Below are 144,179 nucleotides of genomic sequence, written 5' to 3'. Positions count from 1 at the left end.
GACCAGACGCTAACTAGAGGCAAGAGACAGAACTAGTCTGTTGGTAACATTGCTAATAGACCAGACGCTAACTAGAGGCAAAAGACAAAACTAGTCTGTTGGTAACATCGCTAATAGACCAGACACTAACTAGAGGCAAGAGACAGAACTAGTCTTTTTGGTAACATCGCTAATAGACCAGACACTAACTAGAGGCAAGAGACAGAACTAGTCTGTTTGGTAACATCGCTAATAGACCAGATGCTAACTAGAGGCAAGAGACAGAACTAGTCTGTTGGTAACATCGCTAATAGACCAGACGCTAACTAGAGGCAAGAGACATAACTAGTCTGTTTGGTAACATCGCTAATAGACCAGACACTAACTAGAGGCAAGAGACAGAACTAGTCTGTTGGTAACATCGCTAATAGACCAGACGCTAAATAGAAGCAAGAGACAGAACTAGTCTGTTTGGTAACATCGCTAATAGACCAGACGCTAACTAGAGGCAGGAAAGAAATAGTCTGTTGGTAACATCGCTAATAGACCAGACGCTAACTAGAGGCAAGAGACAGAACTAGTCTGTTTGGTAACATCGCTAATAGACCAGACACTAACTAGAGGCAAGACAGAACTAATCTGTTTGGTAACATCGCTAATAGACCAGACGCTAACTAGAGGCAAGAGACAGAACTAGTCTGTTTGGTAACATCGCTAATAGACCAGACACTAACTAGAGGCAAGACAGAACTAATCTGTTAGGTAACATCGCTAATAGACCAGACGCTAACTAGAGGCAAGAGACAGAACTAGTCTGTTTGGTAACATCGCTAATAGACCAGACGCTAACTAGAGGCAAGAGACAGAACTAGTCTGTTGGTAACATCGCTAATAGACCAGACACTAACTAGTGGCAAGAGACAGAACTAGTCTGTTTGGTAACATCGCTAATAGACCAGACGCTAACTAGAGGCAAGAGACAGAACTAGTCTGTTTGGTAACATCGCTAATAGACGAGACGCTAACTAGAGGCAAGAGACAGAACTAGTCTGTTTGGTAACATCGCTAATAGACCAGACACTAACTAGAGGCAAGACAGAACTAGTCTGTTTGGTAACATCGCTAATAGACCAGACGCTAACTAGAGGCAATAGACAGAACTAGTCTGTTGGTAACATCGCTAATAGACCAGACGCTAACTAGAGGCAAGAGACAGAACTAGTCTGTTTGTTAACATCGCTAATAGACCAGACGCTAACTAGAGGCAAGACAGAACTAGTCTGTTTGGTAACATCGCTAATAGACCAGACGCTAACTAGAGGCAAGAGACAGAACTAGTCTGTTGGTAACATCGCTAATTGACCAGACGCTAACTAGAGGCAAGAGACAGAACTAGTCTGTTTGGTAACATCGCTAATAGACCAGACGCTAACTAGAGGCAAGAGACAGAACTAGTCTGTTTGGTAACATCGCTAATAGACCAGACACTAACTAGAGGCAAGAGACAGAACTAGTCTGTTGGTAACATCGCTAATAGACCAGACGCTAACTAGAGGCAAGAGACAGAACTAGTCTGTTTGGTAACATCGCTAATAGACCAGACGCTAACTAGAGGCAAGACAGAACTAGTCTGTTTGGTAACATCGCTAATAGACCAGACGCTAACTAGAGGCAAGAGACAGAACTAGTCTGTTGGTAACATCGCTAATAGACCAGACGCTAAATAGAAGCAAGAGACAGAACTAGTCTGTTTGGTAACATCGCTAATAGACCAGACGCTAACTAGAGGCAAGAAAGAAATAGTCTGTTGGTAACATCGCTAATAGACCAGACGCTAACTAGAGGCAAGAGACAGAACTAGTCTGTTTGGTAACATCGCTAATAGACCAGACACTAACTAGAGGCAAGACAGAACTAATCTGTTTGGTAACATCGCTAATAGACCAGACGCTAACTAGAGGCAAGAGACAGAACTAGTCTGTTGGTAACATCGCTAATAGACCAGACGCTAACTAGAGGCAAGAGACAGAACTAGTCTGTTGGTAACATCGCTAATAGACCAGACGCTAACTAGAGGCAAGAGACAGAACTAGTCTGTTTGGTAACATCGCTAATAGACCAGACGCTAACTAGAGGAAAGAAAGAAATAATATGTTGGTAACATCGCTAATAGACCAGACGCTAACTAGAGGCAAGAGACAGAACTAGTCTGTTGGTAACATCGCTAATAGACCAGACGCTAACTAGAGGCAAGAGACAGAACTAGTCTGTTTGGTAACATCGCTAATAGACCAGACGCTAACTAGAGGCAAGAAAGAAATAATATGTTGGTAACATCGCTAATAGACCAGACGCTAACTAGAGGCAAGAGACAGAACTAGTCTGTTTGGTAACATCGCTAATAGACCAGACGCTAACTAGAGGCAAGAAAGAAATAATATGTTGGTAACATCGCTAATAGACCAGACGCTAACTAGAGGCAAGAGACAGAACTAGTCTGTTTGGTAACATCGCTAATAGACCAGACACTAACTAGAGGCAAGACAGAACTAATCTGTTTGGTAACATCGCTAATAGACCAGACGCTAACTAGAGGCAAGAGACAGAACTAGTCTGTTGGTAACATCGCTAATAGACCAGACGCTACCTAGAGGCAAGAGACAGAACTAGTCTGTTGGTAACATCGCTAATTTACCAGACGCTAACTAGAGGCAAGAGACAGAACTAGTCTGTTTGGTAACATTGCTAATAGACCAGACGCTAACTAGAGGCAAGAGACAGAACTAGTCTGTTTGGTAACATCGCTAATAGACCAGACGCTAACTAGAGGCAAGAGACAGAACTAGTCTGTTTGGTAACATCGCTAATAGACCAGACGCTAACTAGAGGCAAGAGACAGAACTAGTCTGTTGGTAACATCGCTAATAGACCAGACGCTAACTAGAGGCAAGAGACAGAACTAGTCTGTTTGGTAACATCGCTAATAGACCAGACGCTAACTAGAGGCAAGACAGAACTAGTCTGTTTGGTAACATCGCTAATAGACCAGATGCTAACTAGAGGCAAGAGACAGAACTAGTCTGTTGGTAACATCGCTAATAGACCAGACGCTAACTAGAGGCAAGAGACAGAACTAGTCTGTTTGGTAACATCGCTAATAGACCAGACGCTAACTAGAGGCAAGATACAGAACTAGTCTGTTGGTAACATCGCTAATAGACCAGACGCTAAATAGAAGCAAGAGACAGAACTAGTCTGTTTGGTAACATCGCTAATAGACCAGATGCTAACTAGAGGCAAGAAAGAAATAGTCTGTTGGTAACATCGCTAATAGACCAGACGCTAACTAGAGGCAAGAGACAGAACTAGTCTGTTTGGTAACATCGCTAATAGACCAGACACTAACTAGAGGTAAGACAGAACTAATCTGTTTGGTAACATCGCTAATAGACCAGACGCTAACTAGAGGCAAGAGACAGAACTAGTCTGTTGGTAACATCGCTAATAGACCAGACGCTAACTAGAGGCAAGAGACAGAACTAGTCTGTTGGTAACATCGCTAATAGACCAGACACTAACTAGAGGTAAGAGACAGAACTAGTCTGTTTGGTAACATCGCTAATAGACCAGAAGCTAACTAGAGGCAAGAGACAGAACTAGTCTGTTTGGTAACATCGCTAATAGACCAGACGCTAACTAGAGGCAAGAGACAGAACTAGTCTGTTTGGTAACATCGCTAATAGACCAGACACTAACTAGAGGCAAGACAGAACTAGTCTGTTTGGTAACATCGCTAATAGACCAGACGCTAACTAGAGGCAAGAGACAGAACTAGTCTGTTTGGTAACATCGCTAATAGAACAGACGCTAACTAGAGGCAAGACAGAACTAGTCTGTTTGGTAACATCGCTAATAGACCAGACGCTAACTAGAGGCAAGAGACAGAACTAGTCTGTTGGTAACATCGCTAATAGACCAGACGCTAACTAGAGGCAAGAGACAGAACTAGTCTGTTTGGTAACATCGCTAATAGACCAGACGCTAACTAGAGGCAAGACAGAACTAGTCTGTTTGGTAACATCGCTAATAGACCAGACGCTAACTAGAGGCAAGAGACAGAACTAGTCTGTTGGTAACATCGCTAATAGACCAGACGCTAACTAGAGGCAAGAGACAGAACTAGTCTGTTTGGTAACATCGCTAATAGACCAGACGCTAACTAGAGGCATGACAGAACTAGTCTATTTGGTAACATCGCTAATAGACCAGACGCTAACTAGAGGCAAGAGACAGAACTAGTCTGTTGGTAACATCGCTAATAGACCAGACGCTAACTAGAGGCAAGAGACAGAACTAGTCTGTTTGGTAACATCGCTAATAGACCAGACGCTAACTAGAGGCAAGAGACAGAACTAGTCTGTTTGGTAACATCGCTAATAGACCAGACACTAACTAGAGGTAAGAGACAGAACTAGTCTATTTGGTAACATCGCTAATAGACCAGACGCTAAATAGAAGCAAGAGACAGAACTAGTCTGTTGGTAACATCGCTAATAGACCAGACACTAACTAGAGGCAAGACAGAACTAATCTGTTTGGTAACATCGCTAATAGACCAGACGCTAACTAGAGGCAAGAGACAGAACTAGTCTGTTGGTAACATCGCTAATAGAGCAGACGCTAACTAGAGGCAAGAGACAGAACTAGTCTGTTGGTAACATCGCTAATAGACCAGACACTAACTAGAGGCAAGAGACAGAACTAGTCTGTTTGGTAACATCGCTAATAGACCAGAAGCTAACTAGAGGCAAGAGACAGAACTAGTCTGTTTGGTAACATCGCTAATAGACCAGATGCTAACTAGAGGCAAGAGACAGAACTAGTCTGTTTGGTAACATCGCTAATAGACCAGACACTAACTAGAGGCAAGACAGAACTAGTCTGTTTGGTAACATCGCTAATAGACCAGACGCTAACTAGAGGCAAGAGACAGAACTAGTCTGTTTGGTAACATTGCTAATAGACCAGACGCTAACTAGAGGCAAGACAGAACTAGTCTGTTTGGTAACATCGCTAATAGACCAGACGCTAACTAGAGGCAAGAGACAGAACTAGTCTGTTGGTAACATCGCTAATAGACCAGACGCTAACTAGAGGCAAGAGACAGAACTAGTCTGTTTGGTAACATCGCTAATAGACCAGACGCTAACTAGAGGCAAGACAGAACTAGTCTGTTTGGTAACATCGCTAATAGACCAGACGCTAACTAGAGACAAGAGACAGAACTAGTCTGTTGGTAACATCGCTAATAGACCAGACGCTAACTAGAGGCAAGAGACAGAACTAGTCTGTTTGGTAACATCGCTAATAGACCAGACGCTAACTAGAGGCATGACAGAACTAGTATATTTGGTAACATCGCTAATAGACCAGACGCTAACTAGAGGCAAGAGACAGAACTAGTCTGTTGGTAACATCGCTAATAGACCAGACGCTAACTAGAGGCAAGAGACAGAACTAGTCTGTTTGGTAACATCGCTAATAGACCAGACGCTAACTAGAGGCAAGAGACAGAACTAGTCTGTTTGGTAACATCGCTAATAGACCAGACGCTAACTAGAGGCAAGAGACAGAACTAGTCTGTTGGTAACATCGCTAATAGACCAGACACTAACTAGAGGCAAGAGACAGAACTAGTCTGTTTGGTAACATCGCTAACAGACCAGACACTAACTAGAGGTAAGAGACAGAACTAGTCTATTTGGTAACATCGCTAATAGACCAGACGCTAAATAGAAGCAAGAGACAGAACTAGTCTGTTGGTAACATCGCTAATAGACCAGACGCTAACTAGAGGCAAGAGACAGAACTAGTCTGTTTGGTAACATCGCTAATAGACCAGACGCTAACTAGAGGCAAGAGACAGAACTAGTCTGGTGGTAACTTCGCTAATAGACCAGACGCTAACTAGAGGCAAGAGACATAACTAGTCTGTTTGATAACATCACTAATAGACCAGACCCTAACTAGAGGCAAGAGACAGAACTAGTCTGTTTGGTAACATCGCTAATTGACCAGATGCTAACTAGAGGCAAGAGACAGAACTAGTCTGTTTGGTAACATCGCTAATAGACCAGACGCTAACTAGAGGCAAGAGACAAAACTAGTCTGTTGGTAACATCGCTAATAGACCAGACGCTAACTAGAGGCAAGAGACAGAACTAGTCTGTTTGGTAACATCGCTAATAGACCAGAAGCTAACTAGAAGCAAGAGACAGAACTAGTCTGTTTGGTAACATCGCTAATAGACCAGACGCTAACTAGAGGCAAGAGACATAACTAGTTTGTTTGATAACATCGCTAATAGACCAGACGCTAACTAGAGGCAAGAGACATAACTAGTCTGTTTGGTAACATCGCTAATAGACCAGACACTAACTAGAGGTAAGAGACAGAACTAGTCTATTTGGTAACATCGCTAATAGACCAGACGCTAAATAGAAGCAAGAGACAGAACTAGTCTGTTGGTAACATCGCTGATAGACCAGACGCTAACTAGAGGTAAGACACAGAACTAGTCTGTTGGTAACATCGCTAATAGACCAGACGCTAACTAGAGGCAAGAGACAGAACTAGTCTGTTTGGTAACATCGCTAATAGACCAGACACTAACTAGAGGCAAGACAGAACTAATCTGTTTGGTAACATCGCTAATAGACCAGACGCTAACTAGAGGCAAGAGACAGAACTAGTCTGTTGGTAACATCGCTAATAGACCAGACACTAACTAGAGGCAAGAGACAGAACTAGTCTGTTTGGTAACATCGCTAATAGACCAGAAGCTAACTAGAGGCAAGAGACAGAACTAGTCTGTTTGGTAACATCGCTAATAGACCAGACGCTAACTAGAGGCAAGAGACAGAACTAGTCTGTTTGGTAACATCGCTAATAGACCAGACGCTAACTAGAGGCAAGAGACAGAACTAGTCTGTTTGGTAACATCGCTAATAGACCAGACGCTAACTAGAGGCAAGACAGAACTAGTCTGTTTGGTAACATCGCTAATAGACCAGACGCTAACTAGAGGCAAGAGACAGAACTAGTCTGTTGGTAACATCGCTAATAGACCAGACGCTAACTAGAGGCAAGAGACAGAACTAGTCTGTTTGGTAACATCGCTAATAGACCAGACGCTAACTAGAGGCAAGACAGAACTAGTCTGTTTGGTAACATTGCTAATAGACCAGACGCTAACTAGAGACAAGAGACAGAACTAGTCTGTTGGTAACATCGCTAATAGACCAGACGCTAACTAGAGGCAAGAGACAGAACTAGTCTGTTTGGTAACATCGCTAATAGACCAGACGCTAACTAGAGGCATGACAGAACTAGTATATTTGGTAACATCGCTAATAGACCAGACGCTAACTAGAGGCAAGAGACAGAACTAGTATATTTGGTAACATCGCTAATAGACCAGACGCTAACTAGAGGCAAGAGACAGAACTAGTCTGTTTGGTAACATCGCTAATAGACCAGACGCTAACTAGAGGCAAGAGACAGAACTAGTCTGTTTGGTAACATCGCTAATAGACCAGACGCTAACTAGAGGCAAGAGACAGAACTAGTCTGTTGGTAACATCGCTAATAGACCAGACGCTAACTAGAGGCAAGAGACAGAACTAGTCTGTTTGGTAACATCGCTAACAGACCAGACACTAACTAGAGGTAAGAGACAGAACTAGTCTATTTGGTAACATCGCTAATAGACCAGACCCTAAATAGAAGCAAGAGACAGAACTAGTCTGTTGGTAACATCGCTGATAGACCAGACGCTAACTAGAGGTAAGACACAGAACTAGTCTGTTGGTAACATCGCTAATAGACCAGACGCTAACTAGAGGCAAGAGACAGAACTAGTCTGTTTGGTAACATCGCTAATAGACCAGACGCTAACTAGAGGCAAGAGACAGAACTAGTCTGGTGGTAACTTCGCTAATAGACCAGACGCTAACTAGAGGCAAGAGACAGAACTAGTCTGTTTGATAACATCACTAATAGACCAGACCCTAACTAGAGGCAAGAGACAGAACTAGTCTGTTTGGTAACATCGCTAATTGACCAGATGCTAACTAGAGGCAAGAGACAGAACTAGTCTGTTTGGTAACATCGCTAATAGACCAGACGCTAACTAGAGGCAAGAGACAGAACTAGTCTGTTGGTAACATCGCTAATAGACCAGACGCTAACTAGAGGCAAGAGACAGAACTAGTCTGTTTGGTAACATCGCTAATAGACCAGAAGCTAACTAGAAGCAAGAGACAGAACTAGTCTGTTTGGTAACATCGCTAATAGACCAGACGCTAACTAGAGGCAAGAGACATAACTAGTCTGTTTGATAACATCGCTAATAGACCAGACGCTAACTAGAGGCAAGAGACATAACTAGTCTGTTGGTAACATTGCTAATAGACCAGACGCTAACTAGAGGCAAAAGACAAAACTAGTCTGTTGGTAACATCGCTAATAGACCAGACGCTAACTAGAGGCAAGAGACAGAACTAGTCTGTTTGGTAACATCGCTAATAGACCAGACGCTAACTAGAGGCAAGAGACAGAACTAGTCTGTTTGGTAACATCGCTAATTGACCAGATGCTAACTAGAGGCAAGAGACAGAACTAGTCTGTTTGGTAACATCGCTAATAGACCAGACGCTAACTAGAGGCAAGAGACAGAACTAGTCTGTTGGTAACATCGCTAATAGACCAGACGCTAACTAGAGGCAAGAGACAGAACTAGTCTGTTTGGTAACATCGCTAATAGACCAGAAGCTAACTAGAAGCAAGAGACAGAACTAGTCTGTTTGGTAACATCGCTAATAGACCAGACGCTAACTAGAGGCAAGAGACATAACTAGTCTGTTTGATAACATCGCTAATAGACCAGACGCTAACTAGAGGCAAGAGACATAACTAGTCTGTTTGGTAACATCGCTAATAGACCAGACACTAACTAGAGGTAAGAGACAGAACTAGTCTATTTGGTAACATCGCTAATAGACCAGACGCTAAATAGAAGCAAGAGACAGAACTAGTCTGTTGGTAACATCGCTGATAGACCAGACGCTAACTAGAGGTAAGACACAGAACTAGTCTGTTGGTAACATCGCTAATAGACCAGACGCTAACTAGAGGCAAGAGACAGAACTAGTCTGTTTGGTAACATCGCTAATAGACCAGACACTAACTAGAGGCAAGACAGAACTAATCTGTTTGGTAACATCGCTAATAGACCAGACGCTAACTAGAGGCAAGAGACAGAACTAGTCTGTTGGTAACATCGCTAATAGACCAGACACTAACTAGAGGCAAGAGACAGAACTAGTCTGTTTGGTAACATCGCTAATAGACCAGAAGCTAACTAGAGGCAAGAGACAGAACTAGTCTGTTTGGTAACATCGCTAATAGACCAGACGCTAACTAGAGGCAAGAGACAGAACTAGTCTGTTTGGTAACATCGCTAATAGACCAGACGCTAACTAGAGGCAAGAGACAGAACTAGTCTGTTTGGTAACATCGCTAATAGACCAGACGCTAACTAGAGGCAAGACAGAACTAGTCTGTTTGGTAACATCGCTAATAGACCAGACGCTAACTAGAGGCAAGAGACAGAACTAGTCTGTTGGTAACATCGCTAATAGACCAGACGCTAACTAGAGGCAAGAGACAGAACTAGTCTGTTTGGTAACATCGCTAATAGACCAGACGCTAACTAGAGGCAAGACAGAACTAGTCTGTTTGGTAACATTGCTAATAGACCAGACGCTAACTAGAGACAAGAGACAGAACTAGTCTGTTGGTAACATCGCTAATAGACCAGACGCTAACTAGAGGCAAGAGACAGAACTAGTCTGTTTGGTAACATCGCTAATAGACCAGACGCTAACTAGAGGCATGACAGAACTAGTATATTTGGTAACATCGCTAATAGACCAGACGCTAACTAGAGGCAAGAGACAGAACTAGTATATTTGGTAACATCGCTAATAGACCAGACGCTAACTAGAGGCAAGAGACAGAACTAGTCTGTTTGGTAACATCGCTAATAGACCAGACGCTAACTAGAGGCAAGAGACAGAACTAGTCTGTTTGGTAACATCGCTAATAGACCAGACGCTAACTAGAGGCAAGAGACAGAACTAGTCTGTTGGTAACATCGCTAATAGACCAGACGCTAACTAGAGGCAAGAGACAGAACTAGTCTGTTTGGTAACATCGCTAACAGACCAGACACTAACTAGAGGTAAGAGACAGAACTAGTCTATTTGGTAACATCGCTAATAGACCAGACCCTAAATAGAAGCAAGAGACAGAACTAGTCTGTTGGTAACATCGCTGATAGACCAGACGCTAACTAGAGGTAAGACACAGAACTAGTCTGTTTGTAACATCGCTAATAGACCAGACGCTAACTAGAGGCAAGAGACAGAACTAGTCTGTTTGGTAACATCGCTAATAGACCAGACGCTAACTAGAGGCAAGAGACAGAACTAGTCTGGTGGTAACTTCGCTAATAGACCAGACGCTAACTAGAGGCAAGAGACAGAACTAGTCTGTTTGATAACATCACTAATAGACCAGACCCTAACTAGAGGCAAGAGACAGAACTAGTCTGTTTGGTAACATCGCTAATTGACCAGATGCTAACTAGAGGCAAGAGACAGAACTAGTCTGTTTGGTAACATCGCTAATAGACCAGACGCTAACTAGAGGCAAGAGACAGAACTAGTCTGTTGGTAACATCGCTAATAGACCAGACGCTAACTAGAGGCAAGAGACAGAACTAGTCTGTTTGGTAACATCGCTAATAGACCAGAAGCTAACTAGAAGCAAGAGACAGAACTAGTCTGTTTGGTAACATCGCTAATAGACCAGACGCTAACTAGAGGCAAGAGACATAACTAGTCTGTTTGATAACATCGCTAATAGACCAGACGCTAACTAGAGGCAAGAGACATAACTAGTCTGTTGGTAACATTGCTAATAGACCAGACGCTAACTAGAGGCAAAAGACAAAACTAGTCTGTTGGTAACATCGCTAATAGACCAGACGCTAACTAGAGGCAAGAGACAGAACTAGTCTGTTTGGTAACATCGCTAATAGACCAGACGCTAACTAGAGGCAAGAGACAGAACTAGTCTGTTTGGTAACATCGCTAATAGACCAGACGCTAACTAGAGGCAAGACAGAACTAGTCTGTTTGGTAACATCGCTAATAGATCAGACGCTAACTAGAGGCAAGAGACAGAACTAGTCTGTTTGGTAACATCGCTAATAGACCAGACGCTAACTACAGGCAAGAGACAGAACTAGTCTGTTTGATTACATCACTAATAGACCAGACGCTAACTAGAGGCAAGAGACAGAACTAGTCTGTTTGGTAACATCGCTAATAGACCAGACAATAACTACAGGCAAGAGACAGAACTAGTCTGTTTGGTAACATCGCTAATAGACCAAACGCTAAATAGAGACAAGAGACAGAACTAGTCTGTTGGTAACATCGCTCATAGACCAGACGCTAACTAGAGGCAAGAGACAGAACTAGTATGTTGGTAACATCGCTAATAGAACACACGCTAACTAGAGGCAAGAGACAGAACTAGTCTGTTTGGTAACATCGCTAATAGACCAGACGCTAACTAGAGGCAAGAGACAGAACTAGTCTGTTGGTAACATCGCTAATAGACCAGACGCTAACTAGAGGCAAGAGACAGAACTAGTCTGTTTGGTAACATCGCTAATAGACCAGAAGCTAACTAGAAGCAAGAGACAGAACTAGTCTGTTTGGTAACATCGCTAATAGACCAGACACTAACTAGAGGCAAGAGACAGAACTAGTCTGTTGGTAACATCGCTAATAGAACACACGCTAACTAGAGGCAAGAGACATAACTAGTCTGTTTGGTAACATCGCTAATAGACCAGACGCTAACTAGAGGCAAGAGACAGAACTAGTCTGTTGGTAACATCGCTAATAGACCAGACGCTAACTAGAGGCAAGAGACAGAACTAGTCTGTTTGGTAACATCGCTAATAGACCAGAAGCTAACTAGAGGCAAGAGACAGAACTAGTCTGTTTGGTAACATCGCTAATAGACCAGACACTACCTAGAGGCAAGAGACAGAACTAGTCTGTTTGGTAACATCGCTAATAGACCAGAAGCTAACTAGAAGCAAGAGACAGAACTAGACTGTTTGGTAACATCGCTAATAGACCAGACACTAACTAGAGGCAAGACAGAACTAGTTTGTTTGGTAACATCGCTAATAGACCAGACGCTAACTAGAGGCAAGAGACAGAACTAGTCTGTTGGTAACATCGCTAATAGACCAGACGCTAACTAGAGGCAAGAGACAGAACTAGTCTGTTTGGTAACATCGCTAATAGACCAGACGCTAACTAGAGGCAAGAGACACAACTAGTCTATTTGGTAACATCGCTAATAGACCAGACGCTAACTAGAGGCAACAGACAGACCTAGTCTGTTTGGTAACATCGCTAATAGACCAGACACTAACTAGAGGCAAGAGACAGAACTAGTCTGTTGGTAACATCGCTAATAGACCAGACGCTAACTAGAGGAAAGAGACAGAACTAGTCTGTTTGGTAACATCGCTAATAGACCAGACACTAAATAGAGGCAAGACAGAACTAGTCTGTTTGGTAACATCGCTAATAGACCAGACGCTAACTAGAGGCAAGAGACAGAACTAGTCTGTTGGTAACATCGCTAATAGACCAGACGCTAACTAGAGGCAAAAGACAAAACTAGTCTGTTGGTAACATCGCTAATAGACCAGACACTAACTAGAGGAAAGAGACAGAACTAGTCTGTTTGGTAACATCGCTAATAGACCAGACACTAACTAGAGGCAAGAGACAGAACTAGTCTGTTTGGTAACATCGCTAATAGACCAGACGCTAACTAGAAGCAAGAGACAGAACTAGTCTGTTTGGTAACATCGCTAATAGACCAGACGCTAACTAGAGGCAAGAGACAGAACTAGTCTGTTTGGTAACATCGCTAATAGACCAGACACTAACTAGAGGCAAGACAGAACTAGTCTGTTTGGTAACATCGCTAATAGACCAGACGCTAACTAGAGGCAAGAGACAGAACTAGTCTGTTTGGTAACATCGCTAATAGACCAGACGCTAACTAGAGGCAAGAGACAGAACTAGTCTGTTTGGTAACATCGCTAATAGACCATACGCTAACTAGAGGCAAGACAGAACTAGTCTGTTTGGTAACATCGCTAATAGACCAGACGCTAACTAGAGGCAAGAGACAGAACTAGTCTGTTTGGTAACATCGCTAATAGACCAGACGCTAACTACAGGCAAGAGACAGAACTAGTCTGTTTGATTACATCACTAATAGACCAGACGCTAACTAGAGGCAAGAGACAGAACTAGTCTGTTTGGTAACATCGCTAATAGACCAGACAATAACTACAGGCAAGAGACAGAACTAGTCTGTTTGGTAACATCGCTAATAGACCAAACGCTAAATAGAGACAAGAGACAGAACTAGTCTGTTGGTAACATCGCTCATAGACCAGACGCTAACTAGAGGCAAGAGACAGAACTAGTATGTTGGTAACATCGCTAATAGAACACACGCTAACTAGAGGCAAGAGACAGAACTAGTCTGTTTGGTAACATCGCTAATAGACCAGACGCTAACTAGAGGCAAGAGACAGAACTAGTCTGTTGGTAACATCGCTAATAGACCAGAAGCTAACTAGAAGCAAGAGACAGAACTAGTCTGTTTGGTAACATCGCTAATAGACCAGACACTAACTAGAGGCAAGAGACAGAACTAGTCTGTTGGTAACATCGCTAATAGAACACACGCTAACTAGAGGCAAGAGACATAACTAGTCTGTTTGGTAACATCGCTAATAGACCAGACACTAACTAGAGGCAAGAGACAGAACTAGTCTGTTGGTAACATCGCTAATAGACCAGACGCTAACTAGAGGCAAGAGACAGAACTAGTCTGTTTGGTAACATCGCTAATAGACCAGAAGCTAACTAGAGGCAAGAGACAGAACTAGTCTGTTTGGTAACATCGCTAATAGACCAGACACTAACTAGAGGCAAGAGACAGAACTAGTCTGTTTGGTAACATCGCTAATAGACCAGAAGCTAACTAGAGGCAAGAGACAGAACTAGTCTGTTTGGTAACATCGCTAATAGACCAGACGCTAACTAGAGGCAAGACAGAACTAGTCTGTTTGGTAACATCGCTAATAGACCAGACGCTAACTAGAGGCAAGAGACAGAACTAGTCTGTTGGTAACATCGCTAATAGACCAGACGCTAACTAGAGGCAAGAGACAGAACTAGTCTGTTTGGTAACATCGCTAATAGACCAGACGCTAACTAGAGGCAAGACAGAACTAGTCTGTTTGGTAACATCGCTAATAGACCAGACGCTAACTAGAGACAAGAGACAGAACTAGTCTGTTGGTAACATCGCTAATAGACCAGACGCTAACTAGAGGCAAGACACAGAACTAGTCTGTTTGGTAACATCGCTAATAGACCAGACGCTAACTAGAGGCATGACAGAACTAATATATTTGGTAACATCGCTAATAGACCAGACGCTAACTAGAGGCAAGAGACAGAACTAGTCTGTTGGTAACATCGCTAATAGACCAGACGCTGACTAGAGGCAAGAGACAGAACTAGTCTGTTTGGTAACATCGCTAATAGACCAGACGCTAACTAGAGGCAAGAGACAGAACTAGTCTGTTTGGTAACATCGCTAATAGACCAGACGCTAACTAGAGGCAAGAGACAGAACTAGTCTGTTGGTAACATCGCTAATAGACCAGACGCTAACTAGAGGCAAGAGACAGAACTAGTCTGTTTGGTAACATCGCTAACAGACCAGACACTAACTAGAGGTAAGAGACAGAACTAGTCTATTTGGTAACATCGCTAATAGACCAGACGCTAAATAGAAGCAAGAGACAGAACTAGTCTGTTGGTAACATCGCTGATAGACCAGACGCTAACTAGAGGTAAGACACAGAACTAGTCTGTTGGTAACATCGCTAATAGACCAGACGCTAACTAGAGGCAAGAGACAGAACTAGTCTGTTTGGTAACATCGCTAATAGACCAGACGCTAACTAGAGGCAAGAGACAGAACTAGTCTGGTGGTAACTTCGCTAATAGACCAGACGCTAACTAGAGGCAAGAGACAGAACTAGTCTGTTTGATAACATCACTAATAGACCAGACCCTAACTAGAGGCAAGAGACAGAACTAGTCTGTTTGGTAACATCGCTAATTGACCAGATGCTAACTAGAGGCAAGAGACAGAACTAGTCTGTTTGGTAACATCGCTAATAGACCAGACGCTAACTAGAGGCAAGAGACAGAACTAGTCTGTTGGTAACATCGCTAATAGACCAGACGCTAACTAGAGGCAAGAGACAGAACTAGTCTGTTTGGTAACATCGCTAATAGACCAGAAGCTAACTAGAAGCAAGAGACAGAACTAGTCTGTTTGGTAACATCGCTAATAGACCAGACGCTAACTAGAGGCAAGAGACATAACTAGTCTGTTTGATAACATCGCTAATAGACCAGACGCTAACTAGAGGCAAGAGACATAACTAGTCTGTTGGTAACATTGCTAATAGACCAGACGCTAACTAGAGGCAAAAGACAAAACTAGTCTGTTGGTAACATCGCTAATAGACCAGACACTAACTAGAGGCAAGAGACAGAACTAGTCTGTTTGGTAACATCGCTAATAGACCAGACATTAACTAGTGGCAAGAGACAGAACTAGTCTGTTTGGTAACATCGCTAATAGACCAGACACTAACTAGAGGCAAGACAGAACTAGTCTGTTTGGTAACATCGCTAATAGACCAGACGCTAACTAGAGGCAAGAGACAGAACTAGTCTGTTTGGTAACATCGCTAATAGACCAGACGCTAACTAGAGGCAAGAGACAGAACTAGTCTGTTTGGTAACATCGCTAATAGACCAGACGCTAACTAGAGGCAAGACAGAACTAGTCTGTTTGGTAACATCGCTAATAGATCAGACGCTAACTAGAGGCAAGAGACAGAACTAGTCTGTTTGGTAACATCGCTAATAGACCAGACGCTAACTACAGGCAAGAGACAGAACTAGTCTGTTTGATTACATCACTAATAGACCAGACGCTAACTAGAGGCAAGAGACAGAACTAGTCTGTTTGGTAACATCGCTAATAGACCAGACAATAACTACAGGCAAGAGACAGAACTAGTCTGTTTGGTAACATCGCTAATAGACCAAACGCTAAATAGAGACAAGAGACAGAACTAGTCTGTTGGTAACATCGCTCATAGACCAGACGCTAACTAGAGGCAAGAGACAGAACTAGTATGTTGGTAACATCGCTAATAGAACACACGCTAACTAGAGGCAAGAGACAGAACTAGTCTGTTTGGTAACATCGCTAATAGACCAGACGCTAACTAGAGGCAAGAGACAGAACTAGTCTGTTGGTAACATCGCTAATAGACCAGACGCTAACTAGAGGCAAGAGACAGAACTAGTCTGTTTGGTAACATCGCTAATAGACCAGAAGCTAACTAGAAGCAAGAGACAGAACTAGTCTGTTTGGTAACATCGCTAATAGACCAGACACTAACTAGAGGCAAGAGACAGAACTAGTCTGTTGGTAACATCGCTAATAGAACACACGCTAACTAGAGGCAAGAGACATAACTAGTCTGTTTGGTAACATCGCTAATAGACCAGACGCTAACTAGAGGCAAGAGACAGAACTAGTCTGTTGGTAACATCGCTAATAGACCAGACGCTAACTAGAGGCAAGAGACAGAACTAGTCTGTTTGGTAACATCGCTAATAGACCAGAAGCTAACTAGAGGCAAGAGACAGAACTAGTCTGTTTGGTAACATCGCTAATAGACCAGACACTACCTAGAGGCAAGAGACAGAACTAGTCTGTTTGGTAACATCGCTAATAGACCAGAAGCTAACTAGAAGCAAGAGACAGAACTAGACTGTTTGGTAACATCGCTAATAGACCAGACACTAACTAGAGGCAAGACAGAACTAGTTTGTTTGGTAACATCGCTAATAGACCAGACGCTAACTAGAGGCAAGAGACAGAACTAGTCTGTTGGTAACATCGCTAATAGACCAGACGCTAACTAGAGGCAAGAGACAGAACTAGTCTGTTTGGTAACATCGCTAATAGACCAGAAGCTAACTAGAAGCAAGAGACAGAACTAGTCTGTTTGGTAACATCGCTAATAGACCAGACACTAACTAGAGGCAAGAGACAGAACTAGTCTGTTGGTAACATCGCTAATAGAACACACGCTAACTAGAGGCAAGAGACATAACTAGTCTGTTTGGTAACATCTCTAATAGACCAGACGCTAACTAGAGGCAAGAGACAGAACTAGTCTGTTGGTAACATCGCTAATAGACCAGACGCTAACTAGAGGCAAGACACAGAACTAGTCTGTTTGGTAACATCGCTAATAGACCAGACGCTAACTAGAGGCATGACAGAACTAATATATTTGGTAACATCGCTAATAGACCAGACGCTAACTAGAGGCAAGAGACAGAACTAGTCTGTTGGTAACATCGCTAATAGACCAGACGCTGACTAGAGGCAAGAGACAGAACTAGTCTGTTTGGTAACATCGCTAATAGACCAGACGCTAACTAGAGGCAAGAGACAGAACTAGTCTGTTTGGTAACATCGCTAATAGACCAGACGCTAACTAGAGGCAAGAGACAGAACTAGTCTGTTGGTAACATCGCTAATAGACCAGACGCTAACTAGAGGCAAGAGACAGAACTAGTCTGTTTGGTAACATCGCTAACAGACCAGACACTAACTAGAGGTAAGAGACAGAACTAGTCTATTTGGTAACATCGCTAATAGACCAGACGCTAAATAGAAGCAAGAGACAGAACTAGTCTGTTGGTAACATCGCTGATAGACCAGACGCTAACTAGAGGTAAGACACAGAACTAGTCTGTTGGTAACATCGCTAATAGACCAGACGCTAACTAGAGGCAAGAGACAGAACTAGTCTGTTTGGTAACATCGCTAATAGACCAGATGCTAACTAGAGGCAAGAGACAGAACTAGTCTGGTGGTAACTTCACTAATAGACCAGACGCTAACTAGAGGCAAGAGACAGAACTAGTCTGTTTGATAACATCACTAATAGACCAGACCCTAACTAGAGGCAAGAGACAGAACTAGTTTGTTTGGTAACATCGCTAATTGACCAGATGCTAACTAGAGGCAAGAGACAGAACTAGTCTGTTTGGTAACATCGCTAATAGACCAGACGCTAACTAGAGGCAAGAGACAGAACTAGTCTGTTGGTAACATCGCTAATAGACCAGACGCTAACTAGAGGCAAGAGACAGAACTAGTCTGTTTGGTAACATCGCTAATAGACCAGAAGCTAACTAGAAGCAAGAGACAGAACTAGTCTGTTTGGTAACATCGCTAATAGACCAGACGCTAACTAGAGGCAAGAGACATAACTAGTCTGTTTGATAACATCGCTAATAGACCAGACGCTAACTAGAGGCAAGAGACATAACTAGTCTGTTGGTAACATTGCTAATAGACCAGACGCTAACTAGAGGCAAAAGACAAAACTAGTCTGTTGGTAACATCGCTAATAGACCAGACACTAACTAGAGGCAAGAGACAGAACTAGTCTGTTTGGTAACATCGCTAATAGACCAGACATTAACTAGTGGCAAGAGACAGAACTAGTCTGTTTGGTAACATCGCTAATAGACCAGACACTAACTAGAGGCAAGACAGAACTAGTCTGTTTGGTAACATCGCTAATAGACCAGACGCTAACTAGAGGCAAGAGACAGAACTAGTCTGTTTGGTAACATCGCTAATAGACCAGACGCTAACTAGAGGCAAGAGACAGAACTAGTCTGTTTGGTAACATCGCTAATAGACCAGACGCTAACTAGAGGCAAGACAGAACTAGTCTGTTTGGTAACATCGCTAATAGATCAGACGCTAACTAGAGGCAAGAGACAGAACTAGTCTGTTTGGTAACATCGCTAATAGACCAGACGCTAACTACAGGCAAGAGACAGAACTAGTCTGTTTGATTACATCACTAATAGACCAGACGCTAACTAGAGGCAAGAGACAGAACTAGTCTGTTTGGTAACATCGCTAATAGACCAGACAATAACTACAGGCAAGAGACAGAACTAGTCTGTTTGGTAACATCGCTAATAGACCAAACGCTAAATAGAGACAAGAGACAGAACTAGTCTGTTGGTAACATCGCTCATAGACCAGACGCTAACTAGAGGCAAGAGACAGAACTAGTATGTTGGTAACATCGCTAATAGAACACACGCTAACTAGAGGCAAGAGACAGAACTAGTCTGTTTGGTAACATCGCTAATAGACCAGACGCTAACTAGAGGCAAGAGACAGAACTAGTCTGTTGGTAACATCGCTAATAGACCAGACGCTAACTAGAGGCAAGAGACAGAACTAGTCTGTTTGGTAACATCGCTAATAGACCAGAAGCTAACTAGAAGCAAGAGACAGAACTAGTCTGTTTGGTAACATCGCTAATAGACCAGACACTAACTAGAGGCAAGAGACAGAACTAGTCTGTTGGTAACATCGCTAATAGAACACACGCTAACTAGAGGCAAGAGACATAACTAGTCTGTTTGGTAACATCGCTAATAGACCAGACGCTAACTAGAGGCAAGAGACAGAACTAGTCTGTTGGTAACATCGCTAATAGACCAGACGCTAACTAGAGGCAAGAGACAGAACTAGTCTGTTTGGTAACATCGCTAATAGACCAGAAGCTAACTAGAGGCAAGAGACAGAACTAGTCTGTTTGGTAACATCGCTAATAGACCAGACACTACCTAGAGGCAAGAGACAGAACTAGTCTGTTTGGTAACATCGCTAATAGACCAGAAGCTAACTAGAAGCAAGAGACAGAACTAGACTGTTTGGTAACATCGCTAATAGACCAGACACTAACTAGAGGCAAGACAGAACTAGTTTGTTTGGTAACATCGCTAATAGACCAGACGCTAACTAGAGGCAAGAGACAGAACTAGTCTGTTGGTAACATCGCTAATAGACCAGACGCTAACTAGAGGCAAGAGACAGAACTAGTCTGTTTGGTAACATCGCTAATAGACCAGAAGCTAACTAGAAGCAAGAGACAGAACTAGTCTGTTTGGTAACATCGCTAATAGACCAGACACTAACTAGAGGCAAGAGACAGAACTAGTCTGTTGGTAACATCGCTAATAGAACACACGCTAACTAGAGGCAAGAGACATAACTAGTCTGTTTGGTAACATCTCTAATAGACCAGACGCTAACTAGAGGCAAGAGACAGAACTAGTCTGTTGGTAACATCGCTAATAGACCAGACGCTAACTAGAGGCAAGAGACAGAACTAGTCTGTTTGGTAACATCGCTAATAGACCAGAAGCTAACTAGAGGCAAGAGACAGAACTAGTCTGTTTGGTAACATCGCTAATAGACCAGACACTAACTAGAGGCAAGAGACAGAACTAGTCTGTTTGGTAACATCGCTAATAGACCAGAAGCTAACTAGAGGCAAGAGACAGAACTAGTCTGTTTGGTAACATCGCTAATAGACCAGACGCTAACTAGAGGCAAGACAGAACTAGTCTGTTTGGTAACATCGCTAATAGACCAGACGCTAACTAGAGGCAAGAGACAGAACTAGTCTGTTGGTAACATCGCTAATAGACCAGACGCTAACTAGAGGCAAGAGACAGAACTAGTCTGTTTGGTAACATCGCTAATAGACCAGACGCTAACTAGAGGCAAGACAGAACTAGTCTGTTTGGTAACATCGCTAATAGACCAGACGCTAACTAGAGACAAGAGACAGAACTAGTCTGTTGGTAACATCGCTAATAGACCAGACGCTAACTAGAGGCAAGAGACAGAACTAGTCTGTTTGGTAACATCGCTAATAGACCAGACGCTAACTAGAGGCATGACAGAACTAGTATATTTGGTAACATCGCTAATAGACCAGACGCTAACTAGAGGCAAGAGACAGAACTAGTCTGTTGGTAACATCGCTAATAGACCAGACGCTGACTAGAGGCAAGAGACAGAACTAGTCTGTTTGGTAACATCGCTAATAGACCAGACGCTAACTAGAGGCAAGAGACAGAACTAGTCTGTTTGGTAACATCGCTAATAGACCAGACGCTAACTAGAGGCAAGAGACAGAACTAGTCTGTTGGTAACATCGCTAATAGACCAGACGCTAACTAGAGGCAAGAGACAGAACTAGTCTGTTTGGTAACATCGCTAACAGACCAGACACTAACTAGAGGTAAGAGACAGAACTAGTCTATTTGGTAACATCGCTAATAGACCAGACGCTAAATAGAAGCAAGAGACAGAACTAGTCTGTTGGTAACATCGCTGATAGACCAGACGCTAACTAGAGGTAAGACACAGAACTAGTCTGTTGGTAACATCGCTAATAGACCAGACGCTAACTAGAGGCAAGAGACAGAACTAGTCTGTTTGGTAACATCGCTAATAGACCAGACGCTAACTAGAGGCAAGAGACAGAACTAGTCTGGTGGTAACTTCGCTAATAGACCAGACGCTAACTAGAGGCAAGAGACAGAACTAGTCTGTTTGATAACATCACTAATAGACCAGACCCTAACTAGAGGCAAGAGACAGAACTAGTCTGTTTGGTAACATCGCTAATTGACCAGATGCTAACTAGAGGCAAGAGACAGAACTAGTCTGTTTGGTAACATCGCTAATAGACCAGACGCTAACTAGAGGCAAGAGACAGAACTAGTCTGTTGGTAACATCGCTAATAGACCAGACGCTAACTAGAGGCAAGAGACAGAACTAGTCTGTTTGGTAACATCGCTAATAGACCAGAAGCTAACTAGAAGCAAGAGACAGAACTAGTCTGTTTGGTAACATCGCTAATAGACCAGACGCTAACTAGAGGCAAGAGACATAACTAGTCTGTTTGATAACATCGCTAATAGACCAGACGCTAACTAGAGGCAAGAGACATAACTAGTCTGTTGGTAACATTGCTAATAGACCAGACGCTAACTAGAGGCAAAAGACAAAACTAGTCTGTTGGTAACATCGCTAATAGACCAGACACTAACTAGAGGCAAGAGACAGAACTAGTCTGTTTGGTAACATCGCTAATAGACCAGACATTAACTAGTGGCAAGAGACAGAACTAGTCTGTTTGGTAACATCGCTAATAGACCAGACGCTAACTAGAAGCAAGAGACAGAACTAGTCTGTTTGGTAACATCGCTAATAGACCAGACGCTAACTAGAGGCAAGAGACAGAACTAGTCTGTTTGGTAACATCGCTAATAGACCAGACACTAACTAGAGGCAAGAGACAGAACTAGTCTGTTTGGTAACATCGCTAATAGACCAGACGCTAACTAGAAGCAAGAGACAGAACTAGTCTGTTTGGTAACATCGCTAATAGACCAGACATTAACTAGTGGCAAGAGACAGAACTAGTCTGTTTGGTAACATTGCTAATAGACCAGACGCTAACTAGAGGCAAAAGACAAAACTAGTCTGTTGGTAACATCGCTAATAGACCAGACACTAACTAGAGGCAAGAGACAGAACTAGTCTGTTTGGTAACATCGCTAATAGACCAGACATTAACTAGTGGCAAGAGACAGAACTAGTCTGTTTGGTAACATCGCTAATAGACCAGACGCTAACTAGAAGCAAGAGACAGAACTAGTCTGTTTGGTAACATCGCTAATAGACCAGACGCTAACTAGAGGCAAGAGACAGAACTAGTCTGTTTGGTAACATCGCTAATAGACCAGACACTAACTAGAGGCAAGACAGAACTAGTCTGTTTGGTAACATCGCTAATAGACCAGACGCTAACTAGAGGCAAGAGACAGAACTAGTCTGTTTGGTAACATCGCTAATAGACCAGACGCTAACTAGAGGCAAGAGACAGAACTAGTCTGTTTGGTAACATCGCTAATAGACCAGACGCTAACTAGAGGCAAGACAGAACTAGTCTGTTTGGTAACATCGCTAATAGATCAGACGCTAACTAGAGGCAAGAGACAGAACTAGTCTGTTTGGTAACATCGCTAATAGACCAGACGCTAACTACAGGCAAGAGACAGAACTAGTCTGTTTGATTACATCACTAATAGACCAGACGCTAACTAGAGGCAAGAGACAGAACTAGTCTGTTTGGTAACATCGCTAATAGACCAGACAATAACTACAGGCAAGAGACAGAACTAGTCTGTTTGGTAACATCGCTAATAGACCAAACGCTAAATAGAGACAAGAGACAGAACTAGTCTGTTGGTAACATCGCTCATAGACCAGACGCTAACTAGAGGCAAGAGACAGAACTAGTATGTTGGTAACATCGCTAATAGAACACACGCTAACTAGAGGCAAGAGACAGAACTAGTCTGTTTGGTAACATCGCTAATAGACCAGACGCTAACTAGAGGCAAGAGACAGAACTAGTCTGTTGGTAACATCGCTAATAGACCAGACGCTAACTAGAGGCAAGAGACAGAACTAGTCTGTTTGGTAACATCGCTAATAGACCAGAAGCTAACTAGAAGCAAGAGACAGAACTAGTCTGTTTGGTAACATCGCTAATAGACCAGACACTAACTAGAGGCAAGAGACAGAACTAGTCTGTTGGTAACATCGCTAATAGAACACACGCTAACTAGAGGCAAGAGACATAACTAGTCTGTTTGGTAACATCGCTAATAGACCAGACGCTAACTAGAGGCAAGAGACAGAACTAGTCTGTTGGTAACATCGCTAATAGACCAGACGCTAACTAGAGGCAAGAGACAGAACTAGTCTGTTTGGTAACATCGCTAATAGACCAGAAGCTAACTAGAGGCAAGAGACAGAACTAGTCTGTTTGGTAACATCGCTAATAGACCAGACACTACCTAGAGGCAAGAGACAGAACTAGTCTGTTTGGTAACATCGCTAATAGACCAGAAGCTAACTAGAAGCAAGAGACAGAACTAGACTGTTTGGTAACATCGCTAATAGACCAGACACTAACTAGAGGCAAGACAGAACTAGTTTGTTTGGTAACATCGCTAATAGACCAGACGCTAACTAGAGGCAAGAGACAGAACTAGTCTGTTGGTAACATCGCTAATAGACCAGACGCTAACTAGAGGCAAGAGACAGAACTAGTCTGTTTGGTAACATCGCTAATAGACCAGAAGCTAACTAGAAGCAAGAGACAGAACTAGTCTGTTTGGTAACATCGCTAATAGACCAGACACTAACTAGAGGCAAGAGACAGAACTAGTCTGTTGGTAACATCGCTAATAGAACACACGCTAACTAGAGGCAAGAGACATAACTAGTCTGTTTGGTAACATCTCTAATAGACCAGACGCTAACTAGAGGCAAGAGACAGAACTAGTCTGTTGGTAACATCGCTAATAGACCAGACGCTAACTAGAGGCAAGAGACAGAACTAGTCTGTTTGGTAACATCGCTAATAGACCAGAAGCTAACTAGAGGCAAGAGACAGAACTAGTCTGTTTGGTAACATCGCTAATAGACCAGACACTAACTAGAGGCAAGAGACAGAACTAGTCTGTTTGGTAACATCGCTAATAGACCAGAAGCTAACTAGAGGCAAGAGACAGAACTAGTCTGTTTGGTAACATCGCTAATAGACCAGACGCTAACTAGAGGCAAGACAGAACTAGTCTGTTTGGTAACATCGCTAATAGACCAGACGCTAACTAGAGGCAAGAGACAGAACTAGTCTGTTGGTAACATCGCTAATAGACCAGACGCTAACTAGAGGCAAGAGACAGAACTAGTCTGTTTGGTAACATCGCTAATAGACCAGACGCTAACTAGAGGCAAGACAGAACTAGTCTGTTTGGTAACATCGCTAATAGACCAGACGCTAACTAGAGACAAGAGACAGAACTAGTCTGTTGGTAACATCGCTAATAGACCAGACGCTAACTAGAGGCAAGAGACAGAACTAGTCTGTTTGGTAACATCGCTAATAGACCAGACGCTAACTAGAGGCATGACAGAACTAGTATATTTGGTAACATCGCTAATAGACCAGACGCTAACTAGAGGCAAGAGACAGAACTAGTCTGTTGGTAACATCGCTAATAGACCAGACGCTGACTAGAGGCAAGAGACAGAACTAGTCTGTTTGGTAACATCGCTAATAGACCAGACGCTAACTAGAGGCAAGAGACAGAACTAGTCTGTTTGGTAACATCGCTAATAGACCAGACGCTAACTAGAGGCAAGAGACAGAACTAGTCTGTTGGTAACATCGCTAATAGACCAGACGCTAACTAGAGGCAAGAGACAGAACTAGTCTGTTTGGTAACATCGCTAACAGACCAGACACTAACTAGAGGTAAGAGACAGAACTAGTCTATTTGGTAACATCGCTAATAGACCAGACGCTAAATAGAAGCAAGAGACAGAACTAGTCTGTTGGTAACATCGCTGATAGACCAGACGCTAACTAGAGGTAAGACACAGAACTAGTCTGTTGGTAACATCGCTAATAGACCAGACGCTAACTAGAGGCAAGAGACAGAACTAGTCTGTTTGGTAACATCGCTAATAGACCAGACGCTAACTAGAGGCAAGAGACAGAACTAGTCTGGTGGTAACTTCGCTAATAGACCAGACGCTAACTAGAGGCAAGAGACAGAACTAGTCTGTTTGATAACATCACTAATAGACCAGACCCTAACTAGAGGCAAGAGACAGAACTAGTCTGTTTGGTAACATCGCTAATTGACCAGATGCTAACTAGAGGCAAGAGACAGAACTAGTCTGTTTGGTAACATCGCTAATAGACCAGACGCTAACTAGAGGCAAGAGACAGAACTAGTCTGTTGGTAACATCGCTAATAGACCAGACGCTAACTAGAGGCAAGAGACAGAACTAGTCTGTTTGGTAACATCGCTAATAGACCAGAAGCTAACTAGAAGCAAGAGACAGAACTAGTCTGTTTGGTAACATCGCTAATAGACCAGACGCTAACTAGAGGCAAGAGACATAACTAGTCTGTTTGATAACATCGCTAATAGACCAGACGCTAACTAGAGGCAAGAGACATAACTAGTCTGTTGGTAACATTGCTAATAGACCAGACGCTAACTAGAGGCAAAAGACAAAACTAGTCTGTTGGTAACATCGCTAATAGACCAGACACTAACTAGAGGCAAGAGACAGAACTAGTCTGTTTGGTAACATCGCTAATAGACCAGACATTAACTAGTGGCAAGAGACAGAACTAGTCTGTTTGGTAACATCGCTAATAGACCAGACGCTAACTAGAGGCAAGAGACAGAACTAGTCTGTTTGGTAACATCGCTAATAGACCAGACGCTAACTAGAGGCAAGAGACAGAACTAGTCTGTTTGGTAACATCGCTAATAGACCAGACGCTAACTAGAGGCAAGACAGAACTAGTCTGTTTGGTAACATCGCTAATAGATCAGACGCTAACTAGAGGCAAGAGACAGAACTAGTCTGTTTGGTAACATCGCTAATAGACCAGACGCTAACTACAGGCAAGAGACAGAACTAGTCTGTTTGATTACATCACTAATAGACCAGACGCTAACTAGAGGCAAGAGACAGAACTAGTCTGTTTGGTAACATCGCTAATAGACCAGACAATAACTACAGGCAAGAGACAGAACTAGTCTGTTTGGTAACATCGCTAATAGACCAAACGCTAAATAGAGACAAGAGACAGAACTAGTCTGTTGGTAACATCGCTCATAGACCAGACGCTAACTAGAGGCAAGAGACAGAACTAGTATGTTGGTAACATCGCTAATAGAACACACGCTAACTAGAGGCAAGAGACAGAACTAGTCTGTTTGGTAACATCGCTAATAGACCAGACGCTAACTAGAGGCAAGAGACAGAACTAGTCTGTTGGTAACATCGCTAATAGACCAGACGCTAACTAGAGGCAAGAGACAGAACTAGTCTGTTTGGTAACATCGCTAATAGACCAGAAGCTAACTAGAAGCAAGAGACAGAACTAGTCTGTTTGGTAACATCGCTAATAGACCAGACACTAACTAGAGGCAAGAGACAGAACTAGTCTGTTGGTAACATCGCTAATAGAACACACGCTAACTAGAGGCAAGAGACATAACTAGTCTGTTTGGTAACATCGCTAATAGACCAGACGCTAACTAGAGGCAAGAGACAGAACTAGTCTGTTGGTAACATCGCTAATAGACCAGACGCTAACTAGAGGCAAGAGACAGAACTAGTCTGTTTGGTAACATCGCTAATAGACCAGAAGCTAACTAGAGGCAAGAGACAGAACTAGTCTGTTTGGTAACATCGCTAATAGACCAGACACTACCTAGAGGCAAGAGACAGAACTAGTCTGTTTGGTAACATCGCTAATAGACCAGAAGCTAACTAGAAGCAAGAGACAGAACTAGACTGTTTGGTAACATCGCTAATAGACCAGACACTAACTAGAGGCAAGACAGAACTAGTTTGTTTGGTAACATCGCTAATAGACCAGACGCTAACTAGAGGCAAGAGACAGAACTAGTCTGTTGGTAACATCGCTAATAGACCAGACGCTAACTAGAGGCAAGAGACAGAACTAGTCTGTTTGGTAACATCGCTAATAGACCAGACGCTAACTAGAGGCAAGAGACACAACTAGTCTATTTGGTAACATCGCTAATAGACCAGACGCTAACTAGAGGCAACAGACAGACCTAGTCTGTTTGGTAACATCGCTAATAGACCAGACACTAACTAGAGGCAAGAGACAGAACTAGTCTGTTGGTAACATCGCTAATAGACCAGACGCTAACTAGAGGAAAGAGACAGAACTAGTCTGTTTGGTAACATCGCTAATAGACCAGACACTAAATAGAGGCAAGACAGAACTAGTCTGTTTGGTAACATCGCTAATAGACCAGACGCTAACTAGAGGCAAGAGACAGAACTAGTCTGTTGGTAACATCGCTAATAGACCAGACGCTAACTAGAGGCAAAAGACAAAACTAGTCTGTTGGTAACATCGCTAATAGACCAGACACTAACTAGAGGCAAGAGACAGAACTAGTCTGTTTGGTAACATCGCTAATAGACCAGACACTAACTAGAGGCAAGAGACAGAACTAGTCTGTTTGGTAACATCGCTAATAGACCAGACGCTAACTAGAAGCAAGAGACAGAACTAGTCTGTTTGGTAACATCGCTAATAGACCAGACGCTAACTAGAGGCAAGAGACAGAACTAGTCTGTTTGGTAACATCGCTAATAGACCAGACACTAACTAGAGGCAAGACAGAACTAGTCTGTTTGGTAACATCGCTAATAGACCAGACGCTAACTAGAGGCAAGAGACAGAACTAGTCTGTTTGGTAACATCGCTAATAGACCAGACGCTAACTAGAGGCAAGAGACAGAACTAGTCTGTTTGGTAACATCGCTAATAGACCATACGCTAACTAGAGGCAAGACAGAACTAGTCTGTTTGGTAACATCGCTAATAGACCAGACGCTAACTAGAGGCAAGAGACAGAACTAGTCTGTTTGGTAACATCGCTAATAGACCAGACGCTAACTACAGGCAAGAGACAGAACTAGTCTGTTTGATTACATCACTAATAGACCAGACGCTAACTAGAGGCAAGAGACAGAACTAGTCTGTTTGGTAACATCGCTAATAGACCAGACAATAACTACAGGCAAGAGACAAATTGTAAAGTGGTTATCCCACTGGCTATAGGGTGAACGCACCAATTTGTGAGTCGCTCTGGCTAAGAGCGTCTGCTAAATGACGTTAATGTGCCCTTGAGCAAGGCACTTAACCCTAATTGCTCCTGTAAGTCGCTCTGGTTAAGAGCGTCTGCTAAATGACTAAAATGTAAAATGTAAATGTAAATGTAATAGAACACACGCTAACTAGAGGCAAGAGACATAACTAGTCTGTTTGGTAACATCGCTAATAGACCAGACGCTAACTAGAGGCAAGAGACAGAACTAGTCTGTTGGTAACATCGCTAATAGACCAGAAGCTAACTAGAAGCAAGAGACAGAACTAGTCTGTTTGGTAACATCGCTAATAGACCAGACACTAACTAGAGGCAAGAGACAGAACTAGTCTGTTGGTAACATCGCTAATAGAACACACGCTAACTAGAGGCAAGAGACATAACTAGTCTGTTTGGTAACATCGCTAATAGACCAGACGCTAACTAGAGGCAAGAGACAGAACTAGTCTGTTGGTAACATCGCTAATAGACCAGACGCTAACTAGAGGCAAGAGACAGAACTAGTCTGTTTGGTAACATCGCTAATAGACCAGAAGCTAACTAGAGGCAAGAGACAGAACTAGTCTGTTTGGTAACATCGCTAATAGACCTGACACTAACTAGAGGCAAGAGACAGAACTAGTCTGTTTGGTAACATCGCTAATAGACCAGAAGCTAACTAGAAGCAAGAGACAGAACTAGACTGTTTGGTAACATCGCTAATAGACCAGACACTAACTAGAGGCAAGACAGAACTAGTCTGTTTGGTAACATCGCTAATAGACCAGATGCTAACTAGAGGCAAGAGACAGAACTAGTCTGTTGGTAACATCGCTAATAGACCAGACGCTAACTAGAGGCAAGAGACAGAACTAGTCTGTTTGGTAACATCGCTAATAGACCAGACGCTAACTAGAGGCAAGAGACACAACTAGTCTATTTGGTAACATCGCTAATAGACCAGACGCTAACTAGAGGCAACAGACAGACCTAGTCTGTTTGGTAACATCGCTAATAGACCAGACACTAACTAGAGGCAAGAGACAGAACTAGTCTGTTGGTAACATCGCTAATAGACCAGACGCTAACTAGAGGAAAGAGACAGAACTAGTCTGTTTGGTAACATCGCTAATAGACCAGACACTAAATAGAGGCAAGACAGAACTAGTCTGTTTGGTAACATCGCTAATAGACCAGACGCTAACTAGAGGCAAGAGACAGAACTAGTCTGTTGGTAACATCGCTAATAGACCAGACGCTAACTAGAGGCAAAAGACAAAACTAGTCTGTTGGTAACATCGCTAATAGACCAGACACTAACTAGAGGCAAGAGACAGAACTAGTCTGTTTGGTAACATCGCTAATAGACCAGACACTAACTAGAGGCAAGAGACAGAACTAGTCTGTTTGGTAACATCGCTAATAGACCAGACGCTAACTAGAAGCAAGAGACAGAACTAGTCTGTTTGGTAACATCGCTAATAGACCAGACGCTAACTAGAGGCAAGAGACAGAACTAGTCTGTTTGGTAACATCGCTAATAGACCAGACACTAACTAGAGGCAAGACACAACTAGTCTGTTTGGTAACATCGCTAATAGACCAGACGCTAACTAGAGGCAAGAGACAGAACTAGTCTGTTTGGTAACATCGCTAATAGACCAGAAGCTAACTAGAAGCAAGAGACAGAACTAGTCTGTTTGGTAACATCGCTAATAGACCAGACACTAACTAGAGGCAAGAGACAGAACTAGTCTGTTGGTAACATCGCTAATAGAACACACGCTAACTAGAGGCAAGAGACATAACTAGTCTGTTTGGTAACATCGCTAATAGACCAGACGCTAACTAGAGGCAAGAGACAGAACTAGTCTGTTGGTAACATCGCTAATAGACCAGACGCTAACTAGAGGCAAGAGACAGAACTAGTCTGTTTGGTAACATCGCTAATAGACCAGAAGCTAACTAGAGGCAAGAGACAGAACTAGTCTGTTTGGTAACATCGCTAATAGACCAGACGCTAACTAGAGGCAAGAGACAGAACTAGTCTGTTGGTAACATCGCTAATAGACCAGACGCTAACTAGAGGCAAGAGACAGAACTAGTCTGTTTGGTAACATCGCTAATAGACCAGAAGCTAACTAGAGGCAAGAGACAGAACTAGTCTGTTTGGTAACATCGCTAATAGACCTGACACTAACTAGAGGCAAGAGACAGAACTAGTCTGTTTGGTAACATCGCTAATAGACCAGAAGCTAACTAGAAGCAAGAGACAGAACTAGACTGTTTGGTAACATCGCTAATAGACCAGACACTAACTAGAGGCAAGACAGAACTAGTCTGTTTGGTAACATCGCTAATAGACCAGACGCTAACTAGAGGCAAGAGACAGAACTAGTCTGTTGGTAACATCGCTAATAGACCAGACGCTAACTAGAGGCAAGAGACAGAACTAGTCTGTTTGGTAACATCGCTAATAGACCAGACGCTAACTAGAGGCAAGAGACACAACTAGTCTATTTGGTAACATCGCTAATAGACCAGACGCTAACTAGAGGCAACAGACAGACCTAGTCTGTTTGGTAACATCGCTAATAGACCAGACACTAACTAGAGGCAAGAGACAGAACTAGTCTGTTGGTAACATCGCTAATAGACCAGACGCTAACTAGAGGAAAGAGACAGAACTAGTCTGTTTGGTAACATCGCTAATAGACCAGACACTAAATAGAGGCAAGACAGAACTAGTCTGTTTGGTAACATCGCTAATAGACCAGACGCTAACTAGAGGCAAGAGACAGAACTAGTCTGTTGGTAACATCGCTAATAGACCAGACGCTAACTAGAGGCAAAAGACAAAACTAGTCTGTTGGTAACATCGCTAATAGACCAGACACTAACTAGAGGCAAGAGACAGAACTAGTCTGTTTGGTAACATCGCTAATAGACCAGACACTAACTAGAGGCAAGAGACAGAACTAGTCTGTTTGGTAACATCGCTAATAGACCAGACGCTAACTAGAAGCAAGAGACAGAACTAGTCTGTTTGGTAACATCGCTAATAGACCAGACGCTAACTAGAGGCAAGAGACAGAACTAGTCTGTTTGGTAACATCGCTAATAGACCAGACACTAACTAGAGGCAAGACACAACTAGTCTGTTTGGTAACATCGCTAATAGACCAGACGCTAACTAGAGGCAAGAGACAGAACTAGTCTGTTTGGTAACATCGCTAATAGACCAGAAGCTAACTAGAAGCAAGAGACAGAACTAGTCTGTTTGGTAACATCGCTAATAGACCAGACACTAACTAGAGGCAAGAGACAGAACTAGTCTGTTGGTAACATCGCTAATAGAACACACGCTAACTAGAGGCAAGAGACATAACTAGTCTGTTTGGTAACATCGCTAATAGACCAGACGCTAACTAGAGGCAAGAGACAGAACTAGTCTGTTGGTAACATCGCTAATAGACCAGACGCTAACTAGAGGCAAGAGACAGAACTAGTCTGTTTGGTAACATCGCTAATAGACCAGAAGCTAACTAGAGGCAAGAGACAGAACTAGTCTGTTTGGTAACGTCGCTAATAGACCAGACACTAACTAGAGGCAAGAGACAGAACTAGTCTGTTTGGTAACATCGCTAATAGACCAGAAGCTAACTAGAAGCAAGAGACATAACTAGACTGTTTGGTAACATCGCTAATAGACCAGACACTAACTAGAGGCAAGACAGAACTAGTCTGTTTGGTAACATCGCTAATAGACCAGACGCTAACTAGAGGCAAGAGACAGAACTAGTCTGTTGGTAACATCGCTAATAGACCAGACGCTAACTAGAGGCAAGAGACAGAACTAGTCTGTTTGGTAACATCGCTAATAGACCAGACGCTAACTAGAGGCAAGAGACACAACTAGTCTATTTGGTAACATCGCTAATAGACCAGACGCTAACTAGAGGCAACAGACAGACCTAGTCTGTTTGGTAACATCGCTAATAGACCAGACACTAACTAGAGGCAAGAGACAGAACTAGTCTGTTGGTAACATCGCTAATAGACCAGACGCTAACTAGAGGAAAGAGACAGAACTAGTCTGTTTGGTAACATCGCTAATAGACCAGACACTAAATAGAGGCAAGACAGAACTAGTCTGTTTGGTAACATCGCTAATAGACAAGACGCTAACTAGAGGCAAGAGACAGAACTAGTCTGTTGGTAACATCGCTAATAGACCAGACGCTAACTAGAGGCAAAAGACAAAACTAGTCTGTTGGTAACATCGCTAATAGACCAGACACTAACTAGAGGCAAGAGACAGAACTAGTCTGTTTGGTAACATCGCTAATAGACCAGACACTAACTAGAGGCAAGAGACAGAACTAGTCTGTTTGGTAACATCGCTAATAGACCAGACGCTAACTAGAAGCAAGAGACAGAACTAGTCTGTTTGGTAACATCGCTAATAGACCAGACGCTAACTAGAGGCAAGAGACAGAACTAGTCTGTTTGGTAACATCGCTAATAGACCAGACACTAACTAGAGGCAAGACAGAACTAGTCTGTTTGGTAACATCGCTAATAGACCAGACGCTAACTAGAGGCAAGAGACAGAACTAGTCTGTTTGGTAACATCGCTAATAGACCAGACGCTAACTAGAGGCAAGAGACAGAACTAGTCTGTTTGGTAACATCGCTAATAGACCATACGCTAACTAGAGGCAAGACAGAACTAGTCTGTTTGGTAACATCGCTAATAGACCAGACGCTAACTAGAGGCAAGAGACAGAACTAGTCTGTTTGGTAACATCGCTAATAGACCAGACGCTAACTACAGGCAAGAGACAGAACTAGTCTGTTTGATTACATCACTAATAGACCAGACGCTAACTAGAGGCAAGAGACAGAACTAGTCTGTTTGGTAACATCGCTAATAGACCAGACAATAACTACAGGCAAGAGACAGAACTAGTCTGTTTGGTAACATCGCTAATAGACCAAACGCTAAATAGAGACAAGAGACAGAACTAGTCTGTTGGTAACATCGCTCATAGACCAGACGCTAACTAGAGGCAAGAGACAGAACTAGTATGTTGGTAACATCGCTAATAGAACACACGCTAACTAGAGGCAAGAGACAGAACTAGTCTGTTTGGTAACATCGCTAATAGACCAGACGCTAACTAGAGGCAAGAGACAGAACTAGTCTGTTGGTAACATCGCTAATAGACCAGACGCTAACTAGAGGCAAGAGACAGAACTAGTCTGTTGGTAACATCGCTAATAGACCAGACGCTAACTAGAGGCAAGAGACAGAACTAGTCTGTTTGGTAACATCGCTAATAGACCAGAAGCTAACTAGAAGCAAGAGACAGAACTAGTCTGTTTGGTAACATCGCTAATAGACCAGACCCTAACTAGAGGCAAGAGACAGAACTAGTCTGTTTGGTAACATCGCTAATTGACCAGATGCTAACTAGAGGCAACAGACAGACCTAGTCTGTTTGGTAACATCGCTAATAGACCAGACACTAACTAGAGGCAAGAGACAGAACTAGTCTGTTGGTAACATCGCTAATAGACCAGACGCTAACTAGAGGAAAGAGACAGAACTAGTCTGTTTGGTAACATCGCTAATAGACCAGACACTAAATAGAGGCAAGACAGAACTAGTCTGTTTGGTAACATCGCTAATAGACCAGACGCTAACTAGAGGCAAGAGACAGAACTAGTCTGTTGGTAACATCGCTAATAGACCAGACGCTAACTAGAGGCAAAAGACAAAACTAGTCTGTTGGTAACATCGCTAATAGACCAGACACTAACTAGAGGCAAGAGACAGAACTAGTCTGTTTGGTAACATCGCTAATAGACCAGACACTAACTAGAGGCAAGAGACAGAACTAGTCTGTTTGGTAACATCGCTAATAGACCAGACGCTAACTAGAAGCAAGAGACAGAACTAGTCTGTTTGGTAACATCGCTAATAGACCAGACGCTAACTAGAGGCAAGAGACAGAACTAGTCTGTTTGGTAACATCGCTAATAGACCAGACACTAACTAGAGGCAAGACAGAACTAGTCTGTTTGGTAACATCGCTAATAGACCAGACGCTAACTAGAGGCAAGAGACAGAACTAGTCTGTTTGGTAACATCGCTAATAGACCAGACGCTAACTAGAGGCAAGAGACAGAACTAGTCTGTTTGGTAACATCGCTAATAGACCATACGCTAACTAGAGGCAAGACAGAACTAGTCTGTTTGGTAACATCGCTAATAGACCAGACGCTAACTAGAGGCAAGAGACAGAACTAGTCTGTTTGGTAACATCGCTAATAGACCAGACGCTAACTACAGGCAAGAGACAGAACTAGTCTGTTTGATTACATCACTAATAGACCAGACGCTAACTAGAGGCAAGAGACAGAACTAGTCTGTTTGGTAACATCGCTAATAGACCAGACAATAACTACAGGCAAGAGACAGAACTAGTCTGTTTGGTAACATCGCTAATAGACCAAACGCTAAATAGAGACAAGAGACAGAACTAGTCTGTTGGTAACATCGCTCATAGACCAGACGCTAACTAGAGGCAAGAGACAGAACTAGTATGTTGGTAACATCGCTAATAGAACACACGCTAACTAGAGGCAAGAGACAGAACTAGTCTGTTTGGTAACATCGCTAATAGACCAGAAGCTAACTAGAAGCAAGAGACAGAACTAGTCTGTTTGGTAACATCGCTAATAGACCAGACACTAACTAGAGGCAAGAGACAGAACTAGTCTGTTGGTAACATCGCTAATAGAACACACGCTAACTAGAGGCAAGAGACATAACTAGTCTGTTTGGTAACATCGCTAATAGACCAGACGCTAACTAGAGGCAAGAGACAGAACTAGTCTGTTGGTAACATCGCTAATAGACCAGACGCTAACTAGAGGCAAGAGACAGAACTAGTCTGTTTGGTAACATCGCTAATAGACCAGAAGCTAACTAGAGGCAAGAGACAGAACTAGTCTGTTTGGTAACATCGCTAATAGACCTGACACTAACTAGAGGCAAGAGACAGAACTAGTCTGTTTGGTAACATCGCTAATAGACCAGAAGCTAACTAGAAGCAAGAGACAGAACTAGACTGTTTGGTAACATCGCTAATAGACCAGACACTAACTAGAGGCAAGACAGAACTAGTCTGTTTGGTAACATCGCTAATAGACCAGATGCTAACTAGAGGCAAGAGACAGAACTAGTCTGTTGGTAACATCGCTAATAGACCAGACGCTAACTAGAGGCAAGAGACAGAACTAGTCTGTTTGGTAACATCGCTAATAGACCAGACGCTAACTAGAGGCAAGAGACACAACTAGTCTATTTGGTAACATCGCTAATAGACCAGACGCTAACTAGAGGCAACAGACAGACCTAGTCTGTTTGGTAACATCGCTAATAGACCAGACACTAACTAGAGGCAAGAGACAGAACTAGTCTGTTGGTAACATCGCTAATAGACCAGACGCTAACTAGAGGAAAGAGACAGAACTAGTCTGTTTGGTAACATCGCTAATAGACCAGACACTAAATAGAGGCAAGACAGAACTAGTCTGTTTGGTAACATCGCTAATAGACCAGACGCTAACTAGAGGCAAGAGACAGAACTAGTCTGTTGGTAACATCGCTAATAGACCAGACGCTAACTAGAGGCAAAAGACAAAACTAGTCTGTTGGTAACATCGCTAATAGACCAGACACTAACTAGAGGCAAGAGACAGAACTAGTCTGTTTGGTAACATCGCTAATAGACCAGACACTAACTAGAGGCAAGAGACAGAACTAGTCTGTTTGGTAACATCGCTAATAGACCAGACGCTAACTAGAAGCAAGAGACAGAACTAGTCTGTTTGGTAACATCGCTAATAGACCAGACGCTAACTAGAGGCAAGAGACAGAACTAGTCTGTTTGGTAACATCGCTAATAGACCAGACACTAACTAGAGGCAAGACACAAATAGTCTGTTTGGTAACATCGCTAATAGACCAGACGCTAACTAGAGGCAAGAGACAGAACTAGTCTGTTTGGTAACATCGCTAATAGACCAGAAGCTAACTAGAAGCAAGAGACAGAACTAGTCTGTTTGGTAACATCGCTAATAGACCAGACACTAACTAGAGGCAAGAGACAGAACTAGTCTGTTGGTAACATCGCTAATAGAACACACGCTAACTAGAGGCAAGAGACATAACTAGTCTGTTTGGTAACATCGCTAATAGACCAGACGCTAACTAGAGGCAAGAGACAGAACTAGTCTGTTGGTAACATCGCTAATAGACCAGACGCTAACTAGAGGCAAGAGACAGAACTAGTCTGTTTGGTAACATCGCTAATAGACCAGAAGCTAACTAGAGGCAAGAGACAGAACTAGTCTGTTTGGTAACATCGCTAATAGACCAGACGCTAACTAGAGGCAAGAGACAGAACTAGTCTGTTGGTAACATCGCTAATAGACCAGACGCTAACTAGAGGCAAGAGACAGAACTAGTCTGTTTGGTAACATCGCTAATAGACCAGAAGCTAACTAGAGGCAAGAGACAGAACTAGTCTGTTTGGTAACATCGCTAATAGACCTGACACTAACTAGAGGCAAGAGACAGAACTAGTCTGTTTGGTAACATCGCTAATAGACCAGAAGCTAACTAGAAGCAAGACACAGAACTAGACTGTTTGGTAACATCGCTAATAGACCAGACACTAACTAGAGGCAAGACAGAACTAGTCTGTTTGGTAACATCGCTAATAGACCAGACGCTAACTAGAGGCAAGAGACAGAACTAGTCTGTTGGTAACATCGCTAATAGACCAGACGCTAACTAGAGGCAAGAGACAGAACTAGTCTGTTTGGTAACATCGCTAATAGACCAGACGCTAACTAGAGGCAAGAGACACAACTAGTCTATTTGGTAACATCGCTAATAGACCAGACGCTAACTAGAGGCAACAGACAGACCTAGTCTGTTTGGTAACATCGCTAATAGACCAGACACTAACTAGAGGCAAGAGACAGAACTAGTCTGTTGGTAACATCGCTAATAGACCAGACGCTAACTAGAGGAAAGAGACAGAACTAGTCTGTTTGGTAACATCGCTAATAGACCAGACACTAAATAGAGGCAAGACAGAACTAGTCTGTTTGGTAACATCGCTAATAGACCAGACGCTAACTAGAGGCAAGAGACAGAACTAGTCTGTTGGTAACATCGCTAATAGACCAGACGCTAACTAGAGGCAAAAGACAAAACTAGTCTGTTGGTAACATCGCTAATAGACCAGACACTAACTAGAGGCAAGAGACAGAACTAGTCTGTTTGGTAACATCGCTAATAGACCAGACACTAACTAGAGGCAAGAGACAGAACTAGTCTGTTTGGTAACATCGCTAATAGACCAGACGCTAACTAGAAGCAAGAGACAGAACTAGTCTGTTTGGTAACATCGCTAATAGACCAGACGCTAACTAGAGGCAAGAGACAGAACTAGTCTGTTTGGTAACATCGCTAATAGACCAGACACTAACTAGAGGCAAGACACAACTAGTCTGTTTGGTAACATCGCTAATAGACCAGACGCTAACTAGAGGCAAGAGACAGAACTAGTCTGTTTGGTAACATCGCTAATAGACCAGAAGCTAACTAGAAGCAAGAGACAGAACTAGTCTGTTTGGTAACATCGCTAATAGACCAGACACTAACTAGAGGCAAGAGACAGAACTAGTCTGTTGGTAACATCGCTAATAGAACACACGCTAACTAGAGGCAAGAGACATAACTAGTCTGTTTGGTAACATCGCTAATAGACCAGACGCTAACTAGAGGCAAGAGACAGAACTAGTCTGTTGGTAACATCGCTAATAGACCAGACGCTAACTAGAGGCAAGAGACAGAACTAGTCTGTTTGGTAACATCGCTAATAGACCAGAAGCTAACTAGAGGCAAGAGACAGAACTAGTCTGTTTGGTAACGTCGCTAATAGACCAGACACTAACTAGAGGCAAGAGACAGAACTAGTCTGTTTGGTAACATCGCTAATAGACCAGAAGCTAACTAGAAGCAAGAGACAGAACTAGACTGTTTGGTAACATCGCTAATAGACCAGACACTAACTAGAGGCAAGACAGAACTAGTCTGTTTGGTAACATCGCTAATAGACCAGACGCTAACTAGAGGCAAGAGACAGAACTAGTCTGTTGGTAACATCGCTAATAGACCAGACGCTAACTAGAGGCAAGAGACAGAACTAGTCTGTTTGGTAACATCGCTAATAGACCAGACGCTAACTAGAGGCAAGAGACACAACTAGTCTATTTGGTAACATCGCTAATAGACCAGACGCTAACTAGAGGCAACAGACAGACCTAGTCTGTTTGGTAACATCGCTAATAGACCAGACACTAACTAGAGGCAAGAGACAGAACTAGTCTGTTGGTAACATCGCTAATAGACCAGACGCTAACTAGAGGAAAGAGACAGAACTAGTCTGTTTGGTAACATCGCTAATAGACCAGACACTAAATAGAGGCAAGACAGAACTAGTCTGTTTGGTAACATCGCTAATAGACAAGACGCTAACTAGAGGCAAGAGACAGAACTAGTCTGTTGGTAACATCGCTAATAGACCAGACGCTAACTAGAGGCAAAAGACAAAACTAGTCTGTTGGTAACATCGCTAATAGACCAGACACTAACTAGAGGCAAGAGACAGAACTAGTCTGTTTGGTAACATCGCTAATAGACCAGACACTAACTAGAGGCAAGAGACAGAACTAGTCTGTTTGGTAACATCGCTAATAGACCAGACGCTAACTAGAAGCAAGAGACAGAACTAGTCTGTTTGGTAACATCGCTAATAGACCAGACGCTAACTAGAGGCAAGAGACAGAACTAGTCTGTTTGGTAACATCGCTAATAGACCAGACACTAACTAGAGGCAAGACAGAACTAGTCTGTTTGGTAACATCGCTAATAGACCAGACGCTAACTAGAGGCAAGAGACAGAACTAGTCTGTTTGGTAACATCGCTAATAGACCAGACGCTAACTAGAGGCAAGAGACAGAACTAGTCTGTTTGGTAACATCGCTAATAGACCATACGCTAACTAGAGGCAAGACAGAACTAGTCTGTTTGGTAACATCGCTAATAGACCAGACGCTAACTAGAGGCAAGAGACAGAACTAGTCTGTTTGGTAACATCGCTAATAGACCAGACGCTAACTACAGGCAAGAGACAGAACTAGTCTGTTTGATTACATCACTAATAGACCAGACGCTAACTAGAGGCAAGAGACAGAACTAGTCTGTTTGGTAACATCGCTAATAGACCAGACAATAACTACAGGCAAGAGACAGAACTAGTCTGTTTGGTAACATCGCTAATAGACCAAACGCTAAATAGAGACAAGAGACAGAACTAGTCTGTTGGTAACATCGCTCATAGACCAGACGCTAACTAGAGGCAAGAGACAGAACTAGTATGTTGGTAACATCGCTAATAGAACACACGCTAACTAGAGGCAAGAGACAGAACTAGTCTGTTTGGTAACATCGCTAATAGACCAGACGCTAACTAGAGGCAAGAGACAGAACTAGTCTGTTGGTAACATCGCTAATAGACCAGACGCTAACTAGAGGCAAGAGACAGAACTAGTCTGTTGGTAACATCGCTAATAGACCAGACGCTAACTAGAGGCAAGAGACAGAACTAGTCTGTTTGGTAACATCGCTAATAGACCAGAAGCTAACTAGAAGCAAGAGACAGAACTAGTCTGTTTGGTAACATCGCTAATAGACCAGACCCTAACTAGAGGCAAGAGACAGAACTAGTCTGTTTGGTAACATCGCTAATTGACCAGATGCTAACTAGAGGCAAGAGACAGAACTAGTCTGTTTGGTAACATCGCTAATAGACCAGACGCTAACTAGAGGCAAGAGACAGAACTAGTCTGTTGGTAACATCGCTAATAGACCAGACGCTAACTAGAGGCAAGAGACAGAACTAGTCTGTTTGGTAACATCGCTAATAGACCAGAAGCTAACTAGAAGCAAGAGACAGAACTAGTCTGTTTGGTAACATCGCTAATAGACCAGACGCTAACTAGAGGCAAGAGACATAACTAGTCTGTTTGATAACATCGCTAATAGACCAGACGCTAACTAGAGGCAAGAGACATAACTAGTCTGTTTGGTAACATCGCTAATAGACCAGACACTAACTAGAGGTAAGAGACAGAACTAGTCTATTTGGTAACATCGCTAATAGACCAGACGCTAAATAGAAGCAAGAGACAGAACTAGTCTGTTGGTAACATCGCTGATAGACCAGACGCTAACTAGAGGTAAGACACAGAACTAGTCTGTTGGTAACATCGCTAATAGACCAGACGCTAACTAGAGGCAAGAGACAGAACTAGTCTGTTTGGTAACATCGCTAATAGACCAGACACTAACTAGAGGCAAGACAGAACTAATCTGTTTGGTAACATCACTAATAGACCAGACGCTAACTAGAGGCAAGAGACAGAACTAGTCTGTTGGTAACATCGCTAATAGACCAGACGCTAACTAGAGGCAAGAGACAGAACTAGTCTGTTGGTAACATCGCTAATAGACCAGACACTAACTAGAGGCAAGAGACAGAACTAGTCTGTTTGGTAACATCGCTAATAGACCAGAAGCTAACTAGAGGCAAGAGACAGAACTAGTCTGTTTGGTAACATCGCTAATAGACCAGACGCTAACTAGAGGCAAGAGACAGAACTAGTCTGTTTGGTAACATCGCTAATAGACCAGACACTAACTAGAGGCAAGACAGAACTAGTCTGTTTGGTAACATCGCTAATAGACCAGACGCTAACTAGAGGCAAGAGACAGAACTAGTCTGTTTGGTAACATCGCTAATAGACCAGACGCTAACTAGAGGCAAGACAGAACTAGTCTGTTTGGTAACGTCGCTAATAGACCAGACGCTAACTAGAGGCAAGAGACAGAACTAGTCTGTTGGTAACATCGCTAATAGACCAGACGCTAACTAGAGGCAAGAGACAGAACTAGTCTGTTTGGTAACATCGCTAATAGACCAGACGCTAACTAGAGGCAAGACAGAACTAGTCTGTTTGGTAACATCGCTAATAGACCAGACGCTAACTAGAGACAAGAGACAGAACTAGTCTGTTGGTAACATCGCTAATAGACCAGACGCTAACTAGAGGCAAGAGACAGAACTAGTCTGTTTGGTAACATCGCTAATAGACCAGACGCTAACTAGAGGCATGACAGAACTAGTATATTTGGTAACATCGCTAATAGACCAGACGCTAACTAGAGGCAAGAGACAGAACTAGTCTGTTGGTAACATCGCTAATAGACCAGACGCTAACTAGAGGCAAGAGACAGAACTAGTCTGTTTGGTAACATCGCTAATAGACCAGACGCTAACTAGAGGCAAGAGACAGAACTAGTCTGTTTGGTAACATCGCTAATAGACCAGACGCTAACTAGAGGCAAGAGACAGAACTAGTCTGTTGGTAACATCGCTAATAGACCAGACGCTAACTAGAGGCAAGAGACAGAACTAGTCTGTTTGGTAACATCGCTAACAGACCAGACACTAACTAGAGGTAAGAGACAGAACTAGTCTATTTGGTAACATCGCTAATAGACCAGACGCTAAATAGAAGCAAGAGACAGAACTAGTCCGTTGGTAACATCGCTAATAGACCAGACACTAACTAGAGGCAAGAGACAGAACTAGTCTGTTTGGTAACATCGCTAATAGACCAGAAGCTAACTAGAGGCAAGACAGACCTAATCTGTTTGGTAACATCGCTAATAGACCAGACGCTAACTAGAGGCAAGAGACAGAACTAGTCTGTTGGTAACATCGCTAATAGACCAGACGCTAACTAGAGGCAAGAGACAGAACTAGTCTGTTGGTAACATCGCTAATAGACCAGACACTAACTAGAGGCAAGAGACAGAACTAGTCTGTTTGGTAACATCGCTAATAGACCAGCCACTAACTAGAGGCAAGACAGAACTAGTCTGTTTGGTAACATCGCTAATAGACCAGACGCTAACTAGAGGCAAGAGACAGAACTAGTCTGTTTGGTAACATCGCTAATAGACCAGACGCTAACTAGAGGCAAGACAGAACTAGTCTGTTTGGTAACGTCGCTAATAGACCAGACGCTAACTAGAGGCAAGAGACAGAACTAGTCTGTTGGTAACATCGCTAATAGACCAGACGCTAACTAGAGGCAAGAGACAGAACTAGTCTGTTTGGTAACATCGCTAATAGACCAGACGCTAACTAGAGGCAAGACAGAACTAGTCTGTTTGGTAACATCGCTAATAGACCAGACGCTAACTAGAGACAAGAGACAGAACTAGTCTGTTGGTAACATCGCTAATAGACCAGACGCTAACTAGAGGCAAGAGACAGAACTAGTCTGTTTGGTAACATCGCTAATAGACCAGACGCTAACTAGAGGCATGACAGAACTAGTATATTTGGTAACATCGCTAATAGACCAGACGCTAACTAGAGGCAAGAGACAGAACTAGTCTGTTGGTAACATCGCTAATAGACCAGACGCTAACTAGAGGCAAGAGACAGAACTAGTCTGTTTGGTAACATCGCTAATAGACCAGACGCTAACTAGAGGCAAGAGACAGAACTAGTCTGTTTGGTAACATCGCTAATAGACCAGACGCTAACTAGAGGCAAGAGACAGAACTAGTCTGTTGGTAACATCGCTAATAGACCAGACGCTAACTAGAGGCAAGAGACAGAACTAGTCTGTTTGGTAACATCGCTAACAGACCAGACACTAACTAGAGGTAAGAGACAGAACTAGTCTATTTGGTAACATCGCTAATAGACCAGACGCTAAATAGAAGCAAGAGACAGAACTAGTCTGTTGGTAACATCGCTAATAGACCAGACACTAACTAGAGGCAAGAGACAGAACTAGTCTGTTTGGTAACATCGCTAATAGACCAGAAGCTAACTAGAGGCAAGACAGACCTAATCTGTTTGGTAACATCGCTAATAGACCAGACGCTAACTAGAGGCAAGAGACAGAACTAGTCTGTTGGTAACATCGCTAATAGACCAGACGCTAACTAGAGGCAAGAGACAGAACTAGTCTGTTGGTAACATCGCTAATAGACCAGACACTAACTAGAGGCAAGAGACAGAACTAGTCTGTTGGTAACATCGCTAATAGACCAGACGCTAACTAGAGGCAAGAGACAGAACTAGTCTGTTGGTAACATCGCTAATAGACCAGACACTAACTAGAGGCAAGAGACAGAACTAGTCTGTTTGGTAACATCGCTAATAGACCAGAAGCTAACTAGAGGCAAGAGACAGAACTAGTCTGTTTGGTAACATCGCTAATAGACCAGACGCTAACTAGAGGCAAGAGACAGAACTAGTCTGTTTGGTAACATCGCTAATAGACCAGACGCTAACTAGAGGCAAGAGACAGAACTAGTCTGTTTGGTAACATCGCTAATAGACCAGAAGCTAACTAGAGGCAAGACAGACCTAATCTGTTTGGTAACATCGCTAATAGACCAGACGCTAACTAGAGGCAAGAGACAGAACTAGTCTGTTGGTAACATCGCTAATAGACCAGACGCTAACTAGAGGCAAGAGACAGAACTAGTCTGTTGGTAACATCGCTAATAGACCAGACACTAACTAGAGGCAAGAGACAGAACTAGTCTGTTGGTAACATCGCTAATAGACCAGACGCTAACTAGAGGCAAGAGACAGAACTAGTCTGTTGGTAACATCGCTAATAGACCAGACACTAACTAGAGGCAAGAGACAGAACTAGTCTGTTTGGTAACATCGCTAATAGACCAGAAGCTAACTAGAGGCAAGAGACAGAACTAGTCTGTTTGGTAACATCGCTAATAGACCAGACGCTAACTAGAGGCAAGAGACAGAACTAGTCTGTTTGGTAACATCGCTAATAGACCAGACGCTAACTAGAGGCAAGAGACAGAACTAGTCTGTTTGGTAACATCGCTAATAGACCAGACGCTAACTAGAGGCAAGACAGAACTAGTCTGTTTGGTAACATCGCTAATAGACCAGACGCTAACTAGAGACAAGAGACAGAACTAGTCTGTTGGTAACATCGCTAATAGACCAGACGCTAACTAGAGGCAAGAGACTCAACTAGTCTATTTGGTAACATCGCTAATAGACCAGACGCTAACTAGAGGCAACAGACAGACCTAGTCTGTTTGGTAACATCGCTAATAGACCAGACACTAACTAGAGGCAAGAGACAGAACTAGTCTGTTGGTAACATCGCTAATAGACCAGACGCTAACTAGAGGAAAGAGACAGAACTAGTCTGTTTGGTAACATCGCTAATAGACCAGACACTAAATAGAGGCAAGACAGAACTAGTCTGTTTGGTAACATCGCTAATAGACCAGACGCTAACTAGAGGCAAGAGACAGAACTAGTCTGTTGGTAACATCGCTAATAGACCAGACGCTAACTAGAGGCAAAAGACAAAACTAGTCTGTTGGTAACATCGCTAATAGACCAGACACTAACTAGAGGCAAGAGACAGAACTAGTCTGTTTGGTAACATCGCTAATAGACCAGACACTAACTAGAGGCAAGAGACAGAACTAGTCTGTTTGGTAACATCGCTAATAGACCAGACGCTAACTAGAAGCAAGAGACAGAACTAGTCTGTTTGGTAACATCGCTAATAGACCAGACGCTAACTAGAGGCAAGAGACAGAACTAGTCTGTTTGGTAACATCGCTAATAGACCAGACACTAACTAGAGGCAAGACACAACTAGTCTGTTTGGTAACATCGCTAATAGACCAGACGCTAACTAGAGGCAAGAGACAGAACTAGTCTGTTTGGTAACATCGCTAATAGACCAGAAGCTAACTAGAAGCAAGAGACAGAACTAGTCTGTTTGGTAACATCGCTAATAGACCAGACACTAACTAGAGGCAAGAGACAGAACTAGTCTGTTGGTAACATCGCTAATAGAACACACGCTAACTAGAGGCAAGAGACATAACTAGTCTGTTTGGTAACATCGCTAATAGACCAGACGCTAACTAGAGGCAAGAGACAGAACTAGTCTGTTGGTAACATCGCTAATAGACCAGACGCTAACTAGAGGCAAGAGACAGAACTAGTCTGTTTGGTAACATCGCTAATAGACCAGAAGCTAACTAGAGGCAAGAGACAGAACTAGTCTGTTTGGTAACGTCGCTAATAGACCAGACACTAACTAGAGGCAAGAGACAGAACTAGTCTGTTTGGTAACATCGCTAATAGACCAGAAGCTAACTAGAAGCAAGAGACAGAACTAGACTGTTTGGTAACATCGCTAATAGACCAGACACTAACTAGAGGCAAGACAGAACTAGTCTGTTTGGTAACATCGCTAATAGACCAGACGCTAACTAGAGGCAAGAGACAGAACTAGTCTGTTGGTAACATCGCTAATAGACCAGACGCTAACTAGAGGCAAGAGACAGAACTAGTCTGTTTGGTAACATCGCTAATAGACCAGACGCTAACTAGAGGCAAGAGACACAACTAGTCTATTTGGTAACATCGCTAATAGACCAGACGCTAACTAGAGGCAACAGACAGACCTAGTCTGTTTGGTAACATCGCTAATAGACCAGACACTAACTAGAGGCAAGAGACAGAACTAGTCTGTTGGTAACATCGCTAATAGACCAGACGCTAACTAGAGGAAAGAGACAGAACTAGTCTGTTTGGTAACATCGCTAATAGACCAGACACTAAATAGAGGCAAGACAGAACTAGTCTGTTTGGTAACATCGCTAATAGACAAGACGCTAACTAGAGGCAAGAGACAGAACTAGTCTGTTGGTAACATCGCTAATAGACCAGACGCTAACTAGAGGCAAAAGACAAAACTAGTCTGTTGGTAACATCGCTAATAGACCAGACACTAACTAGAGGCAAGAGACAGAACTAGTCTGTTTGGTAACATCGCTAATAGACCAGACACTAACTAGAGGCAAGAGACAGAACTAGTCTGTTTGGTAACATCGCTAATAGACCAGACGCTAACTAGAAGCAAGAGACAGAACTAGTCTGTTTGGTAACATCGCTAATAGACCAGACGCTAACTAGAGGCAAGAGACAGAACTAGTCTGTTTGGTAACATCGCTAATAGACCAGACACTAACTAGAGGCAAGACAGAACTAGTCTGTTTGGTAACATCGCTAATAGACCAGACGCTAACTAGAGGCAAGAGACAGAACTAGTCTGTTTGGTAACATCGCTAATAGACCAGACGCTAACTAGAGGCAAGAGACAGAACTAGTCTGTTTGGTAACATCGCTAATAGACCATACGCTAACTAGAGGCAAGACAGAACTAGTCTGTTTGGTAACATCGCTAATAGACCAGACGCTAACTAGAGGCAAGAGACAGAACTAGTCTGTTTGGTAACATCGCTAATAGACCAGACGCTAACTACAGGCAAGAGACAGAACTAGTCTGTTTGATTACATCACTAATAGACCAGACGCTAACTAGAGGCAAGAGACAGAACTAGTCTGTTTGGTAACATCGCTAATAGACCAGACAATAACTACAGGCAAGAGACAGAACTAGTCTGTTTGGTAACATCGCTAATAGACCAAACGCTAAATAGAGACAAGAGACAGAACTAGTCTGTTGGTAACATCGCTCATAGACCAGACGCTAACTAGAGGCAAGAGACAGAACTAGTATGTTGGTAACATCGCTAATAGAACACACGCTAACTAGAGGCAAGAGACAGAACTAGTCTGTTTGGTAACATCGCTAATAGACCAGACGCTAACTAGAGGCAAGAGACAGAACTAGTCTGTTGGTAACATCGCTAATAGACCAGACGCTAACTAGAGGCAAGAGACAGAACTAGTCTGTTGGTAACATCGCTAATAGACCAGACGCTAACTAGAGGCAAGAGACAGAACTAGTCTGTTTGGTAACATCGCTAATAGACCAGAAGCTAACTAGAAGCAAGAGACAGAACTAGTCTGTTTGGTAACATCGCTAATAGACCAGACCCTAACTAGAGGCAAGAGACAGAACTAGTCTGTTTGGTAACATCGCTAATTGACCAGATGCTAACTAGAGGCAAGAGACAGAACTAGTCTGTTTGGTAACATCGCTAATAGACCAGACGCTAACTAGAGGCAAGAGACAGAACTAGTCTGTTGGTAACATCGCTAATAGACCAGACGCTAACTAGAGGCAAGAGACAGAACTAGTCTGTTTGGTAACATCGCTAATAGACCAGAAGCTAACTAGAAGCAAGAGACAGAACTAGTCTGTTTGGTAACATCGCTAATAGACCAGACGCTAACTAGAGGCAAGAGACATAACTAGTCTGTTTGATAACATCGCTAATAGACCAGACGCTAACTAGAGGCAAGAGACATAACTAGTCTGTTTGGTAACATCGCTAATAGACCAGACACTAACTAGAGGTAAGAGACAGAACTAGTCTATTTGGTAACATCGCTAATAGACCAGACGCTAAATAGAAGCAAGAGACAGAACTAGTCTGTTGGTAACATCGCTGATAGACCAGACGCTAACTAGAGGTAAGACACAGAACTAGTCTGTTGGTAACATCGCTAATAGACCAGACGCTAACTAGAGGCAAGAGACAGAACTAGTCTGTTTGGTAACATCGCTAATAGACCAGACACTAACTAGAGGCAAGACAGAACTAATCTGTTTGGTAACATCGCTAATAGACCAGACGCTAACTAGAGGCAAGAGACAGAACTAGTCTGTTGGTAACATCGCTAATAGACCAGACGCTAACTAGAGGCAAGAGACAGAACTAGTCTGTTGGTAACATCGCTAATAGACCAGACACTAACTAGAGGCAAGAGACAGAACTAGTTTGTTTGGTAACATCGCTAATAGACCAGAAGCTAACTAGAGGCAAGAGACAGAACTAGTCTGTTTGGTAACATCGCTAATAGACCAGACGCTAACTAGAGGCAAGAGACAGAACTAGTCTGTTTGGTAACATCGCTAATAGACCAGACACTAACTAGAGGCAAGACAGAACTAGTCTGTTTGGTAACATCGCTAATAGACCAGACGCTAACTAGAGGCAAGAGACAGAACTAGTCTGTTTGGTAACATCGCTAATAGACCAGACGCTAACTAGAGGCAAGACAGAACTAGTCTGTTTGGTAACGTCGCTAATAGACCAGACGCTAACTAGAGGCAAGAGACAGAACTAGTCTGTTGGTAACATCGCTAATAGACCAGACGCTAACTAGAGGCAAGAGACAGAACTAGTCTGTTTGGTAACATCGCTAATAGACCAGACGCTAACTAGAGGCAAGACAGAACTAGTCTGTTTGGTAACATCGCTAATAGACCAGACGCTAACTAGAGACAAGAGACAGAACTAGTCTGTTGGTAACATCGCTAATAGACCAGACGCTAACTAGAGGCAAGAGACAGAACTAGTCTGTTTGGTAACATCGCTAATAGACCAGACGCTAACTAGAGGCATGACAGAACTAGTATATTTGGTAACATCGCTAATAGACCAGACGCTAACTAGAGGCAAGAGACAGAACTAGTCTGTTGGTAACATCGCTAATAGACCAGACGCTAACTAGAGGCAAGAGACAGAACTAGTCTGTTTGGTAACATCGCTAATAGACCAGACGCTAACTAGAGGCAAGAGACAGAACTAGTCTGTTTGGTAACATCGCTAATAGACCAGACGCTAACTAGAGGCAAGAGACAGAACTAGTCTGTTGGTAACATCGCTAATAGACCAGACGCTAACTAGAGGCAAGAGACAGAACTAGTCTGTTTGGTAACATCGCTAACAGACCAGACACTAACTAGAGGTAAGAGACAGAACTAGTCTATTTGGTAACATCGCTAATAGACCAGACGCTAAATAGAAGCAAGAGACAGAACTAGTCCGTTGGTAACATCGCTAATAGACCAGACACTAACTAGAGGCAAGAGACAGAACTAGTCTGTTTGGTAACATCGCTAATAGACCAGAAGCTAACTAGAGGCAAGACAGACCTAATCTGTTTGGTAACATCGCTAATAGACCAGACGCTAACTAGAGGCAAGAGACAGAACTAGTCTGTTGGTAACATCGCTAATAGACCAGACGCTAACTAGAGGCAAGAGACAGAACTAGTCTGTTGGTAACATCGCTAATAGACCAGACACTAACTAGAGGCAAGAGACAGAACTAGTCTGTTTGGTAACATCGCTAATAGACCAGCCACTAACTAGAGGCAAGACAGAACTAGTCTGTTTGGTAACATCGCTAATAGACCAGACGCTAACTAGAGGCAAGAGACAGAACTAGTCTGTTTGGTAACATCGCTAATAGACCAGACGCTAACTAGAGGCAAGACAGAACTAGTCTGTTTGGTAACGTCGCTAATAGACCAGACGCTAACTAGAGGCAAGAGACAGAACTAGTCTGTTGGTAACATCGCTAATAGACCAGACGCTAACTAGAGGCAAGAGACAGAACTAGTCTGTTTGGTAACATCGCTAATAGACCAGACGCTAACTAGAGGCAAGACAGAACTAGTCTGTTTGGTAACATCGCTAATAGACCAGACGCTAACTAGAGACAAGAGACAGAACTAGTCTGTTGGTAACATCGCTAATAGACCAGACGCTAACTAGAGGCAAGAGACAGAACTAGTCTGTTTGGTAACATCGCTAATAGACCAGACGCTAACTAGAGGCATGACAGAACTAGTATATTTGGTAACATCGCTAATAGACCAGACGCTAACTAGAGGCAAGAGACAGAACTAGTCTGTTGGTAACATCGCTAATAGACCAGACGCTAACTAGAGGCAAGAGACAGAACTAGTCTGTTTGGTAACATCGCTAATAGACCAGACGCTAACTAGAGGCAAGAGACAGAACTAGTCTGTTTGGTAACATCGCTAATAGACCAGACGCTAACTAGAGGCAAGAGACAGAACTAGTCTGTTGGTAACATCGCTAATAGACCAGACGCTAACTAGAGGCAAGAGACAGAACTAGTCTGTTTGGTAACATCGCTAACAGACCAGACACTAACTAGAGGTAAGAGACAGAACTAGTCTATTTGGTAACATCGCTAATAGACCAGACGCTAAATAGAAGCAAGAGACAGAACTAGTCTGTTGGTAACATCGCTAATAGACCAGACACTAACTAGAGGCAAGAGACAGAACTAGTCTGTTTGGTAACATCGCTAATAGACCAGAAGCTAACTAGAGGCAAGACAGACCTAATCTGTTTGGTAACATCGCTAATAGACCAGACGCTAACTAGAGGCAAGAGACAGAACTAGTCTGTTGGTAACATCGCTAATAGACCAGACGCTAACTAGAGGCAAGAGACAGAACTAGTCTGTTGGTAACATCGCTAATAGACCAGACACTAACTAGAGGCAAGAGACAGAACTAGTCTGTTGGTAACATCGCTAATAGACCAGATGCTAACTAGAGGCAAGAGACAGAACTAGTCTGTTGGTAACATCGCTAATAGACCAGACACTAACTAGAGGCAAGAGACAGAACTAGTCTGTTTGGTAACATCGCTAATAGACCAGAAGCTAACTAGAGGCAAGAGACAGAACTAGTCTGTTTGGTAACATCGCTAATAGACCAGACGCTAACTAGAGGCAAGAGACAGAACTAGTCTGTTTGGTAACATCGCTAATAGACCAGACGCTAACTAGAGGCAAGAGACAGAACTAGTCTGTTTGGTAACATCGCTAATAGACCAGACGCTAACTAGAGGCAAGACAGAACTAGTCTGTTTGGTAACATCGCTAATAGACCAGACGCTAACTAGAGACAAGAGACAGAACTAGTCTGTTGGTAACATCGCTAATAGACCAGACGCTAACTAGAGGCAAGAGACAGAACTAGTCTGTTTGGTAACATCGCTAATAGACCAGAAGCTAACTAGAGGCAAGACAGACCTAATCTGTTTGGTAACATCGCTAATAGACCAGACGCTAACTAGAGGCAAGAGACAGAACTAGTCTGTTGGTAACATCGCTAATAGACCAGACGCTAACTAGAGGCAAGAGACAGAACTAGTCTGTTGGTAACATCGCTAATAGACCAGACACTAACTAGAGGCAAGAGACAGAACTAGTCTGTTGGTAACATCGCTAATAGACCAGACGCTAACTAGAGGCAAGAGACAGAACTAGTCTGTTGGTAACATCGCTAATAGACCAGACACTAACTAGAGGCAAGAGACAGAACTAGTCTGTTCGGTAACATCGCTAATAGACCAGAAGCTAACTAGAGGCAAGAGACAGAACTAGTCTGTTTGGTAACATCGCTAATAGACCAGACGCTAACTAGAGGCAAGAGACAGAACTAGTCTGTTTGGTAACATCGCTAATAGACCAGACACTAACTAGAGGCAAGACAGAACTAGTCTGTTTGGTAACATCGCTAATAGACCAGACGCTAACTAGAGGCAAGAGACAGAACTAGTCTGTTTGGTAACATCGCTAATAGACCAGACGCTAACTAGAGGCAAGACAGAACTAGTCTGTTTGGTAACGTCGCTAATAGACCAGACGCTAACTAGAGGCAAGAGACAGAACTAGTCTGTTGGTAACATCGCTAATAGACCAGACGCTAACTAGAGGCAAGAGACAGAACTAGTCTGTTTGGTAACATTGCTAATAGACCAGACGCTAACTAGAGGCAAGACAGAACTAGTCTGTTTGGTAACATCGCTAATAGACCAGACGCTAACTAGAGACAAGAGACAGAACTAGTCTGTTGGTAACATCGCTAATAGACCAGACGCTAACTAGAGGCAAGAGACAGAACTAGTCTGTTTGGTAACATCGCTAATAGACCAGACACTAACTAGAGGCAAGAGACAGAACTAGTCTGTTTGGTAACATCGCTAATAGACCAGAAGCTAACTAGAGGCAAGAGACAGAACTAGTCTGTTTGGTAACATCGCTAATAGACCAGACGCTAACTAGAGGCAAGAGACAGAACTAGTCTGTTTGGTAACATCGCTAATAGACCAGACACTAACTAGAGGCAAGACAGAACTAGTCTGTTTGGTAACATCGCTAATAGACCAGACGCTAACTAGAGGCAAGAGACAGAACTAGTCTGTTTGGTAACATCGCTAATAGACCAGACGCTAACTAGAGGCAAGACAGAACTAGTCTGTTTGGTAACGTCGCTAATAGACCAGACGCTAACTAGAGGCAAGAGACAGAACTAGTCTGTTGGTAACATCGCTAATAGACCAGACGCTAACTAGAGGCAAGAGACAGAACTAGTCTGTTTGGTAACATCGCTAATAGACCAGACGCTAACTAGAGGCAAGACAGAACTAGTCTGTTAGGTAACATCGCTAATAGACCAGACGCTAACTAGAGACAAGAGACAGAACTAGTCTGTTGGTAACATCGCTAATAGACCAGACGCTAACTAGAGGCAAGAGACAGAACTAGTCTGTTTGGTAACATCGCTAATAGACCAGACGCTAACTAGAGGCATGACAGAACTAGTATATTTGGTAACATCGCTAATAGACCAGACGCTAACTAGAGGCAAGAGACAGAACTAGTCTGTTGGTAACATCGCTAATAGACCAGACGCTAACTAGAGGCAAGAGACAGAACTAGTCTGTTTGGTAACATCGCTAATAGACCAGACACTAACTAGAGGCAAGACAGAACTAGTCTGTTTGGTAACGTCGCTAATAGACCAGACGCTAACTAGAGGCAAGAGACAGAACTAGTCTGTTGGTAACATCGCTAATAGACCAGACGCTAACTAGAGGCAAGAGACAGAACTAGTCTGTTTGGTAACATCGCTAATAGACCAGACGCTAACTAGAGGCAAGACAGAACTAGTCTGTTTGGTAACATCGCTAATAGACCAGACGCTAACTAGAGACAAGAGACAGAACTAGTCTGTTGGTAACATCGCTAATAGACCAGACGCTAACTAGAGGCAAGAGACAGAACTAGTCTGTTTGGTAACATCGCTAATAGACCAGACGCTAACTAGAGGCATGACAGAACTAGTATATTTGGTAACATCGCTAATAGACCAGACGCTAACTAGAGGCAAGAGACAGAACTAGTCTGTTGGTAACATCGCTAATAGACCAGACGCTAACTAGAGGCAAGAGACAGAACTAGTCTGTTTGGTAACATCGCTAATAGACCAGACGCTAACTAGAGGCAAGAGACAGAACTAGTCTGTTTGGTAACATCGCTAATAGACCAGACGCTAACTAGAGGCAAGAGACAGAACTAGTCTGTTGGTAACATCGCTAATAGACCAGACGCTAACTAGAGGCAAGAGACAGAACTAGTCTGTTTGGTAACATCGCTAACAGACCAGACACTAACTAGAGGTAAGAGACAGAACTAGTCTATTTGGTAACATCGCTAATAGACCAGACGCTAAATAGAAGCAAGAGACAGAACTAGTCTGTTGGTAACATCGCTGATAGACCAGACGCTAACTAGAGGTAAGACACAGAACTAGTCTGTTGGTAACATCGCTAATAGACCAGACGCTAACTAGAGGCAAGAGACAGAACTAGTCTGTTTGGTAACATCGCTAATAGACCAGACGCTAACTAGAGGCAAGAGACAGAACTAGTCTGTTGGTAACTTCGCTAATAGACCAGACGCTAACTAGAGGCAAGAGACAGAACTAGTCTGTTTGATAACATCACTAATAGACCAGACCCTAACTAGAGGCAAGAGACAGAACTAGTCTGTTTGGTAACATCGCTAATTGACCAGATGCTAACTAGAGGCAAGAGACAGAACTAGTCTGTTTGGTAACATCGCTAATAGACCAGACGCTAACTAGAGGCAAGAGACAGAACTAGTCTGTTGGTAACATCGCTAATAGACCAGACGCTAACTAGAGGCAAGAGACAGAACTAGTCTGTTTGGTAACATCGCTAATAGACCAGAAGCTAACTAGAAGCAAGAGACAGAACTAGTCTGTTTGGTAACATCGCCAATAGACCAGACGCTAACTAGAGGCAAGAGACATAACTAGTCTGTTTGATAACATCGCTAATAGACCAGACGCTAACTAGAGGCAAGAGACATAACTAGTCTGTTGGTAACATTGCTAATAGACCAGACGCTAACTAGAGGCAAAAGACAAAACTAGTCTGTTGGTAACATCGCTAATAGACCAGACACTAACTAGAGGCAAGAGACAGAACTAGTCTGTTTGGTAACATCGCTAATAGACCAGACACTAACTAGAGGCAAGAGACAGAACTAGTCTGTTTGGTAACATCGCTAATAGACCAGACGCTAACTAGAAGCAAGAGACAGAACTAGTCTGTTTGGTAACATCGCTAATAGACCAGACGCTAACTAGAGGCAAGAGACAGAACTAGTCTGTTTGGTAACATCGCTAATAGACCAGACACTAACTAGAGGCAAGACAGAACTAGTCTGTTTGGTAACATCGCTAATAGACCAGACGCTGACTAGAGGCAAGAGACAGAACTAGTCTGTTTGGTAACATCGCTAATAGACCAGACGCTAACTAGAGGCAAGAGACAGAACTAGTCTGTTTGGTAACATCGCTAATAGACCAGACGCTAACTAGAGGCAAGACAGAACTAGTCTGTTTGGTAACATCGCTAATAGACCAGACGCTAACTAGAGGCAAGAGACAGAACTAGTCTGTTTGGTAACATCGCTAATAGACCAGACGGTAACTACAGGCAAGAGACAGAACTAGTCTGTTTGATTACATCACTAATAGACCAGACGCTAACTAGAGGCAAGAGACAGAACTAGTCTGTTTGGTAACATCGCTAATAGACCAGACAATAACTACAGGCAAGAGACAGAACTAGTATGTTTGGTAACATCGCTAATAGACCAAACGCTAAATAGAGACAAGAGACAGAACTAGTCTGTTGGTAACATCGCTCATAGACCAGACGCTAACTAGAGGCAAGAGACAGAACTAGTATGTTGGTAACATCGCTAATAGAGCACACGCTAACTAGAGGCAAGAGACAGAACTAGTCTGTTTGGTAACATCGCTAATAGACCAGACGCTAACTAGAGGCAAGAGACAGAACTAGTCTGTTGGTAACATCGCTAATAGACCAGACGCTAACTAGAGGCAAGAGACAGAACTAGTCTGTTTGGTAACATCGCTAATAGACCAGAAGCTAACTAGAAGCAAGAGACAGAACTAGTCTGTTTGGTAACATCGCTAATAGACCAGACACTAACTAGAAGCAAGAGACAGAACTAGTCTGTTGGTAACATCGCTAATAGAACACACGCTAACTAGAGGCAAGAGACATAACTAGTCTGTTTGGTAACATCGCTAATAGACCAGACGCTAACTAGAGGCAAGAGACAGAACTAGTCTGTTGGTAACATCGCTAATAGACCAGACGCTAACTAGAGGCAAGAGACAGAACTAGTCTGTTTGGTAACATCGCTAATAGACCAGAAGCTAACTAGAGGCAAGAGACAGAACTAGTCTGTTTGGTAACATCGCTAATAGACCAGACACTAACTAGAGGCAAGAGACAGAACTAGTCTGTTTGGTAACATCGCTAATAGACCAGAAGCTAACTAGAAGCAAGAGACAGAACTAGACTGTTTGGTAACATCGCTAATAGACCAGACACTAACTAGAGGCAAGACAGAACTAGTCTGTTTGGTAACATCGCTAATAGACCAGACGCTAACTAGAGGCAAGAGACAGAACTAGTCTGTTGGTAACATCGCTAATAGACCAGACGCTAACTAGAGGCAAGAGACAGAACTAGTCTGTTTGGTAACATCGCTAATAGACCAGACGCTAACTAGAGGCAAGAGACACAACTAGTCTGTTTGGTAACATCGCTAATAGACCAGACGCTAACTAGAGGCAACAGACAGACCTAGTCTGTTTGGTAACATCGCTAATAGACCAGACACTAACTAGAGGCAAGAGACAGAACTAGTCTGTTGGTAACATCGCTAATAGACCAGACGCTAACTAGAGGCAAGAGACAGAACTAGTCTGTTTGGTAACATCCTTAATAGACCAGACACTAAATAGAGGCAAGACAGAACTAGTCTGTTTGGTAACATCGCTAATAGACCAGACGCTAACTAGAGGCAAGAGACAGAACTAGTCTGTTGGTAACATTGCTAATAGACCAGACGCTAACTAGAGGCAAAAGACAAAACTAGTCTGTTGGTAACATCGCTAATAGACCAGACACTAACTAGAGGCAAGAGACAGAACTAGTCTGTTTGGTAACATCGCTAATAGACCAGACACTAACTAGAGGCAAGAGACAGAACTAGTCTGTTTGGTAACATCGCTAATAGACCAGACGCTAACTAGAATCAAGAGACAGAACTAGTCTGTTTGGTAACATCGCTAATAGACCAGACGCTAACTAGAGGCAAGAGACAGAACTAGTCTGTTTGGTAACATCGCTAATAGACCAGACACTAACTAGAGGCAAGAGACAGAACTAGTCTGTTTGGTAACATCGCTAATAGACCAGACGCTAACTAGAGGCAAGAGACAGAACTAGTCTGTTTGGTAACATCGCTAATAGACCAGACGCTAACTACAGGCAAGAGACAGAACTAGTCTGTTTGATTACATCACTAATAGACCAGACGCTAACTAGAGGCAAGAGACAGAACTAGTCTGTTTGGTAACATCGCTAATAGACCAGACAATAACTACAGGCAAGAGACAGAACTAGTCTGTTTGGTAACATCGCTAATAGACCAAACGCTAAATAGAGACAAGAGACAGAACTAGTCTGTTGGTAACATCGCTCATAGACCAGACGCTAACTAGAGGCAAGAGACAGAACTAGTATGTTGGTAACATCGCTAATAGAACACACGCTAACTAGAGGCAAGAGACAGAACTAGTCTGTTTGGTAACATCGCTAATAGACCAGACGCTAACTAGAGGCAAGAGACAGAACTAGTCTGTTGGTAACATCGCTAATAGACCAGACGCTAACTAGAGGCAAGAGACAGAACTAGTCTGTTTGGTAACATCGCTAATAGACCAGAAGCTAACTAGAAGCAAGAGATAGAACTAGTCTGTTTGGTAACATCGCTAATAGACCAGACACTAACTAGAGGCAAGAGACAGAACTAGTCTGTTGGTAACATCGCTAATAGAACACACGCTAACTAGAGGCAAGAGACAGAACTAGTCTGTTTGGTAACATCGCTAATAGACCAGACACTAACTAGAGGCACGAGACAGAACTAGTCTGTTTGGTAACATCGCTAATAGACCAGAAGCTAACTAGAAGCAAGAGACAGAACTAGACTGTTTGGTAACATCGCTAATAGACCAGACACTAACTAGAGGCAAGACAGAATTAGTCTGTTTGGTAACATTGCTAATAGACCAGACGCTAACTAGAGGCAAGAGACAGAACTAGTCTGTTGGTAACATCGCTAATAGACCAGACGCTAACTAGAGGCAAGAGACAGAACTAGTCTGTTTGGTAACATCGCTAATAGACCAGACGCTAACTAGAGGCAAGAGACAGAACTAGTCTGTTTGGTAACATCGCTAATAGACCAGACGCTAACTAGAAGCAAGAGACAGAACTAGACTGTTTGGTAACATCGCTAATAGACCAGACACTAACTAGAGGCAAGACAGAACTAGTCTGTTTGGTAACATCGCTAATAGACCAGACACTAACTAGAGGCAAGACAGAACTAGTCTGTTTGGTAACATCGCTAATAGACCAGACGCTAACTAGAGGCAAGAGACAGAACTAGTCTGTTGGTAACATCGCTAATAGACCAGACGCTAACTAGAGGCAAGAGACAGAACTAGTCTGTTTGGTAACATCGCTAATAGACCAGACGCTAACTAGAGGCAAGAGACACAACTAGTCTGTTTGGTAACATCGCTAATAGACCAGACGCTAACTAGAGGCAACAGACAGACCTAGTCTGTTTGGTAACATCGCTAATAGACCTGACACTAACTAGAGGCAAGAGACAGAACTAGTCTGTTGGTAACATCGCTAATAGACCAGACGCTAACTAGAGGCAAGAGACAGAACTAGTCTGTTTGGTAACATCGCTAATAGACCAGACACTAACTAGAGGCAAGAGACAGAACTAGTCTGTTTGGTAACATCGCTAATAGACCAGACGCTAACTAGAAGCAAGAGACAGAACTAGTCTGTTTGGTAACATCGCTAATAGACCAGACGCTAACTAGAGGCAAGAGACAGAACTAGTCTGTTTGGTAACATCGCTAATAGACCAGACACTAACTAGAGGCAAGACAGAACTAGTCTGTTTGGTAACATCGCTAATAGACCAGACGCTAACTAGAGGCAAGAGACAGAACTAGTCTGTTTGGTAACATCGCTAATAGACCAGACGCTAACTAGAGGCAAGAGACAGAACTAGTCTGTTTGGTAACATCGCTAATAGACCAGACGCTAACTACAGGCAAGAGACAGAACTAGTCTGTTTGATTACATCACTAATAGACCAGACGCTAACTAGAGGCAAGAGACAGAACTAGTCTGTTTGGTAACATCGCTAATAGACCAGACAATAACTACAGGCAAGAGACAGAACTAGTCTGTTTGGTAACATCGCTAATAGACCAAACGCTAAATAGAGACAAGAGACAGAACTAGTCTGTTGGTAACATCGCTCATAGACCAGACGCTAACTAGAGGCAAGAGACAGAACTAGTATGTTGGTAACATCGCTAATAGAACACACGCTAACTAGAGGCAAGAGACAGAACTAGTCTGTTTGGTAACATCGCTAATAGACCAGACGCTAACTAGAGGCAAGAGACAGAACTAGTCTGTTGGTAACATCGCTAATAGACCAGACGCTAACTAGAGGCAAGAGACAGAACTAGTCTGTTTGGTAACATCGCTAATAGACCAGAAGCTAACTAGAAGCAAGAGATAGAACTAGTCTGTTTGGTAACATCGCTAATAGACCAGACACTAACTAGAGGCAAGAGACAGAACTAGTCTGTTGGTAACATCGCTAATAGAACACACGCTAACTAGAGGCAAGAGACAGAACTAGTCTGTTTGGTAACATCGCTAATAGACCAGACACTAACTAGAGGCAAGAGACAGAACTAGTCTGTTTGGTAACATCGCTAATAGACCAGAAGCTAACTAGAAGCAAGAGACAGAACTAGACTGTTTGGTAACATCGCTAATAGACCAGACACTAACTAGAGGCAAGACAGAACTAGTCTGTTTGGTAACATCGCTAATAGAACAGACGCTAACTAGAGGCAAGAGACAGAACTAGTCTGTTGGTAACATCGCTAATAGACCAGACGCTAACTAGAGGCAAGAGACAGAACTAGTCTGTTTGGTAACATCGCTAATAGACCAGACGCTAACTAGAGGCAAGAGACAGAACTAGTCTGTTTGGTAACATCGCTAATAGACCAGACGCTAACTAGAAGCAAGAGACAGAACTAGACTGTTTGGTAACATCGCTAATAGACCAGACACTAACTAGAGGCAAGACAGAACTAGTCTGTTTGGTAACATCGCTAATAGACCAGACACTAACTAGAGGCAAGACAGAACTAGTCTGTTTGGTAACATCGCTAATAGACCAGACGCTAACTAGAGGCAAGAGACAGAACTAGTCTGTTGGTAACATCGCTAATAGACCAGACGCTAACTAGAGGCAAGAGACAGAACTAGTCTGTTTGGTAACATCGCTAATAGACCAGACGCTAACTAGAGGCAAGAGACACAACTAGTCTGTTTGGTAACATCGCTAATAGACCAGACGCTAACTAGAGGCAACAGACAGACCTAGTCTGTTTGGTAATATCACTAATAGACCTGACACTAACTAGAGGCAAGAGACAGAACTAGTCTGTTGGTAACATCGCTAATAGACCAGACGCTAACTAGAGGCAAGAGACAGAACTAGTCTGTTTGGTAACATCGCTAATAGACCAGACACTAAATAGAGGCAAGACAGAACTAGTCTGTTTGGTAACATCGCTAATAGACCAGACGCTAACTAGAGGCAAGAGACAGAACTAGTCTGTTGGTAACATCGCTAATAGACCAGACGCTAACTAGAGGCAAAAGACAAAACTAGTCTGTTGGTAACATCGCTAGTAGACCAGACACTAACTAGAGGCAAGAGACAGAACTAGTCTGTTTGGTAACATCGCTAATAGACCAGACACTAACTAGAGGCAAGACAGAACTAGTCTGTTTGGTAACATCGCTAATAGACCAGACGCTAACTAGAGGCAAGAGACAGAACTAGTCTGTTTTGTAACATCGCTAATAGACCAGACGCTAACTAGAGGCAAGAGACAGAACTAGTCTGTTTGGTAACATCGCTAATAGACCAGACGCTAACTAGAGGCAAGAGACAGAACTAGTCTGTTTGGTAACATCGCTAATAGACCAGACGCTAACTACAGGCAAGAGACAGAACTAGTCTGTTTGATTACATCACTAATAGACCAGACGCTAACTAGAGGCAAGAGACAGAACTAGTCTGTTTGGTAACATCGCTAATAGACCAGACAATAACTACAGGCAAGAGACAGAACTAGTCTGTTTGGTAACATCGCTAATAGACCAAACGCTAAATAGAGACAAGAGACAGAACTAGTCTGTTGGTAACATCGCTCATAGACCAGACGCTAACTAGAGGCAAGAGACAGAACCAGTATGTTGGTAACATCGCTAATAGAACACACGCTAACTAGAGGCAAGAGACAGAACTAGTCTGTTTGGTAACATCGCTAATAGACCAGACGCTAACTAGAGGCAAGAGACAGAACTAGTCTGTTGGTAACATCGCTAATAGACCAGACGCTAACTAGAGGCAAGAGACAGAACTAGTCTGTTTGGTAACATCGCTAATAGACCAGAAGCTAACTAGAAGCAAGAGATAGAACTAGTCTGTTTGGTAACATCGCTAATAGACCAGACACTAACTAGAGGCAAGAGACAGAACTAGTCTGTTGGTAACATCGCTAATAGAACACACGCTAACTAGAGGCAAGAGACAGAACTAGTCTGTTTGGTAACATCGCTAATAGACCAGACACTAACTAGAGGCAAGAGACAGAACTAGTCTGTTTGGTAACATCGCTAATAGACCAGAAGCTAACTAGAAGCAAGAGACAGAACTAGACTGTTTGGTAACATCGCTAATAGACCAGACACTAACTAGAGGCAAGACAGAACTAGTCTGTTTGGTAACATCGCTAATAGACCAGACGCTAACTAGAGGCAAGAGACAGAACTAGTCTGTTGGTAACATCGCTAATAGACCAGACGCTAACTAGAGGCAAGAGACAGAACTAGTCTGTTTGGTAACATCGCTAATAGACCAGACGCTAACTAGAGGCAAGAGACAGAACTAGTCTGTTTGGTAACATCGCTAATAGACCAGACGCTAACTAGAAGCAAGAGACAGAACTAGACTGCTTGGTAACATCGCTAATAGACCAGACACTAACTAGAGGCAAGACAGAACTAGTCTGTTTGGTAACATCGCTAATAGACCAGACACTAACTAGAGGCAAGACAGAACTAGTCTGTTTGGTAACATCGCTAATAGACCAGACGCTAACTAGAGGCAAGAGACAGAACTAGTCTGTTGGTAACATCGCTAATAGACCAGACGCTAACTAGAGGCAAGAGACAGAACTAGTCTGTTTGGTAACATCGCTAATAGACCAGACGCTAACTAGAGGCAAGAGACACAACTAGTCTGTTTGGTAACATCGCTAATAGACCAGACGCTAACTAGAGGCAACAGACAGACCTAGTCTGTTTGGTAACATCGCTAATAGACCTGACACTAACTAGAGGCAAGAGACAGAACTAGTCTGTTGGTAACATCGCTAATAGACCAGACGCTAACTAGAGGCAAGAGACAGAACTAGTCTGTTTGGTAACATCGCTAATAGACCAGACACTAAATAGAGGCAAGACAGAACTAGTCTGTTTGGTAACATCGCTAATAGACCAGACGCTAACTAGAGGCAAGAGACAGAACTAGTCTGTTGGTAACATCGCTAATAGACCAGACGCTAACTAGAGGCAAAAGACAAAACTAGTCTGTTGGTAACATCGCTAATAGACCAGACACTAACTAGAGGCAAGAGACAGAACTAGTCTGTTTGGTAACATCGCTAATAGACCAGACACTAACTAGAGGCAAGAGACAGAACTAGTCTGTTTGGTAACATCGCTAATAGACCAGACGCTAACTAGAAGCAAGAAACAGAACTATTCAGTTTGGTAACATCGCTAATAGACCAGACGCTAACTAGAGGCAAGAGACAGAACTAGTCTGTTTGGTAACATCGCTAATAGACCAGACACTAACTAGAGGCAAGACAGAACTAGTCTGTTTGGTAACATCGCTAATAGACCAGACGCTAACTAGAGGCAAGAGACAGAACTAGTCTGTTTTGTAACATCGCTAATAGACCAGACGCTAACTAGAGGCAAGAGACAGAACTAGTCTGTTTGGTAACATAGCTAATAGACCAGACGCTAACTACAGGCAAGAGACAGAACTAGTCTGTTTAATTACATCTCTAATAGACCAGACGCTAACTAGAGGCAAGAGACAGAACTAGTCTGTTTGGTAACATCGCTAATAGACCAGACAATAACTACAGGCAAGAGACAGAACTAGTCTGTTTGGTAACATCGCTAATAGACCAAACGCTAAATAGAGACAAGAGACAGAACTAGTCTGTTGGTAACATCGCTCATAGACCAGACGCTAACTAGAGGCAAGAGACAGAACTAGTATGTTGGTAACATCGCTAATAGAACACACGCTAACTAGAGGCAAGAGACAGAACTAGTCTGTTTGGTAACATCGCTAATAGACCAGACGCTAACTAGAGGCAAGAGACAGAACTAGTCTGTTGGTAACATCGCTAATAGACCAGACGCTAACTAGAGGCAAGAGACAGAACTAGTCTGTTTGGTAACATCGCTAATAGACCAGAAGCTAACTAGAAGCAAGAGACAGAACTAGTCTGTTTGGTAACATCGCTAATAGACCAGACACTAACTAGAGGCAAGAGACAGAACTAGTCTGTTGGTAACATCGCTAATAGAACACACGCTAACTAGAGGCAAGAGACATAACTAGTCTGTTTGGAAACATCGCTAATAGACCAGACGCTAACTAGAGGCAAGAGACAGAACTAGTCTGTTGGTAACATCGCTAATAGACCAGACGCTAACTAGAGGCAAGAGACAGAACTAGTCTGTTTGGTAACATCGCTAATAGACCAGAAGCTAACTAGAGGCAAGAGACAGAACTAGTCTGTTTGGTAACATCGCTAATAGACCAGACACTAACTAGAGGCAAGAGACAGAACTAGTCTGTTTGGTAACATCGCTAATAGACCAGAAGCTAACTAGAAGCAAGAGACAGAACTAGACTGTTTGGTAACATCGCTAATAGACCAGACACTAACTAGAGGCAAGACAGAACTAGTCTGTTTGGTAACATCGCTAATAGACCAGACGCTAACTAGAGGCAAGAGACAGAACTAGTCTGTTGGTAACATCGCTAATAGACCAGACGCTAACTAGAGGCAAGAGACAGAACTAGTCTGTTTGGTAACATCGCTAATAGACCAGACGCTAACTAGAGGCAAGAGACACAACTAGTCTGTTTGGTAACATCGCTAATAGACCAGACGCTAACTAGAGGCAACAGACAGACCTAGTCTGTTTGGTAACATCGCTAATAGACCAGACACTAACTAGAGGCAAGAGACAGAACTAGTCTGTTGGTAACATCGCTAATAGACCAGACGCTAACTAGAGGCAAGAGACAGAACTAGTCTGTTTGGTAACATCGCTAATAGACCAGACAATAAATAGAGGCAAGACAGAACTAGTCTGTTTGGTAACATCGCTAATAGACCAGACGCTAACTAGAGGCAAGAGACAGAACTAGTCTGTTGGTAACATCGCTAATAGACCAGACGCTAACTAGAGGCAAGAGACAGAACTAGTCTGTTTGGTAACATCGCTAATAGACCAGACGCTAACTAGAGGCAAGAGACAGAACTAGTCTGTTTGGTAACATCGCTAATAGACCAGACACTAACTAGAGGCAAGAGACAGAACTAGTCTGTTTGGTAACATCGCTAATAGACCAGAAGCTAACTAGAAGCAATAGACAGAACTACACTGTTTGGTAACATCGCTAATAGACCAGACACTAACTAAAGGTAAGACAGAACTAGTCTGTTTGGTAACATCGCTAATAGACCAGACGCTAACTAGAGGCAAGAGACAGAACTAGTCTGTTGGTAACATCGCTAATAGACCAGACGCTAACTAGAGGCAAGAGACAGAACTAGTCTGTTTGGTAACATCGCTAATAGACCAGACACTAACTAGAGGCAAGAGACAGAACTAGTCTGTTGGTAACATCGCTAATAGACCAGACGCTAACTAGAGGCAAGAGACAGAACTAGTTTGTTTGGTAACATCGCTAATAGACCAGACGCTAACTAGAGGCAAGACAGAACTAGTCTGTTTGGTAACATCGCTAATAGACCAGACGCTAACTAGAGGCAAGAGACAGAACTAGTCTGTTGGTAACATCGCTAATAGACCAGACGCTAACTAGAGGCAAGAGACAGAACTAGTCTGTTTGGTAACATCGCTAATAGACCAGACGCTAACTAGAGGCAAGAGTCAGAACTAGTCTGTTGGTAACATCGCTAATAGACCAGACGCTAAATAGAAGCAATAGACAGAACTAGTCTGTTTGGTAACATCGCTAATAGACCAGACGCTAACTAGAGGCAAGAAAGAAATAGTCTGTTGGTAACATCGCTAATAGACCAGACGCTAACTAGAGGCAAGAGACAGAACTAGTCTGTTTGGTAACATCGCTAATAGACCAGACACTAAATAGAGGCAAGACAGAACTAGTCTCTTTGGTAACATCGCTAATAGACCAGACGCTAACCAGAGGCAAGAGACAGAACTAGTCTGTTGGTAACATCGCTAATAGACCAGACGCTAACTAGAGGCAAGAGACAGAACTAGTCTGTTTGGTAACATCGCTAATAGACCAGACGCTAACTAGAGGCAAGAGACAGAACTAGTCTGTTTGGTAACATCGCTAATAGACCAGACACTAACTAGAGGCAAGAGACAGAACTAGTCTGTTTGGTAACATCGCTAATAGACCAGACGCTAACTAGAGGCAAGACAGAACTAGTCTGTTTGGTAACATCGCTAATAGACCAGACACTAAATAGAGGCAAGACAGAACTAGTCTCTTTGGTAACATCACTAATAGACCAGACGCTAACTAGAGGCAAGAGACAGAACTAGTCTGTTGGTAACATCGCTAATAGACCAGACGCTAACTAGAGGCAAGAGACATAACTAGTCTGTTTGGTAACATCGCTAATAGACCAGACGCTAACTAGAGTCAAGAGACAGAACTAGTCTGTTTGGTAACATCGCTAATAGACCAGACGCTAACTAGAGGCAAGAGACAAAACTAGTCTGTTTGGTAACATCGCTAATAGACCAGACGCTAACAAGAGGCAAGAGACAGAACTAGTCTGTTGGTAACATCGATAATAGACCAGACTCTAACTAGAGGCAAGAGACAGAACTAGTCTGTTTGGTAACATCGCTAATAGACCAGACGCTAACTAGAGGCAAGACAGAACTAGTCTGTTTGGTAACATCGCTAATAGACCAGACGCTAACTAGAGTCAAGAGACAGAACTAGTCTGTTGGTAACATCGCTAATAGACCAGACGCTAACTAGAGGCAAGAGACAGAACTAGTCTGTTTGGTAACATCGCTAATAGACCAGACGCTAACTAGAGGCAAGAAAGAAATAGTCTGTTGGTAACATCGCTAATAGACCAGACGCTAACTAGAGGCAAGAGACAGAACTAGTCTGTTTGGTAACATCGCTAATAGACCAGACACTAACTAGAGGAAAGACAGAACTAGTCTGTTTGGTAACATCACTAATAGACCAGACGCTAACTAGAGGCAAGAGACAGAACTAGTCTGTTGGTAACATAGCTAATAGACCAGACGCTAACTAGAGGCAAGAGACAGAACTAGTCTGTTGGTAACATCGCTAATAGACCAGACACTAACTAGAGGCAAGAGACAGAACTAGTCTGTTTGGTAATATCGCTAATAGACCAGACACTAACTAGAGGCAAGACAGAACTAGTCTGTTTGGTAACATCGCTAATAGACCAGACGCTAACTAGAGGCAAGAGACAGAACTAGTCTGTTTGGTAACATCGCTAATAGACCAGACGCTAACTAGTGGCAAGAGACAGAACTAGTCTGTTGGTAACATCGCTAATAGACCAGACGCTAACTAGAGGCAAGAGACAGAACTAGTCTGTTTGGTAACATCGCTAATAGACCAGACGCTAACTAGAGGCAAGAGACAGAACTAGTCTGTTTGGTAACATCGCTAATAGACCAGACACTAACTAGAGGCAAGAGACAGAACTAGTCTGTTTGGTAACATCGCTAATAGACCAGACGCTAACTAGAGGCAAGACAGAACTAGTCTGTTTGGTAACATCGCTAATAGACCAGACACTAAATAGAGGCAAGACAGAACTAGTCTCTTTGGTAACATCACTAATAGACCAGACGCTAACTAGAGGCAAGAGACAGAACTAGTCTGTTGGTAACATCGCTAATAGACCAGACGCTAACTAGAGGCAAGAGACATAACTAGTCTGTTTGGTAACATCGCTAATAGACCAGACGCTAACTAGAGGCAAGAGACAGAACTAGTCTGTTTGGTAACATCGCTAATAGACCAGACGCTAACTAGAGGCAAGAGACAAAACTAGTCTGTTTGGTAACATCGCTAATAGACCAGACGCTAACAAGAGGCAAGAGACAGAACTAGTCTGTTGGTAACATCGATAATAGACCAGACTCTAACTAGAGGCAAGAGACAGAACTAGTCTGTTTGGTAACATCGCTAATAGACCAGACGCTAACTAGAGGCAAGACAGAACTAGTCTGTTTGGTAACATCGCTAATAGACCAGACGCTAACTAGAGTCAAGAGACAGAACTAGTCTGTTGGTAACATCGCTAATAGACCAGACGCTAACTAGAGGCAAGAGACAGAACTAGTCTGTTTGGTAACATCGCTAATAGACCAGACGCTAACTAGAGGCAAGAAAGAAATAGTCTGTTGGTAACATCGCTAATAGACCAGACGCTAACTAGAGGCAAGAGACAGAACTAGTCTGTTTGGTAACATCGCTAATAGACCAGACACTAACTAGAGGAAAGACAGAACTAGTCTGTTTGGTAACATCACTAATAGACCAGACGCTAACTAGAGGCAAGAGACAGAACTAGTCTGTTGGTAACATAGCTAATAGACCAGACGCTAACTAGAGGCAAGAGACAGAACTAGTCTGTTGGTAACATCGCTAATAGACCAGACACTAACTAGAGGCAAGAGACAGAACTAGTCTGTTTGGTAATATCGCTAATAGACCAAACACTAACTAGAGGCAAGACAGAACTAGTCTGTTTGGTAACATCGCTAATAGACCAGACGCTAACTAGAGGCAAGAGACAGAACTAGTCTGTTTTGTAACATCGCTAATAGACCAGACGCTAACTAGACGCAAGAGACAGAACTAGTCTGTTTGGTAACATCGCTAATAGACCAGACGCTAACTACAGGCAAGAGACAGAACTAGTCTGTTTGATTACATCTCTAATAGACCAGACGCTGACTAGAGGCAAGAGACAGAACTAGTCTGTTTGGTAACATCGCTAATAGACCAGACAATAACTACAGGCAAGAGACAGAACTAGTCTGTTTGGTAACATCGCTAATAGACCAAACGCTAAATAGAGACAAGAGACAGAACTAGTCTGTTGGTAACATCGCTCATAGACCAGACGCTAACTAGAGGCAAGAGACAGAACTAGTATGTTGGTAACATCGCTAATAGAACACACGCTAACTAGGGGCAAGAGACAGAACTAGTCTGTTTGGTAACATCGCTAATAGACCAGACGCTAACTAGAGGCAAGAGACAGAACTAGTCTGTTGGTAACATCGCTAATAGACCAGACGCTAACTAGAGGCAAGAGACAGAACTAGTCTGTTTGGTAACATCGCTAATAGACCAGAAGCTAACTAGAAGCAAGAGACAGAACTAGTCTGTTTGGTAACATCGCTAATAGACCAGACACTAACTAGAGGCAAGAGACAGAACTAGTCTGTTGGTAACATCGCTAATAGAACACACGCTAACTAGAGGCAAGAGACATAACTAGTCTGTTTGGTAACATCGCTAATAGACCAGATGCTAACTAGAGGCAAGAGACAGAACTAGTCTGTTGGTAACATCGCTAATAGACCAGACGCTAACTAGAGGCAAGAGACAGAACTAGTCTGTTTGGTAACATCGCTAATAGACCAGAAGCTAACTAGAGGCAAGAGACAGAACTAGTCTGTTTGGTAACATCGCTAATAGACCAGACACTAACTAGAGGCAAGAGACAGAACTAGTCTGTTTGGTAACATCGCTAATAGACCAGAAGCTAACTAGAAGCAAGAGACAGAACTAGACTGTTTGGTAACATCGCTAATAGACCAGACACTAACTAGAGGCAAGACAGAACTAGTCTGTTTGGTAACATCGCTAATAGACCAGACGCTAACTAGAGGCAAGAGACAGAACTAGTCTGTTGGTAACATCGCTAATAGACCAGACGCTAACTAGAGGCAAGAGACAGAACTAGTCTGTTTGGTAACATCGCTAATAGACCAGACGCTAACTAGAGGCAAGAGACACAACTAGTCTGTTTGGTAACATCGCTAACAGACCAGACGCTAACTAGAGGCAACAGACAGACCTAGTCTGTTTGGTAACATCGCTAATAGACCAGACACTAACTAGAGGCAAGAGACAGAACTAGTCTGTTGGTAACATCGCTAATAGACCAGACGCTAACTAGAGGCAAGAGACAGAACTAGTCTGTTTGGTAACATCGCTAATAGACCAGACACTAAATAGAGGCAAGACAGAACTAGTCTGTTTGTTAACATCGCTAATAGACCAGACGCTAACTAGAGGCAAGAGACAGAACTAGTCTGTTGGTAACATCGCTAATAGACCAGACGCTAACTAGAGGCAAGAGACAGAACTAGTCTGTTTGGTAACATCGCTAATAGACCAGACGCTAACTAGAGGCAAGAGACAGAACTAGTCTGTTTGGTAACATCGCTAATAGACCAGACACTAACTAGAGGCAAGAGACAGAACTAGTCTGTTTGGTAACATCGCTAATAGACCAGAAGCTAACTAGAAGCAATAGACAGAACTACACTGTTTGGTAACATCGCTAATAGACCAGACACTAACTAAAGGCAAGACAGAACTAGTCTGTTTGGTAACATCGCTAATAGACCAGACGCTAACTAGAGGCAAGAGACAGAACTAGTCTGTTGGTAACATCGCTAATAGACCAGACGCTAACTAGAGGCAAGAGACAGAACTAGTCTGTTTGGTAACATCGCTAATAGACCAGACGCTAACTAAAGGCAAGAGACACAACTAGTCTGTTTGGTAACATCGCTAATAGACCAGACGCTAACTAGAGGCAACAGACAGAACTAGTCTGTTTGGTAACATCGCTAATAGACCAGACACTAACTAGAGGCAAGAGACAGAACTAGTCTGTTGGTAACATCGCTAATAGACCAGACGCTAACTAGAGGCAAGAGACAGAACTAGTTTGTTTGGTAACATCGCTAATAGACCAGACGCTAACTAGAGGCAAGACAGAACTAGTCAGTTTGGTAACATCGCTAATAGACCAGACGCTAACTAGAGGCAAGAGACAGAACTAGTCTGTTGGTAACATCGCTAATAGACCAGACGCTAACTAGAGGCAAGAGACAGAACTAGTCTGTTTGGTAACATCGCTAATAGACCAGACGCTAACTAGAGGCAAGAGTCAGAACTAGTCTGTTGGTAACATCGCTAATAGACCAGACGCTAAATAGAAGCAAGAGACAGAACTAGTCTGTTTGGTAACATCGCTAATAGACCAGACGCTAACTAGAGGCAAGAAAGAAATAGTCTGTTGGTAACATCGCTAATAGACCAGACGCTAACTAGAGGCAAGAGACAGAACTAGTCTGTTTGGTAACATCGCTAATAGACCAGACACTAAATAGAGGCAAGACAGAACTAGTCTCTTTGGTAACATCGCTAATAGACCAGACGCTAACTAGAGGCAAGAGACAGAACTAGTCTGTTGGTAACATCGCTAATAGACCAGACGCTAACTAGAGGCAAGAGACAGAACTAGTCTGTTTGGTAACATCGCTAATAGACCAGACGCTAAGTAGAGGCAAGAGACAGAACTAGTCTGTTTGGTAACATCGCTAATAGACCAGACACTAACTAGAGGCAAGAGACAGAACTAGTCTGTTTGGTAAAATCGCTAATAGACCAGACGCTAACTAGAGGCAAGACAGAACTAGTCTGTTTGGTAACATCGCTAATAGACCATACGCTAACTAGAGGCAAGAGACAGAACTAGTCTGTTGGTAACATCGCTAATAGACCAGACGCTAACTAGAGGCAAGAGACATAACTAGTCTGTTTGGTAACATCGCTAATAGACCAGACGCTAACCAGAGGCAAGAGACAGAACTAGTCTGTTTGGTAACATCGCTAATAGACCAGACGCTAACTAGAGGCAAGAGACAAAACTAGTCTGTTTGGTAACATCGCTAATAGACCAGACGCTAACAAGAGGCAAGAGACAGAACTAGTCTGTTGGTAACATCGATAATAGACCAGACCCTAACTAGAGGCAAGAGACAGAACTAGTCTGTTTGGTAACATCGCTAATAGACCAGACGCTAACTAGAGGCAAGACAGAACTAGTCTGTTTGGTAACATCGCTAATAGACCAGACGCTAACTAGAGTCAAGAGACAGAACTAGTCTGTTGGTAACATCGCTAATAGACCAGACGCTAACTAGAGGCAAGAGACAGAACTAGTCTGTTTTTTTAACATCGCTAATAGACCAGACACTAACTAGAGGCAAGAGACAGAACTAGTCTGTTGGTAACATCGCTAATAGACCAGACGCTAACTAGAGGCAAGAGACAAAACTAGTCTGTTTGGTAACATCGCTAATAGACCAGAAGCTAACTAGAAGCAAGAGACAGAACTAATCTGTTTGGTAACATCGCTAATAGACCAGACGCTAACTAGAGGCAAGAAAGAAATATTCTGTTGGTAACATCGCTAATAGACCAGACGCTAACTAGAGGCAAGAGACAGAACTAGTCTGTTTGGTAACATCGCTAATAGACCAGACACTAACTAGAGGCAAGACAGAACTTATCTGTTTGGTAACATCGCTAATAGACCAGACGCTAACTAGAGGCAAGAGACAGAACTAGTCTGTTGGTAACATCGCTAATAGACCAGACGCTAACTAGAGGCAAGAGACAGAACTAGTCTGTTGGTAACATCGCTAATAGACCAGACACTAACTAGAGGCAAGAGACAGAACTAGTCTGTTTGGTAACATCGCTAATAGACCAGAAGCTAACTAGAGGCAAGAGACAGAACTAGTCTGTTGGTAACATCGCTAATAGACCAGACGCTAACTAGAGGCAAGAGACAGAACTAGTCTGTTTGGTAACATCGCTAATAGACCAGAAGCTAACTAGAAGCAAGAGACAGAACTAGTCTGTTTGGTAACATCGCTAATAGACCAGACGCTAACTAGAGGCAAGAGACATAACTAGTCTGTTTGATAACATCGCTAATAGACCAGACGCTAACTAGAGGCAAGAGACAGAACTAGTCTGTTGGTAACATTGCTAATAGACCAGACGCTAACTAGAGGCAAAAGACAAAACTAGTCTGTTGGTAACATCGCTAATAGACCAGACACTAACTAGAGGCAAGAGACAGAACTAGTCTGTTTGGTAACATCGCTAATAGACCAGACGCTAACTAGAGGCAAGAGACAGAACTAGTCTGTTGGTAACATCGCTAATAGACCAGACGCTAACTAGAGGCAAGAGACAGAACTAGTCTGTTTGGTAACATCGCTAATAGACCAGACGCTAACTAGAGGCAAGAGACACAACTAGTCTGTTTGGTAACATCGCTAATAGACCAGACGCTAACTAGAGGCAACAGACAGACCTAGTCTGTTTGGTAACATCGCTAATAGACCAGACACTAACTAGAGGCAAGAGACAGAACTAGTCTGTTGGTAACATCGCTAATAGACCAGACGCTAACTAGAGGCAAGAGACAGAACTAGTCTGTTTGGTAACATCGCTAATAGACCAGACACTAAATAGAGGCAAGACAGAACTAGTCTGTTTGGTAACATCGCTAATAGACCAGACGCTAACTAGAGGCAAGAGACAGAACTAGTCTGTTGGTAACATCGCTAATAGACCAGACGCTAACTAGAGGCAAGAGACAGAACTAGTCTGTTTGGTAACATCGCTAATAGACCAGACGCTAACTAGAGGCAAGAGACAGAACTAGTCTGTTTGGTAACATCGCTAATAGACCAGACACTAACTAGAGGCAAGAGACAGAACTAGTCTGTTTGGTAACATCGCTAATAGACCAGAAGCTAACTAGAAGCAATAGACAGAACTACACTGTTTGGTAACATCGCTAATAGACCAGACACTAACTAAAGGCAAGACAGAACTAGTCTGTTTGGTAACATCGCTAATAGACCAGACGCTAACTAGAGGCAAGAGACAGAACTAGTCTGTTGGTAACATCGCTAATAGACCAGACGCTAACTAGAGGCAAGAGACAGAACTAGTCTGTTTGGTAACATCGCTAATAGACCAGACGCTAACTAGAGGCAAGAGACACAACTAGTCTGTTTGGTAACATCGCTAATAGACCAGACGCTAACTAGAGGCAACAGACAGAACTAGTCTGTTTGGTAACATCGCTAATAGACCAGACACTAACTAGAGGCAAGAGACAGAACTAGTCTGTTGGTAACATCGCTAATAGACCAGACGCTAACTAGAGGCAAGAGACAGAACTAGTTTGTTTGGTAACATCGCTAATAGACCAGACGCTAACTAGAGGCAAGACAGAACTAGTCAGTTTGGTAACATCGCTAATAGACCAGACGCTAACTAGAGGCAAGAGACAGAACTAGTCTGTTGGTAACATCGCTAATAGACCAGACGCTAACTAGAGGCAAGAGACAGAACTAGTCTGTTTGGTAACATCGCTAATAGACCAGACGCTAACTAGAGGCAAGAGTCAGAACTAGTCTGTTGGTAACATCGCTAATAGACCAGACGCTAAATAGAAGCAAGAGACAGAACTAGTCTGTTTGGTAACATCGCTAATAGACCAGACGCTAACTAGAGGCAAGAAAGAAATAGTCTGTTGGTAACATCGCTAATAGACCAGACGCTAACTAGAGGCAAGAGACAGAACTAGTCTGTTTGGTAACATCGCTAATAGACCAGACACTAAATAGAGGCAAGACAGAACTAGTCTCTTTGGTAACATCGCTAATAGACCAGACGCTAACTAGAGGCAAGAGACAGAACTAGTCTGTTGGTAACATCGCTAATAGACCAGACGCTAACTAGAGGCAAGAGACAGAACTAGTCTGTTTGGTAACATCGCTAATAGACCAGACGCTAACTAGAGGCAAGAGACAGAACTAGTCTGTTTGGTAACATCGCTAATAGACCAGACACTAACTAGAGGCAAGAGACAGAACTAGTCTGTTTGGTAACATCGCTAATAGACCAGACGCTAACTAGAGGCAAGACAGAACTAGTCTGTTTGGTAACATCGCTAATAGACCATACGCTAACTAGAGGCAAGAGACAGAACTAGTCTGTTGGTAACATCGCTAATAGACCAGACGCTAACTAGAGGCAAGAGACATAACTAGTCTGTTTGGTAACATCGCTAATAGACCAGACGCTAACCAGAGGCAAGAGACAGAACTAGTCTGTTTGGTAACATCGCTAATAGACCAGACGCTAACTAGAGGCAAGAGACAAAACTAGTCTGTTTGGTAACATCGCTAATAGACCAGACGCTAACAAGAGGCAAGAGACAGAACTAGTCTGTTGGTAACATCGATAATAGACCAGACCCTAACTAGAGGCAAGAGACAGAACTAGTCTGTTTGGTAACATCGCTAATAGACCAGACGCTAACTAGAGGCAAGACAGAACTAGTCTGTTTGGTAACATCGCTAATAGACCAGACGCTAACTAGAGTCAAGAGACAGAACTAGTCTGTTGGTAACATCGCTAATAGACCAGACGCTAACTAGAGGCAAGAGACAGAACTAGTCTGTTTTTTTAACATCGCTAATAGACCAGACACTAACTAGAGGCAAGAGACAGAACTAGTCTGTTGGTAACATCGCTAATAGACCAGACGCTAACTAGAGGCAAGAGACAAAACTAGTCTGTTTGGTAACATCGCTAATAGACCAGAAGCTATCTAGAAGCAAGAGACAGAACTAATCTGTTTGGTAACATCGCTAATAGACCAGACGCTAACTAGAGGCAAGAAAGAAATAATCTGTTGGTAACATCGCTAATAGACCAGACGCTAACTAGAGGCAAGAGACAGAACTAGTCTGTTTGGTAACATCGCTAATAGACCAGACACTAACTAGAGGCAAGACAGAACTTATCTGTTTGGTAACATCGCTAATAGACCAGACGCTAACTAGAGGCAAGAGACAGAACTAGTCTGTTGGTAACATCGCTAATAGACCAGACGCTAACTAGAGGCAAGAGACAGAACTAGTCTGTTGGTAACATCGCTAATAGACCAGACACTAACTAGAGGCAAGAGACAGAACTAGTCTGTTTGGTAACATCGCTAATAGACCAGAAGCTAACTAGAGGCAAGAGACAGAACTAGTCTGTTGGTAACATCGCTAATAGACCAGACGCTAACTAGAGGCAAGAGACAGAACTAGTCTGTTTGGTAACATCGCTAATAGACCAGAAGCTAACTAGAAGCAAGAGACAGAACTAGTCTGTTTGGTAACATCGCTAATAGACCAGACGCTAACTAGAGGCAAGAGACATAACTAGTCTGTTTGATAACATCGCTAATAGACCAGACGCTAACTAGAGGCAAGAGACAGAACTATTCTGTTGGTAACATTGCTAATAGACCAGACGCTAACTAGAGGCAAAAGACAAAACTAGTCTGTTGGTAACATCGCTAATAGACCAGACACTAACTAGAGGCAAGAGACAGAACTAGTCTTTTTGGTAACATCGCTAATAGACCAGACACTAACTAGAGGCAAGAGACAGAACTAGTCTGTTGGTAACATCGCTAATAGACCAGACGCTAACTAGAGGCAAGAGACAGAACTAGTCTGTTTGGTAACATCGCTAATAGACCAGAAGCTAACTAGAAGCAAGAGACAGAACTAGTCTGTTTGGTAACATCGCTAATAGACCAGACTCTAACTAGAGGCAAGAGACAGAACTAGTCTGTTGGTAACATCGCTAATAGAACACACGCTAACTAGAGGCAAGAGACATAACTAGTCTGTTTGGTAACATCGCTAATAGACCAGACGCTAACTAGAGGCAAGAGACAGAACTAGTCTGTTGGTAACATCGCTAATAGACCAGACGCTAACTAGAGGCAAGAGACAGAACTAGTCTGTTTGGTAACATCGCTAATAGACCAGACGCTAACTAGAGGCAAGAGACACAACTAGTCTGTTTGGTAACATCGCTAATAGACCAGACGCTAACTAGAGGCAACAGACAGACCTAGTCTGTTTGGTAACATCGCTAATAGACCAGACACTAACTAGAGGCAAGAGACAGAACTAGTCTGTTGGTAACATCGCTAATAGACCAGACGCTAACTAGAGGCAAGAGACAGAACTAGTCTGTTTGGTAACATCGCTAATAGACCAGACACTAAATAGAGGCAAGACAGAACTAGTCTGTTTGGTAACATCGCTAATAGACCATACGCTAACTAGAGGCAAGAGACAGAACTAGTCTGTTGGTAACATCGCTAATAGACCAGACGCTAACTAGAGGCAAGAGACAGAACTAGTCTGTTTGGTAACATCGCTAATAGACCAGACGCTAACTAGAGGCAAGAGACAGAACTAGTCTGTTTGGTAACATCGCTAATAGACCAGACACTAACTAGAGGCAAGAGACAGAACTAGTCTGTTTGGTAACATCGCTAATAGACCAGAAGCTAACTAGAAGCAATAGACAGAACTACACTGTTTGGTAACATCGCTAATAGACCAGACACTAACTAAAGGCAAGACAGAACTAGTCTGTTTGGTAACATCGCTAATAGACCAGACGCTAACTAGAGGCAAGAGACATAACTAGTCTGTTTGATAACATCGCTAATAGACCAGACGCTAACTAGAGGCAAGAGACAGAACTAGTCTGTTGGTAACATTGCTAATAGACCAGACGCTAACTAGAGGCAAAAGACAAAACTAGTCTGTTGGTAACATCGCTAATAGACCAGACACTAACTAGAGGCAAGAGACAGAACTAGTCTTTTTGGTAACATCGCTAATAGACCAGACACTAACTAGAGGCAAGAGACAGAACTAGTCTGTTTGGTAACATCACTAATAGACCAGATGCTAACTAGAGGCAAGAGACAGAACTAGTCTGTTGGTAACATCGCTAATAGACCAGACGCTAACTAGAGGCAAGAGACATAACTAGTCTGTTTGGTAACATCGCTAATAGACCAGACACTAACTAGAGGCAAGAGACAGAACTAGTCTGTTGGTAACATCGCTAATAGACCAGACGCTAAATAGAAGCAAGAGACAGAACTAGTCTGTTTGGTAACATTGCTAATAGACCAGACGCTATCTAGAGGCAAGAAAGAAATAGTCTGTTGGTAACATCGCTAATAGACCAGACGCTAACTAGGGGCAAGAGACAGAACTAGTCTGTTTGGTAACATCGCTAATAGACCAGACACTAACTAGAGGCAAGACAGAACTAATCTGTTTGGTAACATCGCTAATAGACCAGACGCTAACTAGAGGCAAGAGACAGAACTAGTCTGTTTGGTAACATCGCTAATAGACCAGACACTAACTAGAGGCAAGACAGAACTAATCTGTTAGGTAACATCGCTAATAGACCAGACGCTAACTAGAGGCAAGAGACAGAACTAGTCTGTTTGGTAACATCGCTAAAGGACCAGACGCTAACTAGAGGCAAGAGACAGAACTAGTCTGTTGGTAACATCGCTAATAGACCAGACACTAACTAGTGGCAAGAGACAGAACTAGTCTGTTTGGTAACATCGCTAATAGACCAGACGCTAACTAGAGGCAAGAGACAGAACTAGTCTGTTTGGTAACATCGCTAATAGACGAGACGCTAACTAGAGGCAAGAGACAGAACTAGTCTGTTTGGTAACATCGCTAATAGACCAGACACTAACTAGAGGCAAGACAGAACTAGTCTGTTTGGTAACATCGCTAATAGACCAGACGCTAACTAGAGGCAATAGACAGAACTAGTCTGTTGGTAACATCGCTAATAGACCAGACGCTAACTAGAGGCAAGAGACAGAACTAGTCTGTTTGTTAACATCGCTAATAGACCAGACGCTAACTAGAGGCAAGACAGAACTAGTCTGTTTGGTAACATCGCTAATAGACCAGACGCTAACTAGAGGCAAGAGACAGAACTAGTCTGTTGGTAACATCGCTAATTGACCAGACGCTAACTAGAGGCAAGAGACAGAACTAGTCTGTTTGGTAACATCGCTAATAGACCAGACGCTAACTAGAGGCAAGAGACAGAACTAGTCTGTTTGGTAACATCGCTAATAGACCAGACACTAACTAGAGGCAAGAGACAGAACTAGTCTGTTGGTAACATCGCTAATAGACCAGACGCTAACTAGAGGCAAGAGACAGAACTAGTCTGTTTGGTAACATCGCTAATAGACCAGACGCAAACTAGAGGCAAGACAGAACTAGTCTGTTTGGTAACATCGCTAATAGACCAGATGCTAACTAGAGGCAAGAGACAGAACTAGTCTGTTGGTAACATCGCTAATAGACCAGACGCTAACTAGAGGCAAGAGACAGAACTAGTCTGTTTGGTAACATCGCTAATAGACCAGATGCTAACTAGAGGCAAGAGACAGAACTAGTCTGTTGGTAACATCGCTAATAGACCAGACGCTAAATAGAAGCAAGAGACAGAACTAGTCTGTTTGGTAACATCGCTAATAGACCAGACGCTAACTAGAGGCAAGAAAGAAATAGTCTGTTGGTAACATCGCTAATAGACCAGACGCTAACTAGAGGCAAGAGACAGAACTAGTCTGTTTGGTAACATCGCTAATAGACCAGACACTAACTAGAGGCAAGACAGAACTAATCTGTTTGGTAACATCGCTAATAGACCAGACGCTAACTAGAGGCAAGAGACAGAACTAGTCTGTTGGTAACATCGCTAATAGACCAGACGCTAACTAGAGGCAAGAGACAGAACTAGTCTGTTGGTAATATCGCTAATAGACCAGACGCTAACTAGAGGCAAGAGACAGAACTAGTCTGTTTGGTAACATCGCTAATAGACCAGACGCTAACTAGAGGCAAGAGACAGAACTAGTCTGTTTGGTAACATCGCTAATAGACCAGACACTAAATAGAGGCAAGACAGAACTAGTCTGTTTGGTAACATCGCTAATAGACCAGACGCTAACTAGAGGCAAGAGACAGAACTAGTCTGTTGGTAACATCGCTAATAGACCAGACGCTAACTAGAGGCAAGAGACAGAACTAGTCTGTTTGGTAACATCGCTAATAGACCAGACGCTAACTAGAGGCAAGAGACAGAACTAGTCTGTTTGGTAACATCGCTAATAGACCAGACACTAACTAGAGGCAAGAGACAGAACTAGTCTGTTTGGTAACATCGCTAATAGACCAGAAGCTAACTAGAAGCAATAGACAGAACTACACTGTTTGGTAACATCGCTAATAGACCAGACACTAACTAAAGGCAAGACAGAACTAGTCTGTTTGGTAACATCGCTAATAGACCAGACGCTAACTAGAGGCAAGAGACAGAACTAGTCTGTTGGTAACATCGCTAATAGACCAGACGCTAACTAGAGGCAAGAGACAGAACTAGTCTGTTTGGTAACATCGCTAATAGACCAGACGCTAACTAGAGGCAAGAGACACAACTAGTCTGTTTGGTAACATCGCTAATAGACCAGACGCTAACTAGAGGCAACAGACAGAACTAGTCTGTTTGGTAACATCGCTAATAGACCAGACACTAACTAGAGGCAAGAGACAGAACTAGTCTGTTGGTAACATCGCTAATAGACCAGACGCTAACTAGAGGCAAGAGACAGAACTAGTTTGTTTGGTAACATCGCTAATAGACCAGACGCTAACTAGAGGCAAGACAGAACTAGTCTGTTTGGTAACATCGCTAATAGACCAGACGCTAACTAGAGGCAAGAGACAGAACTAGTCTGTTGGTAACATCGCTAATAGACCAGACGCTAACTAGAGGCAAGAGACAGAACTAGTCTGTTTGGTAACATCGCTAATAGACCAGACGCTAACTAGAGGCAAGAGTCAGAACTAGTCTGTTGGTAACATCGCTAATAGACCAGACGCTAAATAGAAGCAAGAGACAGAACTAGTCTGTTTGGTAACATCGCTAATAGACCAGACGCTAACTAGAGGCAAGAAAGAAATAGTCTGTTGGTAACATCGCTAATAGACCAGACGCTAACTAGAGGCAAGAGACAGAACTAGTCTGTTTGGTAACATCGCTAATAGACCAGACACTAAATAGAGGCAAGACAGAACTAGTCTCTTTGGTAACATCGCTAATAGACCAGACGCTAACTAGAGGCAAGAGACAGAACTAGTCTGTTGGTAACATCGCTAATAGACCAGACGCTAACTAGAGGCAAGAGACAGAACTAGTCTGTTTGGTAACATCGCTAATAGACCAGACGCTAACTAGAGGCAAGAGACAGAACTAGTCTGTTTGGTAACATCGCTAATAGACCAGACACTAACTAGAGGCAAGAGACAGAACTAGTCTGTTTGGTAACATCGCTAATAGACCAGACGCTAACTAGAGGCAAGACAGAACTAGTCTGTTTGGTAACATCGCTAATAGACCATACGCTAACTAGAGGCAAGAGACAGAACTAGTCTGTTGGTAACATCGCTAATAGACCAGACGCTAACTAGAGGCAAGAGACATAACTAGTCTGTTTGGTAACATCGCTAATAGACCAGACGCTAACTAGAGGCAAGAGACGGAACTAGTCTGTTTGGTAACATCGCTAATAGACCAGACGCTAACTAGAGGCAAGAGACAAAACTAGTCTGTTGGTAACATCGATAATAGACCAGACTCTAACTAGAGGCAAGAGACAGAACTAGTCTGTTTGGTAACAACGCTAATAGACCAGACGCTAACTAGAGGCAAGACAGAACTAGTCTGTTTGGTAACATCGCTAATAGACCAGACGCTAACTAGAGTCAAGAGACAGAACTAGTCTGTTGGTAACATCGCTAATAGACCAGACGCTAACTAGAGGCAAGAGACAGAACTAGTCTGTTTGGTAACATCGCTAATAGACCAGACACTAACTAGAGGCAAGAGACAGAACTAGTCTGTTGGTAACATCGCTAATAGACCAGACGCTAACTAGAGGCAAGAGACAAAACTAGTCTGTTTGGTAACATCGCTAATAGACCAGAAGCTAACTAGAAGCAAGAGACAGAACTAATCTGTTTGGTAACATCGCTAATAGACCAGACGCTAACTAGAGGCAAGAAAGAAATAATCTGTTGGTAACATCGCTAATAGACCAGACGCTAACTAGAGGCAAGAGACAGAACTAGTCTGTTTGGTAACATCGCTAATAGACCAGACACTAACTAGAGGCAAGACAGAACTTATCTGTTTGGTAACATCGCTAATAGACCAGACGCTAACTAGAGGCAAGAGACAGAACTAGTCTGTTGGTAACATCGCTAATAGACCAGACGCTAACTAGAGGCAAGAGACAGAACTAGTCTGTTGGTAACATCGCTAATAGACCAGACACTAACTAGAGGCAAGAGACAGAACTAGTCTGTTTGGTAACATCGCTAATAGACCAGAAGCTAACTAGAGGCAAGAGACAGAACTAGTCTGTTGGTAACATCGCTAATAGACCAGACGCTAACTAGAGGCAAGAGACAGAACTAGTCTGTTTGGTAACATCGCTAATAGACCAGAAGCTAACTAGAAGCAAGAGACAGAACTAGTCTGTTTGGTAACATCGCTAATAGACCAGACGCTAACTAGAGGCAAGAGACATAACTAGTCTGTTTGATAACATCGCTAATAGACCAGACGCTAACTAGAGGCAAGAGACAGAACTAGTCTGTTGGTAACATTGCTAATAGACCAGACGCTAACTAGAGGCAAAAGACAAAACTAGTCTGTTGGTAACATCGCTAATAGACCAGACACTAACTAGAGGCAAGAGACAGAACTAGTCTTTTTGGTAACATCGCTAATAGACCAGACACTAACTAGAGGCAAGAGACAGAACTAGTCTGTTTGGTAACATCACTAATAGACCAGATGCTAACTAGAGGCAAGAGACAGAACTAGTCTGTTGGTAACATCGCTAATAGACCAGACGCTAACTAGAGGCAAGAGACATAACTAGTCTGTTTGGTAACATCGCTAATAGACCAGACACTAACTAGAGGCAAGAGACAGAACTAGTCTGTTGGTAACATCGCTAATAGACCAGACGCTAAATAGAAGCAAGAGACAGAACTAGTCTGTTTGGTAACATCGCTAATAGACCAGACGCTATCTAGAGGCAAGAAAGAAATAGTCTGTTGGTAACATCGCTAATAGACCAGACGCTAACTAGAGGCAAGAGACAGAACTAGTCTGTTTGGTAACATCGCTAATAGACCAGACACTAACTAGAGGCAAGACAGAACTAATCTGTTTGGTAACATCGCTAATAGACCAGACGCTAACTAGAGGCAAGAGACAGAACTAGTCTGTTGGTAACATCGCTAATAGACCAGACACTAACTAGTGGCAAGAGACAGAACTAGTCTGTTTGGTAACATCGCTAATAGACCAGACGCTAACTAGAGGCAAGAGACAGAACTAGTCTGTTTGGTAACATCGCTAATAGACGAGACGCTAACTAGAGGCAAGAGACAGAACTAGTCTGTTTGGTAACATCGCTAATAGACCAGACACTAACTAGAGGCAAGACAGAACTAGTCTGTTTGGTAACATCGCTAATAGACCAGACGCTAACTAGAGGCAATAGACAGAACTAGTCTGTTGGTAACATCGCTAATAGACCAGACGCTAACTAGAGGCAAGAGACAGAACTAGTCTGTTTGTTAACATCGCTAATAGACCAGACGCTAACTAGAGGCAAGACAGAACTAGTCTGTTTGGTAACATCGCTAATAGACCAGACGCTAACTAGAGGCAAGAGACAGAACTAGTCTGTTGGTAACATCGCTAATTGACCAGACGCTAACTAGAGGCAAGAGACAGAAATAGTCTGTTTGGTAACATCGCTAATAGACCAGACGCTAACTAGAGGCAAGAGACAGAACTAGTCTGTTTGGTAACATCGCTAATAGACCAGACACTAACTAGAGGCAAGAGACAGAACTAGTCTGTTGGTAACATCGCTAATAGACCAGACGCTAACTAGAGGCAAGAGACAGAACTAGTCTGTTTGGTAACATCGCTAATAGACCAGACGCTAACTAGAGGCAAGACAGAACTAGTCTGTTTGGTAACATCGCTAATAGACCAGATGCTAACTAGAGGCAAGAGACAGAACTAGTCTGTTGGTAACATCGCTAATAGACCAGACGCTAACTAGAGGCAAGAGACAGAACTAGTCTGTTTGGTAACATCGCTAATAGACCAGACGCTAACTAGAGGCAAGAGACAGAACTAGTCTGTTGGTAACATCGCTAATAGACCAGACGCTAAATAGAAGCAAGAGACAGAACTAGTCTGTTTGGTAACATCGCTAATAGACCAGACGCTAACTAGAGGCAAGAAAGAAATAGTCTGTTGGTAACATCGCTAATAGACCAGACGCTAACTAGAGGCAAGAGACAGAACTAGTCTGTTTGGTAACATCGCTAATAGACCAGACACTAACTAGAGGCAAGACAGAACTAATCTGTTTGGTAACATCGCTAATAGACCAGACGCTAACTAGAGGCAAGAGACAGAACTAGTCTGTTGGTAACATCGCTAATAGACCAGACGCTAACTAGAGGCAAGAGACAGAACTAGTCTGTTGGTAACATCGCTAATAGACCAGACGCTAACTAGAGGCAAGAGACAGAACTAGTCTGTTTGGTAACATCGCTAATAGACCAGACGCTAACTAGAGGCAAGAGACAGAACTAGTCTGTTGGTAACATCGCTAATAGACCAGATGCTAACTAGAGGCAAGAGACAGAACTAGTCTGTTTGGTAACATCGCTAATAGACCAGACACTAACTAGAGGTAAGAGACAGAACTAGTCTATTTGGTAACATCGCTAATAGACCAGACGCTAAATAGAAGCAAGAGACAGAACTAGTCTGTTGGTAACATCGCTGATAGACCAGACGCTAACTAGAGGTAAGACACAGAACTAGTCTGTTGGTAACATCGCTAATAGACCAGACGCTAACTAGAGGCAAGAGACAGAACTAGTCTGTTTGGTAACATCGCTAATAGACCAGACACTAACTAGAGGCAAGACAGAACTAATCTGTTTGGTAACATCGCTAATAGACCAGACGCTAACTAGAGGCAAGAGACAGAACTAGTCTGTTGGTAACATCGCTAATAGAGCAGACGCTAACTAGAGGCAAGAGACAGAACTAGTCTGTTGGTAACATCGCTAATAGACCAGACACTAACAAGAGGCAAGAGACAGAACTAGTCTGTTTGGTAACATCGCTAATAGACCAGAAGCTAACTAGAGGCAAGAGACAGAACTAGTCTGTTTGGTAACATCGCTAATAGACCAGATGCTAACTAGAGGCAAGAGACAGAACTAGTCTGTTTGGTAACATCGCTAATAGACCAGACACTAACTAGAGGCAAGACAGAACTAGTCTGTTTGGTAACATCGCTAATAGACCAGACGCTAACTAGAGGCAAGAGACAGAACTAGTCTGTTTGGTAACATCGCTAATAGACCAGACGCTAACTAGAGGCAAGACAGAACTAGTCTGTTTGGTAACATCGCTAATAGACCAGACGCTAACTAGAGGCAAGAGACAGAACTAGTCTGTTGGTAACATCGCTAATAGACCAGACGCTAACTAGAGGCAAGAGACAGAACTAGTCTGTTTGGTAACATCGCTAATAGACCAGACGCTAACTAGAGGCAAGACAGAACTAGTCTGTTTGGTAACATCGCTAATAGACCAGACGCTAACTAGAGACAAGAGACAGAACTAGTCTGTTGGTAACATCGCTAATAGACCAGACGCTAACTAGAGGCAAGAGACAGAACTAGTCTGTTTGGTAACATCGCTAATAGACCAGACGCTAACTAGAGGCATGACAGAACTAGTATATTTGGTAACATCGCTAATAGACCAGACGCTAACTAGAGGCAATAGACAGAACTAGTCTGTTGGTAACATCGCTAATAGACCAGACGCTAACTAGAGGCAAGAGACAGAACTAGTCTGTTTGGTAACATCGCTAATAGACCAGACGCTAACTAGAGGCAAGAGACAGAACTAGTCTGTTTGGTAACATCGCTAATAGACCAGACGCTAACTAGAGGCAAGAGACAGAACTAGTCTGTTGGTAACATCGCTAATAGACCAGACGCTAACTAGAGGCAAGAGACAGAACTAGTCTGTTTGGTAACATCGCTAACAGACCAGACACTAACTAGAGGTAAGAGACAGAACTAGTCTATTTGGTAACATCGCTAATAGACCAGACGCTAAATAGAAGCAAGAGACAGAACTAGTCTGTTGGTAACATCGCTGATAGACCAGACGCTAACTAGAGGTAAGACACAGAACTAGTCTGTTGGTAACATCGCTAATAGACCAGACGCTAACTAGAGGCAAGAGACAGAACTAGTCTGTTTGGTAACATCGCTAATAGACCAGACGCTAACTAGAGGCAAGAGACAGAACTAGTCTGGTGGTAACTTCGCTAATAGACCAGACGCTAACTAGAGGCAAGAGACAGAACTAGTCTGTTTGATAACATCACTAATAGACCAGACCCTAACTAGAGGCAAGAGACAGAACTAGTCTGTTTGGTAACATCGCTAATTGACCAGATGCTAACTAGAGGCAAGAGACAGAACTAGTCTGTTTGGTAACATCGCTAATAGACCAGACGCTAACTAGAGGCAAGAGACAGAACTAGTCTGTTGGTAACATCGCTAATAGACCAGACGCTAACTAGAGGCAAGAGACAGAACTAGTCTGTTTGGTAACATTGCTAATAGACCAGAAGCTAACTAGAAGCAAGAGACAGAACTAGTCTGTTTGGTAACATCGCTAATAGACCAGACGCTAACTAGAGGCAAGAGACATAACTAGTCTGTTTGATAACATCGCTAATAGACCAGACGCTAACTAGAGGCAAGAGACATAACTAGTCTGTTTGGTAACATCGCTAATAGACCAGACACTAACTAGAGGTAAGAGACAGAACTAGTCTATTTGGTAACATCGCTAATAGACCAGACGCTAAATAGAAGCAAGAGACAGAACTAGTCTGTTGGTAACATCGCTGATAGACCAGACGCTAACTAGAGGTAAGACATAGAACTAGTCTGTTGGTAACATCGCTAATAGACCAGACGCTAACTAGAGGCAAGAGACAGAACTAGTCTGTTTGGTAACATCGCTAATAGACCAGACACTAACTAGAGGCAAGACAGAACTAATCTGTTTGGTAACATCGCTAATAGACCAGACGCTAACTAGAGGCAAGAGACAGAACTAGTCTGTTGGTAACATCGCTAATAGACCAGACACTAACTAGAGGCAAGAGACAGAACTAGTCTGTTTGGTAACATCGCTAATAGACCAGAAGCTAACTAGAGGCAAGAGACAGAACTAGTCTGTTTGGTAACATCGCTAATAGACCAGACGCTAACTAGAGGCAAGAGACAGAACTAGTCTGTTTGGTAACATCGCTAATAGACCAGACACTAACTAGAGGCAAGACAGAACTAGTCTGTTTGGTAACATCGCTAATAGACCAGACGCTAACTAGAGGCAAGAGACAGAACTAGTCTGTTTGGTAACATCGCTAATAGACCAGACGCTAACTAGAGGCAAGACAGAACTAGTCTGTTTGGTAACATCGCTAATAGACCAGACGCTAACTAGAGGCAAGAGACAGAACTAGTCTGTTGGTAACATCGCTAATAGACCAGACGCTAACTAGAGGCAAGAGACAGAACTAGTCTGTTTGGTAACATCGCTAATAGACCAGACGCTAACTAGAGGCAAGACAGAACTAGTCTGTTTGGTAACATCGCTAATAGAACAGACGCTAACTAGAGACAAGAGACAGAACTAGTCTGTTGGTAACATCGCTAATAGACCAGACGCTAACTAGAGGCAAGAGACAGAACTAGTCTGTTTGGTAACATCGCTAATAGACCAGACGCTAACTAGAGGCATGACAGAACTAGTATATTTGGTAACATCGCTAATAGACCAGACGCTAACTAGAGGCAAGAGACAGAACTAGTCTGTTGGTAACATCGCTAATAGACCAGACGCTAACTAGAGGCAAGAGACAGAACTAGTCTATTTGGTAACATCGCTAATAGACCAGACGCTAACTAGAGGCAAGAGACAGAACTAGTCTGTTTGGTAACATCGCTAATAGACCAGACGCTAACTAGAGGCAAGAGACAGAACTAGTCTGTTGGTAACATCGCTAATAGACCAGACGCTAACTAGAGGCAAGAGACAGAACTAGTCTGTTTGGTAACATCGCTAACAGACCAGACACTAACTAGAGGTAAGAGACAGAACTAGTCTATTTGGTAACATCGCTAATAGACCAGACGCTAAATAGAAGCAAGAGACAGAACTAGTCTGTTGGTAACATCGCTGATAGACCAGACGCTAACTAGAGGTAAGACACAGAACTAGTCTGTTCGTAACATCGCTAATAGACCAGACGCTAACTAGAGGCAAGAGACAGAACTAGTCTGTTTGGTAACATCGCTAATAGACCAGACGCTAACTAGAGGCAAGAGACAGAACTAGTCTGGTGGTAACTTCGCTAATAGACCAGACGCTAACTAGAGGCAAGAGACAGAACTAGTCTGTTTGATAACATCACTAATAGACCAGACCCTAACTAGAGGCAAGAGACAGAACTAGTCTGTTTGGTAACATCGCTAATTGACCAGATGCTAACTAGAGGCAAGAGACAGAACTAGTCTGTTTGGTAACATCGCTAATAGACCAGACGCTAACTAGAGGCAAGAGACAGAACTAGTCTGTTGGTAACATCGCTAATAGACCAGACGCTAACTAGAGGCAAGAGACAGAACTAGTCTGTTTGGTAACATCGCTAATAGACCAGAAGCTAACTAGAAGCAAGAGACAGAACTAGTCTGTTTGGTAACATCGCTAATAGACCAGACGCTAACTAGAGGCAAGAGACATAACTAGTCTGTTTGATAACATCGCTAATAGACCAGACGCTAACTAGAGGCAAGAGACATAACTAGTCTGTTGGTAACATTGCTAATAGACCAGACGCTAACTAGAGGCAAAAGACAAAACTAGTCTGTTGGTAACATCGCTAATAGACCAGACACTAACTAGAGGCAAGAGACAGAACTAGTCTGTTTGGTAACATCGCTAATAGACCAGACATTAACTAGTGGCAAGAGACAGAACTAGTCTGTTTGGTAACATCGCTAATAGACCAGACGCTAACTAGAAGCAAGAGACAGAACTAGTCTGTTTGGTAACATCGCTAATAGACCAGACACTAACTAGAGGCAAGACAGAACTAGTCTGTTTGGTAACATCGCTAATAGACCAGAAGCTAACTAGAGGCAAGAGACAGAACTAGTCTGTTTGGTAACATCGCTAATAGACCAGACGCTAACTAGAGGCAAGAGACAGAACTAGTCTGTTTGGTAACATCGCTAATAGACCAGACGCTAACTAGAGGCAAGACAGAACTAGTCTGTTTGGTAACATCGCTAATAGATCAGACGCTAACTAGAGGCAAGAGACAGAACTAGTCTGTTTGGTAACATCGCTAATAGACCAGACGCTAACTACAGGCAAGAGACAGAACTAGTCTGTTTGGTAACATCGCTAATTGACCAGATGCTAACTAGAGGCAAGAGACAGAACTAGTCTGTTTGGTAACATCGCTAATAGACCAGACGCTAACTAGAGGCAAGAGACAGAACTAGTCTGTTGGTAACATCGCTAATAGACCAGACGCTAACTAGAGGCAAGAGACAGAACTAGTCTGTTTGGTAACATCGCTAATAGACCAGAAGCTAACTAGAAGCAAGAGACAGAACTAGTCTGTTTGGTAACATCGCTAATAGACCAGACGCTAACTAGAGGCAAGAGACATAACTAGTCTGTTTGATAACATCGCTAATAGACCAGACGCTAACTAGAGGCAAGAGACATAACTAGTCTGTTGGTAACATTGCTAATAGACCAGACGCTAACTAGAGGCAAAAGACAAAACTAGTCTGTTGGTAACATCGCTAATAGACCAGACACTAACTAGAGGCAAGAGACAGAACTAGTCTGTTTGGTAACATCGCTAATAGACCAGACATTAACTAGTGGCAAGAGACAGAACTAGTCTGTTTGGTAACATCGCTAATAGACCAGACGCTAACTAGAAGCAAGAGACAGAACTAGTCTGTTTGGTAACATCGCTAATAGACCAGACGCTAACTAGAGGCAAGAGACAGAACTAGTCTGTTTGGTAACATCGCTAATAGACCAGACACTAACTAGAGGCAAGACAGAACTAGTCTGTTTGGTAACATCGCTAATAGACCAGACGCTAACTAGAGGCAAGAGACAGAACTAGTCTGTTTGGTAACATCGCTAATAGACCAGACGCTAACTAGAGGCAAGAGACAGAACTAGTCTGTTTGGTAACATCGCTAATAGACCAGACGCTAACTAGAGGCAAGACAGAACTAGTCTGTTTGGTAACATCGCTAATAGATCAGACGCTAACTAGAGGCAAGAGACAGAACTAGTCTGTTTGGTAACATCGCTAATAGACCAGACGCTAACTACAGGCAAGAGACAGAACTAGTCTGTTTCATTACATCACTAATAGACCAGACGCTAACTAGAGGCAAGAGACAGAACTAGTCTGTTTGGTAACATCGCTAATAGACCAGACAATAACTACAGGCAAGAGACAGAACTAGTCTGTTTGGTAACATCGCTAATAGACCAAACGCTAAATAGAGACAAGAGACAGAACTAGTCTGTTGGTAACATCGCTCATAGACCAGACGCTAACTAGAGGCAAGAGACAGAACTAGTATGTTGGTAACATCGCTAATAGAACACACGCTAACTAGAGGCAAGAGACAGAACTAGTCTGTTTGGTAACATCGCTAATAGACCAGACGCTAACTAGAGGCAAGAGACAGAACTAGTCTGTTGGTAACATCGCTAATAGACCAGACGCTAACTAGAGGCAAGAGACAGAACTAGTCTGTTTGGTAACATCGCTAATAGACCAGAAGCTAACTAGAAGCAAGAGACAGAACTAGTCTGTTTGGTAACATCGCTAATAGACCAGACACTAACTAGAGGCAAGAGACAGAACTAGTCTGTTGGTAATATCGCTAATAGAACACACGCTAACTAGAGGCAAGAGACATAACTAGTCTGTTTGGTAACATCGCTAATAGACCAGACGCTAACTAGAGGCAAGAGACAGAACTAGTCTGTTGGTAACATCGCTAATAGACCAGACGCTAACTAGAGGCAAGAGACAGAACTAGTCTGTTTGGTAACATCGCTAATAGACCAGAAGCTAACTAGAGGCAAGAGACAGAACTAGTCTGTTTGGTAACATCGCTAATAGACCAGACACTACCTAGAGGCAAGAGACAGAACTAGTCTGTTTGGTAACATCGCTAATAGACCAGAAGCTAACTAGAAGCAAGAGACAGAACTAGACTGTTTGGTAACATCGCTAATAGACCAGACACTAACTAGAGGCAAGACAGAACTAGTTTGTTTGGTAACATCGCTAATAGACCAGACGCTAACTAGAGGCAAGAGACAGAACTAGTCTGTTTGGTAACATCGCTAATAGACCAGACGCTAACTAGAGGCAAGAGACACAACTAGTCTATTTGGTAACATCGCTAATAGACCAGACGCTAACTAGAGGCAACAGACAGACCTAGTCTGTTTGGTAACATCGCTAATAGACCAGACACTAACTAGAGGCAAGAGACAGAACTAGTCTGTTGGTAACATCGCTAATAGACCAGACGCTAACTAGAGGAAAGAGACAGAACTAGTCTGTTTGGTAACATCGCTAAAAGACCAGACACTAAATAGAGGCAAGACAGAACTAGTCTGTTTGGTAACATCGCTAATAGACCAGACGCTAACTAGAGGCAAGAGACAGAACTAGTCTGTTGGTAACATCGCTAATAGACCAGACGCTAACTAGAGGCAAAAGACAAAACTAGTCTGTTGGTAACATCGCTAATAGACCAGACACTAACTAGAGGCAAGAGACAGAACTAGTCTGTTTGGTAACATCGCTAATAGACCAGACACTAACTAGAGGCAAGAGACAGAACTAGTCTGTTTGGTAACATCGCTAATAGACCAGACGCTAACTAGAAGCAAGAGACAGAACTAGTCTGTTTGGTAACATCGCTAATAGACCAGACGCTAACTAGAGGCAAGAGACAGAACTAGTCTGTTTGGTAACATCGCTAATAGACCAGACACTAACTAGAGGCAAGACAGAACTAGTCTGTTTGGTAACATCGCTAATAGACCAGACGCTAACTAGAGGCAAGAGACAGAACTAGTCTGTTTGGTAACATCGCTAATAGACCAGACGCTAACTAGAGGCAAGAGACAGAACTAGTCTGTTTGGTAACATCGCTAATAGACCATACGCTAACTAGAGGCAAGACAGAACTAGTCTGTTTGGTAACATCGCTAATAGACCAGACGCTAACTACAGGCAAGAGACAGAACTAGTCTGTTTGATTACATCACTAATAGACCAGACGCTAACTAGAGGCAAGAGACAGAACTAGTCTGTTTGGTAACATCGCTAATAGACCAGACAATAACTACAGGCAAGAGACAGAACTAGTCTGTTTGGTAACATCGCTAATAGACCAAACGCTAAATAGAGACAAGAGACAGAACTAGTCTGTTGGTAACATCGCTCATAGACCAGACGCTAACTAGAGGCAAGAGACAGAACTAGTATGTTGGTAACATCGCTAATAGAACACACGCTAACTAGAGGCAAGAGACAGAACTAGTCTGTTTGGTAACATCGCTAATAGACCAGACGCTAACTAGAGGCAAGAGACAGAACTAGTCTGTTGGTAACATCGCTAATAGACCAGACGCTAACTAGAGGCAAGAGACAGAACTAGTCTGTTTGGTAACATCGCTAATAGACCAGAAGCTAACTAGAAGCAAGAGACAGAACTAGTTTGTTTGGTAACATCGCTAATAGACCAGACACTAACTAGAGGCAAGAGAAAGAACTAGTCTGTTGGTAACATCGCTAATAGAACACACGCTAACTAGAGGCAAGAGACATAACTAGTCTGTTTGGTAACATCGCTAATAGACCAGACGCTAACTAGAGGCAAGAGACAGAACTAGTCTGTTTGGTAACATCGCTAATAGACCAGACGCTAACTAGAAGCAAGAGACAGAACTAGTCTGTTTGGTAACATCGCTAATAGACCAGACGCTAACTAGAGGCAAGAGACAGAACTAGTCTGTTTGGTAACATCGCTAATAGACCAGACACTAACTAGAGGCAAGACAGAACTAGTCTGTTTGGTAACATCGCTAATAGACCAGACGCTAACTAGAGGCAAGAGACAGAACTAGTCTGTTTGGTAACATCGCTAATAGACCAGACGCTAACTAGAGGCAAGAGACAGAACTAGTCTGTTTGGTAACATCGCTAATAGACCATACGCTAACTAGAGGCAAGACAGAACTAGTCTGTTTGGTAACATCGCTAATAGACCAGACGCTAACTAGAGGCAAGAGACAGAACTAGTCTGTTTGGTAACATCGCTAATAGACCAGACGCTAACTACAGGCAAGAGACAGAACTAGTCTGTTTGATTACATCACTAATAGACCAGACGCTAACTAGAGGCAAGAGACAGAACTAGTCTGTTTGGTAACATCGCTAATAGACCAGACAATAACTACAGGCAAGAGACAGAACTAGTCTGTTTGGTAACATCGCTAATAGACCAAACGCTAAATAGAGACAAGAGACAGAACTAGTCTGTTGGTAACATCGCTCATAGACCAGACGCTAACTAGAGGCAAGAGACAGAACTAGTATGTTGGTAACATCGCTAATAGAACACACGCTAACTAGAGGCAAGAGACAGAACTAGTCTGTTTGGTAACATCGCTAATAGACCAGACGCTAACTAGAGGCAAGAGACAGAACTAGTCTGTTGGTAACATCGCTAATAGACCAGACGCTAACTAGAGGCAAGAGACAGAACTAGTCTGTTTGGTAACATCGCTAATAGACCAGAAGCTAACTAGAAGCAAGAGACAGAACTAGTCTGTTTGGTAACATCGCTAATAGACCAGACACTAACTAGAGGCAAGAGACAGAACTAGTCTGTTGGTAACATCGCTAATAGAACACACGCTAACTAGAGGCAAGAGACATAACTAGTCTGTTTGGTAACATCGCTAATAGACCAGACGCTAACTAGAGGCAAGAGACAGAACTAGTCTGTTGGTAACATCGCTAATAGACCAGACGCTAACTAGAGGCAAGAGACAGAACTAGTCTGTTTGGTAACATCGCTAATAGACCAGAAGCTAACTAGAGGCAAGAGACAGAACTAGTCTGTTTGGTAACATCGCTAATAGACCAGACACTAACTAGAGGCAAGAGACAGAACTAGTCTGTTTGGTAACATCGCTAATAGACCAGAAGCTAACTAGAAGCAAGAGACAGAACTAGACTGTTTGGTAACATCGCTAATAGACCAGACACTAACTAGAGGCAAGACAGAACTAGTCTGTTTGGTAACATCGCTAATAGACCAGACGCTAACTAGAGGCAAGAGACAGAACTAGTCTGTTGGTAACATCGCTAATAGACCAGACGCTAACTAGAGGCAAGAGACAGAACTAGTCTGTTTGGTAACATCGCTAATAGACCAGACGCTAACTAGAGGCAAGAGACACAACTAGTCTATTTGGTAACATCGCTAATAGACCAGACGCTAACTAGAGGCAACAGACAGACCTAGTCTGTTTGGTAACATCGCTAATAGACCAGACACTAACTAGAGGCAAGAGACAGAACTAGTCTGTTGGTAACATCGCTAATAGACCAGACGCTAACTAGAGGAAAGAGACAGAACTAGTCTGTTTGGTAACATCGCTAATAGACCAGACACTAAATAGAGGCAAGACAGAACTAGTCTGTTTGGTAACATCGCTAATAGACCAGACGCTAACTAGAGGCAAGAGACAGAATTAGTCTTTTGGTAACATCGCTAATAGACCAGACGCTAACTAGAGGCAAAAGACAAAACTAGTCTGTTGGTAACATCGCTAATAGACCAGACACTAACTAGAGGCAAGAGACAGAACAAGTCTGTTTGGTAACATCGCTAATAGACCAGACACTAACTAGAGGCAAGAGACAGAACTAGTCTGTTTGGTAACATCGCTAATAGACCAGACGCTAACTAGAAGCAAGAGACAGAACTAGTCTGTTTGGTAACATCGCTAATAGACCAGACGCTAACTAGAGGCAAGAGACAGAACTAGTCTGTTTGGTAACATCGCTAATAGACCAGACACTAACTAGAGGCAAGACAGAACTAGTCTGTTTGGTAACATCGCTAATAGACCAGACGCTAACTAGAGGCAAGAGACAGAACTAGTCTGTTTGGTAACATCGCTAATAGACCAGAAGCTAACTAGAAGCAAGAGACAGAACTAGTCTGTTTGGTAACATCGCTAATAGACCAGACACTAACTAGAGGCAAGAGACAGAACTAGTCTGTTGGTAACATCGCTAATAGAACACACGCTAACTAGAGGCAAGAGACATAACTTGTCTGTTTGGTAACATCGCTAATAGACCAGACGCTAACTAGAGGCAAGAGACAGAACTAGTCTGTTGGTAACATCGCTAATAGATCAGACGCTAACTAGAGGCAAGAGACAGAACTAGTCTGTTTGGTAACATCGCTAATAGACCAGACACTAACTAGAGGCAAGAGACAGAACTAGTCTGTTTGGTAACATCGCTAATAGACCAGAAGCTAACTAGAAGCAAGAGACAGAACTAGACTGTTTGGTAACATCGCTAATAGACCAGACACTAACTAGAGGCAAGACAGAACTAGTCTGTTTGGTAACATCGCTAATAGACCAGACGCTAACTAGAGGCAAGAGACAGAACTAGTCTGTTGGTAACATCGCTAATAGACCAGACGCTAACTAGAGGCAAGAGACAGAACTAGTCTGTTTGGTAACATCGCTAATAGACCAGACGCTAACTAGAGGCAAGAGACACAACTAGTCTATTTGGTAACATCGCTAATAGACCAGACGCTAACTAGAGGCAACAGACAGACCTAGTCTGTTTGGTAACATCGCTAATAGACCAGACACTAACTAGAGGCAAGAGACAGAACTAGTCTGTTGGTTACATCGCTAATAGACCAGACGCTAACTAGAGGAAAGAGACAGAACTAGTCTGTTTGGTAACATCGCTAATAGACCAGACACTAAATAGAGGCAAGACAGAACTAGTCTGTTTGGTAACATCGCTAATAGACCAGACGCTAACTAGAGGCAAGAGACAGAACTAGTCTGTTGGTAACATCGCTAATAGACCAGACGCTAACTAGAGGCAAAAGACAAAACTAGTCTGTTGGTAACATCGCTAATAGACCAGACACTAACTAGAGGCAAGAGACAGAACTAGTCTGTTTGGTAACATCGCTAATAGACCAGACACTAACTAGAGGCAAGAGACAGAACTAGTCTGTTTGGTAACATCGCTAATAGACCAGACGCTAACTAGAAGCAAGAGACAGAACTAGTCTGTTTGGTAACATCGCTAATAGACCAGACGCTAACTAGAGGCAAGAGACAGAACTAGTCTGTTTGGTAACATCGCTAATAGACCAGACACTAACTAGAGGCAAGACAGAACTAGTCTGTTTGGTAACATCGCTAATAGACCAGACGCTAACTAGAGGCAAGAGACAGAACTAGTCTGTTGGTAACATCGCTAATAGACCAGACGCTAACTAGAGGCAAGAGACAGAACTAGTCTGTTTGGTAACATCGCTAATAGACCAGAAGCTAACTAGAGGCAAGAGACAGAACTAGTCTGTTTGGTAACATCGCTAATAGACCAGACACTAACTAGAGGCAAGAGACAGAACTAGTCTGTTTGGTAACATCGCTAATAGACCAGAAGCTAACTAGAAGCAAGAGACAGAACTAGACTGTTTGGTAACATCGCTAATAGACCAGACACTAACTAGAGGCAAGACAGAACTAGTCTGTTTGGTAACATCGCTAATAGACCAGACGCTAACTAGAGGCAAGAGACAGAACTAGTCTGTTTGGTAACATCGCTAATAGACCAGACGGTAACTACAGGCAAGAGACAGAACTAGTCTGTTTGATTACATCACTAATAGACCAGACGCTAACTAGAGGCAAGAGACAGAACTAGTCTGTTTGGTAACATCGCTAATAGACCAGACAATAACTACAGGCAAGACAGAACTAATCTGTTTGGTAACATCGCTAATAGACCAGACGCTAACTAGAGGCAAGAGACAGAACTAGTCTGTTGGTAACATCGCTAATAGACCAGACGCTAACTAGAGGCAAGAGACAGAACTAGTCTGTTGGTAACATCGCTAATAGACCAGACGCTAACTAGAGGCAAGAGACAGAACTAGTCTGTTTGGTAACATCGCTAATAGACCAGAAGCTAACTAGAAGCAAGAGACAGAACTAGTCTGTTTGGTAACATCGCTAATAGACCAGACCCTAACTAGAGGCAAGAGACAGAACTAGTCTGTTTGGTAACATCGCTAATTGACCAGATGCTAACTAGAGGCAAGAGACAGAACTAGTCTGTTTGGTAACATCGCTAATAGACCAGACGCTAACTAGAGGCAAGAGACAGAACTAGTCTGTTGGTAACATTTCTAATAGACCAGACGCTAACTAGAGGCAAGAGACAGAACTAGTCTGTTTGGTAACATCGCTAATAGACCAGAAGCTAACTAGAAGCAAGAGACAGAACTAGTCTGTTTGGTAACATCGCTAATAGACCAGACGCTAACTAGAGGCAAGAGACATAACTAGTCTGTTTGATAACATCGCTAATAGACCAGACGCTAACTAGAGGCAAGAGACATAACTAGTCTGTTTGGTAACATCGCTAATAGACCAGACACTAACTAGAGGTAAGAGACAGAACTAGTCTATTTGGTAACATCGCTAATAGACCAGACGCTAAATAGAAGCAAGAGACAGAACTAGTCTGTTGGTAACATCGCTGATAGACCAGACGCTAACTAGAGGTAAGACACAGAACTAGTCTGTTGGTAACATCGCTAATAGACCAGACGCTAACTAGAGGCAAGAGACAGAACTAGTCTGTTTGGTAACATCGCTAATAGACCAGACACTAACTAGAGGCAAGACAGAACTAATCTGTTTGGTAACATCGCTAATAGACCAGACGCTAACTAGAGGCAAGAGACAGAACTAGTCTGTTGGTAACATCGCTAATAGACCAGACGCTAACTAGAGGCAAGAGACAGAACTAGTCTGTTGGTAACATCGCTAATAGACCAGACACTAACTAGAGGCAAGAGACAGAACTAGTCTGTTTGGTAACATCGCTAATAGACCAGAAGCTAACTAGAGGCAAGAGACAGAACTAGTCTGTTTGGTAACATCGCTAATAGACCAGACACTAACTAGAGGCAAGAGACAGAACTAGTCTGTTTGGTAACATCGCTAATAGACCAGAAGCTAACTAGAAGCAAGAGACAGAACTAGACTGTTTGGTAACATCGCTAATAGACCAGACACTAACTAGAGGCAAGACAGAACTAGTCTGTTTGGTAACATCGCTAATAGACCAGACGCTAACTAGAGGCAAGAGACAGAACTAGTCTGTTGGTAACATCGCTAATAGACCAGACGCTAACTAGAGGCAAGAGACAGAACTAGTCTGTTTGGTAACATCGCTAATAGACCAGACGCTAACTAGAGGCAAGAGACACAACTAGTCTATTTGGTAACATCGCTAATAGACCAGACGCTAACTAGAGGCAACAGACAGACCTAGTCTGTTTGGTAACATCGCTAATAGACCAGACACTAACTAGAGGCAAGAGACAGAACTAGTCTGTTGGTTACATCGCTAATAGACCAGACGCTAACTAGAGGAAAGAGACAGAACTAGTCTGTTTGGTAACATCGCTAATAGACCAGACACTAAATAGAGGCAAGACAGAACTAGTCTGTTTGGTAACATCGCTAATAGACCAGACGCTAACTAGAGGCAAGAGACAGAACTAGTCTGTTGGTAACATCGCTAATAGACCAGACGCTAACTAGAGGCAAAAGACAAAACTAGTCTGTTGGTAACATCGCTAATAGACCAGACACTAACTAGAGGCAAGAGACAGAACTAGTCTGTTTGGTAACATCGCTAATAGACCAGACACTAACTAGAGGCAAGAGACAGAACTAGTCTGTTTGGTAACATCGCTAATAGACCAGACGCTAACTAGAAGCAAGAGACAGAACTAGTCTGTTTGGTAACATCGCTAATAGACCAGACGCTAACTAGAGGCAAGAGACAGAACTAGTCTGTTTGGTAACATCGCTAATAGACCAGACACTAACTAGAGGCAAGACAGAACTAGTCTGTTTGGTAACATCGCTAATAGACCAGACGCTAACTAGAGGCAAGAGACAGAACTAGTCTGTTTGGTAACATCGCTAATAGACCAGACGCTAACTAGAGGCAAGAGACAGAACTAGTCTGTTTGGTAACATCGCTAATAGACCATACGCTAACTAGAGGCAAGACAGAACTAGTCTGTTTGGTAACATCGCTAATAGACCAGACGCTAACTAGAGGCAAGAGACAGAACTAGTCTGTTTGGTAACATCGCTAATAGACCAGACGCTAACTACAGGCAAGAGACAGAACTAGTCTGTTTGATTACATCACTAATAGACCAGACGCTAACTAGAGGCAAGAGACAGAACTAGTCTGTTTGGTAACATCGCTAATAGACCAGACAATAACTACAGGCAAGAGACAGAACTAGTCTGTTTGGTAACATCGCTAATAGACCAAACGCTAAATAGAGACAAGAGACAGAACTAGTCTGTTGGTAACATCGCTCATAGACCAGACGCTAACTAGAGGCAAGAGACAGAACTAGTATGTTGGTAACATCGCTAATAGAACACACGCTAACTAGAGGCAAGAGACAGAACTACTCTGTTTGGTAACATCGCTAATAGACCAGACGCTAAATAGAGGCAAGAGACAGAACTAGTCTGTTGGTAACATCGCTAATAGACCAGACGCTAACTAGAGGCAAGAGACAGAACTAGTCTGTTGGTAACATCGCTAATAGACCAGACGCTAACTAGAGGCAAGAGACAGAACTAGTCTGTTTGGTAACATCGCTAATAGACCAGAAGCTAACTAGAAGCAAGAGACAGAACTAGTCTGTTTGGTAACATCGCTAATAGACCAGACCCTAACTAGAGGCAAGAGACAGAACTAGTCTGTTTGGTAACATCGCTAATTGACCAGATGCTAACTAGAGGCAAGAGACAGAACTAGTCTGTTTGGTAACATCGCTAATAGACCAGACGCTAACTAGAGGCAAGAGACAGAACTAGTCTGTTGGTAACATTTCTAATAGACCAGACGCTAACTAGAGGCAAGAGACAGAACTAGTCTGTTTGGTAACATCGCTAATAGACCAGAAGCTAACTAGAAGCAAGAGACAGAACTAGTCTGTTTGGTAACATCGCTAATAGACCAGACGCTAACTAGAGGCAAGAGACATAACTAGTCTGTTTGATAACATCGCTAATAGACCAGACGCTAACTAGAGGCAAGAGACAGAACTAGTCTGTTGGTAACATCGCTAATAGACCAGACGCTAACTAGAGGCAAGAGACAGAACTAGTCTGTTTGGTAACATCGCTAATAGACCAGACGCTAACTAGAGGCAAGAGACACAACTAGTCTATTTGGTAACATCGCTAATAGACCAGACGCTAACTAGAGGCAACAGACAGACCTAGTCTGTTTGGTAACATCGCTAATAGACCAGACACTAACTAGAGGCAAGAGACAGAACTAGTCTGTTGGTTACATCGCTAATAGACCAGACGCTAACTAGAGGAAAGAGACAGAACTAGTCTGTTTGGTAACATCGCTAATAGACCAGACACTAAATAGAGGCAAGACAGAACTAGTCTGTTTGGTAACATCGCTAATAGACCAGACGCTAACTAGAGGCAAGAGACAGAACTAGTCTGTTGGTAACATCGCTAATAGACCAGACGCTAACTAGAGGCAAAAGACAAAACTAGTCTGTTGGTAACATCGCTAATAGACCAGACACTAACTAGAGGCAAGAGACAGAACTAGTCTGTTTGGTAACATCGCTAATAGACCAGACACTAACTAGAGGCAAGAGACAGAACTAGTCTGTTTGGTAACATCGCTAATAGACCAGACGCTAACTAGAAGCAAGAGACAGAACTAGTCTGTTTGGTAACATCGCTAATAGACCAGACGCTAACTAGAGGCAAGAGACAGAACTAGTCTGTTTGGTAACATCGCTAATAGACCAGACACTAACTAGAGGCAAGACAGAACTAGTCTGTTTGGTAACATCGCTAATAGACCAGACGCTAACTAGAGGCAAGAGACAGAACTAGTCTGTTTGGTAACATCGCTAATAGACCAGACGCTAACTAGAGGCAAGAGACAGAACTAGTCTGTTTGGTAACATCGCTAATAGACCATACGCTAACTAGAGGCAAGACAGAACTAGTCTGTTTGGTAACATCGCTAATAGACCAGACGCTAACTAGAGGCAAGAGACAGAACTAGTCTGTTTGGTAACATCGCTAATAGACCAGACGCTAACTACAGGCAAGAGACAGAACTAGTCTGTTTGATTACATCACTAATAGACCAGACGCTAACTAGAGGCAAGAGACAGAACTAGTCTGTTTGGTAACATCGCTAATAGACCAGACAATAACTACAGGCAAGAGACAGAACTAGTCTGTTTGGTAACATCGCTAATAGACCAAACGCTAAATAGAGACAAGAGACAGAACTAGTCTGTTGGTAACATCGCTCATAGACCAGACGCTAACTAGAGGCAAGAGACAGAACTAGTATGTTGGTAACATCGCTAATAGAACACACGCTAACTAGAGGCAAGAGACAGAACTACTCTGTTTGGTAACATCGCTAATAGACCAGACGCTAAATAGAGGCAAGAGACAGAACTAGTCTGTTGGTAACATCGCTAATAGACCAGACGCTAACTAGAGGCAAGAGACAGAACTAGTCTGTTGGTAACATCGCTAATAGACCAGACGCTAACTAGAGGCAAGAGACAGAACTAGTCTGTTTGGTAACATCGCTAATAGACCAGAAGCTAACTAGAAGCAAGAGACAGAACTAGTCTGTTTGGTAACATCGCTAATAGACCAGACCCTAACTAGAGGCAAGAGACAGAACTAGTCTGTTTGGTAACATCGCTAATTGACCAGATGCTAACTAGAGGCAAGAGACAGAACTAGTCTGTTTGGTAACATCGCTAATAGACCAGACGCTAACTAGAGGCAAGAGACAGAACTAGTCTGTTGGTAACATTTCTAATAGACCAGACGCTAACTAGAGGCAAGAGACAGAACTAGTCTGTTTGGTAACATCGCTAATAGACCAGAAGCTAACTAGAAGCAAGAGACAGAACTAGTCTGTTTGGTAACATCGCTAATAGACCAGACGCTAACTAGAGGCAAGAGACATAACTAGTCTGTTTGATAACATCGCTAATAGACCAGACGCTAACTAGAGGCAAGAGACATAACTAGTCTGTTTGGTAACATCGCTAATAGACCAGACACTAACTAGAGGTAAGAGACAGAACTAGTCTATTTGGTAACATCGCTAATAGACCAGACGCTAAATAGAAGCAAGAGACAGAACTAGTCTGTTGGTAACATCGCTGATAGACCAGACGCTAACTAGAGGTAAGACACAGAACTAGTCTGTTGGTAACATCGCTAATAGACCAGACGCTAACTAGAGGCAAGAGACAGAACTAGTCTGTTTGGTAACATCGCTAATAGACCAGACACTAACTAGAGGCAAGACAGAACTAATCTGTTTGGTAACATCGCTAATAGACCAGACGCTAACTAGAGGCAAGAGACAGAACTAGTCTGTTGGTAACATCGCTAATAGACCAGACGCTAACTAGAGGCAAGAGACAGAACTAGTCTGTTGGTAACATCGCTAATAGACCAGACACTAACTAGAGGCAAGAGACAGAACTAGTCTGTTTGGTAACATCGCTAATAGACCAGAAGCTAACTAGAGGCAAGAGACAGAACTAGTCTGTTTGGTAACATCGCTAATAGACCAGACGCTAACTAGAGGCAAGAGACAGAACTAGTCTGTTTGGTAACATCGCTAATAGACCAGACACTAACTAGAGGCAAGACAGAACTAGTCTGTTTGGTAACATCGCTAATAGACCAGACGCTAACTAGAGGCAAGAGACAGAACTAGTCTGTTTGGTAACATCGCTAATAGACCAGACGCTAACTAGAGGCAAGACAGAACTAGTCTGTTTGGTAACGTCGCTAATAGACCAGACGCTAACTAGAGGCAAGAGACAGAACTAGTCTGTTGGTAACATCGCTAATAGACCAGACGCTAACTAGAGGCAAGAGACAGAACTAGTCTGTTTGGTAACATCGCTAATAGACCAGACGCTAACTAGAGGCAAGACAGAACTAGTCTGTTTGGTAACATCGCTAATAGACCAGACGCTAACTAGAGACAAGAGACAGAACTAGTCTGTTGGTAACATCGCTAATAGACCAGACGCTAACTAGAGGCAAGAGACAGAACTAGTCTGTTTGGTAACATCGCTAATAGACCAGACGCTAACTAGAGGCATGACAGAACTAGTATATTTGGTAACATCGCTAATAGACCAGACGCTAACTAGAGGCAAGAGACAGAACTAGTCTGTTGGTAACATCGCTAATAGACCAGACGCTAACTAGAGGCAAGAGACAGAACTAGTCTGTTTGGTAACATCGCTAATAGACCAGACGCTAACTAGAGGCAAGAGACAGAACTAGTTTGTTTGGTAACATCGCTAATAGACCAGACGCTAACTAGAGGCAAGAGACAGAACTAGTCTGTTGGTAACATCGCTAATAGACCAGACGCTAACTAGAGGCAAGAGACAGAACTAGTCTGTTTGGTAACATCGCTAACAGACCAGACACTAACTAGAGGTAAGAGACAGAACTAGTCTATTTGGTAACATCGCCAATAGACCAGACGCTAAATAGAAGCAAGAGACAGAACTAGTCTGTTGGTAACATCGCTAATAGACCAGACACTAACTAGAGGCAAGAGACAGAACTAGTCTGTTTGGTAACATCGCTAATAGACCAGAAGCTAACTAGAGGCAAGACAGAACTAATCTGTTTGGTAACATCGCTAATAGACCAGACGCTAACTAGAGGCAAGAGACAGAACTAGTCTGTTGGTAACATCGCTAATAGACCAGACACTAACTAGAGGCAAGAGACAGAACTAGTCTGTTGGTAACATCGCTAATAGACCAGACACTAACTAGAGGCAAGAGACAGAACTAGTCTGTTTGGTAACATCGCTAATAGACCAGAAGCTAACTAGAGGCAAGAGACAGAACTAGTCTGTTTGGTAACATCGCTAATAGACCAGACGCTAACTAGAGGCAAGAGACAGAACTAGTCTGTTTGGTAACATCGCTAATAGACCAGACACTAACTAGAGGCAAGACAGAACTAGTCTGTTTGGTAACATCGCTAATAGACCAGACGCTAACTAGAGGCAAGAGACAGAACTAGTCTGTTTGGTAACATCGCTAATAGACCAGACGCTAACTAGAGGCAAGACAGAACTAGTCTGTTTGGTAACGTCGCTAATAGACCAGACGCTAACTAGAGGCAAGAGACAGAACTAGTCTGTTGGTAACATCGCTAATAGACCAGACGCTAACTAGAGGCAAGAGACAGAACTAGTCTGTTTGGTAACATCGCTAATAGACCAGACGCTAACTAGAGGCAAGACAGAACTAGTCTGTTTGGTAACATCGCTAATAGACCAGACGCTAACTAGAGACAAGAGACAGAACTAGTCTGTTGGTAACATCGCTAATAGACCAGACGCTAACTAGAGGCAAGAGACAGAACTAGTCTGTTTGGTAACATCGCTAATAGACCAGACGCTAACTAGAGGCATGACAGAACTAGTATATTTGGTAACATCGCTAATAGACCAGACGCTAACTAGAGGCAAGAGACAGAACTAGTCTGTTGGTAACATCGCTAATAGACCAGACGCTAACTAGAGGCAAGAGACAGAACTAGTCTGTTTGGTAACATCGCTAATAGACCAGACGCTAACTAGAGGCAAGAGACAGAACTAGTTTGTTTGGTAACATCGCTAATAGACCAGACGCTAACTAGAGGCAAGAGAAAGAACTAGTCTGTTGGTAACATCGCTAATAGACCAGACGCTAACTAGAGGCAAGAGACAGAACTAGTCTGTTTGGTAACATCGCTAACAGACCAGACACTAACTAGAGGTAAGAGACAGAACTAGTCTATTTGGTAACATCGCCAATAGACCAGACGCTAAATAGAAGCAAGAGACAGAACTAGTCTGTTGGTAACATCGCTAATAGACCAGACACTAACTAGAGGCAAGAGACAGAACTAGTCTGTTTGGTAACATCGCTAATAGACCAGAAGCTAACTAGAGGCAAGACAGAACTAATCTGTTTGGTAACATCGCTAATAGACCAGACGCTAACTAGAGGCAAGAGACAGAACTAGTCTGTTGGTAACATCGCTAATAGACCAGACACTAACTAGAGGCAAGAGACAGAACTAGTCTGTTTGGTAACATCGCTGATAGACCAGAAGCTAACTAGAGGCAAGAGACAGAACTAGTCTGTTTGGTAACATCGCTAATAGACCAGACGCTAACTAGAGGCAAGAGACAGAACTAGTCTGTTTGGTAACATCGCTAATAGACCAGACACTAACTAGAGGCAAGACAGAACTAGTCTGTTTGGTAACATCGCTAATAGACCAGACGCTAACTAGAGGCAAGAGACAGAACTAGTCTGTTTGGTAACATCGCTAATAGACCAGACGCTAACTAGAGGCAAGACAGAACTAGTCTGTTTGGTAACATCGCTAATAGACCAGACGCTAACTAGAGGCAAGAGACAGAACTAGTCTGTTGGTAACATCGCTAATAGACCAGACGCTAACTAGAGGCAAGAGACAGAACTAGTCTGTTTGGTAACATCGCTAATAGACCAGACGCTAACTAGAGGCAAGACAGAACTAGTCTGTTTGGTAACATCGCTAATAGACCAGACGCTAACTAGAGACAAGAGACAGAACTAGTCTGTTGGTAACATCGCTAATAGACCAGACGCTAACTAGAGGCAAGAGACAGAACTAGTCTGTTTGGTAACATCGCTAATAGACCAGACGCTAACTAGAGGCATGACAGAACTAGTATATTTGGTAACATCGCTAATAGACCAGACGCTAACTAGAGGCAAGAGACAGAACTAGTCTGTTGGTAACATCGCTAATAGACCAGACGCTAACTAGAGGCAAGAGACAGAACTAGTCTGTTTGGTAACATCGCTAATAGACCAGACGCTAACTAGAGGCAAGAGACAGAACTAGTCTGTTTGGTAACATCGCTAATAGACCAGACGCTAACTAGAGGCAAGAGACAGAACTAGTCTGTTGGTAACATCGCTAATAGACCAGACGCTAACTAGAGGCAAGAGACAGAACTAGTCTGTTTGGTAACATCGCTAACAGACCAGACACTAACTAGAGGTAAGAGACAGAACTAGTCTATTTGGTAACATCGCTAATAGACCAGACGCTAAATAGAAGCAAGAGACAGAACTAGTCTGTTGGTAACATCGCTGATAGACCAGACGCTAACTAGAGGTAAGACACAGAACTAGTCTGTTGGTAACATCGCTAATAGACCAGACGCTAACTAGAGGCAAGAGACAGAACTAGTCTGTTTGGTAACATCGCTAATAGACCAGACGCTAACTAGAGGCAAGAGACAGAACTAGTCTGGTGGTAACTTCGCTAATAGACCAGACGCTAACTAGAGGCAAGAGACAGAACTAGTCTGTTTGATAACATCACTAATAGACCAGACCCTAACTAGAGGCAAGAGACAGAACTAGTCTGTTTGGTAACATCGCTGATTGACCAGATGCTAACTAGAGGCAAGAGACAGAACTAGTCTGTTTGGTAACATCGCTAATAGACCAGACGCTAACTAGAGGCAAGAGACAGAACTAGTCTGTTGGTAACATCGCTAATAGACCAGACGCTAACTAGAGGCAAGAGACAGAACTAGTCTGTTTGGTAACATCGCTAATAGACCAGAAGCTAACTAGAAGCAAGAGACAGAACTAGTCTGTTTGGTAACATCGCTAATAGACCAGACGCTAACTAGAGGCAAGAGACATAACTAGTCTGTTTGATAACATCGCTAATAGACCAGACGCTAACTAGAGGCAAGAGACATAACTAGTCTGTTGGTAACATTGCTAATAGACCAGACGCTAACTAGAGGCAAAAGACAAAACTAGTCTGTTGGTAACATCGCTAATAGACCAGACACTAACTAGAGGCAAGAGACAGAACTAGTCTGTTTGGTAACATCGCTAATAGACCAGACACTAACTAGAGGCAAGAGACAGAACTAGTCTGTTTGGTAACATCGCTAATAGACCAGACGCTAACTAGAAGCAAGAGACAGAACTAGTCTGTTTGGTAACATCGCTAATAGACCAGACGCTAACTAGAGGCAAGAGACAGAACTAGTCTGTTTGGTAACATCGCTAATAGACCAGACACTAACTAGAGGCAAGACAGAACTAGTCTGTTTGGTAACATCGCTAATAGACCAGACGCTAACTAGAGGCAAGAGACAGAACTAGTCTGTTTGGTAACATCGCTAATAGACCAGACGCTAACTAGAGGCAAGAGACAGAACTAGTCTGTTTGGTAACATCGCTAATAGACCAGACGCTAACTAGAGGCAAGACAGAACTAGTCTGTTTGGTAACATCGCTAATAGACCAGACGCTAACTAGAGGCAAGAGACAGAACTAGTCTGTTTGGTAACATCGCTAATAGACCAGACGGTAACTACAGGCAAGAGACAGAACTAGTCTGTTTGATTACATCACTAATAGACCAGACGCTAACTAGAGGCAAGAGACAGAACTAGTCTGTTTGGTAACATCGCTAATAGACCAGACGGTAACTACAGGCAAGAGACAGAACTAGTCTGTTTGATTACATCACTAATAGACCAGACGCTAACTAGAGGCAAGACAGAACTAGTCTGTTTGGTAACATCGCTAATAGACCAGACGCTAACTAGAGGCAAGAGACAGAACTAGTCTGTTGGTAACATCGCTAATAGACCAGACGCTAACTAGAGGCAAGAGACAGAACTAGTCTGTTTGGTAACATCGCTAATAGACCAGACGCTAACTAGAGGCAAGACAGAACTAGTCTGTTTGGTAACATCGCTAATAGACCAGACGCTAACTAGAGACAAGAGACAGAACTAGTCTGTTGGTAACATCGCTAATAGACCAGACGCTAACTAGAGGCAAGAGACAGAACTAGTCTGTTTGGTAACATCGCTAATAGACCAGACGCTAACTAGAGGCATGACAGAACTAGTATATTTGGTAACATCGCTAATAGACCAGACGCTAACTAGAGGCAAGAGACAGAACTAGTCTGTTGGTAACATCGCTAATAGACCAGACGCTAACTAGAGGCAAGAGACAGAACTAGTCTGTTTGGTAACATCGCTAATAGACCAGACGCTAACTAGAGGCAAGAGACAGAACTAGTCTGTTTGGTAACATCGCTAATAGACCAGACGCTAACTAGAGGCAAGAGACAGAACTAGTCTGTTGGTAACATCGCTAATAGACCAGACGCTAACTAGAGGCAAGAGACAGAACTAGTCTGTTTGGTAACATCGCTAACAGACCAGACACTAACTAGAGGTAAGAGACAGAACTAGTCTATTTGGTAACATCGCTAATAGACCAGACGCTAAATAGAAGCAAGAGACAGAACTAGTCTGTTGGTAACATCGCTGATAGACCAGACGCTAACTAGAGGTAAGACACAGAACTAGTCTGTTGGTAACATCGCTAATAGACCAGACGCTAACTAGAGGCAAGAGTCAGAACTAGTCTGTTTGGTAACATCGCTAATAGACCAGACGCTAACTAGAGGCAAGAGACAGAACTAGTCTGTTTGGTAACATCGCTAATTGACCAGATGCTAACTAGAGGCAAGAGACAGAACTAGTCTGTTTGGTAACATCGCTAATAGACCAGACGCTAACTAGAGGCAAGAGACAGAACTAGTCTGTTGGTAACATCGCTAATAGACCAGACGCTAACTAGAGGCAAGAGACAGAACTAGTCTGTTTGGTAACATCGCTAATAGACCAGAAGCTAACTAGAAGCAAGAGACAGAACTAGTCTGTTTGGTAACATCGCTAATAGACCAGACGCTAACTAGAGGCAAGAGACATAACTAGTCTGTTTGATAACATCGCTAATAGACCAGACGCTAACTAGAGGCAAGAGACATAACTAGTCTGTTGGTAACATTGCTAATAGACCAGACGCTAACTAGAGGCAAAAGACAAAACTAGTCTGTTGGTAACATCGCTAATAGACCAGACACTAACTAGAGGCAAGAGACAGAACTAGTCTGTTTGGTAACATCGCTAATAGACCAGACACTAACTAGAGGCAAGAGACAGAACTAGTCTGTTTGGTAACATCGCTAATAGACCAGACGCTAACTAGAAGCAAGAGACAGAACTAGTCTGTTTGGTAACATCGCTAATAGACCAGACGCTAACTAGAGGCAAGAGACAGAACTAGTCTGTTTGGTAACATCGCTAATAGACCAGACACTAACTAGAGGCAAGACAGAACTAGTCTGTTTGGTAACATCGCTAATAGACCAGACGCTAACTAGAGGCAAGAGACAGAACTAGTCTGTTTGGTAACATCGCTAATAGACCAGACGCTAACTAGAGGCAAGAGACAGAACTAGTCTGTTTGGTAACATCGCTAATAGACCAGACGCTAACTAGAGGCAAGACAGTACTAGTCTGTTTGGTAACATCGCTAATAGACCAGACGCTAACTAGAGGCAAGAGACAGAACTAGTCTGTTTGGTAACATCGCTAATAGACCAGACGGTAACTACAGGCAAGAGACAGAACTAGTCTGTTTGATTACATCACTAATAGACCAGACGCTAACTAGAGGCAAGAGACAGAACTAGTCTGTTTGGTAACATCGCTAATAGACCAGACAATAACTACAGGCAAGAGACAGAACTAGTCTGTTTGGTAACATCGCTAATAGACCAAACGCTAAATAGAGACAAGAGACAGAACTAGTCTGTTGGTAACATCGCTCATAGACCAGACGCTAACTAGAGGCAAGAGACAGAACTAGTATGTTGGTAACATCGCTAATAGAGCACACGCTAACTAGAGGCAAGAGACAGAACTAGTCTGTTTGGTAACATCGCTAATAGACCAGACGCTAACTAGAGGCAAGAGACAGAACTAGTCTGTTGGTAACATCGCTAATAGACCAGACGCTAACTAGAGGCAAGAGACAGAACTAGTCTGTTTGGTAACATCGCTAATAGACCAGAAGCTAACTAGAAGCAAGAGACAGAACTAGTCTGTTTGGTAACATCGCTAATAGACCAGACACTAACTAGAGGCAAGACAGAACTAGTCTGTTTGGTAACATCGCTAATAGACCAGACGCTAACTAGAGGCAAGAGACAGAACTAGTCTGTTTGGTAACATCGCTAATAGACCAGACGCTAACTAGAGGCAAGACAGAACTAGTCTGTTTGGTAACATCGCTAATAGACCAGACGCTAACTAGAGGCAAGAGACAGAACTAGTCTGTTGGTAACATCGCTAATAGACCAGACGCTAACTAGAGGCAAGAGACAGAACTAGTCTGTTTGGTAACATCGCTAATAGACCAGACGCTAACTAGAGGCAAGACAGAACTAGTCTGTTTGGTAACATCGCTAATAGACCAGACGCTAACTAGAGACAAGAGACAGAACTAGTCTGTTGGTAACATCGCTAATAGACCAGACGCTAACTAGAGGCAAGAGACAGAACTAGTCTGTTTGGTAACATCGCTAATAGACCAGACGCTAACTAGAGGCATGACAGAACTAGTATATTTGGTAACATCGCTAATAGACCAGACGCTAACTAGAGGCAAGAGACAGAACTAGTCTGTTGGTAACATCGCTAATAGACCAGACGCTAACTAGAGGCAAGAGACAGAACTAGTCTGTTTGGTAACATCGCTAATAGACCAGACGCTAACTAGAGGCAAGAGACAGAACTAGTCTGTTTGGTAACATCGCTAATAGACCAGACGCTAACTAGAGGCAAGAGACAGAACTAGTCTGTTGGTAACATCGCTAATAGACCAGACGCTAACTAGAGGCAAGAGACAGAACTAGTCTGTTTGGTAACATCGCTAACAGACCAGACACTAACTAGAGGTAAGAGACAGAACTAGTCTATTTGGTAACATCGCTAATAGACCAGACGCTAAATAGAAGCAAGAGACAGAACTAGTCTGTTGGTAACATCGCTGATAGACCAGACGCTAACTAGAGGTAAGACACAGAACTAGTCTGTTGGTAACATCGCTAATAGACCAGACGCTAACTAGAGGCAAGAGACAGAACTAGTCTGTTTGGTAACATCGCTAATAGACCAGACGCTAACTAGAGGCAAGAGACAGAACTAGTCTGGTGGTAACTTCGCTAATAGACCAGACGCTAACTAGAGGCAAGAGACAGAACTAGTCTGTTTGATAACATCACTAATAGACCAGACCCTAACTAGAGGCAAGAGACAGAACTAGTCTGTTTGGTAACATCGCTAATTGACCAGATGCTAACTAGAGGCAAGAGACAGAACTAGTCTGTTTGGTAACATCGCTAATAGACCAGACGCTAACTAGAGGCAAGAGACAGAACTAGTCTGTTGGTAACATCGCTAATAGACCAGACGCTAACTAGAGGCAAGAGACAGAACTAGTCTGTTTGGTAACATCGCTAATAGACCAGAAGCTAACTAGAAGCAAGAGACAGAACTAGTCTGTTTGGTAACATCGCTAATAGACCAGACGCTAACTAGAGGCAAGAGACATAACTAGTCTGTTTGATAACATCGCTAATAGACCAGACGCTAACTAGAGGCAAGAGACATAACTAGTCTGTTGGTAACATTGCTAATAGACCAGACGCTAACTAGAGGCAAAAGACAAAACTAGTCTGTTGGTAACATCGCTAATAGACCAGACACTAACTAGAGGCAAGAGACAGAACTAGTCTGTTTGGTAACATCGCTAATAGACCAGACACTAACTAGAGGCAAGAGACAGAACTAGTCTGTTTGGTAACATCGCTAATAGACCAGACGCTAACTAGAAGCAAGAGACATAACTAGTCTGTTGGTAACATTGCTAATAGACCAGACGCTAACTAGAGGCAAAAGACAAAACTAGTCTGTTGGTAACATCGCTAATAGACCAGACACTAACTAGAGGCAAGAGACAGAACTAGTCTGTTTGGTAACATCGCTAATAGACCAGACGGTAACTACAGGCAAGAGACAGAACTAGTCTGTTTGATTACATCACTAATAGACCAGACGCTAACTAGAGGCAAGAGACAGAACTAGTCTGTTTGGTAACATCGCTAATAGACCAGACAATAACTACAGGCAAGAGACAGAACTAGTCTGTTTGGTAACATCGCTAATAGACCAAACGCTAAATAGAGACAAGAGACAGAACTAGTCTGTTGGTAACATCGCTCATAGACCAGACGCTAACTAGAGGCAAGAGACAGAACTAGTATGTTGGTAACATCGCTAATAGAGCACACGCTAACTAGAGGCAAGAGACAGAACTAGTCTGTTTGGTAACATCGCTAATAGACCAGACGCTAACTAGAGGCAAGAGACAGAACTAGTCTGTTGGTAACATCGCTAATAGACCAGACGCTAACTAGAGGCAAGAGACAGAACTAGTCTGTTTGGTAACATCGCTAATAGACCAGAAGCTAACTAGAAGCAAGAGACAGAACTAGTCTGTTTGGTAACATCGCTAATAGACCAGACACTAACTAGAAGCAAGAGACAGAACTAGTCTGTTGGTAACATCGCTAATAGAACACACGCTAACTAGAGGCAAGAGACATAACTAGTCTGTTTGGTAACATCGCTAATAGACCAGACGCTAACTAGAGGCAAGAGACAGAACTAGTCTGTTGGTAACATCGCTAATAGACCAGACGCTAACTAGAGGCAAGAGACAGAACTAGTCTGTTTGGTAACATCGCTAATAGACCAGAAGCTAACTAGAGGCAAGAGACAGAACTAGTCTGTTTGGTAACATCGCTAATAGACCAGACACTAACTAGAGGCAAGAGACAGAACTAGTCTGTTTGGTAACATCGCTAATAGACCAGAAGCTAACTAGAAGCAAGAGACAGAACTAGACTGTTTGGTAACATCGCTAATAGACCAGACACTAACTAGAGGCAAGACAGAACTAGTCTGTTTGGTAACATCGCTAATAGACCAGACGCTAACTAGAGGCAAGAGACAGAACTAGTCTGTTGGTAACATCGCTAATAGACCAGACGCTAACTAGAGGCAAGAGACAGAACTAGTCTGTTTGGTAACATCGCTAATAGACCAGACGGTAACTACAGGCAAGAGACAGAACTAGTCTGTTTGATTACATCACTAATAGACCAGACGCTAACTAGAGGCAAGAGACAGAACTAGTCTGTTTGGTAACATCGCTAATAGACCAGACAATAACTACAGGCAAGAGACAGAACTAGTCTGTTTGGTAACATCGCTAATAGACCAAACGCTAAATAGAGACAAGAGACAGAACTAGTCTGTTGGTAACATCGCTCATAGACCAGACGCTAACTAGAGGCAAGAGACAGAACTAGTATGTTGGTAACATCGCTAATAGAGCACACGCTAACTAGAGGCAAGAGACAGAACTAGTCTGTTTGGTAACATCGCTAATAGACCAGACGCTAACTAGAGGCAAGAGACAGAACTAGTCTGTTGGTAACATCGCTAATAGACCAGACGCTAACTAGAGGCAAGAGACAGAACTAGTCTGTTTGGTAACATCGCTAATAGACCAGAAGCTAACTAGAAGCAAGAGACAGAACTAGTCTGTTTGGTAACATCGCTAATAGACCAGACACTAACTAGAGGCAAGACAGAACTAGTCTGTTTGGTAACATCGCTAATAGACCAGACGCTAACTAGAGGCAAGAGACAGAACTAGTCTGTTTGGTAACATCGCTAATAGACCAGACGCTAACTAGAGGCAAGACAGAACTAGTCTGTTTGGTAACATCGCTAATAGACCAGACGCTAACTAGAGGCAAGAGACAGAACTAGTCTGTTGGTAACATCGCTAATAGACCAGACGCTAACTAGATGCAAGAGACAGAACTAGTCTGTTTGGTAACATCGCTAATAGACCAGACGCTAACTAGAGGCAAGACAGAACTAGTCTGTTTGGTAACATCGCTAATAGACCAGACGCTAACTAGAGACAAGAGACAGAACTAGTCTGTTGGTAACATCGCTAATAGACCAGACGCTAACTAGAGGCAAGAGACAGAACTAGTCTGTTTGGTAACATCGCTAATAGACCAGACGCTAACTAGAGGCATGACAGAACTAGTATATTTGGTAACATCGCTAATAGACCAGACGCTAACTAGAGGCAAGAGACAGAACTAGTCTGTTGGTAACATCGCTAATAGACCAGACGCTAACTAGAGGCAAGAGACAGAACTAGTCTGTTTGGTAACATCGCTAATAGACCAGACGCTAACTAGAGGCAAGAGACAGAACTAGTCTGTTTGGTAACATCGCTAATAGACCAGACGCTAACTAGAGGCAAGAGACAGAACTAGTCTGTTGATAACATCACTAATAGACCAGACGCTAACTAGAGGCAAGAGACAGAACTAGTCTGTTTGGTAACATCGCTAACAGACCAGACACTAACTAGAGGTAAGAGACAGAACTAGTCTATTTGGTAACATCGCTAATAGACCAGACGCTAAATAGAAGCAAGAGACAGAACTAGTCTGTTGGTAACATCGCTGATAGACCAGACGCTAACTAGAGGTAAGACACAGAACTAGTCTGTTGGTAACATCGCTAATAGACCAGACGCTAACTAGAGGCAAGAGACAGAACTAGTCTGTTTGGTAACATCGCTAATAGACCAGACGCTAACTAGAGGCAAGAGACAGAACTAGTCTGGTGGTAACTTCGCTAATAGACCAGACGCTAACTAGAGGCAAGAGACAGAACTAGTCTGTTTGATAACATCACTAATAGACCAGACCCTAACTAGAGGCAAGAGACAGAACTAGTCTGTTTGGTAACATCGCTAATTGACCAGATGCTAACTAGAGGCAAGAGACAGAACTAGTCTGTTTGGTAACATCGCTAATAGACCAGACGCTAACTAGAGGCAAGAGACAGAACTAGTCTGTTGGTAACATCGCTAATAGACCAGACGCTAACTAGAGGCAAGAGACAGAACTAGTCTGTTTGGTAACATCGCTAATAGACCAGAAGCTAACTAGAAGCAAGAGACAGAACTAGTCTGTTTGGTAACATCGCTAATAGACCAGACGCTAACTAGAGGCAAGAGACATAACTAGTCTGTTTGATAACATCGCTAATAGACCAGACGCTAACTAGAGGCAAGAGACATAACTAGTCTGTTGGTAACATTGCTAATAGACCAGACGCTAACTAGAGGCAAAAGACAAAACTAGTCTGTTGGTAACATCGCTAATAGACCAGACACTAACTAGAGGCAAGAGACAGAACTAGTCTGTTTGGTAACATCGCTAATAGACCAGACACTAACTAGAGGCAAGAGACAGAACTAGTCTGTTTGGTAACATCGCTAATAGACCAGACGCTAACTAGAAGCAAGAGACAGAACTAGTCTGTTTGGTAACATCGCTAATAGACCAGACGCTAACTAGAGGCAAGAGACAGAACTAGTCTGTTTGGTAACATCGCTAATAGACCAGACACTAACTAGAGGCAAGACAGAACTAGTCTGTTTGGTAACATCGCTAATAGACCAGACGCTAACTAGAGGCAAGAGACAGAACTAGTCTGTTTGGTAACATCGCTAATAGACCAGACGCTAACTAGAGGCAAGAGACAGAACTAGTCTGTTTGGTAACATCGCTAATAGACCAGACGCTAACTAGAGGCAAGACAGAACTAGTCTGTTTGGTAACATCGCTAATAGACCAGACGCTAACTAGAGGCAAGAGACAGAACTAGTCTGTTTGGTAACATCGCTAATAGACCAGACGGTAACTACAGGCAAGAGACAGAACTAGTCTGTTTGATTACATCACTAATAGACCAGACGCTAACTAGAGGCAAGAGACAGAACTAGTCTGTTTGGTAACATCGCTAATAGACCAGACAATAACTACAGGCAAGAGACAGAACTAGTCTGTTTGGTAACATCGCTAATAGACCAAACGCTAAATAGAGACAAGAGACAGAACTAGTCTGTTGGTAACATCGCTCATAGACCAGACGCTAACTAGAGGCAAGAGACAGAACTAGTATGTTGGTAACATCGCTAATAGAGCACACGCTAACTAGAGGCAAGAGACAGAACTAGTCTGTTTGGTAACATCGCTAATAGACCAGACGCTAACTAGAGGCAAGAGACAGAACTAGTCTGTTGGTAACATCGCTAATAGACCAGACGCTAACTAGAGGCAAGAGACAGAACTAGTCTGTTTGGTAACATCGCTAATAGACCAGAAGCTAACTAGAAGCAAGAGACAGAACTAGTCTGTTTGGTAACATCGCTAATAGACCAGACACTAACTAGAAGCAAGAGACAGAACTAGTCTGTTGGTAACATCGCTAATAGAACACACGCTAACTAGAGGCAAGAGACATAACTAGTCTGTTTGGTAACATCGCTAATAGACCAGACGCTAACTAGAGGCAAGAGACAGAACTAGTCTGTTGGTAACATCGCTAATAGACCAGACGCTAACTAGAGGCAAGAGACAGAACTAGTCTGTTTGGTAACATCGCTAATAGACCAGAAGCTAACTAGAGGCAAGAGACAGAACTAGTCTGTTTGGTAACATCGCTAATAGACCAGACACTAACTAGAGGCAAGAGACAGAACTAGTCTGTTTGGTAACATCGCTAATAGACCAGAAGCTAACTAGAAGCAAGAGACAGAACTAGACTGTTTGGTAACATCGCTAATAGACCAGACACTAACTAGAGGCAAGACAGAACTAGTCTGTTTGGTAACATCGCTAATAGACCAGACGCTAACTAGAGGCAAGAGACAGAACTAGTCTGTTTGGTAACATCGCTAATAGACCAGACGGTAACTACAGGCAAGAGACAGAACTAGTCTGTTTGATTACATCACTAATAGACCAGACGCTAACTAGAGGCAAGAGACAGAACTAGTCTGTTTGGTAACATCGCTAATAGACCAGACAATAACTACAGGCAAGAGACAGAACTAGTCTGTTTGGTAACATCGCTAATAGACCAAACGCTAAATAGAGACAAGAGACAGAACTAGTCTGTTGGTAACATCGCTCATAGACCAGACGCTAACTAGAGGCAAGAGACAGAACTAGTATGTTGGTAACATCGCTAATAGAGCACACGCTAACTAGAGGCAAGAGACAGAACTAGTCTGTTTGGTAACATCGCTAATAGACCAGACGCTAACTAGAGGCAAGAGACAGAACTAGTCTGTTGGTAACATCGCTAATAGACCAGACGCTAACTAGAGGCAAGAGACAGAACTAGTCTGTTTGGTAACATCGCTAATAGACCAGAAGCTAACTAGAAGCAAGAGACAGAACTAGTCTGTTTGGTAACATCGCTAATAGACCAGACACTAACTAGAGGCAAGACAGAACTAGTCTGTTTGGTAACATCGCTAATAGACCAGACGCTAACTAGAGGCAAGAGACAGAACTAGTCTGTTTGCTAACATCGCTAATAGACCAGACGCTAACTAGAGGCAAGACAGAACTAGTCTGTTTGGTAACATCGCTAATAGACCAGACGCTAACTAGAGGCAAGAGACAGAACTAGTCTGTTGGTAACATCGCTAATAGACCAGACGCTAACTAGAGGCAAGAGACAGAACTAGTCTGTTTGGTAACATCGCTAATAGACCAGACGCTAACTAGAGGCAAGACAGAACTAGTCTGTTTGGTAACATCGCTAATAGACCAGACGCTAACTAGAGACAAGAGACAGAACTAGTCTGTTGGTAACATCGCTAATAGACCAGACGCTAACTAGAGGCAAGAGACAGAACTAGTCTGTTTGGTAACATCGCTAATAGACCAGACGCTAACTAGAGGCATGACAGAACTAGTATATTTGGTAACATCGCTAATAGACCAGACACTAACTAGAGGCAAGAGACAGAACTAGTCTGTTGGTAACATCGCTAATAGACCAGACGCTAACTAGAGGCAAGAGACAGAACTAGTCTGTTTGGTAACATCGCTAATAGACCAGACGCTAACTAGAGGCAAGAGACAGAACTAGTCTGTTTGGTAACATCGCTAATAGACCAGACACTAACTAGAGGCAAGAGACAGAACTAGTCTGTTTGGTAACATCGCTAATAGACCAGAAGCTAACTAGAAGCAAGAGACAGAACTAGACTGTTTGGTAACATCGCTAATAGACCAGACACTAACTAGAGGCAAGACAGAACTAGTCTGTTTGGTAACATCGCTAATAGACCAGACGCTAACTAGAGGCAAGAGACAGAACTAGTCTGTTTGGTAACATCGCTAATAGACCAGACGGTAACTACAGGCAAGAGACAGAACTAGTCTGTTTGATTACATCACTAATAGACCAGACGCTAACTAGAGGCAAGAGACAGAACTAGTCTGTTTGGTAACATCGCTAATAGACCAGACAATAACTACAGGCAAGAGACAGAACTAGTCTGTTTGGTAACATCGCTAATAGACCAAACGCTAAATAGAGACAAGAGACAGAACTAGTCTGTTGGTAACATCGCTCATAGACCAGACGCTAACTAGAGGCAAGAGACAGAACTAGTATGTTGGTAACATCGCTAATAGAGCACACGCTAACTAGAGGCAAGAGACAGAACTAGTCTGTTTGGTAACATCGCTAATAGACCAGACGCTAACTAGAGGCAAGAGACAGAACTAGTCTGTTGGTAACATCGCTAATAGACCAGACGCTAACTAGAGGCAAGAGACAGAACTAGTCTGTTTGGTAACATCGCTAATAGACCAGAAGCTAACTAGAAGCAAGAGACAGAACTAGTCTGTTTGGTAACATCGCTAATAGACCAGACACTAACTAGAGGCAAGACAGAACTAGTCTGTTTGGTAACATCGCTAATAGACCAGACGCTAACTAGAGGCAAGAGACAGAACTAGTCTGTTTGCTAACATCGCTAATAGACCAGACGCTAACTAGAGGCAAGACAGAACTAGTCTGTTTGGTAACATCGCTAATAGACCAGACGCTAACTAGAGGCAAGAGACAGAACTAGTCTGTTGGTAACATCGCTAATAGACCAGACGCTAACTAGAGGCAAGAGACAGAACTAGTCTGTTTGGTAACATCGCTAATAGACCAGACGCTAACTAGAGGCAAGACAGAACTAGTCTGTTTGGTAACATCGCTAATAGACCAGACGCTAACTAGAGACAAGAGACAGAACTAGTCTGTTGGTAACATCGCTAATAGACCAGACGCTAACTAGAGGCAAGAGACAGAACTAGTCTGTTTGGTAACATCGCTAATAGACCAGACGCTAACTAGAGGCATGACAGAACTAGTATATTTGGTAACATCGCTAATAGACCAGACACTAACTAGAGGCAAGAGACAGAACTAGTCTGTTGGTAACATCGCTAATAGACCAGACGCTAACTAGAGGCAAGAGACAGAACTAGTCTGTTTGGTAACATCGCTAATAGACCAGACGCTAACTAGAGGCAAGAGACAGAACTAGTCTGTTTGGTAACATCGCTAATAGACCAGACGCTAACTAGAGGCAAGAGACAGAACTAGTCTGTTGGTAACATCGCTAATAGACCAGACGCTAACTAGAGGCAAGAGACAGAACTAGTCTGTTTGGTAACATCGCTAACAGACCAGACACTAACTAGAGGTAAGAGACAGAACTAGTCTATTTGGTAACATCGCTAATAGACCAGACGCTAAATAGAAGCAAGAGACAGAACTAGTCTGTTGGTAACATCGCTGATAGACCAGACGCTAACTAGAGGTAAGACACAGAACTAGTCTGTTGGTAACATCGCTAATAGACCAGACGCTAACTAGAGGCAAGAGACAGAACTAGTCTGTTTGGTAACATCGCTAATAGACCAGACGCTAACTAGAGGCAAGAGACAGAACTAGTCTGGTGGTAACTTCGCTAATAGACCAGACGCTAACTAGAGGCAAGAGACAGAACTAGTCTGTTTGATAACATCACTAATAGACCAGACCCTAACTAGAGGCAAGAGACAGAACTAGTCTGTTTGGTAACATCGCTAATTGACCAGATGCTAACTAGAGGCAAGAGACAGAACTAGTCTGTTTGGTAACATCGCTAATAGACCAGACGCTAACTAGAGGCAAGAGACAGAACTAGTCTGTTGGTAACATCGCTAATAGACCAGACGCTAACTAGAGGCAAGAGACAGAACTAGTCTGTTTGGTAACATCGCTAATAGACCAGAAGCTAACTAGAAGCAAGAGACAGAACTAGTCTGTTTGGTAACATCGCTAATAGACCAGACGCTAACTAGAGGCAAGAGACATAACTAGTCTGTTTGATAACATCGCTAATAGACCAGACGCTAACTAGAGGCAAGAGACATAACTAGTCTGTTGGTAACATTGCTAATAGACCAGACGCTAACTAGAGGCAAAAGACAAAACTAGTCTGTTGGTAACATCGCTAATAGACCAGACACTAACTAGAGGCAAGAGACAGAACTAGTCTGTTTGGTAACATCGCTAATAGACCAGACACTAACTAGAGGCAAGAGACAGAACTAGTCTGTTTGGTAACATCGCTAATAGACCAGACGCTAACTAGAAGCAAGAGACAGAACTAGTCTGTTTGGTAACATCGCTAATAGACCAGACGCTAACTAGAGGCAAGAGACAGAACTAGTCTGTTTGGTAACATCGCTAATAGACCAGACACTAACTAGAGGCAAGACAGAACTAGTCTGTTTGGTAACATCGCTAATAGACCAGACGCTAACTAGAGGCAAGAGACAGAACTAGTCTGTTTGGTAACATCGCTAATAGACCAGACGCTAACTAGAGGCAAGAGACAGAACTAGTCTGTTTGGTAACATCGCTAATAGACCAGACGCTAACTAGAGGCAAGACAGAACTAGTCTGTTTGGTAACATCGCTAACAGACCAGACACTAACTAGAGGTAAGAGACAGAACTAGTCTATTTGGTAACATCGCTAATAGACCAGACGCTAAATAGAAGCAAGAGACAGAACTAGTCTGTTGGTAACATCGCTGATAGACCAGACGCTAACTAGAGGTAAGACACAGAACTAGTCTGTTGGTAACATCGCTAATAGACCAGACGCTAACTAGAGGCAAGAGACAGAACTAGTCTGTTTGGTAACATCGCTAATAGACCAGACGCTAACTAGAGGCAAGAGACAGAACTAGTCTGGTGGTAACTTCGCTAATAGACCAGACGCTAACTAGAGGCAAGAGACAGAACTAGTCTGTTTGATAACATCACTAATAGACCAGACCCTAACTAGAGGCAAGAGACAGAACTAGTCTGTTTGGTAACATCGCTAATTGACCAGATGCTAACTAGAGGCAAGAGACAGAACTAGTCTGTTTGGTAACATCGCTAATAGACCAGACGCTAACTAGAGGCAAGAGACAGAACTAGTCTGTTGGTAACATCGCTAATAGACCAGACGCTAACTAGAGGCAAGAGACAGAACTAGTCTGTTTGGTAACATCGCTAATAGACCAGAAGCTAACTAGAAGCAAGAGACAGAACTAGTCTGTTTGGTAACATCGCTAATAGACCAGACGCTAACTAGAGGCAAGAGACATAACTAGTCTGTTTGATAACATCGCTAATAGACCAGACGCTAACTAGAGGCAAGAGACATAACTAGTCTGTTGGTAACATTGCTAATAGACCAGACGCTAACTAGAGGCAAAAGACAAAACTAGTCTGTTGGTAACATCGCTAATAGACCAGACACTAACTAGAGGCAAGAGACAGAACTAGTCTGTTTGGTAACATCGCTAATAGACCAGACACTAACTAGAGGCAAGAGACAGAACTAGTCTGTTTGGTAACATCGCTAATAGACCAGACGCTAACTAGAAGCAAGAGACAGAACTAGTCTGTTTGGTAACATCGCTAATAGACCAGACGCTAACTAGAGGCAAGAGACAGAACTAGTCTGTTTGGTAACATCGCTAATAGACCAGACACTAACTAGAGGCAAGACAGAACTAGTCTGTTTGGTAACATCGCTAATAGACCAGACGCTAACTAGAGGCAAGAGACAGAACTAGTCTGTTTGGTAACATCGCTAATAGACCAGACGCTAACTAGAGGCAAGAGACAGAACTAGTCTGTTTGGTAACATCGCTAATAGACCAGACGCTAACTAGAGGCAAGACAGAACTAGTCTGTTTGGTAACATCGCTAATAGACCAGACGCTAACTAGAGGCAAGAGACAGAACTAGTCTGTTTGGTAACATCGCTAATAGACCAGATGGTAACTACAGGCAAGAGACAGAACTAGTCTGTTTGATTACATCACTAATAGACCAGACGCTAACTAGAGGCAAGAGACAGAACTAGTCTGTTTGGTAACATCGCTAATAGACCAGACAATAACTACAGGCAAGAGACAGAACTAGTCTGTTTGGTAACATCGCTAATAGACCAAACGCTAAATAGAGACAAGAGACAGAACTAGTCTGTTGGTAACATCGCTCATAGACCAGACGCTAACTAGAGGCAAGAGACAGAACTAGTATGTTGGTAACATCGCTAATAGAGCACACGCTAACTAGAGGCAAGAGACAGAACTAGTCTGTTTGGTAACATCGCTAATAGACCAGACGCTAACTAGAGGCAAGAGACAGAACTAGTCTGTTGGTAACATCGCTAATAGACCAGACGCTAACTAGAGGCAAGAGACAGAACTAGTCTGTTTGGTAACATCGCTAATAGACCAGAAGCTAACTAGAAGCAAGAGACAGAACTAGTCTGTTTGGTAACATCGCTAATAGACCAGACACTAACTAGAAGCAAGAGACAGAACTAGTCTGTTGGTAACATCGCTAATAGAACACACGCTAACTAGAGGCAAGAGACATAACTAGTCTGTTTGGTAACATCGCTAATAGACCAGACGCTAACTAGAGGCAAGAGACAGAACTAGTCTGTTGGTAACATCGCTAATAGACCAGACGCTAACTAGAGGCAAGAGACAGAACTAGTCTGTTTGGTAACATCGCTAATAGACCAGAAGCTAACTAGAGGCAAGAGACAGAACTAGTCTGTTTGGTAACATCGCTAATAGACCAGACACTAACTAGAGGCAAGAGACAGAACTAGTCTGTTTGGTAACATCGCTAATAGACCAGAAGCTAACTAGAAGCAAGAGACAGAACTAGACTGTTTGGTAACATCGCTAATAGACCAGACACTAACTAGAGGCAAGACAGAACTAGTCTGTTTGGTAACATCGCTAATAGACCAGACGCTAACTAGAGGCAAGAGACAGAACTAGTCTGTTGGTAACATCGCTAATAGACCAGACGCTAACTAGAGGCAAGAGACAGAACTAGTCTGTTTGGTAACATCGCTAATAGACCAGACACTAACTAGAGGCAAGACAGAACTAGTCTGTTTGGTAACATCGCTAATAGACCAGACGCTAACTAGAGGCAAGAGACAGAACTAGTCTGTTTGGTAACATCGCTAATAGACCAGACGCTAACTAGAGGCAAGAGACAGAACTAGTCTGTTTGGTAACATCGCTAATAGACCAGACGCTAACTAGAGGCAAGACAGAACTAGTCTGTTTGGTAACATCGCTAATAGACCAGACGCTAACTAGAGGCAAGAGACAGAACTAGTCTGTTTGGTAACATCGCTAATAGACCAGACGGTAACTACAGGCAAGAGACAGAACTAGTCTGTTTGATTACATCACTAATAGACCAGACGCTAACTAGAGGTAAGAGACAGAACTAGTCTATTTGGTAACATCGCTAATAGACCAGACGCTAAATAGAAGCAAGAGACAGAACTAGTCTGTTGGTAACATCGCTGATAGACCAGACGCTAACTAGAGGTAAGACACAGAACTAGTCTGTTGGTAACATCGCTAATAGACCAGACGCTAACTAGAGTCAAGAGACAGAACTAGTCTGTTGGTAACATCGCTAATAGACCAGACGCTAACTAGAGGCAAGAGACAGAACTAGTCTGTTTGGTAACATCGCTAATAGACCAGATGCTAACTAGAGGCAAGAGACACAACTAGTCTGTTTGGTAACATCGCTAATAGACCAGACGCTAACTAGAGGCAACAGACAGACCTAGTCTGTTTGGTAACATCGCTAATAGACCTGACACTAACTAGAGGCAAGAGACAGAACTAGTCTGTTGGTAACATCGCTAATAGACCAGACGCTAACTAGAGGCAAGAGACAGAACTAGTCTGTTTGGTAACATCGCTAATAGACCAGACACTAAATAGAGGCAAGACAGAACTAGTCTGTTTGGTAACATCGCTAATAGACCAGACGCTAACTAGAGGCAAGAGACAGAACTAGTCTGTTGGTAACATCGCTAATAGACCAGACGCTAACTAGAGGCAAAAGACAAAACTAGTCTGTTGGTAACATCGCTAATAGACCAGACACTAACTAGAGGCAAGAGACAGAACTAGTCTGTTTGGTAACATCGCTAATAGACCAGACACTAACTAGAGGCAAGACAGAACTAGTCTGTTTGGTAACATCGCTAATAGACCAGACGCTAACTAGAGGCAAGAGACAGAACTAGTCTGTTTTGTAACATCGCTAATAGACCAGACGCTAACTAGAGGCAAGAGACAGAACTAGTCTGTTTGGTAACATCGCTAATAGACCAGACGCTAACTAGAGGCAAGAGACAGAACTAGTCTGTTTTGTAACATCGCTAATAGACCAGACGCTAACTAGAGGCAAGAGACAGAACTAGTCTGTTTGGTAACATCGCTAATAGACCAGACGCTAACTAGAGGCAAGAGACAGAACTAGTCTGTTTGGTAACATCGCTAATAGACCAGACGCTAACTACAGGCAAGAGACAGAACTAGTCTGTTTGATTACATCACTAATAGACCAGACGCTAACTAGAGGCAAGAGACAGAACTAGTCTGTTTGGTAACATCGCTAATAGACCAGACAATAACTACAGGCAAGAGACAGAACTAGTCTGTTTGGTAACATCGCTAATAGACCAAACGCTAAATAGAGACAAGAGACAGAACTAGTCTGTTGGTAACATCGCTCATAGACCAGACGCTAACTAGAGGCAAGAGACAGAACTAGTATGTTGGTAACATCGCTAATAGAACACACGCTAACTAGAGGCAAGAGACAGAACTAGTCTGTTTGGTAACATCGCTAATAGACCAGACGCTAACTAGAGGCAAGAGACAGAACTAGTCTGTTGGTAACATCGCTAATAGACCAGACGCTAACTAGAGGCAAGAGACAGAACTAGTCTGTTTGGTAACATCGCTAATAGACCAGAAGCTAACTAGAAGCAAGAGATAGAACTAGTCTGTTTGGTAACATCGCTAATAGACCAGACACTAACTAGAGGCAAGAGACAGAACTAGTCTGTTGGTAAAATCGCTAATAGAACACACGCTAACTAGAGGCAAGAGACAGAACTAGTCTGTTTGGTAACATCGCTAATAGACCAGACACTAACTAGAGGCAAGAGACAGAACTAGTCTGTTTGGTAACATCGCTAATAGACCAGAAGCTAACTAGAAGCAAGAGACAGAACTAGACTGTTTGGTAACATCGCTAATAGACCAGACACTAACTAGAGGCAAGACAGAACTAGTCTGTTTGGTAACATCGCTAATAGACCAGACGCTAACTAGAGGCAAGAGACAGAACTAGTCTGTTGGTAACATCGCTAATAGACCAGACGCTAACTAGAGGCAAGAGACAGAACTAGTCTGTTTGGTAACATCGCTAATAGACCAGACGCTAACTAGAAGCAAGAGACAGAACTAGACTGTTTGGTAACATCGCTAATAGACCAGACACTAACTAGAGGCAAGACAGAACTAGTCTGTTTGGTAACATCGCTAATAGACCAGACGCTAACTAGAGGCAAGAGACAGAACTAGTCTGTTGGTAACATCGCTAATAGACCAGACGCTAACTAGAGGCAAGAGACAGAACTAGTCTGTTTGGTAACATCGCTAATAGACCAGACGCTAACTAGAAGCAAGAGACAGAACTAGACTGTTTGGTAACATCGCTAATAGACCAGACACTAACTAGAGGCAAGACAGAACTAGTCTGTTTGGTAACATCGCTAATAGACCAGACACTAACTAGAGGCAAGACAGAACTAGTCTGTTTGGTAACATCGCTAATAGACCAGACGCTAACTAGAGGCAAGAGACAGAACTAGTCTGTTGGTAACATCGCTAATAGACCAGACGCTAACTAGAGGCAAGTGACAGAACTAGTCTGTTTGGTAACATCGCTAATAGACCAGACGCTAACTACAGGCAAGAGACAGAACTAGTCTGTTTGATTACATCACTAATAGACCAGACGCTAACTAGAGGCAAGAGACAGAACTAGTCTGTTTGGTAACATCGCTAATAGACCAGACAATAACTACAGGCAAGAGACAGAACTAGTCTGTTTGGTAACATCGCTAATAGACCAAACGCTAAATAGAGACAAGAGACAGAACTAGTCTGTTGGTAACATCGCTCATAGACCAGACGCTAACTAGAGGCAAGAGACAGAACTAGTATGTTGGTAACATCGCTAATAGAACACACGCTAACTAGAGGCAAGAGACAGAACTAGTCTGTTTGGTAACATCGCTAATAGACCAGACGCTAACAAGAGGCAAGAGACAGAACTAGTCTGTTGGTAACATCGCTAATAGACCAGACGCTAACTAGAGGCAAGAGACAGAACTAGTCTGTTTGGTAACATCGCTAATAGACCAGAAGCTAACTAGAAGCAAGAGATAGAACTAGTCTGTTTGGTAACATCGCTAATAGACCAGACACTAACTAGAGGCAAGAGACAGAACTAGTCTGTTGGTAACATCGCTAATAGAACACACGCTAACTAGAGGCAAGAGACAGAACTAGTCTGTTTGGTAACATCGCTAATAGACCAGACACTAACTAGAGGCAAGAGACAGAACTAGTCTGTTTGGTAACATCGCTAATAGACCAGAAGCTAACTAGAAGCAAGAGACAGAACTAGACTGTTTGGTAACATCGCTAATAGACCAGACACTAACTAGAGGCAAGACAGAACTAGTCTGTTTGGTAACATCGCTAATAGACCAGACGCTAACTAGAGGCAAGAGACAGAACTAGTCTGTTGGTAACATCGCTAATAGACCAGACGCTAACTAGAGGCAAGAGACAGAACTAGTCTGTTTGGTAACATCGCTAATAGACCAGACGCTAACTAGAGGCAAGAGACAGAACTAGTCTGTTTGGTAACATCGCTAATAGACCAGACGCTAACTAGAAGCAAGAGACAGAACTAGACTGTTTGGTAACATCGCTAATAGACCAGACACTAACTAGAGGCAAGACAGAACTAGTCTGTTTGGTAACATCGCTAATAGACCAGACACTAACTAGAGGCAAGACAGAACTAGTCTGTTTGGTAACATCGCTAATAGACCAGACGCTAACTAGAGGCAAGAGACAGAACTAGTCTGTTGGTAACATCGCTAATAGACCAGACGCTAACTAGAGGCAAGAGACAGAACTAGTCAGTTTGGTAACATCGCTAATAGACCAGACGCTAACTAGAGGCAAGAGACACAACTAGTCTGTTTGGTAACATCGCTAATAGACCAGACGCTAACTAGAGGCAACAGACAGACCTAGTCTGTTTGGTAACATCGCTAATAGACCTGACACTAACTAGAGGCAAGAGACAGAACTAGTCTGTTGGTAACATCGCTAATAGACCAGACGCTAACTAGAGGCAAGAGACAGAACTAGTCTGTTTGGTAACATCGCTAATAGACCAGACACTAAATAGAGGCAAGACAGAACTAGTCTGTTTGGTAACATCGCTAATAGACCAGACGCTAACTAGAGGCAAGAGACAGAACTAGTCTGTTGGTAACATCGCTAATAGACCAGACGCTAACTAGAGGCAAAAGACAAAACTAGTCTGTTGGTAACATCGCTAATAGACCAGACACTAACTAGAGGCAAGAGACAGAACTAGTCTGTTTGGTAACATCGCTAATAGACCAGACACTAACTAGAGGCAAGAGACAGAACTAGTCTGTTTGGTAACATCGCTAATAGACCAGACGCTAACTAGAAGCAAGAAACAGAACTATTCAGTTTGGTAACATCGCTAATAGACCAGACGCTAACTAGAGGCAAGAGACAGAACTAGTCTGTTTGGTAACATCGCTAATAGACCAGACACTAACTAGAGGCAAGACAGAACTAGTCTGTTTGGTAACATCGCTAATAGACCAGACGCTAACTAGAGGCAAGAGACAGAACTAGTCTGTTTTGTAACATCGCTAATAGACCAGACGCTAACTAGAGGCAAGAGACAGAACTAGTCTGTTTGGTAACATAGCTAATAGACCAGACGCTAACTACAGGCAAGAGACAGAACTAGTCTGTTTGATTACATCTCTAATAGACCAGACGCTAACTAGAGGCAAGAGACAGAACTAGTCTGTTTGGTAACATCGCTAATAGACCAGACAATAACTACAGGCAAGAGACAGAACTAGTCTGTTTGGTAACATCGCTAATAGACCAGACGCTAACTAGAGGCAAGAGACAGAACTAGTCTGTTGGTAACATCGCTAATAGACCAGACGCTAACTAGAGGCAAAAGACAAAACTAGTCTGTTGGTAACATCGCTAATAGACCAGACACTAACTAGAGGCAAGAGACAGAACTAGTCTGTTTGGTAACATCGCTAATAGACCAGACACTAACTAGAGGCAAGAGACAGAACTAGTCTGTTTGGTAACATCGCTAATAGACCAGACGGTAACTAGAAGCAAGACAGAACTAGTCTGTTTGGTAACATCGCTAATAGACCAGACGCTAACTAGAGGCAAGAGACATAACTAGTCTGTTTTGTAACATCGCTAATAGACCAGACGGTAACTAGAAGCAAGACAGAACTAGTCTGTTTGGTAACATCGCTAATAGACCAGACGCTAACTAGAGGCAAGAGACAGAACTAGTCTGTTTTGTAACATCGCTAATAGACCAGACGCTAACTAGAGGCAAGAGACAGAACTAGTCTGTTTGGTAACATAGCTAATAGACCAGACGCTAACTACAGGCAAGAGACAGAACTAGTCTGTTTGATTACATCTCTAATAGACCAGACGCTAACTAGAGGCAAGAGACAGAACTAGTCTGTTTGGTAACATCGCTAATAGACCAGACAATAACTACAGGCAAGAGACAGAACTAGTCTGTTTGGTAACATCGCTAATAGACCAAACGCTAAATAGAGACAAGAGACAGAACTAGTCTGTTGGTAACATCGCTCATAGACCAGACGCTAACTAGAGGCAAGAGACAGAACTAGTATGTTGGTAACATCGCTAATAGAACACACGCTAACTAGAGGCAAGAGACAGAACTAGTCTGTTTGGTAACATCGCTAATAGACCAGACGCTAACTAGAGGCAAGAGACAGAACTAGTCTGTTGGTAACATCGCTAATACACCAGACGCTAACTAGAGGCAAGAGACAGAACTAGTCTGTTTGGTAACATCGCTAATAGACCAGAAGCTAACTAGAAGCAAGAGACAGAACTAGTCTGTTTGGTAACATCGCTAATAGACCAGACACTAACTAGAGGCAAGAGACAGAACTAGTCTGTTGGTAACATCGCTAATAGAACACACGCTAACTAGAGGCAAGAGACATAACTAGTCTGTTTGGTAACATCGCTAATAGACCAGACGCTAACTAGAGGCAAGAGACATAACTAGTCTGTTGGTAACATCGCTAATAGACCAGACGCTAACTAGAGGCAAGAGACAGAACTAGTCTGTTTGGTAACATCGCTAATAGACCAGAAGCTAACTAGAGGCAAGAGATAGAACTAGTCTGTTTGGTAACATCGCTAATAGACCAGACACTAACTAGAGGCAAGAGACAGAACTAGTCTGTTTGGTAACATCGCTAATAGACCAGAAGCTAACTAGAAGCAAGAGACAGAACTAGACTGTTTGGTAACATCGCTAATAGACCAGACACTAACTAGAGGCAAGACAGAACTAGTCTGTTTGGTAACATCGCTAATAGACCAGACGCTAACTAGAGGCAAGAGACAGAACTAGTCTGTTGGTAACATCGCTAATAGACCAGACGCTAACTAGAGGCAAGAGACAGAACTAGTCTGTTTGGTAACATCGCTAATAGACCAGACGCTAACTAGAGGCAAGAGACACAACTAGTCTGTTTGGTAACATCGCTAATAGACCAGACGCTAACTAGAGGCAACAGACAGACCTAGTCTGTTTGGTAACATCGCTAATAGACCAGACACTAACTAGAGGCAAGAGACAGAACTAGTCTGTTGGTAACATCGCTAATAGACCAGACGCTAACTAGAGGCAAGAGACAGAACTAGTCTGTTTGGTAACATCGCTAATAGACCAGACACTAAATAGAGGCAAGACAGAACTAGTCTGTTTGGTAACATCGCTAATAGACCAGACGCTAACTAGAGGCAAGAGACAGAACTAGTCTGTTTGGTAACATCGCTAATAGACCAGAAGCTAACTAGAAGCAATAGACAGAACTACACTGTTTGGTAACATCGCTAATAGACCAGACACTAACTAAAGGCAAGACAGAACTAGTCTGTTTGGTAACATCGCTAATAGACCAGACGCTAACTAGAGGCAAGAGACAGAACTAGTCTGTTGGTAACATCGCTAATAGACCAGACGCTAACTAGAGGCAAGAGACAGAACTAGTCTGTTGGTAACATCGCTAATAGACCAGACGCTAACTAGAGGCAAGAGACAGAACTAGTTTGTTTGGTAACATCGCTAATAGACCAGACGCTAACTAGAGGCAAGACAGAACTAGTCTGTTTGGTAACATCGCTAATAGACCAGACGCTAACTAGAGGCAAGAGACAGAACTAGTCTGTTGGTAACATCGCTAATAGACCAGACGCTAACTAGAGGCAAGAGACAGAACTAGTCTGTTTGGTAACATCGCTAATAGACCAGACGCTAACTAGAGGCAAGAGTCAGAACTAGTCTGTTGGTAACATCGCTAATAGACCAGACGCTAAATAGAAGCAAGAGACAGAACTAGTCTGTTTGGTAACATCGCTAATAGACCAGACGCTAACTAGAGGCAAGAAAGAAATAGTCTGTTGGTAACATCGCTAATAGACCAGACGCTAACTAGAGGCAAGAGACAGAACTAGTCTGTTTGGTAACATCGCTAATACACCAGACGCTAACTAGAGGCAAGAGACAGAACTAGTCTGTTTGGTAACATCGCTAATAGACCAGACACTAACTAGAGGCAAGAGACAGAACTAGTCTGTTTGGTAACATCGCTAATAGACCAGACGCTAACTAGAGGCAAGACAGAACTAGTCTGTTTGGTAACATCGCTAATAGACCATACGCTAACTAGAGGCAAGAGACAGAACTAGTCTGTTGGTAACATCGCTAATAGACCAGACGCTAACTAGAGGCAAGAGACATAACTAGTCTGTTTGGTAACATCGCTAATAGACCAGACGCTAACTAGAGGCAAGAGACAGAACTAGTCTGTTTGGTAACATCGCTAATAGACCAGACGCTAACTAGAGGCAAGAGACAAAACTAGTCTGTTTGGTAACATCGCTAATAGACCAGACGCTAACAAGAGGCAAGAGACAGAACTAGTCTGTTGGTAACATCGATAATAGACCAGACTCTAACTAGAGGCAAGAGACAGAACTAGTCTGTTTGGTAACATCGCTAATAGACCAGACGCTAACTAGAGGCAAGACAGAACTAGTCTGTTTGGTAACATCGCTAATAGACCAGACGCTAACTAGAGTCAAGAGACAGAACTAGTCTGTTGGTAACATCGCTAATAGACCAGACGCTAACTAGAGGCAAGAGACAGAACTAGTCTGTTTGGTAACATCGCTAATAGACCAGACGCTAACTAGAGGCAAGAAAGAAATAGTCTGTTGGTAACATCGCTAATAGACCAGACGCTAACTAGAGGCAAGAGACAGAACTAGTCTGTTTGGTAACATCGCTAATAGACCAGACACTAACTAGAGGAAAGACAGAACTAGTCTGTTTGGTAACATCACTAATAGACCAGACGCTAACTAGAGGCAAGAGACAGAACTAGTCTGTTGGTAACATAGCTAATAGACCAGACGCTAACTAGAGGCAAGAGACAGAACTATCCTGTTGGTAACATCGCTAATAGACCAGACACTAACTAGAGGCAAGAGACAGAACTAGTCTGTTTGGTAATATCGCTAATAGACCAGACACTAACTAGAGGCAAGACAGAACTAGTCTGTTTGGTAACATCGCTAATAGACCAGACGCTAACTAGAGGCAAGAGACAGAACTAGTCTGTTTTGTAACATCGCTAATAGACCAGACGCTAACTAGAGGCAAGAGACAGAACTAGTCTGTTTGGTAACATCGCTAATAGACCAGACAATAACTACAGGCAAGAGACAGAACTAGCCTGTTTGGTAACATCGCTAATAGACCAAACGCTAAATAGAGACAAGAGACAGAACTAGTCTGTTGGTAACATCGCTCATAGACCAGACGCTAACTAGAGGCAAGAGACAGAACTAGTATGTTGGTAACATCGCTAATAGAACAAACGCTAACTAGAGGCAAGAGACAGAACTAGTCTGTTTGGTAACATCGCTAATAGACCAGACGCTAACTAGAGGCAAGAGACAGAACTAGTCTGTTGGTAACATCGCTAATAGACCAGACGCTAACTAGAGGCAAGAGACAGAACTAGTCTGTTTGGTAACATCGCTAATAGACCAGACACTAACTAGAGGCAAGAGACAGAACTAGTCTGTTTGGTAACATCGCTAATAGACCAGACACTAACTAGAGGCAAGAGACAGAACTAGTCTGTTTGGTAACATCGCTAATAGACCAGACGGTAACTAGAAGCAAGACAGAACTAGTCTGTTTGGTAACATCGCTAATAGACCAGACGCTAACTAGAGGCAAGAGACATAACTAGTCTGTTTTGTAACATCGCTAATAGACCAGACGGTAACTAGAAGCAAGACAGAACTAGTCTGTTTGGTAACATCGCTAATAGACCAGACGCTAACTAGAGGCAAGAGACAGAACTAGTCTGTTTTGTAACATCGCTAATAGACCAGACGCTAACTAGAGGCAAGAGACAGAACTAGTCTGTTTGGTAACATAGCTAATAGACCAGACGCTAACTACAGGCAAGAGACAGAACTAGTCTGTTTGATTACATCTCTAATAGACCAGACGCTAACTAGAGGCAAGAGACAGAACTAGTCTGTTTGGTAACATCGCTAATAGACCAGACAATAACTACAGGCAAGAGACAGAACTAGTCTGTTTGGTAACATCGCTAATAGACCAAACGCTAAATAGAGACAAGAGACAGAACTAGTCTGTTGGTAACATCGCTCATAGACCAGACGCTAACTAGAGGCAAGAGACAGAACTAGTATGTTGGTAACATCGCTAATAGAACACACGCTAACTAGAGGCAAGAGACAGAACTAGTCTGTTTGGTAACATCGCTAATAGACCAGACGCTAACTAGAGGCAAGAGACAGAACTAGTCTGTTGGTAACATCGCTAATACACCAGATGCTAACTAGAGGCAAGAGACAGAACTAGTCTGTTTGGTAACATCGCTAATAGACCAGAAGCTAACTAGAAGCAAGAGACAGAACTAGTCTGTTTGGTAACATCGCTAATAGACCAGACACTAACTAGAGGCAAGAGACAGAACTAGTCTGTTGGTAACATCGCTAATAGAACACACGCTAACTAGAGGCAAGAGACATAACTAGTCTGTTTGGTAACATCGCTAATAGACCAGACGCTAACTAGAGGCAAGAGACATAACTAGTCTGTTGGTAACATCGCTAATAGACCAGACGCTAACTAGAGGCAAGAGACAGAACTAGTCTGTTTGGTAACATCGCTAATAGACCAGAAGCTAACTAGAGGCAAGAGATAGAACTAGTCTGTTTGGTAACATCGCTAATAGACCAGACACTAACTAGAGGCAAGAGACAGAACTAGTCTGTTTGGTAACATCGCTAATAGACCAGAAGCTAACTAGAAGCAAGAGACAGAACTAGACTGTTTGGTAACATCGCTAATAGACCAGACACTAACTAGAGGCAAGACAGAACTAGTCTGTTTGGTAACATCGCTAATAGACCAGACGCTAACTAGAGGCAAGAGACAGAACTAGTCTGTTGGTAACATCGCTAATAGACCAGACGCTAACTAGAGGCAAGAGACAGAACTAGTCTGTTTGGTAACATCGCTAATAGACCAGACGCTAACTAGAGGCAAGAGACACAACTAGTCTGTTTGGTAACATCGCTAATAGACCAGACGCTAACTAGAGGCAACAGACAGACCTAGTCTGTTTGGTAACATCGCTAATAGACCAGACACTAACTAGAGGCAAGAGACAGAACTAGTCTGTTGGTAACATCGCTAATAGACCAGACGCTAACTAGAGGCAAGAGACAGAACTAGTCTGTTTGGTAACATCGCTAATAGACCAGACACTAAATAGAGGCAAGACAGAACTAGTCTGTTTGGTAACATCGCTAATAGACCAGACGCTAACTAGAGGCAAGAGACAGAACTAGTCTGTTTGGTAACATCGCTAATAGACCAGAAGCTAACTAGAAGCAATAGACAGAACTACACTGTTTGGTAACATCGCTAATAGACCAGACACTAACTAAAGGCAAGACAGAACTAGTCTGTTTGGTAACATCGCTAATAGACCAGACGCTAACTAGAGGCAAGAGACAGAACTAGTCTGTTGGTAACATCGCTAATAGACCAGACGCTAACTAGAGGCAAGAGACAGAACTAGTCTGTTGGTAACATCGCTAATAGACCAGACGCTAACTAGAGGCAAGAGACAGAACTAGTTTGTTTGGTAACATCGCTAATAGACCAGACGCTAACTAGAGGCAAGACAGAACTAGTCTGTTTGGTAACATCGCTAATAGACCAGACGCTAACTAGAGGCAAGAGACAGAACTAGTCTGTTGGTAACATCGCTAATAGACCAGACGCTAACTAGAGGCAAGAGACAGAACTAGTCTGTTTGGTAACATCGCTAATAGACCAGACGCTAACTAGAGGCAAGAGTCAGAACTAGTCTGTTGGTAACATCGCTAATAGACCAGACGCTAAATAGAAGCAAGAGACAGAACTAGTCTGTTTGGTAACATCGCTAATAGACCAGACGCTAACTAGAGGCAAGAAAGAAATAGTCTGTTGGTAACATCGCTAATAGACCAGACGCTAACTAGAGGCAAGAGACAGAACTAGTCTGTTTGGTAACATCGCTAATACACCAGACGCTAACTAGAGGCAAGAGACAGAACTAGTCTGTTTGGTAACATCGCTAATAGACCAGACACTAACTAGAGGCAAGAGACAGAACTAGTCTGTTTGGTAACATCGCTAATAGACCAGACGCTAACTAGAGGCAAGACAGAACTAGTCTGTTTGGTAACATCGCTAATAGACCATACGCTAACTAGAGGCAAGAGACAGAACTAGTCTGTTGGTAACATCGCTAATAGACCAGACGCTAACTAGAGGCAAGAGACATAACTAGTCTGTTTGGTAACATCGCTAATAGACCAGACGCTAACTAGAGGCAAGAGACAGAACTAGTCTGTTTGGTAACATCGCTAATAGACCAGACGCTAACTAGAGGCAAGAGACAAAACTAGTCTGTTTGGTAACATCGCTAATAGACCAGACGCTAACAAGAGGCAAGAGACAGAACTAGTCTGTTGGTAACATCGATAATAGACCAGACTCTAACTAGAGGCAAGAGACAGAACTAGTCTGTTTGGTAACATCGCTAATAGACCAGACGCTAACTAGAGGCAAGACAGAACTAGTCTGTTTGGTAACATCGCTAATAGACCAGACGCTAACTAGAGTCAAGAGACAGAACTAGTCTGTTGGTAACATCGCTAATAGACCAGACGCTAACTAGAGGCAAGAGACAGAACTAGTCTGTTTGGTAACATCGCTAATAGACCAGACGCTAACTAGAGGCAAGAAAGAAATAGTCTGTTGGTAACATCGCTAATAGACCAGACGCTAACTAGAGGCAAGAGACAGAACTAGTCTGTTTGGTAACATCGCTAATAGACCAGACACTAACTAGAGGAAAGACAGAACTAGTCTGTTTGGTAACATCACTAATAGACCAGACGCTAACTAGAGGCAAGAGACAGAACTAGTCTGTTGGTAACATAGCTAATAGACCAGACGCTAACTAGAGGCAAGAGACAGAACTATCCTGTTGGTAACATCGCTAATAGACCAGACACTAACTAGAGGCAAGAGACAGAACTAGTCTGTTTGGTAATATCGCTAATAGACCAGACACTAACTAGAGGCAAGACAGAACTAGTCTGTTTGGTAACATCGCTAATAGACCAGACGCTAACTAGAGGCAAGAGACAGAACTAGTCTGTTTTGTAACATCGCTAATAGACCAGACGCTAACTAGAGGCAAGAGACAGAACTAGTCTGTTTGGTAACATCGCTAATAGACCAGACAATAACTACAGGCAAGAGACAGAACTAGCCTGTTTGGTAACATCGCTAATAGACCAAACGCTAAATAGAGACAAGAGACAGAACTAGTCTGTTGGTAACATCGCTCATAGACCAGACGCTAACTAGAGGCAAGAGACAGAACTAGTATGTTGGTAACATCGCTAATAGAACAAACGCTAACTAGAGGCAAGAGACAGAACTAGTCTGTTTGGTAACATCGCTAATAGACCAGACGCTAACTAGAGGCAAGAGACAGAACTAGTCTGTTGGTAACATCGCTAATAGACCAGACGCTAACTAGAGGCAAGAGACAGAACTAGTCTGTTTGGTAACATCGCTAATAGACCAGAAGCTAACTAGAAGCAAGAGACAGAACTAGTCTGTTTGGTAACATCGCTAATAGACCAGACACTAACTAGAGGCAAGAGACAGAACTAGTCTGTTGGTAACATCGCTAATAGAACACACGCTAACTAGAGGCAAGAGACATAACTAGTCTGTTTGGTAACATCGCTAATAGACCAGACGCTAACTAGAGGCAAGAGACAGAACTAGTCTGTTGGTAACATCGCTAATAGACCAGACGCTAACTAGAGGCAAGAGACAGAACTAGTCTGTTTGGTAACATCGCTAATAGACCAGAAGCTAACTAGAGGCAAGAGACAGAACTAGTCTGTTTGGTAACATCGCTAATAGACCAGACACTAACTAGAGGCAAGAGACAGAACTAGTCTGTTTGGTAACATCGCTAATAGACCAGAAGCTAACTAGAAGCAAGAGACAGAACTAGACTGTTTGGTAACATCGCTAATAGACCAGACACTAACTAGAGGCAAGACAGAACTAGTCTGTTTGGTAACATCGCTAATAGACCAGACGCTAACTAGAGGCAAGAGACAGAACTAGTCTGTTGGTAACATCGCTAATAGACCAGACGCTAACTAGAGGCAAGAGACAGAACTAGTCTGTTTGGTAACATCGCTAATAGACCAGACGCTAACTAGAGGCAAGAGACACAACTAGTCTGTTTGGTAACATCGCTAATAGACCAGACGCTAACTAGAGGCAACAGACAGACCTAGTCTGTTTGGTAACATCGCTAATAGACCAGACACTAACTAGAGGCAAGAGACAGAACTAGTCTGTTGGTAACATCGCTAATAGACCAGACGCTAACTAGAGGCAAGAGACAGAACTAGTCTGTTTGGTAACATCGCTAATAGACCAGACACTAAATAGAGGCAAGACAGAACTAGTCTGTTTGGTAACATCGCTAATAGACCAGACGCTAACTAGAGGCAAGAGACAGAACTAGTCTGTTGGTAACATCGCTAATAGACCAGACGCTAACTAGAGGCAAGAGACAGAACTAGTCTGTTTGGTAACATCGCTAATAGACCAGACGCTAACTAGAGGCAAGAGACAGAACTAGTCTGTTTGGTAACATCGCTAATAGACCAGACACTAACTAGAGGCAAGAGACAGAACTAGTCTGTTTGGTAACATCGCTAATAGACCAGAAGCTAACTAGAAGCAATAGACAGAACTACACTGTTTGGTAACATCGCTAATAGACCAGACACTAACTAAAGGCAAGACAGAACTAGTCTGTTTGGTAACATCGCTAATAGACCAGACGCTAACTAGAGGCAAGAGACAGAACTAGTTTGTTGGTAACATCGCTAATAGACCAGACGCTAACTAGAGGCAAGAGACAGAACTAGTCTGTTTGGTAACATCGCTAATAGACCAGACGCTAACTAGAGGCAAGAGACACAACTAGTCTGTTTGGTAACATCGCTAATAGACCAGACGCTAACTAGAGGCAACAGACAGAACTAGTCTGTTTGGTAACATCGCTAATAGACCAGACACTAACTAGAGGCAAGAGACAGAACTAGTCTGTTGGTAACATCGCTAATAGACCAGACGCTAACTAGAGGCAAGAGACAGAACTAGTTTGTTTGGTAACATCGCTAATAGACCAGACGCTAACTAGAGGCAAGACAGAACTAGTCTGTTTGGTAACATCGCTAATAGACCAGACGCTAACTAGAGGCAAGAGACAGAACTAGTCTGTTGGTAACATCGCTAATAGACCAGACGCTAACTAGAGGCAAGAGACAGAACTAGTCTGTTTGGTAACATCGCTAATAGACCAGACGCTAACTAGAGGCAAGAGTCAGAACTAGTCTGTTGGTAACATCGCTAATAGACCAGACGCTAAATAGAAGCAAGAGACAGAACTAGTCTGTTTGGTAACATCGCTAATAGACCAGACGCTAACTAGAGGCAAGAAATAAATAGTCTGTTGGTAACATCGCTAATAGACCAGACGCTAACTAGAGGCAAGAGACAGAACTAGTCTGTTTGGTAACATCGCTAATAGACCAGACACTAAATAGAGGCAAGACAGAACTAGTCTCTTTGGTAACATCGCTAATAGACCAGACGCTAACTAGAGGCAAGAGACAGAACTAGTCTGTTGGTAACATCGCTAATAGACCAGACGCTAACTAGAGGCAAGAGACAGAACTAGTCTGTTTGGTAACATCGCTAATAGACCAGACGCTAACTAGAGGCAAGAGACAGAACTAGTCTGTTTGGTAACATCGCTAATAGACCAGACACTAACTAGAGGCAAGAGACAGAACTAGTCTGTTTGGTAACATCGCTAATAGACCAGACGCTAACTAGAGGCAAGACAGAACTAGTCTGTTTGGTAACATCGCTAATAGACCATACGCTAACTAGAGGCAAGAGACAGAACTAGTCTGTTGGTAACATCGCTAATAGACCAGACGCTAACTAGAGGCAAGAGACATAACTAGTCTGTTTGGTAACATCGCTAATAGACCAGACGCTAACTAGAGGCAAGAGACAGAACTAGTCTGTTTGGTAACATCGCTAATAGACCAGACGCTAACTAGAGGCAAGAGACAAAACTAGTCTGTTTGGTAACATCGCTAATAGACCAGACGCTAACAAGAGGCAAGAGACAGAACTAGTCTGTTGGTAACATCGATAATAGACCAGACTCTAACTAGAGGCAAGAGACAGAACTAGTCTGTTTGGTAACATCGCTAATAGACCAGACGCTAACTAGAGGCAAGACAGAACTAGTCTGTTTGGTAACATCGCTAATAGACCAGACGCTAACTAGAGTCAAGAGACAGAACTAGTCTGTTGGTAACATCGCTAATAGACCAGACGCTAACTAGAGGCAAGAGACAGAACTAGTCTGTTTGGTAACATCGCTAATAGACCAGACGCTAACTAGAGGCAAGAAAGAAATAGTCTGTTGGTAACATCGCTAATAGACCAGACGCTAACTAGAGGCAAGAGACAGAACTAGTCTGTTTGGTAACATCGCTAATAGACCAGACACTAACTAGAGGAAAGACAGAACTAGTCTGTTTGGTAACATCACTAATAGACCAGACGCTAACTAGAGGCAAGAGACAGAACTAGTCTGTTGGTAACATAGCTAATAGACCAGACGCTAACTAGAGGCAAGAGACAGAACTAGTCTGTTGGTAACATCGCTAATAGACCAGACACTAACTAGAGGCAAGAGACAGAACTAGTCTGTTGGTAACATCGCTAATAGACCAGACGCTAACTAGAGGCAAGCGACAGAACTAGTCTGTTTGGTAACATCGCTAATAGACCAGACGCTAACTAGAGGCAAGAGACAGAACTAGTCTGTTTGGTAACATCGCTAATAGACCAGACACTAACTAGAGGCAAGACAGAACTAGTCTGTTTGGTAACATCGACAATGTGGGACGACGACGAGATGAGCGCAGAAGGACAATGTGGGACGACGACGAGATGAGCGCAGAAGGACAACGTGGGATGACGACGAGATGAGCTCAGAAGGACAATGTGGGACGACGACGAGATGATCGCAGAAGGACAACGTGGGACGACAACGAGATGAGCGCAGAAGGACAAAGTAGGACGACGACGAGATGAGCGCATAAGGACAATGTGGGACGACGACGAGATGAGCGCAGAAGGACGACGAGATGATCGCAGAAGGACAACGTGGGACGACGACGAGATGATCGTAGAAGGACAACGTGGGACGACGAGATGAGCGCAGAAGGACGACGAGATGAGCTCAGAAGCACAACGTGGGACGACGACGAGATGAGCGCAGAAGGACAACGTGGGACGACGACGAGATGAGCGCAGAAGGATGACGAGATGAGCGCAGAAGGACAACGTGGGACGACGACGAGATAGGCGCAGAAGGACAACTTGGGACGACGACGAGATGAGCGCAGAAGGACAACGTGGGACAACGACGAGATGAGCGCAGAAGGACAACGTGGGACGACGACGAGATGAGCACAGAAGGACAACGGGGACGACGACGAGATGAGCGCAGAAGGACAACGTGGGACGACGACGAGATGAGCGCAGAAGGACAACGTGGGACGACGACGAGATGAGCGCAGAAGGACAACGTGGGACGACGACGAGATGAGCGCAGAAGGACAACGTGGGACGACGACGAGATGAGCACAGAAGGACAACGTGGTACGACGACGAGATGATCGCAGAAGAACAACGTGGGATGACGACGAGATGAGCGCAGAAGGACAACGTGGGACGACGACGAGATGAGCGCAGAAGGACGACGAGATGAGCGCAGAAGGACAACGTGGGACGACGACGAGATAGGCGCAGAAGGACAACTTGGGACGACGACGAGATGAGCGCAGAAGGACAACGTGGGACAACGACGAGATGAGCGCAGAAGGACAACGTGGGACGACGACGAGATGAGCACAGAAGGACAACGGGGACGACGACGAGATGAGCGCAGAAGGACAACGTGGGACGACGACGAGATGAGCGCAGAAGGACAACGTGGGACGACGACGAGATGAGCGCAGAAGGACAACGTGGGACGACGACGAGATGAGCGCAGAAGGACAACGTGGGACGACGACGAGATGAGCACAGAAGGATAACGTGGGACGACGACGAGATGAGCGCAGAAGGACGACGAGATGAGCGCAGAAGGACAACGTGGGATGACGACGAAATGAGCGCAGATGGACAACGTGGGATGACGACGAGATCAGCGCAGAAGGACGACGAGATGAGCGCAGAAGGACAACGTGGGACGACGATGAGATGAGCGCAGAAGGACAACGTGGGACGACGACGGGTGAGCGCAGTAGGACAAAGTGGGACGACAACGAGATAAGCGCAGAAGGACGACGAGATGAGCGCAGAAGGACAACGTTGGACGACAACGAGATGAGCGCAGAAGGACAACGTGGGACGACAATGAGATGAGCGCAGAAGGACAACATGGGACACGACGAGATGAGCGCAGAAGGATGACGAGATGAGCACAGAAGGACAACGTGGGACGACGACGAGATGAGCGCAGAAGGACGACGAGATGAGCGCAGAAGGACAACGTGGGACAACGACGAGATGAGCGCAGAAGGACAACATGGGACGACGACGAGATGAGCGCAGAAGGATGACGAGATGAGCGCAGAAGGACAACGTGGGACGACGACGAGATGAGTGCAGAAGGACGACGAGATGAGCGCAGAAGGACAACGTGGGACGCCGACGAGATGAGCGCAGAAGGACGACGAGATGAGCGCAGAAGGACAACGTGGGACGACAACGAGATGAGCGCAGAAGGACGACGAGATGAGCGCAGAAGGACAACGTGGGACGACGACGAGATGGGAGCAGAAGGACAACGTGGGACGACGACGAGATGAGCGCAGAAGGACAACGTGGGACGACGACGAGATGAGCGCATAAGGACAACGTGGGACGACGACGAGATGAGCGCAGAAGGACAACGTGGGACGAAAATGAGATGAGCGCAGAAGGACGACGAGATGAGCGCAGAAGGACAACGTGGGACGACGATGAGATGAGCGCAGAAGGACAACGTGGGACGACGATGAGATGAGCGCAGAAGGACAACGTGGGACGACGACGGGTGAGCGCAGAAGGACAACGTGGGACGACAACGAGATGAGCGCAGAAGGACGACGAGATGAGCGCAGAAGGACAACGTTGGACGACGACGAGATGAGCGCAGAAGGACAACGTGGGACGACAACGAGATGAGCGCAGAAGGACAATGTGGGACGACGACGAGATGAGCGCAGAAGGATGACGAGATGAGCGCAGAAGGACAACGTGGGACGACGACGAGATGAGCGCAGAAGGACGACGAGATGAGCGCAGAAGGACAACTTGGGACAACGACGAGATGAGCGCAGAAGGACAAAATGGGACGATGACGAGATGAGCGCAGAAGGATGACGAGATGAGCGCAGAAGGACAACGTGGGACGACGACGAGATGAGCGCAGAAGGACGACGAGATGAGCGCAGAAGGACAACGTGGGATGCCGACGAGATGAGCGCAGAAGGACGACGAGATGAGAGCAGAAGGACAACGCGGGACGACGACGAGATGAGCGCAGAAGGACAACGTGGGACGACGACGAGATGAGCGCAGAAGGACAACGTGGGACGACGACGAGATGAGCGCAGAAGGATGACGAGATGAGCGCAGAAGGACAACGTGGGACGACGTTGAGATGAGCGCAGAAGGACGACGAGATGAGCGCAGAAGGACAACGTGGGACGACGACGAGATGGGAGCAGAAGGACAACGTGGGACGACGACGAGATGAGCGCAGAAGGACAACGTGGGACGACGACGAGATGAGCGCATAAGGACAACGTGGGACGACGACGAGGTGAGCGCAGAAGGACAACGTGGGACGACGATGAGATGAGCGCAGAAGGACGACGAGATGAGCGCAGAAGGACAACGTGGGACGACGATGAGATGAGCGCAGAAGGACAACG

Source organism: Coregonus lavaretus (genome assembly GCF_964263955.1).
Source record: "Coregonus lavaretus genome assembly, contig: SUPER_9_unloc_1, whole genome shotgun sequence".
Taxonomy (NCBI): Eukaryota; Metazoa; Chordata; class Actinopteri; order Salmoniformes; family Salmonidae; genus Coregonus; species Coregonus lavaretus.
The sequence above is the reverse complement of the archived record's forward strand: the minus strand, read 5'-3'. Positions refer to the sequence as shown.